Here is a 144179-nt window from a genome sequence, read left to right on the forward strand (position 1 = left end):
TCCTAGAGAATCAGATAGTCGGTGATGTACAGAACCACGTTTGCTCAAATGCAGCCTTACTTGAGTCAATCACACCTGACCACAGTGATCTATGAATTTGTGACATCAAGTCTTGGATTACTGTTAATGCAGGGTGGAGAGGCTGCGGGAAGGGGTGCATATAACAGTGGTGGTACATGCCGGATCCTATTCCCTCAGCAGTGGACCTCCCCAGCCCCGCACCCAGCAAAGGTCCACAATGGCGCCCCCCCACAGGCTGTTGCTGCCCCCCTTGCTCAAAAAGCCACCCCCATAAGAACATAAGAACGGCCCCACTGGATCAGGCCATAGGCCCATCTAGTCCAGCTTCCTGTATCTCACAGTGGCCCACCAAATGCCCCAGGGAGCACACCAGATAACAAGAGACCTGCATCCTGGTGCCCTCCCTTGCATCTGACATAGCCCATTTCTAAAATCAAGAGGTTGCGCATACACATCATGGCTTGTACCCCGTAATGGATTTTTCCTCCAGAAACTTGTCCAATCCCCTTTTTAAGGCGTCCAGGCCAGTCACCATCACCACATCCTGCGGCAAAGAGTTCCACAGACCAACCACACGCTGAGTAAAGAAATATTTTCTGAGGCTCACAGAGGCTCACGCGACTTCCAGCTGCATCAGGAAAATAAAAATCTCTGTGAGGTTCCCCAATGCCTTCCAGGAAACCGGAAGCACAGTTTCCGCCCCTGTCAGGAGCCTCAGAAAGGCTTCCACGGGGTCCTAGTGGCCAGCACCTGGGGCTTTTGCCCCGTCTCAGTCAATGGTAGGTCCGCTGCTGTATCCCTTTAATGGTCAGCCTCCCCATCTCCTCTCCCTCCTCAGACCTGCACCAGCTAAAGAGCTGTCACAAGTCCAAGGAGACCCACTGCAGAGCAGGGGGCCTCACAGAAGTGTAAGGGAATTGAAATCCCCTTTACTTCCCAAAGCCTCCCAATCTCCCCCCCCCCTCTCCAATGGATACAGTGCACCCATTATTGGCATGACTGTACCAGCAGAGGAGAGGGTAGGATTGGGCTGAAAAAGAGACATGCAAGTGAGGGGACATGCCTCCTTCCTCACTTCCTGTGGCTCATTGTTTGAATTCCTTTTGAACTCCTTTTAAACTCTAGCCTGGCTAGAAGTGAATCAAAGTGGGAGATGAACAGCAGAGGTGGGGTGCAGCTTCCCGCATCCACATGTCATTTTTGGTATTAAAATTGGGCCCAGTTCACCTACTTTCTACAAAGACAGAGCAGATATATGATTAAAGAAATGTGATTGCCCATATTATGTCTAGTTTTGTCCTTTTGTTTATTGTGTTTCTGGATCATAAAATTTTATCTTTTTCATGGAAGAGGACAACAACCTTTGCTAAACTATCCTGCTTCATTATCTACACACCAGCAAAGAACATATTGTATTGTTTATTGTCACGATCCCCTACAAGACATTGTTCTCAAGCTAAAGGTTAGCACAGAATATTGAGCGTAGATTGTTTCCTTCCTGAAGGAAAATTCTTCTCTGCTATTTTATACCTTGCATTTCTATTTTTATTGATCAAAGGGAGGTCTATTTGCACAGCAACAGGGTGAAATGTAAATTTGGTCATAAACCACAGGAGCTTGATGGTGGGTGGCTCCATTGTCAGGTGTAAGAGTTTTGCTTTTCCTGCTGAAGTGCCAAGTGACTGCTTTGGTTAGGACTTATTCATGGATATATTCCCTTGTAGGAACAACAGAATTCTATATGATTTCTGATTGACTGACAATTCACCAAAAAATAAAATCTATAGAGATATTACCACCTTACACACCCTCACTACAATTCAGTACTTGTTTAAGTCAGCAACTGTTACCCTGCACATGCCCGATCTCATCTGATCTCAGAAGCTAAGCAGGGTCAGGCCTGGTTAGTACTTGGATGGGAGACTGCCTGGGAATACTGGGTGCTGTAGGCTTATACCATAGTCTTTCGAGACTGAAGGTTGCCAACCATTTAAAACAGCTATTTTGGTTTGAGTATCCCACATTAGAGCCTCATTTCTGTAACACAGGCTGCAATTCTAACCACACTTTCCTGAGAGTAAGCCCCATTGAACAAAATAGGACTTACTTCTGAGTAGACCTGGTTAGGATTGAGCCCATAGTCAAGACCAGCTGCTACAGGGTCAGACAGTCCTCTTTCTGGAAGGCATTCCACAACTGCAGCGCCACAACCAAAAAGACCCTCTCCACCAGCCCTCTGTGACTCAGATGGATGGAGAACATGGAGATGGAAGTGTGATGTTGGTTGAAATAGCTGGGTAGATGACCTTTAGGGCGCAATCCTAACCCCTTATGTCAGTGCTTTCCAGCACTGGCATAGCAGTGCCAATGGGACATGTGCTGCATCCTGCAGTTGGGTGTCACTCATGGAGGCCTCCTCAAAGTAAGGGAATATTTGTTGCCTTACCTCAGAGCTGCATTGCCCTTATGTCAGTGCTGGAAAGCACTGACATAAGGGGTTAGGTTTGTGCCCTTAATATATTATTGTTCCCAGAACCTTATGCCTTTAAAACCAACACTTTGAATTGGATTCAGAAAAAAATTTGAAGATGAATGCTGGAGGAAAATGTTTTCTATGCTTTGCCCCATTCAAAACTTTGGTGACTGTTTTCATTTCCAAGCACTTTTCAAAGGCCTTTCCATGACTTTAGCCCAATCACATAGGACAACAATAGGGTGGTTATCTTTCCTGAGTGAAAACAACAAGTCCTTTAAGAGAAAAGTCACCTTTGAATGACTCAGCTAGGAATTCTGAATCTTGATTGCACAAGCAATCCCTCAAAAAGACATCTTAGCAACAGCCTTACACTCATTGTAAAGTGTCAATGAGCCAGTTGGCACCTGCAAGAACATGGACAGTGATGTTCCAGGGTCTCTCAGATGAATCTTCCACACTCCTGGTTCACCGGCTAGATGTTCTGGTCTAATCTAAGCTGCTGTTTCTTTCATTTGTACCAAAAACTCTTTTCAGACTGCCTCTTTGAGAGGGTTGCAGGTAGGACTGTCACCTTTTCCCTTGTTCCTGCACTCCTGTGTCTTCAACAGGAACCTGGCACACAGAAATTAGAGAGGTGAAACTTACCTGCTCACATGATGAAGCTTTTCCTGGCATTAAAACAAAACGGTGTGAAAAAGCTTCACCAGCTTAATTTCTGCACAGGAATGGGGTCAGAAAAAAGGTGGCAATCTTAGGTGGAGATGGCATCAGATAGCAGAGGAACTAAGAGCCCATTTAATCATCTTCAGGAAGATCCAGTTTCCCTCTTGAGACCTAGAACTCTCTAACAGCCCTATCCTGAGCTGCCCGCTGCGTTGGGGCAGCAGCAGCACTGAAAATGGCGGCTGCTGCATCCAGCATGGCCCAGGCAGCCGCTGCTGCTTCCTTGGGAGAAGGGGACTTTCATCCCCTTCCCCTGGGTAAGGTGAGTAGCCTCGCAATACTCAATTGGGGCTACTCAATTCTATGGCGACCCAAAGGTCTGCGTAGAAATAAGAGCCTCCATTTTGGGTGGGCGGCCTGCCACAGAGGCTCACAATATAGTGGAGCGAAGCTCCACCGGACCCACCTCCCTCCCGCCCCACTCCCTCCTCCCAGCTTGCCTCCTCCTCACTCTCTCCCCACCCTACCTCTGCTTCCCCTACCCCGGAACGCCTCCTCCCCGCCTCCCCCCATGCCTCCACCTACCTCTCCACTGCCCAGCAGTCCATGTGACCACCAAGTGGTGGAGCTCCAATGTTCCACCAGTGCTAGTCCAGCGCCAAGCACGGGTTCAGGTCTAGCACGGGTGCTCCACCAGCGCCGAGGGCCGCAAATGTGCCTTATGGCACGTTTGCGACCATGTGTGCAGTGAGCCAACGCGCACTGAATAGGATTGGGCCTGCAATCCTATACACATTTTCCGGGGGTAAATGCCGTTAAATCCAATGGAACGTATTTCTGAGTAGACTTAGGATTCCACTTTAAGAAATGCTGTGCAAACACACCAACATTGCTATAGTTTAAAATTCTTATAACCGCACAAACTTACAGCAGGAGTGGCCGACCTTTCAACTTTAGAGCTCCTGGTCCTTCAACAATTGTGTAGAAGAGGGAATTTCAGCAGGTGCAGCTTGTCATCTCACAGATTACAAACTGTACTTGCTGCAATTCCCTTCTCTACTCAATTGTTGAAGGTCCAGGAGCCCTAAAGATGAAAGTTTGGCCACCCCGCCTTGCAGGGATGTGAAATATACTGAGTTCCTAAAATATGGCAGGTATGTGTGAGGAGGCACTGAAAGACTAATGTCAAGGACAAACAATCTTAGAGTCATTTTGTCTGCCAGTTCTGTCCTCAGCAGTTCTCTACAAAGCAAAATTACAATCAACAGAAGTGCAGCATATTTAAAGAACTTGAAACAATCATTTCCAGGAATCATATGTTGCAGTGTGCATGTCATTGATGGCTTCCGGAAAAACAATCCCTTAGAAGTCAACCTCTGCCTTCCATTGTCCTATCACAGCCTCTTTGCCCTTTGCTATGTTAAACTTGAACTCTGCGACTGTTTTCTCTAAATCAGTTTATTGTGTAATAGTGACAGGTTATTCTTGAACAGAGATGGAAACTGTGAAGGGATTAAACTGCAATAATTTAGGCTTTATAAAACAGTTACTGTCTCTAAATAGGCCCATAAGCATTTATTAATTTTTAGAAAAATGAGTGTTAGATCATGGCAAATAATGGAAACTGTGATAGTCTGATAAACTGTTTTTCAAACTATATTCCAAAGAATGCTGGTATCCCTCATTGAGAAGATCAGTAGTAGTAGACAAACTTCCTTGAAAATCAATTTACCCAGCATTGCTGATCTTCCACAGCAGTGCACAGCTGGAAGGGGGTGTATTCTCAGCCATGATCTCAGTTCACATGGGTCAACAGCAAGGCCAAACAGGCCTCGCCAGTGTGCCTTAGAACATGCCATAAAATCCAATGGGATTCTATAGCAGATAGACAGGACTTCCTTGGCAGACTTCCTTTTTTTCTAACGGCAAAAAACATGGAAAATGCCTTTGTTACTTCAACAATCTGGTATGTTGTATTGATCAGTTTCTTGGATTTATTTTTTTTTTTACAGCGCAGTCCTAACCCTGCATCCTTATAGCCAGGTCTCATGGCCTACGCTGTATCCAGTGCAGGGTTGGAGCAGGCTGGAGGTCACCTTGGGGTAAGAGCAGAGTGACCAGATGTCCTCTTTTTCCAGAACATGTCCTCTATTTTAGCCTCGTGTCCTGGAAGAGAACTTAAATGTCCTCCTTTTTCTGGGAGCAGGCAGTGCAGAGCCTTCTTGTAATTAATAAATTCTATGTAATACATTCTATGTAATATAGTTTTAAGGCTACAATCCTATCCACACTTTCCTGGGATTAAGCCCCATTGACTATAATGAGACTTACTTCTGAGTAGACATGCATAGAATTGGGCTCTAAATTTGATAACAAGTAATACAGTGTTTAAATTAACCACATGAAATCAATATATGAGTGTTTTTCGCTTTTATTTTGTCATGTTCTACATTTTTCTTGGCTATCCTACATTTTGGGGTGCCTTGCCCTCCTTTGTGGTTATGACATCTGGTCATCCTAGGTAGGGGATATTTTTCCCCTTACCCCATATTGAGCCCCAGCCTACCCTATGGGACTAGTTGGATCTATACCAGCTATTTAGTTGGTGCGCATCTGAGAACCCAGTGTAGGGCTGCCCGTGTAGTAATTTTTAGACTACTAAAAACAAGCACCCGGTATAAAAACCGCAGGACAGCAGCATTAGAGATGATTAAAAAACTAGCTGCAGCAAAAGTGAAAGCCAAAGTTTAACCTATGTATTTTTTCCTTTTTGCCCCAGTGAAATTCCACATTCACAGCAACTGCATGAGAGCCTACTTACAATGCTCTGCAGCGTAACATTCTGTGTGCTGATCCATTTATATACACAAGCAGAGGTGTACACAGCTCCAAGGTAAGGGAACAAACATTCCCTTACTTTGAGGAGGTCTGCGTGAGTGACACCCAACTGCAGGATGCAGCTCATGTCCCATTGGCACCGCTATGCCAGTGCTGGAAAGCACTGACATAAGGGGCTAGGATTGTGCCCTTAGTCACTCTCTTTTGCACCTTTTCCATTTCCACTATGTCCTTTTTGAGATGTGGTGACCAGAACTGGACGCGATACTCCAGGTGTGGCCTTACCATCGATTTGTACAACGGCATTAGAATACTAGCCATCTTGTTCTCAATACCTTTTCTAATGACGCCAAGCATAGAATTGGCCTTCTTCACTGCCGCCGCACATTGGTTCGACACTTTCATCGACCTGTCCACCACCACCCCAAGATCTCTCTCCTGATCTGTCACAGACAGCTCAGAACCCATTAGCCTATATGTGAAGTTTTGATTTTTTGCCCCAATGTTTATGACTTTACGCTTACTGACATTGAAACACATCTGGCATTTTGTTGCCCATTCTGCCAGTTTGGAAAGATCCTTCTGGAGCTCCTCACAATCATTTCTGGTCTTCATCACTCGGAAAAGTTTGGTGTCGTCTGCGACGTCTGGTTGGGAACCTTGCGGACAATCAAGAGCCTGTGGACAATCATGTGCCCCTCTGGCATGGTGCCCAGGGCATGTGCCCCTCAGTCTCCACTGAAGATTTGCCTCTGTACACCAGTATAGTGTACTCTGTACACCATAAATTTCTTATGATTTATCGCATTTGTATCATGTGTACATCACAGGAGCTCAAGACAGGAAACATAAGGCTATCTCATTTTATCTTTACAACAACGTTGCAAGGTAGAATTAGGTGAGTGCTACTTGGGTCTTTGTAGTCTTTCGAGACTGAAGGTTGCCAACATATACATACGCGTATATACCCTCTTTGATGATGTATCTACCTTTACTGCCCTAAATTAGGCAGAGCAGGATTTCTTACAAATAACACTTCTGTCTCAAAGAACAATGGCAAAGAAAGCAATCAACTGCACAAAAATGTCCTCAGTTAAATCAAGAAAATATAAGAGACTTATTAACAGAACTCGTTCAGGCCAATAATTCTAAGGTCAAAATATTCCTACAAACATCCTGTTTGCCAGGAAAGAAAGGGAGTGAAAGATCAACATAAAGTTTCATCAACCAGGCCAAGGTTTTCCATAATTACCAGAATTACCACTGATGGTGTTGCCCACTTTGTCCAAGTCCAGAAGCAACTGATATACCATTATAATGCTCAGAATTTATAGTTTAAAAAAATCACAAATTAAAGATTCAAAATGTTGACTATTACTTTAGCAATTTAAATTAAACTGAAACTGGTTTTGATTTTCAGACCCATGTCACAGCTGCATCTGTAACCATCTTGCCCACAAAATGTAAAGATCTTGTTCTTATCACTTTGATGACTGTCAGTTTTACTCCCATCTACAATTATTTTTTGGCTTGATCCACTTTGTGGGATCAAACCAGGCATTCCAGCCAGAGTCTCGCTTTTTACTACAGCTCATTCAATAGACTAGTAAAACATCTATGAAATCTTGGGCCCAAACTCCATCTTATGCCATGAGATCTGCATTAGAACTTCAGATTTAAATGCAGCTGCTGGTGTGGAAGAATACTAACTGACTCAGGAAGTGGTGTGAAGAGCTATAGGCTTTCCCCACACCATTTTTTGAATCTAAATTGCCTCCCAAACTCTTTATGGGAAGGATTATAACACTGTGGTAGAGCTCAAGTTCTCAAGTTCCATCATGGGCATATTCAGGTAGAACTAGGAAAGACAATTTACTAAGCTAGATGGACCAAGTCTGACTGAGCAATCAGGCACTTTCTTTGGCTCTGTGTTTATTTGCAGCTGAGGCCCTCCAGCTGCAGGCTCAGCATCCACAAATGCCAAACCACTGATAAGGAGGGCCCAAGGTACTGTAAAATAAGAGCAAGAGGAGCAATTGGCTATGGGTGCTCAGTCAGGGAGACATAATACTGAATAGGTGACTGCTCTCCTTACTGGTGAGGATGAACAAATACATATCCATACCCACTCTTGTTGGATAGAATGATGTAGCTTGCATGCTGATGACCAGTGAAAATAATACAGGAAATCCTGGAAGCAAGACCAGTTTTGCAAATATAATTTTTAGCAATCCATGGTTGGCAACCTTCAGTCTCGAAAGACTATGGTATAAGCCTACAGCACCCGGTATTCCCAAGCGGTCTCCCATCCAAGTACTAACCAGGCCTGACTCTGCTTAGCTTCTGAGATCAGACAAGATCGGGCATGTGCAGGGTAAATAATTCAGTATTGGATTATTGATTGATCAATCAATTATTGTGATCAGGTAGAAATAGCTCCTTATGATCGTTTTCCTACTATCTCTGAAACTTCAAAGATAGGTACAGATGAACCTTGGTTAGTCTCCAGGGTGAAGAAGTAGGAAAATGCAAAGAGAACATTCCCTTGTGCATACTTGATGGAAAGGATAAGAACATAAGAACATGAGCAGCCCCAGTGGATCAGGCCATAGGCCCATCTAGTCCAGCTTCCTGTATCTCACAGTGGCCCACCAAATGCCCCAGGGAGCACACCAGATAACAAGAGACCTCATCCTGGTGCCCTCCCTTGCATCTGACATAGCCCATTTCTAAAATCAGGAGGTGGCACATACACATCATGGCTTGTACCCTGTAATGGATTTTTCCTCCAGAAACTTGTCCAATCCCCTTTTAAAGGCATCCAGGCCACATACCATCACCACATCCTGCGGCAAGGAGTTTCACAGACCAATCACACGCTGAGTAAAGAAAGATTTGCCTGTGCCCTCACATATTAGGGCAGGGAGACATTTCCCTCCAGATCAGATCGACTAGAGGGAATTCTGTCTTCTCCAATAAGGCAAAATGTGCTTAGTTGAACCCTTTATGTTATAACAAGTGTTTTCCTTCTCCTATAGAAACCGCTGGCATGGTGTGCCACAGCCTTTCTGTAATATTTTGCAGCAAAATTTTGCAGGAATACAGTAAAAAATATCAACACTATCAGATTTGCAACCTGAACACTAGAAAACCATGCACCACGACAGGGGTTTGGAACTGAGTCTTTCATGCTCCATTTACCCGGTTCTACCATTCAACAACAGACAAAAGCCTTAAATAGTCAGTATTTTGCTAGACTTTGTTGGCTGAGGAGCTGAAATAGAAACATAGGTCCCAACATGGTTGCCAAATTCAAACGTAACAATTTGGTTACATGAATGTGCCACGGGATCGCCTCGACTTGTGTGTTCCCCTGCCTTTAGTCTGTCCTTTGCATGCAATTGAAGGAAATTTGAAGCTTTTGTTACAGTTTGTAACAAACCTCAGTTGCCCATTTTGTCCAAACTGGTTTGATAAGCCAGCTTGTTAATAGCAATTGTTTGTATAAACCACAGTTTCCTATATTTGGATACAATGAGAAACCAAAACATTAATGAATGCTTCAGATGTCCTTCCCTTGCATGTGGAGGGGAGGGGAGGGACGCATGCTTAGCTCACATGCTCTGAATAAAGACATGTCTGTTGGAAGTAAAATGGGCCACAACTTAAATTACAAAACTCTGGCAGTGCCTCCTAACTTACTCAACAATCTACCCCCCATTTAGTGCATGTTCCCTGTCTTGGAAAAGACAGCCATTCATGGTCTGTTCTCCCTAGTGAGTGTTCCCATCCTGACTCCAAGCGGCAGGTGGTCCTTGCCCATCCCAGCCTGTCAACTTTGGTAAGAGACTGAGAGCCCAATCCTATCCAACATTCCAGTGCTGATGCAGCTGCAATGCAACCCTGAGGCAAGGGAATAAATGTTCCCTTACCTTGAGGAGGCCCCAGTAATTGTCTCTCCACTGCAATATGCAGTTTGTGCCCTGTTGGCATGACTGCATTGTTGCTGGAAAATAGGATAGGATTAAGCTCTGAGGAGGATCTGGATTGCATCACCTCCCTCAAGCTGAGCAGCCTTTGAGTTTACAGTCCTTGGACAAGGGGATCCCAGCCAACACCCCGAAACTTAGCAGCCTCTGGAATTTGGTTGTGGACTTCCCTTGCCTAATTCACTTCCTCATGAGGCACAACAAATAGTAAATACCCTGCATTGAACCTGCCTGTTATGACCAACTTCACTAAACACCTCATCCCTTCTAGCAGTACAAAGGAGGCAAAAAAAACAGAAGGCCTATCAGATAAACAGCAAAACATCCTTACTCGGCCCTGACAGGCAGCCAGCTCATCCCAGACTGCCCTCCAGAGAAAGTGGGTGCAGCCAGATGAAAACCGATCAGCCAGAAGATGCAGAGCCCAAATGGCTGCACAAGCTCCTTCCCTCTGATCTCCCTCTTGCTTGGTCTGGTGAGAGGAAAATGAAGCCAAAACACCCATCCCAGGAATGCCTCAGGCTAGATACACTACCCTCACCAGATGCATGTACACACATTGTACACCAATGTGTAGCCAAGCACTGCCTAGTAAGAATTCTAAAAGCCCCCATGAAATAGGCAGAGAAAACTGGATGATGGGACTGTAGGCAAGCACACAAGAGTTGCTGACCATCTTTCTCGCTCTGTATATTTCTACTTAACAGTTAATTGTTCTGCTCCTCCCTCTTGTAACTACTACTACTCAACTGCTAGGGAAAGCTGGATGCTAAAAGGAGAGAGAGTGGGTAGAGTGAAAATAGTGGCCAGTGGCTCCTTGCTTTCCTTTGTGTTTGCCTCTGACGCCATTCAGCTTTCTCTGCCAATTTGAGCTTACCTGTGAATTCTCCTTCTCTGTGGTCCTGGGGTGGCTCATACAACCCATGCTAGCTGGATCAGCGAAAGCATGATGTTGGGTATGAACGTGGGAGAGTCCACTGCTTTGGCCAAGGGCTTAGGCAGTTGGAGTCCTTTGGTTGTCCTGTTTTATTGTTAGGGATTCCCTGCTTTAAGGTTACATTACTTGTTGCTGTTACTGTAAGGAGGAGCTCCAGATTCTCAGTCTGGTATGGGGATCAGAGGGAGCCCTTCCCAGTCTTGCTGCATCTGACTCCAAGAGGTGGCGTTTCCGAGCTTGAAGAGACTTAACCACCCCGGAACCACAGAAAAGGGGAATTCACTGGTATGGTCGAATTTTCCCCATTTGAGTGAAGAGGAAGTGAAGTATAATTATAAACATGTTGGTAGATCTTGGATGTAAGCAAGATTACTTTGTTTTGCTTAATCAAAATTAGATTAGGTTGTCAAGGTGTTATGATTACTTCAATAAGAGAAGACCTTGAAACTATGACCTGGGCTATTGTGTTTTCATGGACTTGGCTGCAATCCTATACACACTTACCTGGGAGTAAGCTCCATTGAATAAAATGTGGTTTACTTCTGAATAGACATGCATAGGATTGTGCTGTAAGCTACTTCAGAGTCTGCCTGCTATATGAAAAAAAAAAAATTATGGTATTGAATCTTCTCACCATCCCCCCTTCTATTCCTCAGGAGACATTTTAAGTATTTGTGATCTATGGTTAACCACGTTTCATGCATACGTGTTTTTTCACTCAATGACTAACACCTCAAGCAATGACTTGCATGTCTGAATCACGTATTCATCTCCACAGAATTTTCAAAAGGATTTATGCTGAAATGCAGCATATACATTTTAAAACAAACATATACCACTTCATATCACCACAGATGCAATTCTTATGGAGTCTTGAGTTACTTGTTTTGCGAACTTTATAAATTGATGCCACAGAAGACTGAACTGTGGAATCTTACTTAACACTACGCAACACTTATTACAAGTGACCTCTGAATGGATTCTCCCTTAGACTTCAAATCTTTGTTGGTGTTCCAAGAACTGATTCTCTCCATGCACCTACTCATGGAATGTTTTGGTTTCTGTTATCATTATAGTCAGGTCTTATATTAAGTTGCCAGTCATCCAGCATAGTGTAATCAAGTGACATGAGTGCATGGGTGAACTAACTCAAACTGCAATAATCACGTGGAGATAACCTAAGAGCCCAATTCTATGCACCTAGAAGCCCAATCCTATCATTCCCCTCCCCACTGGTACAGCAACACCGAAAAGGCACATGCTTTACTCATCGGGATTGGTGGATCAGGAGGCTTTGGAGGGGAAAAGGGTTTAAATCACCTTACATCTCCATAAACCTACTGCTCTACAGTGGGTCTCCTTGGACCTGTACCAGCTCTTTAGCTGGCACAAGTCCAATGAGAGAAAGGGGTCAGGGAGGGAAAAATGAGATAGGATCTGGCGTGTACCTTCACTTCTGGATACAGCCTCCCCCCCCCCCATTCTGCCTACTCACAAACATGTTTCATCCCCTCCCCACTCCCACTGTTGCTTTACCTGCTCCAGTGAGTCCAGGCAGGTCTAGTGATGGATAGGAAACAATGCCATAGATGCAGATGGGGTACACAGTCATTTTATGACAGTGGAACCCAGTTCTGCTATCGTAAATGACTGCATGACAGCGCAAACTGTGGGTTAGCACCCACTGGTGGGTCACAACCTGATTTTTGGTGGGTTGCCAAAGGGTTATGGAAAGATCAAATAACTAATTGCTTCAAGCCCTGAAGCAATTAAAATCAGATACTTTGGGTGCAATCCTAACCCCTTATGTCAGTGCTTTCCAGCACTGACTTAAGGGCAATGCAGCTCTGAGGTAAGGGAACAAACACTCCCTTACTTTGAGGAGGCCTCTGTGAGTGACACCCAACTGCAGGATGCAGCACACATCCCATTGGCACCGCTATGCCAGTGCTGGAAAGCACTGACATAAGGGGTTAGGATTGTACTCTGTAAGTGCTAAGTGCCCTGCAAGAAGCTGAGCTGCTGTAGTTTGCAAGCATGTGCAAATATAGGGAGATATGTGGGTCTTTCTTTCTGGTTATTATTATTATTTATTATTATTATAACCAGAAAGCAAGGAGATGATGATGATGATGATGATGATGATGATGATGATGATGATGATGATGATGATGATGATGATAATAATAATAATAATAATAATAATAATAATAATAATAATAATAATAATAATATTTCTTTGTAGATTCTTTTTTTTAAAGTCTGGTAAAGGTTGGTGGGTCATGATAGAGTTTTGTTTTTAAAAGTGGGTCCTGGTGCTAAAATGTTTGGGTACCACTGGTGTACAGGATTGCAACCTTATTAATGTCCTTGTTAACCAGACTTCAGTTACTAAATATAAATGACCTCTCTGTCAATGTGTCTCAGATTGTTATTCCCCTTGTTTCACTGACTAGTTCAATGGTGGGCTTAATTTTGTATAGCCTGAAACCTATTGGGTATGAAAACAGGATTGGTTTTCTTATAGTGCAAACCTATGCATGCTTACTTAGAAGGAAGCACCACTGTGTTCAGTAGACATAGGACTGCAGCTTTAATGAAGTGTTTTATTTTTTAAAATTTCAGAAAAGTCTGCTTTGATCATTTTTGGCTTTTCTGGAATACCACCTCCTCTTCATGTTAATACAGAGTTCTGTCCTTGGGTGGGGCTTCTAGGAAGCTTAGAAACAGCATGAGAAAGGTGTACACTGAATCCCACCTTCTTGCCTCCTCACAAAGAAAGAATTGTGGGCTTGATGGGGATTCAACAAGTGTATCTTGCCGCTGTACTGAATATGTGCACATACATATTTTCCAACATTTCAAGTATGAAAAGAGGAAAGCTCTTTCCTCATTATGACCCTCAGGGTTCACTGTGTATTGCTGACAGCCTTTCTCTTCATTAAATGCATTGCATTCATTTACTCTAAACCTCTCCTAAAATGACTTGACAGCAAATAGGATATTCTATTGGTTATAAAAGGAACACTAGAAAATCATTATTGTCCTATAATACATTGTCAACAGCTCAAAATGAAATCTAACCATGTCCTATGTGGTAACAATGTTCATTTATGTGAGTGTATTTCCATCTGTTCTGGAAACAAGACCTAGTGCAGGGCGGTAGATTCTCTCAGAGGCTCTAGATGGCTCCTGGGGGAATCCCATTGGGTTGTGTGTGAGTTACAGTCATGTCAAAGTTTACTTACAGCACTGTGGTCTACATGCAGCCCCCATTCCCCCCATTCCAGTGGTGCAGATGGGCAAAGGCACTCCGCAGCACCTTTGCGCTTGTCAGCTGAAGCAAGGCAAGGCCATGCTGGGGAAGGGAGCTCTCATGAGGCCTGCCTACCTAGCAAGAGCTCCCTCAGCATGCCCCACTCTGCTCTAGCTGACAAGTGTGAAGGCACTCTGTCAGCTGGAGTGGGGTGGGGCATGCTGGCAATTTTTTGGTCTTCCAAAAAGCTTCTCCTTTGGAGAAGGAATAGTGTGTCAGGAAGATCAAAAAGCCCACTGCGTCCAGCTCCTCTCCTGAGCCTGCCAAACAACTTTGGCAGGCTCAGAACACAGAAGTAATTGATGGTTCATCATCACATCACCACCAATTACTATGGGGTCAACCCTCGTTGGCCCAGCTGGGGGTCATGCAAGAGTTATTTCCACCCCTCACTCTGAATGCCCAAGGTTGGATTGCCCTGATTTAGGGACAACTACAGTCATGTGGTGAGTCTAGATTTTTTTAACCATGGGTGAGTTGTACATTTATGCATCAGGTATGGAAACATTTCAAACATGTTTGAAAACAATAAAATCTCAAAACTAGCTGAAAATACATAGGAGGCAATGTTTCTTGCAGCCAAATGAATAATCTTGCCACCCCCACCCATCCCTCTTGCCTCTGGTGAACAAATCACAAAGTTTGGCTTTCTCAAGTGTAAGACACTACAAAGACCCCAAACAGGAAAGCCATCATGGGGATTGTTTGCCTTCTATTTGTTATTTATAAAGCTGCAAGTTTAAGGAAGCAATTTTAAAAGAAATGCATTTGTTGTCACATGTGAACCTGCATCAATTTGCAAACAACATTATCACCCTTTTGCAAAGTGAAAGCAAAGCCATCTCATGTTTGATAAAAGATAAAATACATTGAGACTACTGCCACTGCAATTTTTTTCTTTGAAGTTTTCCTCTGACTAAGAAAATGCTAACCTACTTTGGCTTCTGAAAGCAAATTATTATTCCTGAAATCAAAAGAGAAACTTGCTTATACTTCTGTAGTGCAAATGTCAGAAGTGTTAGTTTTCACCCATTCAACATTTTAAGTGGAAGGCACCAAGTCATTTTTGAGAATGCTTCTTGTGTACAGACCAACAATATAGACATGCATATGTACAGGTGGGACCTCGGTATCCACTGATTAGACTCAACACTGATACCGAGGTCCACCTTTAAAAACCTTGTAACAAGGGGGAAAAAGGCACCAAAATCCAATTTTCTACCTTCACAAAGTTAAATAATTATAATTTCATTCCATTGGATTCAATTACTCACCCCAACTAATGGCTGAATGCGGTATAATGTCTATACCAGTGCATTCTGGAGTGACAATGGAGGAGCAAGAAGCCTGGAAATGGGTCTTTAAAGCTATTTTTCCACTGATTCCACAGTTGTTTTTTTAATCCACTAGCGGTTCCCAGTGGGTGAGTCACAACCTGTTAAAAACAGGAGCAGATGTGTTTTTCCTGCAGCAGGGCACACTTGACTTCCTCCCAGCTTCACTCCCCAAATGGCATGTGACATGTGCTTACCTTTAAATCCAATATGCCATATGGGTTTCCTTTTCACTTCCTCTTCCTAGACTGTTCACCTTTTTGTAAAAGGTTCAGGTTTATTTGATTAAATGTTTGTTAAATAGTGTACCATGTTTTTTAAAAAACTCATCCAGTTGTTTCAAAGCCTGACAAAATGCTCAGGCCTCTGGAGAGAGGTGTAGAAGTAGCTTTGTGATGTAGCAAGGGCCAACCTGCCCAGTGTGATGTAACAAAGCCCAGCCCAGCTGACTTCTACTGGCAACTAGCAGAAATGATTTCTCTGAAGTTTGTGTGCCAGCATCTTACCTGCTATAAAAATTGGATGTCTGTACGCACTCCAACATTTTGGCCCGATGCATCATATCTGCTGCAGAACAAACAGTAAGAGTTTGATCAACTGTGTTACAAGTCCTCCTACTCCAGTCATACAGATGATGGCCAGCTGTGGGGTATCTCATTGTAGGGTATCTCTCCATTCCAGCTTTGACAAGACTAAAGGACTCCTGGTCTGCTCAGAAACTGGGTATGATTTGCAAGTGAGTTGTGTTTAGCTTGGCCTGTGCTAGCCTCATCCTGCAAACTTGCGTCAGAAGCAGGTCCATAGCGTCAGAAGCAGGTCAGAAGCAGGTCCATAGCTAAATATAGTGAATCTGATCTAGGCAGCAGCATCTCAGCAGAAAGAGTGCCACTGGACCCTTTGCAGAGGCCTCTGGAGATGGGGGTGTCTCTCCAGTGGGTGCTGAGGTAGTACTGCTGGCTGGTTCAGAAGCCACTCTGGTATGGGCAGCACTGTTTGTTGGCTGAGTCTTTCAAAAACAGCATTGCCCGCACCAGATGCTGCATGCACGGCACACGGCAGGTGCTGGTCAGCTAGACAGAATGGGTGGGCTCAAAATGATCTTCAACAGGGATAAATGTTAATTCTGCATTTGGGTAGGAAAAATCAGAAGCACAAACATAAAACTGGGAATCCTTCCCTGAGCAGCAGTTCTTATGAAAAAGACGGAGGTGTTTTAATAGACAAGTGAAATATGGGTCAGCAGTGTTGATGGGAAAAAATTAAATTGTATGCTTAAGTTACAACTCTAAGAACGCAATCTTTACCTTATTTTGTCAGGCACATCAGCCCCATCAGCAGAGGGTGTTGCAAATGTGTAATAGCATATTTACAGCAGGCAAAAAAGCAAGCAGTGCTGGTGGGGAGGTCTGTGCCACCCCGCCAGTACTGAATCCCAAATATTGGCTGCCGGTGGAGTTAAGTGAAGCACTGGGCAGTGGAGGGGCAGCAGAGGGTGGAACGGAGGTAGAGAGGGGGCATTTCTGAGCAGGAGGAGTATGGAAGGGGAACAGATCAAGCCTGGGAGGGGGACGAGATTGGTGAAGCAGGCCTCCCCCATATCCTATCCTCCCTCCTGAGCCTGAACTTGCTAAAGGGGGCTGCTCTGAAAAGCCCTATTGGGCAGGCAATGTTATTAAGGGTAAAGGGGAAAATATCCCCTTACCCTGAGGAGACCTCCAGTCTGCTCCTAACATGTGCTGGATACATCAGAGACCATGTGGCCCCACTAGTTAGGATTCAGCTGCCCATCGTATGTATATATAGTATATTAAAGCTGTGGTTCTGAAACTTTTAGCACCAGGACCCACTTTAGATTGAGAATCTGTCAGGATTCACCTGAAGTGATGTCATGACCGGAAGTGACATCATCAAGCAGGAACATTTTTAGCAATCCTAGGCAGTAATCCTACCTACACTTACCCAGGAGTAAGTCCCATTTACTATCATTGTTAAAAACATATACATAGTAGCCTGTTCAAAGTACAAGTCTGTAACATTTCCCCATCAAGTCTAATATATTAAAAATAAAATATGGAAATGAATGGGGACCCACCTGAAATTGGCTTGCAAAAGTGGCTCGCAAAAGTGGGTCCCGATCCACAGTTTGAGAAACACTGTACTAAAGGATTACACACGCGCAACAGAGACCATTGCCCTAACTAGTTCAGCTTCCTGTATGTCACAGTGGCCCACCAGATGCCTCAGGGAACAAACAATTCTTGGACAGATAGTGAAGTTGCAGGAAGGGATCTTTCCTTAATACAGAATGAAGTATAGATAGAAGAGTTTTTTGCCTAAATTAGGGATTAGTTATTATATCTAACTTGTCTATGTAACTTGATGAAAAGGTATAAATACCTTACTTGGTTGGGTGGAGCTTTGAGTTGCTCCATGACTGCACAGGAACCATATTTCTGTTTGTAATGTCTACTAAAACTCTTTGTAATGTCTAATAAAATTCTAAAGAGATTGCTAATCAATTCTAATCAAATCAAAACAAATTCTAATAAGAAATCAGAACAAGAACCAAAATTCTCTCTTATCAATGTGATACAGCAGCAAAGAAGACAAATACAATTATAGGCTGTATCAGGATTATAGTATCCAGATCTCAAGAAGTATTAACACCGCTGTCTTCTGCTTTAGTCAGATCTCACCTGGAATGTTGTGCCCAGTTCTGGGTGCCACAGTTTAACAGAGATACACAGGGGGTAGGTCCAGGGCACTGTTTCCATCATATGAAGGAGCTGGGTTCATATGCATAGATATCAAGTCTGCATCATTTCAAGAGGCCAAAAATATACCATGTATTCGAGAGAGGTGGGATTATCTGCTTTCCAGTTTTAGGGGGAAGAATGGGGAAAAAACGTGCCCTAGACCTCCACTGCATCACTCACATAACATACACACACACAATTCTCTCTCTCTCCCTCTCTCTCAGGTGCTCCTAGCCCAGCAACAGCAGCAGATATGAACTTAAGAGGAGCCAGAGTGGGCCCCCTCCTCTCCCCTCTTGGCAGGACCACACTCAAAACACAAGTGCTCTCTCTCCTCCCCCCATTCCTGCAACAACCATCAGATCAAACTTCCAAGGTCCAGAGACCCACTGAGCCCCCCTGTTTTCTGACCCTGTTTTCACTCACTCAAAACAAGCACCAAGCCTTCTTCCCTTCCAAAACTTTACAAAGCAAGGAAACGGCTTGCACTCACAGGAGCCTGATCTCATTGGGGAAGGCTGCCTGTGGGGAGGGACTCACCTCACAGGGAAAAAAAAAACCAGAATGGAGGACCCAGAAGCAGGTTTCCCGGACAAAAGGCTGAAATCCCAGACATGTCCAGAAAAATCCAGACATCTGGTCACCCTGCCCAAGGCGGTTCACTTAGGCAGGCTGTCATCAAACCCCATTTTTATTCATAGGGGATGGGCAGAACAGGGTGGATGGAACAGGGGGGCAAATGAAGGAGGAGAGCTGATCAGGACTGGGAAGGGAGTGAGTTCAATGGCAGTGACATCTGCCAAATCCAAACCTCCTTTCCAGCCTTGATTCCCTGAGCCGGGTTCAAACAGACTTGTGCCAGCTATAGAGCTGGTGCAGGTCAGAGTAGACCCAGTGGCCTGGCATGGGCTTACCTTAGGGCAAGGGAACAAAAAAAACCCAAACTCCCTCACAGGATACAGCAGGTGCCACCTTGGCAGCTCTGCATCACTGCATGGGAAGTTAAGACTGGGCTGCCCTATGTTATAGTGTGTGACGTATGCCACAGTATATATTGCACAAATATCTCTACATTTCCTTTTCTTTCTCCCCCCTTTTTTGATATTAGATATATCTTTTTCATTCTCTGTAATTGTTTTCTTCTGTTTGTATCTGTGTTTTGTACTGTCTCTTAATGTATTTTTCTCTTACTAAAAGAAAATTAAAAAAAAATAAATTAAAAACTTCCTTCATAGTACTCCAGAGCTTAGTGAAGAGAGCTCTGGAGTTCCTCCCACTCAGCAAAGATAGGGCTCTGTACATTCTCTGCAACTTTTTCCAGGAACACTTCTCCAGAGGAACGTGACTAGAGTATTGAGGATGCTGGAGACTTATGAGGACAAGCTGAAGGAACTGGGCATGTTTAGTTGGGAGTAGACATGGTTCTGTCTGACGAACTTCGAGTGGAGATGGAACGGATATGTTCTTAATTGCTCTGGAGAGTAAGAAGTAGACAAATGGGTTAACATTACAAGGGAGATTTTGAGAAATATTAGGAAGAACTTCCTGACAGTAAGGAATGGTCAACAGTGGAGATATCTGCCTTAGTAGACTCTCCATTATTGTTGGAGGTCTTTCAGCAAAAATAGGTAGTTGTAGTTGTGGCCAGCCTGCATTGGCAGGGGGTTATCCTGTAGGTCCTGACCTATTATTCTATGATGATTGAGATGTGATCCACACCACAGGCTACCAGTTGGTCATCTTTGGGCTGTGGGATTATTTGTACTAACCAAATTCACCAAAGAGTCTCCAAAAGCTAGTTTGTTCCATTCCAGTTTTCCCTAAGGACCAAACAAGACCACTGTAGCAGAAGGCCAAGCATGCATAAGAATAAGGCAAGGAACACAGAATGGTCTTAACAAAAGGCAGGATTTAATGCTCAGATTCTTTTTTTTGCATGTGGCCAGACTGCTAAACATTCCTTTAGAATCCTCCATATCTTTTCAACCTAATCTAAATCCTGGAATGGATGACTGGTCTGCGATGAACTGGGGTATTCTAAATACTTGAAACCAATGGGACTTGCTCGTGCATTGTGTCTTGTAAGAACCAAATGGTTTAAAAATTATGCATTGTTTTGGCTGGACCATGCCCAAAGTGAAAGGAGAGAATCCTTCTTATGTTCTGCCCCATTCAAAAGAAGCTTTCCAGTGTAGTGTAAGGGTAGTCTGCTGCAGGAAACTTGAAACCCTTTTTGCAAAACAATAGCCTGCCACTTCTTTGGAACTTGCATTTTAATATTTGCAAAGATCCAAATGGCTTATATTTATTGCTTCCATTATTGTTCTAGAGGAAGAACATGCTATGTTCTCTTCAAAAGAATTCTTTTGTATGTTATTTTTTTTATCAACTCCTATTATTCTTTGGGAAGTAAAACACAATGCTCACTACCAGTGAGAGTGCTGGGTTCTTTTTAGTTAAGATGTTTTTGCCTGGAGAAACAAGGAAGAGAGACTTGTAAAATAAACACAAATATAGGAAGGATTTCTAAATGGGGAGGAGTGTCTGGCAGAGGGACCCACTGGTTATGGGGAACACAAAAGAGCACATTCTAAGGGCAATATCTCCAGTGTCTGAAAATCTGCAAGATCTAATGATCTGGCGGCCAGGGTTTAAAGTTGTCTTTTTATGAATGACTTGAACTGTGTGCTTTGTGACAACACAGCATCATATGTGTGAAAAACCAGATACAGTATGGAGGAGGGACAGGTGCACACTGCAGAGGGCTAACTTCTGGATTTTTCTTTGGTAGAGGAAGGGAGACATTGTCTGGAGACCGCACCTGCCACTCAGTAGGGTACAGAGTGGGCTTGCTCACAAACTTATCCACTGAGGAGGGGCTCCCTATCTTGTTCAAATGGCAGGGCCTAGGTTGAAATCTAGATGTTTCTGGAGCGGTGCTCTAACTCTGGCATTTCCCCATAAACTTTCTTCTCTCTGTCTCAGCCCAGGTAAATTCACAGAAGAGTTGGCACTAAAGTCATTCCCCCCCCCCCCGTATCTGAGGATTTGGTGCCCATGGTTTCATTGACCTGCAGTTCTCCATGGGCTCCTGCACTCCTCCCCCTTGCACATTACCTTCGTTTCTCTTGAGTACCAGTGGAAGCATGTGTGTTTCTTCCTTAAAAACAGAAGTTTCTGACTTAACTAAGGAATGTGACATGCAAGTAGACAACCTGCATGCTAGAAGGAGGGGACAGCTTCCTGTTAATGTTGGCTGTCTCCTCCCTCTAGCACTGCATGCCATGTTCCTTAGTTCAGCCAGAAACGGTTCCATTTTTAAGGAAGAAATAGATGTGCTTCCACTGGTACTAAAGACAAATGAAGATAATGGGCACTGGTGAAAGCATTGCTCTTTATATAGGGTTCCCTCATTTCTGAGGTTTCTGTATCCACATAGGGGGAGGAATGGAACCCCCACTGATACAGGGGGATGCCTATACTTGAATACTAGAAGGGCCTTGCATTTTTTTCTGGATATGACAGCAGCCTCTAGAATCTCAGAAGCTACATTCATTTCCTTTCTGGAGCTGTCCTTGGGGCAAAGCATCACTAAAGCAATACACTCTAGAATGGCTTTGTGACTGTAGAATTGGAGAACAAAATCTCAGATAAGGCTTCTCCAAGGCTGATCTGGGGGGGGGGGGGCTGTATCTGTGGCTTTTTGGAGACAATCTCCTTTGGAAACCACTTGCAAGGCAAGTATTGTACAGTGCTTGGGCCTAAATCAGAATTGGCCTTCTTTACTGCCGCCGCACGCTGGGTTGACACTTTCATCGAGCTGTCCACCACCACCCCAAGATCTCTCTCCTGATCTGACACAGACAGCTCAGAACCCATCAGCCTATATGTGAAGTTTTGATTTTTTGCCCCAATGTGCATGACTTTACACTTACTGACATTGAAACGCATCTGCCATTTTGCTGCTCATTCTGCCAGTCTGGAGAGATCCTTCTGGAGCTCCTCACAATCACTTCTGGTCTTCACCACTCAAAAAAGTTTGGTGTCATCTGCAAACTTAGCCACCTCACTGCTCAACCCTGTTTCCAGGTCATTTATGAAGAGGTTGAAAAGCACCAGTCCCAGGACAGATCCTTGAGGCACACCGCTTTTCACTTCTCTCCATTGTGAAAATTGCCCATTGACACCCACTCTCTGTTTCCTGCTCTTCAACCAGTTCTCAATCCATGAGAGGACCTGTCCTCTAATTCCCTGACTATGGAGTTTTTTTAGTAGCCTTTGGTGAGGGACCGTGTCAAACGCCTTCTGAAAGTCCAGATATATAATGTCTACGAGTTCTCCTGCATCCACATGCCTATTGACCTTTTCAAAGAATTCTATAAGGTTCATGAGGCAAGACTTACCCTTACAGAAGCCACGCTGATTCTCCCTCAGCAAGGCCTGTTCGTCTATGTGTGTTTGAACTCCAGTTCGAGAACTCCTGTTCTTGTTCGAACTCCTCTCACTCCTTGCTGTGGTAAGAAATTGTGGCTAGTGATTGCACTCAGGTTACTCTAGTTCCATTCCCAGCCAGCCAATGGTTTTTTTACTCACCACTAAATGACTGATGGCTAACTACTACTTTTGGGGGGAAGCAAAATGGCAGCTTGGATGTTGTAACACCTAAGAGCTGTCAGCTGTCCAAACCATACAGGTGCAGTCCTTTATTTAGCTTTTCCCCCTCAACACAGGTCAGAAAGAGTTGGCTACCTGCTTACCTACACCAGCTGCAAGACAGAGGGACTCTATCTATGGGTCATGCTGTGCCCATGGTGTTCCTGAAGGCTGTGTATCTGAAGAGCTCAGACTCTTCAGGAACTCCTGATAGTGTAGAATAAGTGTCTACATTCCATCCCCTGCCAGGAGACTATGCCCTGGAGGCAGGCTGCAGACCTGGAAGTTTTCAAAGGTTTTCAGGTTAACTTCTTTATGATGTGGGTGGACCCTTGATTCACCAGATTAAATGAAGAGATTGATCCCTGGAATGTGTGTGGGTTACCCTCCCACCACTAATATGCAATTAGAAAAAAAGAAATCTGATTAGACCATACAAAGTAGTAACAAAAATATCATGATATTGCATAGTATTTGTCTTTTCATATCTATGACGTGAAGATAATTTTCACTTGGCTAAATAGTAGGAATAATTTTAACAGTGGGGGCTCCTAGAATTACCTGGGTGTAAAAAAGATGTAGTTTATTTTAATATTACCATTATAATTATTGTAGCAGAGATATACCTCTTTTCAACAACCAGTAGCTCACAAAGGGGTTTAAATAGCAAAAAAAAAAAAAAATCAATAAAGGGCTCACAGTCTTAAAAGATGTGCAGAAGAGCTGCCAGCAACAGCCACTGGAAAAGACACCATGCTGGAGTGAAAAGGGAGAGTTGCTTTCTTCCTGCTAAATATAGGAGGACACAACTTGAAAAGGTGCCTCTTTGCCCACTTAGTAGGGTGGCAGATCTTTTATAATATTAATGATGACCAAAATTGTGGTTTTGAGGAACAGTACTATCATGTTATATACCATTTGATGTGTACAGCAGAATACAATGAAACAAACTGCACTGAAATATCTGTGTTCTATCAAAAGCTATAGCCAAATAAACACAATTGCCTTATGTCACAAAAAGTGTGACATTTCCTTAATTCAAAACGGAAGAATGAACCTGAGTGTTATGAGAGGTAATAAGGTGTTATTACGACACATCATTGAACCAATCAGCATGGTTTTCGTAAGTCAACTCCCTCTTCGAAGTATCAAAGCTAATAGTCAAACTCCTATCCAGGTGTGTGTCGTCAATTTGGCCACTTTTTTTTTGTTGGTTATTGATTGGTTTAGTAACCTGTACTGTTCTATAGTCAAATAAATAAATAAATAAATAAATAAATAAATAAATGGGGTGACACCATGAGTTACCAGACTGGCTTACACCAACCCTAGTGATTCCACTGGTGGGAAGGTTGGGTGTTGTTGGTCACTGGTTTAGATAACTTATAAAGTGGATTCTAAACATTCATGGTAGAGTATAATCTTTTAGTGGTTATTAACCATGATGGCTACATTGAACCTCCAGATGCAGGAGCAGTATGTCATTGAGTCAGGGACGGATCTAGTGTTTTGCTTGGGGGAGCATGAGCACTCTTAACTCCAGAGCCCAAGTCAACCAGGCAGGTAGACCTGGGCTCCCAGTTGAACTTCGGCCTCTGTGGCTGAGGTTTGCTGGGTGGGTAGACCTGGGCTCTTACCCGGACTTGGAGCCCAGATCTACCTGCTGGGTAGACCTGGGCTCCCATTCTGACTGCCCTCTGGGGTCATTTCTTCCAGGTGGGTAGACCTGGGCTCCTGGTTGTCTGGCTTCTGTGGCTGAGGTTTGCTGGGTGGGTAGACCTGGGCTCTCACCCAAACTTGAAGCCCAGATTAATTTTGTTGTATGGAAGGGGGGTGTCAAAAATTTATGTGCCCTGGGTGTCAGATGATCTAGCTATGCCTGTGCTTTCATGAACTGCATACTATCCTTCATTAGAAGGATGGAAAAAGAATGCCCTAGACCAGCCATTTTCAACCACTGTGCCATGGCACACTGGTGTGCCACGGATTGGTCTGCAGGTGTGCCGCGGGAGTTTTTGGGAAGATCATTTGTTAATAGGGCCACTGGGGGACGTGAGTCCCTGCTTTCAGTGCAGTGTGCCTTGTCAATTGTCAAAAACCTGATGGTGTGCCTTGACAATTTTAGTGCCTTGTCAGTGTGCCATGACATGGAAAAAGTTGAAAATCGCTGCCCTAGACCAACATTTTTCAAAGTATGCACCTAGGAGCCTTGGGGCTTCCTAAGACTCCACACATGCACCAGTGGGGCTCCCCAAGTCTCCATTTAGGAGTGTAAAGGACTCCAGAGATCAAAACGTTGAGAACTGCTGCTCTAGACATTAACACCTGCCCCCAGGCAAATTTCTTAGTTGGCTTCTTGTCACTGCTGCTGTAGGAAAAGTCACAGAGGTCCAATTCCCCTCCACTACACCTCTGGTACTCCTAAACAACAATCAACAAAATCAACAATAGATCAACTTCTACATTCCATTCTATATTGCACAAGTTTTGTATAAGGAAAGAAATGATTATGCACATTTTACAACCAAGTAATCCTGGGTCTTGGCAAACTGCAGGAACATTTTTGAAATATTTCTTTTGAGCCAGGGAGATACTTCACTGGGGGCCGTTTCCTGAGATGTCATTAAACTGTCACTAAAATAAAGTGGGAGTGGCTATGGACTAAAATAGAATATCTGTACAAGAAAAGGTAAGGTAGGTTAGAAAATGACCAACCCGTTGATCCACCTAGCTCAGTATTATACATACTGACTGGTAGCAGCCAGGATCTTTCCCAGCCCTACCTAGAGATGCCTGGGATTGAGCCTAGGGCAGTGGTTCTCAACCTTTAGGAGACTGTGGACCACTGAGGCAAAAATTGGAATCAGCATGGACCACATGCAACCCCCCCCCCATACTCAAAAAATACAATTCAATTTCTAACAATTAGAGAAGATTTATTCGAATTTGTTAGAAATATTATTTATTTATTTATTTATTTATTTATATTATCAGATCTATATTTTGTTGCCAGCTGCAGCTGTGGGCAGTCCATTCTTCAGTCTCTGTGGTGGTCCATGAGGAAGCATCTCCCAAATGAGCACTCCCCCCATGAACTACTGGAGAGTGCAGAGAATGGACAACCCAGAGCTGCAATTGACACCTCAGGTGGAAGTGATAGAAGACAATCTTTTTTTCCCCCTGAGATCTCATGGACCACTTTTCAGGGTCTCACGGACCACCTGTGGTCCACAGACCATAGGCTGGGAACCAGTGGCCTAGGGCCATGTGCATGTATTCATGTGCTTTCCCACTGAGCTACAGCCTCATCCCCAATCCCCAGTTTGAGGATAGTACTTGGGGAGAATCTCTGGTTCTTCCCAGATTACCCACTGTAAGGTTAGGGCAACAATTCTGCGCATACATTCATATAAGTAAGTCCCATTGAAAAGTGAGATTTGCTTCTGCGTAAATATGGTTAGTATGGGCTTTAAATGCTGATCTTAAATAAATTAACAACCTGATCCTATAGGCCTGCTGTGCTGCTAGAACTCACAGTCCAGAGGTGAAGCATACTTTATGGCACTTGCAAAGCATGACCCATCATTCCATGCAGACAGGGACCCCACTGCAAGTAATCGCATACCAGCGGCCTCCTGAAAAGCTGGGGTGCCAGTAAGCCAGCACAGGCTTGGGTGGAAAACAGCAGGGAGAGGGAGGAATGGCGTGAAAATCAGGGTGGGAATGGGGGGGGGGTGCTGAGACTGGGAAGGAGGCTCTATTGGCGGTGACAGTTCTGCTGCTATCCTATCATCTTTCCTGGCCTTGATCTACTTTCCCAGGTCCTCTCAGATTTGCATCAGCAAAATTACTAGTGCAGGTATAGGCTGACCCATCGCAGCAGCACAGTATTACTCCTGGACAAGGGAGCAAATGTACATAGTCCCTTACATGGTGTACATAGTCCATTGCATGGAAAAGACCTCCAGGAATGTCCCCCCTGCAGAATGCAGCACATGCTCTAGTGGCACAGTTGCATCGGCAGGGTGGAGGTTTAGATAGGACTGGGCTGTAAGATAGGGTCAGTTTATATAGTCAGCACCATCAAGGGGTGAAGTTTTTCCTGGGCCATGCTACTTTAGGCTGCAGGTCTTTCAAGGGGTTAGCCTGTATAGAAAAATGCCTTTCATGAGCACATCAAGGAGAACAGTTCAGCCATATCCCTAAAATGCTATTTCCCCATGTGCCAACCTCACCATCCAATCTGAAGTGGTGCAATTCAGGAAAGGCAGGTTTATCATTTGATCTGTTTAGTGAATAAACTGTCCTGGAAGAATCATCATTCTCTTTCTGAACTCTAAAGCCTAATCCAGCCATTGAGAGATAAAAGTGTTATGATGGCAGTAAACTACGGTGTAAGAATGGCATTTTCTTCCTGCATTTTTGTCACACCCCAGTGTTTTGACATTCAGAGCCCCAGAATGGCAAACATTAATTTGTGTTCAACTGAAATAAAGAAGCTCAGAGTAATATTAGTATTACTCGTTTGTTATTAAAAGCATTAAACAACAGAGTGCATTAAACAAGCGCAACACAATGTCAAATGGCTAAGAGAGACCGCAGGAAACCCTGCAACTTCACATTGCCTGGGAGTTTTCTGCATCCGTTTCTTCACCTCCTGCCTCTTATTCATGGAGTTTCCCCAGCCCCAGACAGATATGCTTGCAGCATAATCCCTCTCACACCCTCAAATTCACAGGTAGCTCATGCCTTTGCTACAACCTGTCACTTCAGAGACTGAGCCATGAACTTCCAAATTCTGGTTCAAATATTGCCTCTGCCATTTATTTATGCATTACAATATTTTTACCCCATCTTTCCAGTCCCTTGGCTACAATTCCCAACAGCATTATCCACAGCCATGCAGTGGCGTAACTAAGGGGGTAGCATTTGCATCGGGCATCAAGCTTTAGGAGGGCAACAAGCTGAGCTTGACACTAGTGACCAAAATTGGGAAAATCTTGGTATGTATAAATAATACCATCATGTTATATATCATTGGAAAGATAATTTAATGCAGAATGCAGTTAAACAAACCACACTGGAATATCTGTATTCTATTAAAAGGTATGGCAAATTAACTAGAAAATGAAAACACAAATGTCTTGTGGAACAAAAAGTACATTTGCTTAACTCTAAACTGACCTGAGTCTGTTCTGAGTGCCAATGAGATGTTATTATGATTCAGCATAGAACCAATAACTTTTTATTTATTTAATTAAATTTGATTTTTATCATGCAGTGGGGGCTACAAAATCTTCTTTGACCCTGGGTAGCAGATAGATGCCTTAGCTATGCCACTGACTGGGGAGAGGCAGCAGAGGAAGTGAGTGGTGAGCTGCTGGGGGGAGGAGGTGGGTTCCTCCCAATTTTCACTTTTTAAAATGCCTGGGTGTGATGTCACTTCCGGTTGTGACATCACTTCCGGGCAACATTCTGAGCTTGGCGCCAGGCCACATGATCATTAGCTAAGCCACTGCAGCTATGTCAAGTTTAGGAATCTGCCCCCTCCAAGAAGCTCCTGTGGCCCCTCCCCAACCACCCCCCCAGAGGCTGGCAAATACTAACCATTTTCACTGAGTGTTTGGCTTGGTGCCAGGTCTGCTAAGCATGATAAGCTTTCTGTTGGTTGCTGTGTGGCTTTGATTTGATTTATTTTCTAATTCCAAGTTTTCCATGTGTTGAACTTTCCATGTGTTGTGAACTTTTTGTTGAAAAGCGGTATATAAATACTGTTCTTGTTCTTCTTGTTCTTTAAATTTTTTTTGTAAATCTCTTTGATGATTGCTTTTGTGAAGGCGGAAAGTCAATGTAGACAACCTGTAATTAATAAATAAAAACAACAATTAAAACATTTCCAACAAAAATTAATAACTGTGTCTCGCAACTAGGAGAACTGGAAAACCAAAGCAAATAACGTTTCCAAATTACTTAAGGCAATGCAAGAGCATGCCTTAAAAGCATCATCTTAATCTGGTGCCAGAAGGCAAGAAATCCCCATCTTCCCAGGGCAGCCAGCTGCATGACTTCGATGCCACCACCAAGGAAGCCCTGCCCATTGTCTCTGCCTGTCACATCTCTGAAGGCAGAGAGAAATAGAGCAGGGTGGCCCTGATGACTGAAGCATGCAAGGGAAGATACAGTCCTTAAGACACCCTGGAAGCAAACCAGTGAGCGTTTTAAAGATGGAACTGCACTATGAATTGAGCCTGCAAACCCATCAGAAGTCAGCTGGTGTTCTATGGTCTGAAAAATTAAGCTCTTCTCAGCAGTCTAGTTCCTGTACTTTGCTCCAAGTGAGGTTTCAAAGGCAGCCCTATGCAGAATCCCAACATGGAAATAACCAAGTCATGTGGGACTGTGGCAACATCCACCATCTCCAGGAAAGCCCATGGCTAATGTACCCACTGAAGGTGAGTAACTGTGCTTCTAGACACAGCTGCCACCTCGCCACCCAGGGGCATCACTGGGTCAAGGAGCACTCAAACTGCCAACCTGCCCTTAAGGCTGAATTGACTGAACATCTATTCTCAGATTGGCCCCTCCTCCAACAATCCTTCTGCCTTCAGAACAAAATTCAGTTTTAGCCCCCATCCAGTCTTTTACTGATCTTGGACAATGACTCACCTCTCAGCAGCCTTCCTATCAGAATGGCCTAAAGAAGCATGAATTGACTGTGTGGTGGGTTAACAAGCCATTCTTTCTCAGCCTCAGCCCTATATCTGCAAGATGGAGGTAATTGCGGACCTCCTTATCAGTATGTTGGGATAAAGTAGGTGTAATGCTTTGAACCTTCTAAGTGCCATATAAATGTTAAGTGTTATTGTAGCTTGGCAAGGCAGGCTCCAGGTTGTCTTCCTAGTTAATAGGTTAGTATAGGGCTGCTAACAGTATTAGCTTAGCTTGAGAGGAAGGCTTGCTGCCAATCAGGTTTGACAATCCTGATGCCTTACATTGCCTAAACAAGGGATATGGAAAGAGATATGGACAGCCTTAAGTCTCTTTTCAGCAATTACAGTTTCTTTTCAGTAATCAAGAGGGCAGTCCTATAACACTTTTGCTGCAGGGGATACAGATCATGATCATGTCCTCAGGTCACACGTCCATTGCTGTTTTGACTAGAATTCAACATCAATGATCTAATTTCCCATCACAGCCATGTCCTTCCTTGTTGGTTGAACTGGTATGCATAAGCTGCCTGGCTCCCAAGGCTTCAGCAGCACCAAAAAGGCTGCCGCTGCATCCTATGGATGCTGGGCAGCCATGGGCGGCTCCTGATGTCTCCTTGGGAGGACTTTTGTCCCCTTCCTCAGGATAAGGTAAGAAGCCTAGCAATGGGGCTACTCGACTCTGCGCCGGTTATTATTATGCACCCTCCCTGCCCCGACTTACTTCTCTTGACACCTGGTGCTCGCATGGAGCTCTGGGCAGCATTCCACTGGCCTCTGACTGGTGCTGACACAGTGCAGGCTCACACCAAGCCTACTCCAGTTCTGGGTCAGTGTTGCTGCAAGTGTGTCTTAAGGCACATTTGCGGCAGTGTGCACCAGTGGTGAGCCAGCGCATGTCAGTCAGGATCAGGCTCTCAAGTGTCCAAACCCAGATCCCAGATGGATTTGTGTCAGCAATTTCGATGGTGTGAGTCAAGTAGGCTCATTGGTGCCTTGGAGGCTTAGGCCTGGGGTAAAGGAACAAATGTTTCCCCTCCCCTTCTGATGAGTTGTAAGCCAAAATATTTGGGAAGAAACCAGTCAGTGTCTGGCACTTCTCTTGCTGCTGTTCCAAGCACTTTCTTGGGACCAGGCTTGGAATCAGAGTATTTGAGGGGCTGCCCTCTCCCTTACAGCCCTACCTGTCCTCTTTGGTCATCAGAGTTGTGCCCTTTTTACTATGCCACCATTGAAAGAGGTGAGGGTGATGGCAGTGAGAAATAGGACTTTCTTGGTGGTGGCACCCTGGTTGTGGAATTCCCTCCCATTGGAACTGAACTAAGAACATCTCCTTCTTTGGTATCCTTTTGGTGGGGCCTGAAGATCTTCTTATTTAAGACTATGTTTGAGTGCTGACAAGATGTGCTGGCATTTTAATATTTTAGCCATGAAGGCTAAAAACTTGCTTAAAAAGAAAATAAAAAAGGAGACTTGGGGTTTTCAGGAAGCTGACTTCTGTGGCCTTTAGCAGTCTGTATTTTATTTTATTGCACTCCCACAGAATTGTAGCCCGACCTTTATGTATGTCTGCTGAAAAAAGCTTGCATCACTGAATTTTTTGCTGAAGGCCTGTTTGTACACGCACGCACGCACGCTGTTTTTAAGGGGTTAGAAATGAAAAGGGGAGGCTTTCTGTGCAGTGCTGGAATTAAATAGGCTAGAGGTCTCCATGTTGAGCTGCAGCCTGCCCTGTGGGGTTACCTGGATCTGTGCCAGCAAAATCACTGGTGCAAGTCCAAGAAGCACCATGTTAGGCTTTCAGGCCCAATACAGAAGATAGGGCCTAGGCCTCCTCCACAGATCCCGCCCCCTCCCAGGCCTGACCCATCCCCCCTTCTGCCCACCTCTGCCCCATTACATCCCCCTCCCTACTTCCATTCTGCACCTAGAACAGCTGTTACCTGCAACTGTTACCTGCTCTGGTAGCTATAGCTTGAGATTCAGTACCAGGGGACAGCACAGGCCTTCCTGCCAGCACTGCTTACTTTCTGGGTGTTGAGAAGAGATTTCTGGTACTGCACTGGTGCTATGACTCAATAGGATTGGGCCATTAAATGCTTAACTTCTTTACCTATTGCATATTTATGTTCTTCCAGAAGTGGACCTCTAGATGGTCCACTTGAATTTGTGAACTCCAAAAAAGAAACAAACTTGAGCTTCCAAAAAAAAAAAAAAAAAATTCCTCGCACCATTGTGTACCAAAAGGGTTGTTTTGTTTAGGGGAATTATTACACTGCCCTTACTGGAACATTAGGATCGTAGGCTGGATAACAAGATGGCGTAATGCAGGGAAATTCCCTTTTGCTTAAAGAGGAAACTGAGAGAAACTTAAACTTTCAATAAAAGATTATGGTTTATTACAGAAGAACAAAGGTAAAAATAATGCACATATTTCTTGGTACCTAGTTTTCATGGTGGTTTCGTGTGAAGAGTATTTGGTGCAACCGAGGAAATCAGATCAGGAAGGAGGGTTGTAGGGAAGGCTTTAGGGGTCCCTGCTCTGCCAACCCCACCTGCTAACTAAAGATGGGGAGAGAAGGGGAGAAAAAAGGGGGGGCGAAGGGAAAGAGTTCCAGACACAAGATAGTTACCTGTCTTGTAGAGCCAGTTGGGGGGGGGGAAGAGTCCTGTGGAGAGGACCCTCTGACACAACACAAATGTGTTGGGCCTTGGAGAGAGAGAGAGAGATGGCCTGTGTGTGAGAGGGAGCCCTCTCTTATAAGGGGTTGGGAGACAAACTGAGCTGGAAGGTAGCTTGATTGCTAACATAAAGCTGGGTGCTTGGAGTAATGCTTTCATATGTATACATTTGAATGGGGATCAGGATGTCAGTTATCAGCAAAATTCAATCAGGGGTTGATGGCGGGCTTCCTATAAGTAACAAAGACTGTGGAAAACATAGGTACAATGCAATGAATCAGCAACACCAAAATCATTGAAGGCAATAATGTAGGAGATGCTTAAACGGTGATTGGATTAAAACACAAGAAGGCAGTTCAAGTTTGCATACAGTAATGTAGGAGATGCTTAAACAGTGATTGGATTAAAACACAAGACTTCCTTGCATAATGTCTGACTTTCCTCATAATGAATGTAGCCTTGCATAATGTAGCCTTTCCTCATAAGGAAGGTGCCCCAGCCCAGTAATCATTTTAGTCACTCTTTTTTGCACCTTTTCCATTCCCACAATAACCTTTTTGAGATGTGGCGACCAGAACTGGACACAATACTCCAGGTGTGGCATCAATTTGTATAGGCATTGTAATATTAGCCATTTTTATTCTCAATACTTTTTCTAATGATCCCAAGCATAGCATTAGCCTTCTTCACTGCTACTGCACATTGGGTGTGACACTTTCATTGAGCTTTCCACCAGCACCCCAGGATCTCTCTCCTGATTTGTCAGAGACAGCTCAGAACTCCTTAGCCCAGTGGTTTTCAAACTCTCCTGGAGAGTTTGAGCCACTGTAAGTGCTTGCAGGGGCAGGGGGGGGGAGGCAGCGGGGGCTGGTGGAAGGCAGTGGCAGGATCCCCAGGATTGTTCTGCTCAGGGGGCTGCAGGGGCTTGGGTGCACTTACCCAAGCCTCCTGCAGCCTCCCCAAGGTGCGGAAAGCCCGGTGCAAACCTTTGGCAGGGCTCCCCACAGCAGTGAATGTAAAAGCGGAGCAATCACGCCCCGCCTCCGCTTAAGCGGAAGTGGAGTGCGTTCGCAGCCTCCTCCCTGCCTCCAGGCTGCCCCGGCCCCTTAAGGGAGCAGAGGCCAGGACTCAAAGGCTGGGGCTTCTGAAAAGTCCTGCCTATATATGAAGATTTGGGTTTTTGTCCCAATGCGCATTAGTTTACACTTACTTACATTGAAACGCATCTGCCATTTTGCTGCTCATTCTCCCTGTTTGGAGAGATCTTTCTGGAGTTCCTCACAATCTCTTCTGCTCTTCACCACCTGAAAAGTTTGGTGTCATCCGCAAACATAGCCACCTCTTAACCCTGTCTCCAGATCATTTATGAACAGGTTGAAAAACACCAGTCTTAGGACAGATCCTTGGGGCACACCGTTTTTCACCTTCCTCCACTGTGAGAATTGCCCATTGACACCCACTCTCTGTTTCCTGGTCCTCAACCACTTCCTAATCCATGAGAGGACCTGCCTTCTAATTCCCTGGCTGTGGAGTTTCCTCAGCAGCCTTTGGTGAGGGACTATGTCAAATACCTTCTGAAAATCCAGCTATATAATATCCACAGGTTCTCCCGCATCCACATGCCTGTTGACCTTTTCAAAGAATTCTAAAAGGTTCATGAGGCAAGACTTATCCTTACAGAAGCCATGCTGATTCTCCCTCAGCAAGGCTTGTTTGTCTATGCGTTTTAAGATTCTATCTTTGATGAGGCATTCCACCAACTTACTTGGAACAGACTTTAGGTTGACCTGTCTATAGTTTTCCAGGTCCCCTCTCCTTCCTTTTTTAAAGATCAGTGTGACATTTGCTTTCCTCCAATCCTCTGGCACTGTGGCCATTTTAAGGGACAAGTTGAATATTTTAGTCAAGAGATCAACTACTTTGTTCTTCAGTTCCTTAATAACTCTTGGGTGGATGTCATCTGGGTTATTTCATTTCATTACATTTCAGTTTGTCTACCATTTAAACTAAATTGACAGTGGTGTGGAAAAAACCAGCAGTGCATCTCCTCCCCACAGTGACAGTGTTAGACCAGTTCTTTTATGATTAACATGGGCAGAAGGAGGGGCTGCAGCCCAGGCTCCTCTGTGGTGATCAGGGGCTTCTCACATTATCCTGGGCATGCCAGAAAAAGCAGTGCTGCCACAGCTCCAATGTTGGAAATGCAAGAACCCCACCATACTGGTTAAAATGCTTTCTTAAGAAGAAAAACGTAGAGGTTGAGGACATTAATACTGTGCTAATTCCTGAGCTATAGTAAGGTGACTTCTAGGTAGCTGGTTCCCTCTCACTCTTTGAGGATGGTGTGATTAGAGGAGCAAAGGTGTGCTTACCTTCTTGCCAGGAAATGTTCCATGCTAAGCCCTGTTTGGTCACAAAGGAGGCATGTGGTGCAATGCACGGTGGTGGCTGAAAGGGGCTGCTGTAATTTTCAATAAAGTGATTTACAAATGCATGCCTAGCAGCACAATCCTGTGCACATCTACTCTGAAGCAAGTTCCATTTCTTTTAATGGGACCCTGGGCACAATCCTAACCAGGTCCACTCAGAAATAAGTCCTATTTTGTTCACTGGGGCTTACTCTCAGGAAAGTGTGGTTAAGATTGCAGCCTTATACCCCCTGCTAAGTGTGTGCAGTCTTGCAACTTAAATCCAACTCCCTGTGGGGGGGGGGGGTGACGTCACCTTCTTCTGACATGTGCCAAATAAAAGTGAGCCCCTTGCACAAGGGGATGCTTGTGGTGGTCCCCAAGGACGCCAGGAAAGCTCTGATCCAAATCTTCTCCGCCACCAGGTGACCTTCAGCAAGCAAGTAAGCAAGCCTGAGCTCCCTCCCCCCCTTCCCAAACCTGCAGGCTGGGTTTAAAGGAAGCTGACCTTGAGGGTGGGTGGTGGTGCCGAGGGCTGTCCAGACGATGCCCGTGAAGCGCTTTGGAGAGCTCTTTCCACGCTCAGTAGCCCGAGCCGAGGCAAAGGGGTCTGCCTTGGCGACCTGGACATCAGCGCAGGCTGGCAGCGCAAAGGGCCGCTTCCGAAGGGCAGGCGGGCGCCCACCGCTGCCCAAGGCCCGGCCTGGGTGTGGCTGCTTTCCCTCCAGCCTTTCCCGTCCGCCCGCGCCCTCCTCTGAACTCCAGCGCAGAGGTGACTAGGTTCGCTGCTGGGGGAGGGCAGGCGGGCTGGCTGGCTCTCCGCCGCAGCTCCTGGGCGACGGGGCGGGCTGCATGGAGCTGGTCCCCGGCCGGGAAGCGAGGAGAGTGCAGGGACGTCCGGTGGGTGGGGAGGCAGAGTCTGCCCACCGGGGTCCTTCGATAAGCGCCGCCGCCGTGGGAGGCAGCCAAGCACCCACAACCCACGCGCAAAGCTTGGCTGCCTCCCACGGCGGCGGCGCTTATCGAAGGACCCCGGTGGGCAGACTCTGCCTCCCCACCCACCGCAGAGTGCCGGCAGGGGCCGTGAGTCAGTTCTGGGGTGCCTTCCCCGGGGAGAGGAGGAGAGCGCGCCCTTCCCTGCCCTGCACTCCTCTACTCTACTCTGCACCGGCCGGTGAGGACGCGCCCTCGGAGCGGCACCCCCGTGCAGCTTGCAATGCCCAGCCGGCAACTGTGCCGGGGAGGCTCCGCCCCTGCCAGCCGGGGGGGGGGGCGAGCGCATAAAAGCGGCTGCAGCCGTGGCGTGGCCGACCCCTGCCGTCGGTGTGCAGTCGGGCAGGCACGTGCAAGAAGCCGACACCGCGGAGCCGCCGCCACCTCCGTGGCATCGAAGTTTCCCCTCCCCGCGCGCCTCTCTGGACCAGGCAACCTCCCCGGCGATCCCCGCTCCCCGCGGTTTGGAAGCGGGTGCTTGCAAGTCTCTGCCCCGATGGGCTTGGCGATGAAGAGGGCGGCGCAGCCCTGGGGGCTCTTGCTGGGACTTCTTCTTCTTCTCCCCGCCGTGGCCGGCTCCGAAGAGGGGTCGACGGAGCTCCGCAGTGAGGGCTTCGAGGTCGTGGTTTTCAAGTGGCATCACGTCCAGGATCCCTACATCATCGCCCTCTGGATCCTCGTAGCCAGCCTGGCCAAGATCTGTGAGTCTGCGCATTCCCCACCCCTCCCCACCCCCCCAGCAGATGCGCCCCCTGGGTACACCTCCTCCGCCGTTGCAAACTGGCTGGCACTGGGACTTAAGCACTAGGCGCGCTGGGGGTCGTTGCTCTCGTTCTTCGGTGCCTGTACTGCAGTCCTGGGGCAAGCTCAGAAAGAAAGACAGCTCTGCTGATCAATGTGGGTCACGGTCAGGATTGCTGGAGCCAAATGAGGGATGCTGCAGACTTGCAAGGATGGAGCTCTTCTGCAACCATTGCAAAGAAGCCTTCCTCTTCTGCTGTCGTGGAGTGGTTATAATCTGGAATAAGAGACATTCCTCAGTTCTGGTGGGGTGTAATCTAGCGGTTTCAGGGAGCAGTCCACCAGGATTTGGGGAGATGCCAAAGTTTAGCAGTACTGCACATACTTTGCATGCAAAAGCTCCCAGGTTCCAATGGGGAAGGGGGAAAAGATGCTGCTGAAGTAGATGACTCAGGTCAGGATGGCCAACTAGCCCCATTCAGAACAGAGCAGCTTCAGGGAAGAGCCCTGGTCAGTGTTAGCACACACCCAGCCCAATCCTAACCCACACTGGAACAGGGAGGCTGGCTGACCTGCCCCATATCCAACGTGGGGTTGGAGCCGGTTGCCATGCAGCCTGGGCAAGGGGAATTCCTTCCCCTTACCTGGCTAATGCTGCAACAGCCCCAGTGGGGCCCAGAGCTGCTCCAACCTGCCCAGGACTGGGGTTAAGATCCAGAACAAGTGCCAGATCCTGGCCCCACCCCCTGCTCACCTGCAGCCTGCCCATGAGCCCACTTGGCACCCACCCTCCTCCCAAAATGTCTCCTTCCCACCCCCCCAGACCCTCATGTTGGCCTGACTTGGCTGGCACAGGCTTATCTTTGCGCTGGCCCAACTGGGGCTTGGGCCAGCCTCCTTGCTGTCTTGGTGGCACGAAGGCGCTTTACCAAGAGAGCAAGGAGACCAGCCCAAGCCCGGTTGGGAAAGCACAATGATAAGTGCAGGGCCTGCGCAAGGGATTTGCACCAGACCATGCCCTGTTTTGGATTGCGCTCTTCATCAGCTAACAATCTCGTCATGGCCAGCTAAATGGATAGTAGGATGCGGGACTGGACGGGTCTTGACCTGAGATCCTGAGAAGTCTCTGCCAGGCAGGGTAGGTGGTGCTGGGCTAGGTGTACTGATGGTCTGGCTCATTCTAAGGAAGTTCTCTTATGCAAGCAGAGAGGGCCCAAACGGCCATCCAGGTAGCATCCCCCCAAGTCTATGATATCATTCGCTTACATACTGTATAAAAGAAATCCATGTCAATGTGCTACCCTTTCACAGTGCTCCAAAAGATGCAGACTCACCCTGCCTAATCCTGATAGGGCTGACCCTGCACACAAACTCCCTTCATTTCAGGAACCCTTCCTGGTGGAGCATACCCACCCCTTTCCCTGTACATCTTATTATTCATACCTGCTCACTTTTGCACTAATGTTGCTTCTACATTCTAAAGCATTTGGGTTCAGTATTATGTTTGGAGAGTTTGGCATGGTGACTTTGGAAATTCATAGTTCCACAACCTGTCTTTTCTTGCATGCTGAGGCTCACATGGCTAGTAGGGAGAGCAGCCATCAGCTCACGGCACACTAACAAGGCACTAAAGTTGTCAAGGCACACTACTACTTTTTAATTACATTATTATGTTGCAATTAATTTAATTAATATAACTAACGGCACAAGCCTAACCAGGTCTACTCAGAAGTAAGTCCTATTTTGGTCAATGGGGCTTACTCTCAGGAAAGTGAGGTTAGGATTGCAGCCTTAGATCATTACATGATAATGAAAGAAATTCCCAAGAAGCTTAGAGAGATGTATGTGGTTTCTGGAAAGGTTTTGAAGCAGGTCTGTTCAAACTCTTATCAGTTGATATGCTCTGATATGCCAGGAGGTGTTGGCAACAAGAGATGAGACAGCATACTGGAGAAATGTGCCCTGAGGGACAGTGAGGAGGTGTGACTGAAACAAGTGCAGGATTCACTGGGGTGGGGGGAGGCAGAGAGAACTGGTTTTGAACTTTGGAAGTTGGGGAAGAGGGAGGGGAGGGGAGGGGCAGTCAGAGGGGTTAACTGCAATTAGCCTGGACGCCTTTAAAAGGGGATTGGACAAGTTTCTGGAGGAAAAATCCATTATGGGTTACAAGCCATGATGTGTATGTGCAACCTCCTGATTTTAGAAATGGGCTATGTCAGAATGCCAGATGCAAGGGAGGGCACCAGGATGAGGTCTCTTGTTATCTGGTGTGCTCCCTGGGGCATTTGGTGGGCCGCTGTGAGATACAGGAAGCTGGACTAGATGGGCCTATGGCCTGATCCAGTGGGGCTGTTCTTATGTTCTTATGTTCTTATGTAATTATGATGGGGGGATGTGTGTACAGGAGGGGAGGAGGTGGGTGGGGGGCAAGAAAAGTATCACTTGCCTGCTCATTTATTCAAGAAAGAGTGCGACCAAGCCTCTGTACTTTTACTCAGAAGTAAGCCCCATTATAGTCAATGGGGCTTACTCCTAGGTAAGTGTGGATAGGATTGTGGCCCATACCCTTAAAGCCAAAGCCTTGCCAGGGGAGGCAAGGCAGGCAGGGTCACTTTGGGGCATTGCTGGCAAGGAAAAGGGTCTCTCCAGGATCCTTTCCAGCCAGCTGCTTCTGGTTTGCCTCAGGCTCACCCTCACTCCCTCCACATTCCCACCTGCCTGGAGCTCTTCCAGGCTTCTCTAGCTGCCTGGCTGGCTGCCCAATCAGTGCGTGGGGCAGGCACCAGCAACAGCAGGAGCATCCAAACCCCTTCGCGGCTGCCCCTTTTTCTCCTGCTGCTGCTGCTGCCTGGCTCCTTGGCCCCGCGGCACACCTGAGGCAGCCTCACAGCACACCAGTTGAAAACCGCTGAGGTAGAGCAAGGACCACCAACTTCCTCTATATTCCCTAATACACAGAGGCTGAAGGCCAACTGTGTTTTTCCCATTCAGGTTCAGAAAATATTTACTTATTCAAGAAATGTCTAGGCTGCCTAGAAAATAATCTTGTCACAATGACAAAATGGCAACTGTGAATTGTGCTGGTTGGAAATTCCTGCAGGAAGCACCAAAGTCAGGATTAATTGTACTTTCCCATGCACCACATATCCAGTGGAGGGAAATCCAGGCAGGTGCACCCTTCCCAAGTAGTGATGCTTGCATATATACTTGGGCATTTAAACTCTGGTACTTTTGCCTACTTGACTTTCAAGTGCAAATGGGTTCTGAAGTTTCATGTGAATTACATTAGTGGAGCTGGTGTAACATGGACAGAGTATTGTAATTCCTGACTTTGTAACTGGATGTGCGCATTAAGGGTGCAGTTGATTGGGGGGGGGGGCAGAAGAAGCTGGGGCTTCTTCTACAGCCAGGAGTTATGATGTTATCAATGGGAGTGCTCAGGTGCCGCCTTTGAAACTTTTTTTTGAAGGACCTTAGAGAAGCGAATCATCTGGTTTATGTTAATGTCTAGGACAGTGGTTCTCAAACATTTAGGGAGACTTACTCCCTAAGTCAGTGATTTTCAACCCTTTTCGTCTCATGGCAAACGGACAAGGTACTAAAATTGTCAAGGCACGCCATTGGTTTTTGGACAATTGACAAGGCACACCATTCTGTTGGTGGGGGGCTCATATCCGCCAATGGTCTTATTAATAAAGGACCCTCCACCAAACTCCCGCGGCACATCTGGGGACCATTCGTGGCACACCAGTGTGCCAAGGCATAGTGGTTGAAAATGGCTGCCCTAAGTAAGTCTTTCTGAGGGAGGGGCAAGAGCAGTGATGCGATTCCCAGGATCTATTGTTAAGGGGGCAAGGGGGGGTGCTTTCACTTATGGTGGGCTTGGGCAAGCAGCAGGAGGTGTGGGGAACACCATGCAGCCCTCCACAAGGCTCCTTGAGGCTTGGAATGTTGAGAAACAGCACATGCAAACCACTTCCTGGGGGTCAAGTCTCTGCATCCCCCTTTCTCTGCCCCTTAAAAGGATGGGAATGGTTAACATGAACCACTGGTCTAGGACATTGTCTTTCCTCAGGGCTATCTGAGAGATTGTAAAGACTATGTTACAGTGCAATCCTATACAAAAGCAAGTCCGCATTTTTTGCAATAAGGCTTACTCCCAGGAAAGTGCATAAGACTGCAGCCTAATGCTACTATCCTATGCAGATGTATTGGGGAGCAAGCCCTGTTAATCACAGTGGCACTTTTGAATAAATATGCATAGAGTAATGCTCTACTGTATTCTAAATATATAATATTTATATTTACTGGGGAGCTTTTTAAAATACCATTTTCATGTATATATGAAACACTCAGCACAGGTCCTCCCAGACTTGGGTCCAGACTGAACCCTCCAAAGACAACTAGAGCTGTGCTCCAGAGGGTTTAAAGATGCAGAAACAGCAGATTTCAGGCCCAGTTCTATCCTGTTTTCCTGTGCCAGTGCAGCCATACCTGTGGGATGTGCGCTGCATCTGGTGGTGGATGATTTGAACCAGGGAGCGACTCATCATTTCAATTCCAGTTGTTAATCAAAACACAACACCACGTCAGAGTACTGATAGACAAGGAGAAAACAGGGTTTATATCATTTTTCCAAAATTCAGATCAGGAAGGTTGAGAAAAATGTGAGACAAACCATTACTCTTAAGCAAGTGAGCCCAGAGCTTGACTGCAATCCTGTAACATTTTCCTGGGAGTAATCCCCACTGAACACAGTGAGACTCACTTCTGAGTAGACATGCGTAGAAATGCGCTTTAAATGTGTATGACTGTTAGCACAAGCCTGTGCATGTCTACTCAGAAGTGAGTCTCACTGTGTTAAGCTGGGTTTACTCCCAGGAAAGTGTGCATATGATTGCAGCCTGTGTGTCTGTCTGGTTAAGTATAAGCGAAAGAGAAGGAGATCCCTGTGGATACTAATTTATTCAGCTACATCTTGTATGTTTGATTGAGCAGTGCATATACCCCTATACAGCCCTGGGGTTATTGAAGTTAATGTGTCACACTGACAAATTATTTTATGTACAGAGTTTTCACTCTGACTGTGGTTATCGTCTAAAATACAGAACACTGCAGCTGGGATTTGAAGCTTTCTGAAGGAATGCCCCACTTTTCTAAACCTACTTAAAAAAAAATTTAAAAAAATGTCTGGGACCACAGTACATTTTACATGGTACTGGGTTTTCTGCAGCCACACTGGTATCACCTAAAGCACATAAAGCTTCAAGGGCAAAGGGGTGCTCCTAAACTTACAACAAACATGTTTGGTTAAGGCTTGACTAAGTAGATCCTGGACAGCTTAAGGCAGTGGTTCCTAAGCTTTTTCACCTGGTGGCTCCCTTGACCTACTGGGCCATTGGTTGAGGCTCCCCATTAGGGCTACAATCCTATACATTATATGGGACAGCAGATTTTTAATGTGGATTCTGTGGCTCCCTTGGCTGGTTTATGCAACTCAGTTTGGAAACCACTTGTATAAGTCTGACCACTGTACTTCATGTACTTATTGTGGGAAGGAAACATGAGTACAACATCAGTGCAACTGTAGCAAACTCAATTGCCACATGTGTATGAAACATCTTTGGGGGTATGTCTTGTGCTATCACAAGTGCTTTCAGTCCTTGGTGTGTATTCATAGCCCCTGTTCCATCATTCATGGTACATAGTGTTATAATTTGGCTCATGGTTCTTAATAACTCTGACAAAATTCTTCTTTTTGAATCCATATCATGTAGGTCCAAAATGAAAACATAACCTAGATAAGGCAAGTGAAAGTGAAAGATGGAGGCATTACAAGCGAGTGGATCTTGGTGGGCCTTCTGTTTTCCAGGATCATTCTAGCCTCTACAGTTAATGTTACACCATTTCACATTCCCAGTAAATACCGTGCAGTGTTCACCCTGCGGCAGATATCTCTGGAAGGGTGAGATCAGAAAGACATCCACACCTTCTCCTATGTGCTGGGCTTACCCTTTGCTGGCTTAAAATTGATTCTATTACCCACTTATCTTCTTCTTTCCCCTGCCTCCACTTCTGAATCTGCAGGGGTAAATTCTCATGAAACCAAACCAGAGGATGGTTCTGTTTCATAATCTTTTATTTACTGAAATGCAGCCATGGGGCGCTGCAAGTTTTTTTCATAGCAATGACAGCAGGGGTAGGATATGTTATAAACTGTTATCCCACTATGACGTTTTACTAATCAAACTTGCCATCTCCTGAAGCTGTGGTTTGCCTTGTAGGCAAAAACAGCGGGTAAAACACCTACTTAATCTTACTGACATTCTTTTAATGCCTCAGCATCCTTACAGATATTTTGCCTGAACAGGATTTGATTTCTTTGATTCTTGTTTTAGGCACAGGACTGGTGGCAGTCCTAGGTGGAACACACACAGTAAATCTCATTTGGCTCTTCTCCTCTGTTCCCAGGTAGTGCTACATTCCAGGGGCTTAGATAATTGAGCAATTCCTCAACTCATTTTGAATTCAGAAAAAAAAGTGTATCTCCCTTAATTTGAAGAACACTGGATGAGTATGTTTACATTATTGGATACCAAAAGAAGTGGAAAGATTTTCCTTTGTACTTTCACACTTCATAATCCTTTCTCACACTTCTGGTTAGTTTGAAATATATTACTGCTGTATTTAGTATATGTACTGAACTGTCCAAGATCTTAACTCACAAGACTGGAACAGCGAAAGAGTTTCAGGTGAACATTTTTTTAAAAAAAGGCTTTTTTGGTAGCTTGAAGGGGAATATTGGTCAAGTTTTCAGACAGTAAATCCTATGTAGAAGCTGGAGGCAGCAATGTATCTTGTTTGCGATCTCACAATACTGACAGAAGAGAATTTCAAAGTTTAGATCACTTCAGGAGTTATTTCCGCGTTCCATATTTGCATGCTTGTTTGCAAGGTGTGATAATTATTTTAGAATACTTTATGTAAGGAGTGACAATTTCAGGTAAAATCAAGTTGCATAATATGTATCTAAAGGACATTTTTGCAAGGTAGTAGTCACAAGGAGATTAAGAAGCTCCCAAGTTCATTCCCAGAATTCTCAAATTTCATTAAAATTTAAAAGTAAAAAAAGTATGGGCATGGTTCAGCTAAAGTCAAGCATAATTAGCAGCCCAGTCCTATACTTCCCTAGCGCACAGGGCTACAGCAGCACCAAAATGATGACTGTTGTATCCTGTGGGGCCAGAGAAGCAGCATCAGCTCTCCTCAGTGTAAGGCAGGGGTGGGCAAACGTTTTGGTAGTGTCATCATCTCTCTGACACTGCATTGGGGGCCAGGAAAAAAAAAAGAATTAATTTTACATTTCAAATTTGCATAAATAAATACACTAAAGGCAGAAATATGAATAAATGAATTTTACTGAGCTTATTTATAATACACTTGAGAACTATAACACAAGCATGTAGAACCAAATGAGAATGATGAACACTTTGCCACATACCTCTTGCATAGTGAAAACATACAGACCAAGGCGGAAACACATGGGGATGTTAAGTGGTTCAGAGGCTATTAGGGGGGAGTTAAAATAGTGCCCAGGAAACAGCAGAAAACAAAAAAGCAGAAAACACATGGAGACTATAAAAGGCCTTGCTCTTACTCTGCCTGCAGCTCCCATTTGGCGGTTGTGACTAGCAGTTGCAGACCAGCACAGGCTCCAACAGTCTGTGATGGGCTAGAGGCTCATTGGAGACTAGGGGCTCCTGGCTGGCCAGATTGAGGGTCCAAGAGGGCAGCAAATGGCCCCCCCAGGCCAGGGTTTTCCCACTCCTGGGGTAAGGGAACAAACATTCCTGTAGAACACCCAGGTGGCCCTACTGGGTCTCCTCAGATCTGTACCTGCTGTTAAGCAGGCACAGAACCAAGGAGACCTGTCAGGTTTCCAGCCCGCGAGGGAGGTTATGATATGGTGGCAGAGCCTGCTGCCATCTCCGTCCACCTCCCGGGCCTGCTCCTCCCCTCCCCGGTTCTGTTCTCTTCCCACCCTCCCCCCACCCCTAAAAGCCCTGCCGCTGGCCCGCAGCCATAATCACTGCTGGTAACTCTCACCATCCACCTTGGGACCTGAGGCCCAGCTCCAGCTGGCGCTGGGCTCATCGGTGGGGGTGCATTGTTAGTACTGGCGCGAAAGTGCCTTACGCCACTTTTGTGACAGCCCGGGTCAGTGGCATAGGCGAAGCGCTGGCACCGCAGCCCATAGGATTGAACCCTAAGTCCCATTGATTTTAGTGGGAGAGTTAAGCAAATGCAAAGGTTGCATATTGCATGCAGTTGCATGTCATTTTTCACAGATTTCTTTAAAAATGAAACAGAAGCTGCAGTTGGGATCAGAGCGTTGGCAGGAGGGAAGCAGGTGTTTATTTCTTGGCCAGATGCCTACTGCAGCTGATGCTGGAAGTGAATTGCTTGCCTTAACCCACCTAATGAGTTCATGGCAGAGGCAAAATTAAAACCAAGAAAGTCCTGATTCACAGTTCAGTCTCTTAGCCACTGTGTATAACCTGTTCCTCTGCTCCTGATTTCCCATGCTCTGACCAAGCAGCGTGAAGGCACTGGGATGACAGATATAGTATATGCTTCAGCATTTATTTTAAAATTTTGTTTAAAATGTGATTTGACTAAAATATTGAATAAATTAAATTTTTGATTCAAGCATATTAGACCAGTTTTACCAAAACTTTTGATTGCTGAGGCATGCTGATTTTTCTGACTGAAAAACTGGAAGCACCCTTCATGCATCCGAAAGAAGTTTGCTTCCAGAATCTGTAAGAGAAGAAATGATTTAGGAAAAATGAGGAGCCAACCCTTGTGTTCCTGCCTGATTTACTTTTCTGGGCACCCATTCTCTGGGGGCAGGTGATTCCATTCTGTATGTCAAGTGACTGAATGATCCAGTCATATCTGACATAGAAACAGGGCAGAATTACTACTTGCTCTCCAGTGGAAGCTGATTGTTTGGAGACAAGACCAGAGCAATGGGTTGTGCAGGAACGTGTTTGGCCCTGCATTTACCCCAGTGAGACCAAGCGTGTATAGTAGCCCTAGAGACTTATCCAGGAGCAGCACTGCCTAGGGCTGTGATTTCACTGCATCATTCGACATTGTTAACATCACATGATGCTGTGATGTTGCTTCCGGGTTTGGAGGAGGGCGGCGGCAGCAACTTTGCAATGTGGTTACCACACTCTGTTCCTTCTCCAGCAGCTTCCTCGCTGACTTTCGACTTCTGCTGGGTTACTGAAGGCCTCCAAGCACAATGCTGTGCTTGGAGGTTTGCGTTGGCTTCATGGAAGCAGAGAGTCAGCCAGCAAGCTGCTGCTCAGCGGCTGCCCCCCTTCAAGTGGAACCCAGGTCACATGACTAACTTGCCATATCAGGGATGTCCAAAGTTTTTGGTAGGAGGGCCACATCATCTCTCTGACACTGTGTCCGGGGCCAGGAAAAAAAGAATTAATTTACATTTAAAATTTGAATACATTTACATAAGTATACATAAATGAATATATTAAAGATGAACTTATATGAATGAATGAAGGTCTTGCAATAGCTCAAGTCCTATAAAAGGCCTTGTACAAAGCAAGGCTGGCCTTTCCTTTGCTGCTACTACTGCATCATAGATGTGAAACAGCAAGCAGTGGAGGAAGCCCTAATCCCACAGCTCACGCAAGAGGTCAAACAGTTGCCCTCATGTTGAGAGCAGTTGCGTCGGGCCAGTGTGGTCTCCAACAAATCTCTGGAGGGCCAGAGGCTCATTGGATACTGGGGTCTACCTGAGGGCCACATTGAGAGGCCTCAAGGGCCACAAGTGGCCCCAGGGCCAGGGTTTGGGCACCCCTGTCCTAGATATACCTCTGGGCAGCTCATTCAGTAGAGTGGCCAAGCCACTTCCCTTAAAAGGTGGAAGGAGAGAAGAAATTGAGAGAGGAACTGAGACTGGGGACCTAGAACAGCTTCTCTCCTTCCCCTGCCCACTCTGCCTTTTGAAAGAAAGGGAAGGTTGGGAGGTTAATAGGAGCAGGGAGGAGAAACAGGTAAGCAGTTGCAGGGGGTATAACATTTTTGCATGCCAAGGTTTGAGTTTGAGCACCTGAGTTTGGTCTTGGGCACCAGCAGTGCTTGGATGAGGCTCGTGCAGAAGCACAGTGGGTAGCTACATAAGAACATAAGAACATAAGAACAGCCCCACTGGATCAGGCCATAGGCCCATCTAGTCCAGCTTCCTGTATCTCACAGCGGCCCACCAAATGCCCCAGGGAGCACACCAGATAACAAGAGACCTCATCCTGGTGCTCTCCCCTACATCTGGCATTCTGACTTAACCCATTCCTAAAATCAGGAGGTTGCGCATACACATCATGGCTTGTACCCCATAATGGATTTTTCCTCCAGAAACTTGTCCAATCCCCTTTTAAAGGCGTCTAGGCTAGACGCCAGCAAATGAACCTAAGGTAACCTAAGGTGGCTGGGTGTTTGGGGCTCACCTTGATGTTTAAATTCTTCCCTTTTCATGACATACTAGCAGTTCTCTCATAGCACACAGTTTGAGAATTGGTATATTAAACCTCTAGATTTTAGGATTTTGCTTGTTTATACTGCCTTACACGGCCCCTACAGCACAGTGTACCATTGCTATCCACCTGCCTCACATAAAAATGTCTGGTTGCTGGCCTGCTCCTTTGTTGGAGCAGTATGCTTTAAGGAAGGTTGGAGGAAGTCTGCTTTAAATAGAAGTTTTTTTCCATCATTGCGAAGGCACAGGTATTGATTTCATGTGGCTTACTATCTTATCAATGGAGAGTTTAGCTGTGATTTGTGTTGCTATGTCAGATATCTTTTAAAACTGTACTTTGCCAATAAACAAAGTGTCTATATAGTTGTAGTTATAGTTGTGACTATATTTGCCTGGAATTTCTTGAAGTCAGGACTTGGCAAGTTAATGCTTCCAAACTTGGGACTTAGGTAAACAATGCTTGTGTTAAATTTCCTTAGTGTAAGTGGATGCCTGTGATCACATTTAGTTTCCATCTGACTAATTTAATGCATTCACCAAACTTGTTAGGTTGTATCCTCCCCTCCTTTGTCCCCACCTCCTCCTAGTCATACACATGCTAGGGCACAAGTAAGCTTTTCAAGATGCAAGTCTTAATTATTTAAAGTAAGAAATGAGATCCCAAAGCAGCATGGCTCAACAAGGTTCACCTTATGTGCCACAGATAATGCAGCATCTGTTCACAGAAGTCACTTGTACAACAGTACTATACGACCCAAGGGCTGCTGCACCATTTAAACAAGTGTAACCAGATGGGAACTTCAACTGGTATTGCTTTCAGTGTATAATATGAACACAGATTCTTCTAATGATGATGTCTTAGGGTCAGAGCACATTTTAAATAAGTACTTGTGCTGACTAAGTACTCATGTTTATTTCATTAATAGCACTCTTGGGGAGGTGGGGAGGCTTGCAATTTCACACAAAACCACATTGTGGTTTTACTTTAGTAGAGGACTTTAATGCTCCCTAATGTTTCTGTCATTTATATTGAAGAAAAAGTTTCCATTGAAACCTATAGAAGGTTTTTTTCCCCCCTGTTAGAACACAAGATTTATTGGCTTCTCTTATGCTCCATATAAGAGCTATGATGCAAATGTCCATGAGCCTTCCTTATGAGGAAAGGCGTTTGGGCCTCTTCAGCCTAGAAAAGAGATGCCTGAGGGGGGACGTGATTGAGACATACAAAATTATGCAGGGGATGGACAGAGTGGATAGGGAGATGCTCTTTACACTCTCATATAACACCAGAACCAGGGGACATCCGCTAAAATTGAGTGTTGGGAGAGTTAGGGCAGACAAAAGAAAATATTTCTTTACTCAGCGTGTGGTTGGTCTGTGGAACTCCTTGCCACAGGATGTGGTGATGGCGTCTAGCCTGGATGCCTTTAAAAGGGGATTGGACAAGTTTCTGGAGGAAAAATCTATTACGGGGTACAAGCCATGATGTGTATGCGCAACCTCCAGATTTTAGAAATGGGTTTTGTCAGAATGCCAGATGCAAGGGAGGGTAGCAGGATGTGGTCTCTTGTTATCTGGTGTGCTCCCTGGGGCATTTGGTGGGCGGCTGTGAGATACAGGAAGCTGGACTAGATGGGCCTATGGCCTGATCCAGTGGGGCTGTTCTTATGTTCTTATGAGTCATTGATTCCCAAGGATTGCACAGGTTGAGAAGCAGAGAACTGTGTGTAAGGCTGCAATCCTATCCACACTTACCTGGGAGTAAGCCCAATTGACTATAACGGGATTTACACCTGAGTAGATACTCATGGGATTGGGCTCTAATTTGCATTATTCTTCATCATAGTTTGGCTGATACAGTATTTGCTTGCTGGCTGTTTTAAGGAGCATGGTCTCAGCTGTTCAGTCTTCCAGTCAGTCAGCAAAACATAGAGCCTGGCATAGTTAGTCCATTTCAGGGCACAAGTCAGCTAAACCGTGTAAGCCTATGCATGTTTACTCTGAAGTAAGTCCCATTGTATTCAATTAGGCTTACTCCCAGGAACATGAGCACAAGATTGTTTTAGGCCTCATCAATCTCAGTGGAGATAATCAACCATATGCTCAACTCTCCCATTAATCCGCTAAAGTTGATCAAATCCCAAAAGTTAATCACAGGAGCTTACAATTCTGGAATTAGAAATGTTAAAACTGAAATATATATATTAGTGATGAAATGTATGTAGTCTCAAGGAAACCCATGAAATTGATACATGCGGATCAGTCCTTCCCAAACATTTTAGCACCGGCACCCACTTTTAAAGCAGCTATCTATTGTGATTCACTAGACAAAAAAGATAGATAAAAAGAAAAAAATATTGTATTTATTAATAATAAATTATTAATTAATAATAAGGGGACTGTGCTCCCAAGATTGCTAGAGACCTTATATATGTGTTTGTTAAACTCTCCCCAGAAATGGAGTTCAAGGACTGTTCCCCCAAACCTTTACAGCTATTCAAGGGTACCCAGAAGGCTAAACTGGAGAGCAAGAGGTGCAGTTAGGGACTTCCAGGCCAGACAAAAGGCTGAAATTGGGTTCACACGTGATCTACGGCATGCCATTTACTAGAGAAAATAGGAAAATGTGATATTTTAATTTGGGGGTATAAAGATTACCTCATACCATAGGTTAGCATTGCAGCTAATAGTTTTCTTCTGCAAACTGGGCAAAACCTTACAAAAAAAGGTTTTTTTGTAAGGTTTTGCCCAGTTTGCAGAAGAAAACTATTAGCTGCAATGCTAACCTATGGTATGAGGTAATCTTCATACCATGTTTTTTAATGTTTCAAAAATTTTTTGCAACCCACCACAAATCAGCTCACTGCCCACAGGTGGGTACCAACCTACTGTTTGAGAAGCACTGCTGTAGATCATATCTCTGAAGTTTGCTGGAGTCCACCTATTCCAATATAGCCCCATGTCTGTGGACCCACTAGGTGCTTTTGAAACAAGAGTACCAAAGGAACAAACACCTGGATAAAATTATGCTGTAAACTATGCAAAGTACCTTATGTTGCAGGTAATCAGCTGCATATAAAACAGCTCATAGCAAAAATAATTAACTGGGTGATCTGTACAAGAGTAATGTTTTGCAATATTAAAGCTCTGACTCCAACCATATTTTACAAAATTACATTATTTTGTACAACATTATTCCCAATTAAACTTGTGACTGAGTACCAAAGTTTACCAAAGTTGACCATGGCTTGTGCTGAAACAGTGATCCTGTAATAGCTGTAGAGCCAAGAGGAAACACAAGACACCTGGAAACATTTTAAATTAAGGTTCAGAGAACATGTAGAAGGAAGAAAAGAAAAGCTGGGGTACTTTGCAAAGTGTATTTATCAACAATAATGTAATTTCATTTTTTATTTTAAAAATGTCTAGACCCCATTTCTGTTTCCCTAAAGGAACTACCAAAGCATCTTATAATAATATAAAACAGTGGTTTATACTCCCAGGGAGCTCAAGAACCACTGTAAGTGTGTGCAGGAAAGCAGGGAAGGCAGGACCCTCTGCAAGTCCCTCCAAGCTTTAGAAACTGAAAGTGGAGCAATCGCGCCCCACTTCCAGTTTGCAATCGCAAACCAGAGGTGGGGCGTGATCACTCCACTTTTGTTTTCTGAGGGTTGGGGAACCCTGTGGAGGGTCGTGCAGGACTCCCTGCACCCCCAGGAGGCTGCTGCAGGGACTGGTAAGTACATGCCAACCCTGGCACCCCCCCCTTAGTGATGCAATCCTAGGAGTCTCATCTCTGCCTTCGCCCTGCCCCATCCCTTAAGGGGGCAGAGTCCAGGGCCCTTAGGCTGCAGTGTTGTGATACCCCAGTTTGAGAACCACTGGTATAAAGTGTCAATAAACTCTATTAAAATTACTGTAAAGCCAACACCAGTAACATAAAACAATGTAAAATAATGCAATAGAAAACATACATGTGAACAATAACAGTGAGCAACAGCAGAACTTGATGGAAAGCTAAATAAACAGACGTTTTCATTGCCCATTAAAAGCAGACTGTGTTGGGACTAATTGGGCCTTCTGGTGGAAGAATTTCTGTAAATGGGGGACTGCTGGTGAAAAGTCTTGTCTCCTTTGTCCCTTCCAATATGCTTCAAATGATGGTGGACACACTGAAGGACTTAATATGAAGAACTGGTTCAGGAGAAGATAACTCTTTTAAGTATTCTGGTCCCAAATAGGATTGCCAGTCTTCCAGGAATCAACATGAAGTTCCAGGAAATTTCATACAACTTGACTTGAGTCAAGTCAATGAGTCTCTGCCCTCCACAACTCTGCTCAAAAATGAGTCATAACAGGGCAGTTTTTGAGTCATTTGCCCAGAGCATTTTCACAACTCAAAAAGAGTTTGAATCTCAAGTCATTTCCTTTTTCCCCTGGGGAAAAAACAGGGCTGCTGCCAGGGTGTGGAGGGTAGGAAGAGGTGGGATGGACTGAGAGAGGGCAGGGACAGAGGCTGCGAGAGAAGGGAGGATCACGGACAGCAGTTTAGCAGAAAGTAACAATGCAGCCCACCAGTGGGGTAGCTAGAGGGGGTGCAAAGCACTGAATTTTGCAAGGAGCTTCACCTCAGCTTGCAAGACAGTATGTATTGCATGGAGCCTCCCTGCAGGCATCCAAGCAGCCCCTCCCCTTCAGAGCAGGGGCAGTGGTTGGTTGGCAACCTTCAGTCTCGAAAGACTATGGTATAAGCCTACAGCACCCAGTATTCCCAGGCGGTCTCCCATCCAAGAACTAACCAGGCCTGACCCTGCTTAGCTTCCAAGATCAAGAAGTAGCTTCCCAGAAGTAGGTGAGACAGAACTTGTCTGTGGAAAAGCACAGCAGCTACCCCGCCTGCTTACACCTGAGCATGCTCTCCTTACACCCACTTCCTCAGGTGTAAGGAGAGCCTCCTTGGGTGTTAAGCAGGTGGGGTGGGTGCTGTGCTTTTCCACAGACAACAGTGGGGCAGTTCTTCCTCACCTGCCATCCCCGCTCTGAATGGGAGGGGGCTCTTGCACATCTGCAGTGAGGTTTCATGCAACACATACTGCTATGCAAGCTGGCATGAGGCTCCCTGCAAAACTTAGTGCTTTTTACCCCCTCTAGTTATGCTACTGAAGTGCACAGGAGCAAGCCATGCAGTTGGAGAGTGTGATAAATATGAACCACCTCCTCCCCCTCCTTGGGCTTCTTCAGCCAGTTCCAAGGCAAGAACCCCCTTGGCCTCCTCCTTTTGCCTTCCCGCATCCAAAGAAACAAATCAGACCGCCCATCCTTCATCCAATGATCATTGAAGGAAAAGAGTGCCCACTCTCACCCTCCTGCCCAATGCAAAAATAAAACTTTAACCCTTCCCTGCCTCCTGGCTGGAACTTCCCTACTGGTCACTCAGTCTGAGTGATGGCCTCATGAGGTCTTTCACGCCATGAAAAAACTAAGCAAGCACACCCAGACGCAGACAGACTCCAGTGTGCATGTGTAGGGAATCAGTGCCAAGTCAAGTGGCTTCAGACTTGAGTCAATGCCTGAGTCTCTGGTGCAGGTGACTCCACGAGTCAGCAAAAAACACTGATTTTCACGACTCTGATTTGAGTCACCTGACTTGAGTTCCCATCCCTGAAAATTACTGGGTGCAATTATGGAGATGTTCACAGGTCCACCTTGGCTTAGATGACATTACATCATCTTGGGGGGGAAAAATCCCCAGGAATAGCTTCAACCATAGTTGGCTAAAAAAAAGAATTAATTTACATTTCAAATTTGAATAAATTTACATAAATTTACATAAATGACTATATTAGAGATGGAACTTATATGAATGAAAGAAGATCTTGCAATAGCACAAGGCTTATAAAAGACCTTGCACAAAGCAAGGCCAGCCTTTCCTTTGCTGCTGCTGCTGCATCACAGACGTGAAACAGCAAGCAGTGGAGGGAACCCTTGGCCCACAGTTCACATGAGAAAGATAGTTGCCCTCATGCTGAGAGCAGTTGCATTGGGCCAGCCCAGGTTCCAGCAAGTCTCCAGAGGGCCAGAGGCCTTCAATCTGGGGAGCCAGATTGGGAGTCTCTGAGGGCTACAAGTGCCCCCTAAGCCAGGGTTTGAGCACCCCTGGCCTAAACCATGTAGGGCTTTATAGGTAATACATGGTAAACACCTGGAATTAGAACACCTGGAAATGCACTGTGAACCAAGACAATTCATAGGGCACTGGGGCCGTGTGCTCAAACCACCGGATGCAATGGTGGCCGCAGTCTGCATTAGTTTCAGCTTCCAGACAATTTTCAAGGTCAGTCCCAAATAAAATTTGTTACTGTAGTCCAAATTTGATGTGACTATGGAATGGATCATTGTAGCCAGATGTGTCTTCCTCAGGGAAAGTCACAGTTCGCACTTATCGCAACCACCACATGTACTTTTAGGAGGAAGGTGAGCCCAGAAGCACTCTCAGACTGCAAACCCGATCCTTGAAGGGGAGCGCAACCCCATCCAGAACAAGTTCAGCTATCTGATGAGCAAGAACACATTGTCCCAATATTGTAATGTTCTGCACTTGCTTACTTTTATCTGCCAGCAGAGATGTGTGTGCATCATTAGTACAGGGGGGGAAAGTGTAGAATGTGGTATTGGGTGCAGAATTCTGCTTTCTAAAAATTTTAGCTTTCATGAAGTGTTTTTTTAAAGTTTTAGAAGTTTAATGGCATAAAAAAGAAACAAATGAACATCTAGAAACAGAGTAAATAGGTGTGCCAATAATGCAACTGTATCAAGAAGCCCCATAGACTATAAAACAATACATATACACTAGCAAAAAGTACTGCCCACGTGTAATAGTTACAGAAACAGCATCCAAGTGCTGAATTGTGTTAGGAGCTTCCTAAGTCTCCCATTACTATATTGCTTTGAGTTATAGTAACTAATTGAAGGTAAAAAAGCTCTGCAACATTGTATTAATAGGTTTAAATAATTTGCTGTTGGATTTGCGTGCCTTGTTACAGGCAGAATATGCAAAAGGAAGTGTGCAAATTCTCTCAATCTGCATGATTTGTACAGGCAATAAATTCAGCTTTTCATGTTTCTGATTTTTTACTATTATTATTTTTAAGAATGGAATATGCTCAGCCATGTCTGCCAGGAGAAATTGAAGGTGATATAAAAGCCCTTGTGTTTCACTGCATTGGAAACTGCTTATGCTGGAGCAAACCAAGGGTCCTTCTAGTCTAGCTCTCTTGTCTCCAACAGTGGCCAGCCTGATGCCATTAGGAAGCTCACAAAGAAAGCAAGGTCAGCTCAATATGGGAGTTAGCTGTGGCCAACCTTCTTGTTGCACACAGCTAATATGACTCCTTGAGCTGAAGAAGTCATGATCCACTTTGGCTGTGGCACAGAATCCTAAGAACAAGTGTATGTAAACCAATGAGACTCAAGCTTTCTATCTTCTGTGTTCTAGATCAGGAGTCTCCAAACTTTTTGACCAGAAGGCCACATCAAATATCTGGTGCAATGTTGAGGGCCGGAAAACATATTTAAATATAAAATTTAAATAAATAAGAGATGGAACTTAGATGAGTGAATAAATGAATGAATGGGTTCATTCATTCAACCTTTCTGGCTCTCAGAACACCCTCCAGACACAACCAGAGCACAGCTCCAGTTGTGTTCAGTTGAGTGGGCCAGAGGCTCTCAGGGGACAAGAGGCTGGCTGCGGGTTGAATAGAGACTTGCCGCGGGCTGCATCTGGCCCCCGGGCCGGGGTTTGGAGACCTCTGTTCTAGATAGAGAGCAGTGGCCAAGCCTCTTGGTTCTCACAGTTGCCATATATGGACTGCGAGTATGCTATATAATACAGAAATGTGCATTGAGATGAAGGTCAGTAATGTTGGGCACTCTGTCTTTCGGGGAAGTTAGAGCCCAATCCTATCCAGCTTCCTAGTGCCAGTGCAGCCACAATGAAACCCCTTGGTAAAGGACAAATATTCCCTTACCTTGAGGAGGCCTCTGTGACTGCCCCCCCTCCCCACTGCAGGATGCAGCACACACACCATTGCCATGAACGCACCAGGGCTGGAAAATTGGATAGGACTGGGCCCTTAGTCTGCCATCATTAAGAGGAACTCCAATGTTCCATGGCACACAATCTGAGAACTTGCCAAAACCAGATGTTTTTCAGTGCCTCTAACTGGGGAAGCAGGTCGAAACCTTTTTAAAGACTGACATCATTTGGGGAGTTTGTGACTGATTCATCTGATGTTTAGAAATCCTTGTAATATGGATGCAGACCACATGTTGTAGGTCTTCATGCCCTTGTCTGTGGTCATCAAGAACATGGAGCAGGGTGTGCAATGGTCCTGATCCAGGTGGCGTGCACTTGCAAATGTTACAGCAAGTGAAGGAGTTGGTCCTGTGCAGTGTTAGTTTTTGATTGTATCCCTGTGGGAAACAAAATGTGTGCTGGATTAATATCAAGAGCCAGGTTACCTGGTGGGCACTTAAGAATTTGATCCTAGAACCTGAATTTTTTTTTTCAACCTCAACCTCAGTCTTAAATTTTCAGCATTTACAGATCATGGTAATTAATTAATTAATAATATTTTTAAAAAGAAAAAGACACATCACATCCACATTAATTCCTTTGTTCTTTCCTGGTCTTTAATAAGTGACTGGTGCTGCATTCACAGCTGTGGTGTTCTCAAGACTAGAAGAATAGCTTGTTTTCATGTCTTGAATTTTTGTACTGACGTAAAATGTAATTATGTGAAAACTATCTCTTTCTTTTATTTTCTTCCTATTTTGAGCCTGGACTACTTTCTGAGCACATTGCAGCCAAGTTACATGACTTTTAATTCCTTCCTTCAAAAATACATGTTGAAAGTATGCAATGATCAATTTTAGCTGTGTACACCATAGAAATGAGGATTAAAAAAAAAAGTGTTTGGCTGCAGTCAGTTGAGGCTCAGGCTTTTCAGTCATTAACAGACATTTGGGCTACTCCTACTGGATATTCTACTGCACTTCAAGAAATATTTCCCCTTACTTTCCTACCAAAAATATAGCTCAATATATTTATATTGGATTGTGTAGTTATTGTTAGTGTTAAACCTTTTATAAGCCACTCTGAAAGCCACTCAGACTATAAAAATATAGTATAAAAATGGTATCTCACACATAAATCAAGCTCCCAGCAACTCTCTCTTTAGGACTTCACCCATCCCCATTGTCACCAAACTAAAGAAAAAACTCTGTTTCCCTCTGCACAAGAATTCCCTCCTTGTTTTTCCTTCTCTTTCCAGCAGTCCTTCACTAAACCTCATATTTTTCTTGTATCTCTCCCTCCCTCCTTGCTCATTCCCCAATCTCAGAGAGCTGGGGAAGCAGAGATAATCAGCTAATAGTATGGTGTCTAGTTTGTATTTAACATAGAGGCTTTGGGGGAAACATTCCTGATGGGCTAAACGGCAGCAGTAAAATAATAATATGCAGTTTGTTGCTTGTCTCAGTGATAACTTATAGATTACCAGTAAAAATGTTTGGCATCATGGTAATTTATGGCATTGGAAATGCAGAGAGTGATATAAACTTTCAGGACAATCCTATGCGTGTCTATTCAGAAGTCAGTCAGTCCCTCTGAACTCAGCACAGAGTTGTGCTGTTAGTGATGCTTACTTTAAGCTTCAGCTTGAACTACCATAAGCATATAATATATATAGTGCAAACAGGAAAGGAAGAGAAGCAAAACTGTGGACTGAAAATCTATAGCCTTTGAGGGTTGAGCTTTGAAAAACACATCTGTCCTGAATTGGAACAGCTTAAAGTTATGTCTTTTTATTACTGACTCTGACCTTAGGGTAGTCGGTGCCCCTAGGGAATACGTGGCCCTCTCAAATCATAGAAGTTGGCCATTCCTGCAGGATATTGGTCATGCAGTATTTCCACCATAGTTCTTCAAATCACCTTCTCCTTTTGCAGTGATAGAAAATAAACCTTTTGCCTTTACTGTATTATAGTCTCAGACATAGTAGGATCCCTTCTATTTAGTTCACCTGGACTTACAAGGACATGATCCAGCAGAAGCTCAACAGTTTAAGTCCTGTTTCAAAAGAGAGAATTCCGCTTTGATAAATTGTGTCCTATAGAAATGCTCATAGATTTTGCTGTAAGATTGGGACAATAGTGACAGTTTATGCAAGTTTTAAACACTTGGATTTCTCTTGTACATAAACATTCTTTGTCACAAATGTAGAAAAAAATCTAAATAAATTTTCTTTCAAAGGCAATGGAGAGCAATGGAGATGACTTTCATTGTAGCACAAACTACACTCCATAGTTTGTTTGGCTTTCTCTTTCTTTCCTGTAACTACTTTTAACATGATAGTTTGATGCTTAATTGCTACCCAAATCCAGCTTTGGTCAGTTCCTCTGGTTTCCTCTCACCCACCCCTTTGGAATCACAACCCAGGTTGAAATAACCAGGTCACCTACTTAGAAGTAGTTCCATTACCTTCACAGTGGTTGCTCTGGAGTCAATGATCTGACCCTTAATCCCTGTGGACTTCCTCTGGTGTACTTTGTCAAGCTAATCTTCAGTCCTCAGATGTGTACATTAGCAAGTGCTAAGTACATAGTTCTCAGATAGGTAGCTGTCTGCCATCTTCTCCCCCCCCCCCCCGTCTGATAACACCAAATGAATGCCATAGGTGCTTTCTGTCTGCTGAACACTATGGCATAGTGACTATTTAACTTGCAGCTCTTCCTGTTATTGTCTGTGCTAGAGGTTTCTTGTCTCTGTGTAGAAGACAATAAAGAAGGCATAAAAATGGTTATTCATTGACTTTATAAGATTAATAAGTAAAAATTGATTTTCAGGAATATTTCAAAGTAGTTGATCCTGACATAAATGTTTTAAAGAGAAAGATAATAGAAGCTATTAAATTCAGCAGTGCCATTACTAAGTTCACTTGTTAAGTCTAAGCAGTATCAACGTCTGAGTACTGAACAACAATTGGCGCAATCCATAGGCGCCTTTGGGCTGGTGCAAGTCCCTTGCGCTGGCCCAGGACGGTCGCAAACATGCCGTAAGGCATGTTTATGCCGCCTCAGGAGTTGGCAAGGCTGACATGCTAACACAAGCCTCCGCGCTGAGAGAGGCACCAAGCTTTGCGTCGGCCCAGCTGGGCCAACACAAGGCTCTGGGGTGGGCGGAGCGTGGTGGGCGGCCCTGAGGTGGGAGGGTGGGGAGCAGGAGGTGTGGCTGGGATTCAGCAGTTATGCTGAATCCCAACCCCAGTTCGTGGGGAGTTATTAACAGTATTTATTAACAGTATTTATGTACCGCTTTTCAACTAAAAGTTCTCAAAGCGGTTTACAGAGAGAAAAAAAATCAAATAAATAATGGCTCCCTGTCCCAAAAGGGCTCACAATCTAAAAAGATGCAAAAGAAAACCAGCAGACAGCCACTAGAAAATACACTGCTGGGGTGAGGTGGGCTAGTTACTCTCCCCCTGCTAAAAAGAGGAGCACCCACTTGAAAGAGTGCCTCTTACCCAGTTCGCAGGGGTCCGCTCTGCTCTCCTCGGACTTGTGCCACTTCTGGAGGTGGCACAACTCTGAGGAGATCCATAGGGGCCAGGGTGCCTTACCCGGAGGTAAGGGGAAAAGTTTTCCTGTACAATCCACTGGGAAACTTTCCTGTGCAAGGACCACTGAAATGAATGTGTAATTCATTTATTTCAGTGGAGTTTATACAGGAGAACTTCCTGCTACATTTTTAATTCTTTGTATTTGAACTGAAAAGCTATGAAGTTACAAATATAAATTTGTAGATGGATGAGCGTAACCAATGGCAGCCCCCACCCCCAAAGCATATTGGGGAACCACAGAAGGGGGCACATTCATGGGCAAAATTTGTCCCATGTCAGATTTCTGAATGAAACATAATGGAATGTTTGTTTGGCTTTCTCTTTCCTGTAACTACTTTTAACTTGATAGTTTGAGGCTTAACTGCTACCCAAATCCAGCTTTGGTTAGTTCCTCTGGTTGCCTCTCACCCACTAAACTAAGTGAACCTATGAGAAACTGTTGTTTTTAAAAATATAAATATAAGTGATTTTCTTTCCAATAACCAGAGGGATCCAGGAATGGGTGATAGTGTGTGTTGTGGGTGCACAAGCCACTTGTTGGGGAAGTTCATCCCTCGCTTCTCTCTGGTGCTACCTATGTGAGTAACCTGCTCTCTGTGCAAGCCTATACATGCCTATGCAGAAGTATATCTCATTGCATTCAGCGGGGTCTACACCCTGGAAAGTGTGTGTGGTGCTTTACAGTCTCAGTGAATCCAAGTTTTCAGGTGCACTTGGTCGTGCTAGCTGTTGCATAATGCTCCTACCCCATTTGTGCGTCCCTACCTTTCAACTTATTGACAGGGTGAGAATCAGAGAGATTTTATGCTCAAATAAATGAGTGAGACCAAACTGATGCAGTGTTAGTTCAGTTTCTGAAATGGTAAATTAGTTCTAAGGGTAATTTTAACAGGGAATTCAGTGTATAACTTATTTGCCCTTGACTTAATGTTCCACAGTGCCATTTTACTTTTTACTGCTACTCAGCTGATGCAATTTTATTAACACCTGAGGCAACCAGTTTTAGTTCTAATGCTGTTCTGCTTAATGCCGCTTAGTGTTATTGCTGGATTCTTAACATTGGTTAAGGAAGGGATGTAATAAAAACTAAGTGCTCTTTCTAGCCTGTGGTGTAATAACAACTAAATGCTCTTTCTAGCTTGTGGTGTTACACTTGAACCATCCCACATACGCACCCTGATTCTGAACTTGTATACTCAGAAATCAGACTAATGCTGGTCAATGGAACTAAGGACCCAATCCTATCCAACTTTCCAGTTGTATCTCCACAGTAAGGGATCAAATGTTCCCTTACCTTGAGGAGGCCTCTGTGAGTGCTCCTCCATCTCAGGATGCAGTGCATGCTCCATTGGCATGGCTGCGTCAGCACTGGAAAGTTGGATAGGATTGGGCCCTTAATTCCTAGACTCTGTGCTTAGGACTTATTCATGTTACTTGATAGTTTCCTTACATACAGGTCATTAAAATGTTGGCTTTAGAGATGGTTGGAACTAAAAAAAAAACACAACTTAATCGTCTTGTCTGTTTCATTCCTATGTTGATTTTTAAATGAGCACATGAACAGTTATTAGCACAAAAATATGTCCAAGAGTATAGACACCTGTACGTGTGTACAGTATGACATGCTAATAGCTTTGTCAGTCCGTGACCCGTATCGACTTAAACCACAGCATTCTTCTCAAAATAGAAGTGAAAATACTCTCAATTTATGAGTTGCAAAATCTCAGTCTAGATTAGTCAATTTGCTCAAATTATTTTTTACTGAACACAAGGGCTTTGGCATGACTTTGGCATACATTCCATTGACATTTGACTTCTGAGGTAAAGTGTACATGTGACTTCCATAACCTAATGAGGTATGTTGACCTTTTGATCCTAAAATGGTAGCCACTTTTTAAACTGCTAATGTAAGTTTGTTAATTTGTTGACCCACAAAGAACAGTGACCTAAATAATGGATTTAATGAGCTCATTACAATGCTGTATGAGTTCCGTGGTGATCATTAATTGTGTGGCAAAGAATAAACCTTTGAGAAAGGCTGAAACCGACCAAGTGCTAATCAGTTTTTTTGAAACATATCTGCTATAGGAGACTTTCCATCTACCTGCCACAGCCTTAATAAATGCTGAAAAATAAGAGCAGTTTACTTGGATTGTGGAGTTTTGCTATTTTGCTTATATTACAGTTGTTTCTGTGTCACTCTATTATATATGCCATATGATTGAGAATATCTATATCGGTATTGGTATAATCTGCCTTATCCTGAGACTACGGATATTAAGTTTACTCGCCAAATGTGTAATTATATACTTGAAAGAATTCCTGTCGTCCATCACTGTAATAATGTATATGTGCACACAGAATTGTGCATAGAATCTGAAAGCACCATCATTTCCTTTTTTTCATCCATCTACTTTTTCTTACGTGTAAGACATTTTGAGTCTTGGGACTGACTAGTCCAGGGCTTTAATATTGAGCTATCCTGGTACACAGACAGAGCTCATAAGCATTTAACAATATATAAGAAAGAATAAAGAATAAGGGCAATGACAATAATTTGTGTCAATTGTGAGGAAGCAGAGAGATGCCTAGAAAATGTGAGTTCAAAATGTTTTTGAACAATTTAAGCTACACTACACTAGCTCCTAGGTTTGGACATGCAAGTAGCTTAGGATGATAGACTGATGGATGTAGACATCAGCACAGGGACAGAACAGCACAGGAAATTGACTTCAGGCCAGGTGGAGTGTATACCTTTGAGAAACAGATAAGTAAATGACCTGTGAGACTGATATGTGGATTCCAGAGAACTGCAAATGTCTATCAAAAGATAGGTAGTGATTGTTGCATTCTGGAATAGCAAATTTCAGGACAATGTTCAATCTTATGTCTTTTTTTAGTTATGATATATTTACTTCCTTGAAATAGAAAAACAAATTTGAAAAAAGATATATCAACATTAGCAACATTTTGTGGCTCCTTTGTAGCAGAATTTTTTTTATAAAAATCACCCTGACTCAAAAACGTTAAAGAAACAGAAGGGTGCTAGAGAACGTAGCTGGTCAGGAAGCACTACCAAATCAACAGCCTAGTTAAAAAAAACACATGTTAAACTCTGATATTTTGATTTAGGCTGATTTTCAGTCCAGTTCTATGAATGTCTACTCAGAATTAAAACCCATTATAGTCAATGGAGTTTACTCAATCCTTACCTTCACTGGAACAGACAGGCCACATTAAAGCACAGGTTAGGTGCAGGCTGGAGGTAATCTCAGGCTAAGGGGACATTTTTCCCCTTACCCCATGCTGAGCCCCAGCCACCCCATGACTACTTGGATCTGGACTTGAAGCTGGACTAGGTGGGCCTATGGCCTGATCCAGTGGGGCTGTTCTTCTTGTTCTTCATCTGTGTCAGCTATTTCACTGACTCAAACCTGAGCAGCCGGTGTAGGCCAAGTACTGGGGGGGTTAGGATTTTGCCTGTATTTCCACGCCAGTCTCACCTTCCTCCTGGGCCCAATCTTCTTCTCCACCTCTGTTCCACCCTCCTGACACCCTCTCCCACCCCCTGCCCCGACCGGCACAAATTTACCCCATCCAGGACTGGAGCCAACTTTTTTGAGCTGGTGCAGGTCCCTGCACTGGCCCAGCAACTCCTGAGTCAGTGTGCTGCTGCTATTATTATTATTATTATTATTATTATTATTATTATTATTATTATTATTAACAACAGTATTTATATACCGCTTTTCAACTAAAAGTTCACAAAGCGGTTTACAGAGAAAAATCAAATAACTAAATGGCTCCCTGTCCCAAAAGGGCTCACATTCTAAAAAGATGCAAAAAGAATACCAGCAGACAGCCACTAAAACAGACACTGCTGGGGTGAGGTGGGCCAGTTACTCTCCCCCTGCTAAAAAAAAGGAGCACTCAATTGAAAAAGTGCCTCTTACCCAATTAGCAGGGGTTTATATGCTTTAAATATTTATGCTTTATGTTTATATGCTTTTTATTCATGAAATTCAGGAGATTGCTTAGGGCCCAATCCTATCCAATTTTCCAGTGCTGGTGCAGCCGTGCCAAAGAGGCATGCGCTGCATCCTGTGGTGGGGAGGCAGTCACAGAGGCCTTCTCAAGATAAAGGAACATTTGTCCCCTTACCTCGGGGCTCCATTGCAGCTTTAAAGTTGGATAGGATTGGGCCCTTAGACTGTTTCAAGTCTACGTTTGGATTACTCTGATAGTATCATTGAAGTTACGTGAAAGTGTTGCATTGAAATTTGGTTTAACGGATTTGTTGTTGTGAAAAAAATACAGTGTCAATTAGAAAGAAAAGAGGCAAATGAAGTAAGCAGTTTGTATCCTTTCTCTGAAAAAGGAGCTATCTACTATGGAAGAAGTCTTCCTCTAGACTAGAGCAAGCTTTCTGTGTCCCAGAGCAAGGACTTCTTCCACAGGAGGAAGGAAATCTGCTTAGGACATAACTTGGATAATGCCAGAACACTTATAATCAGGGCCTCTGAGAGGAATTTTATCAGGGGGTACAAAGTTTCTTTTTTGCACTTTTTGGGAACACAAAGTTTCTTTTGGGTCCCTTCTCTTCTCCATTGGATCATAATTTCATACAATCATTCGATAATAATTTCTGTGAATTACAGTGTCTTAAGACTATGTAGGCTTACACAAAATGTGAATGCTTGTCTGCACAAAATATACGACAATGTTTTCTGAGTTCCCATGAAATTTCCGCCTCCCCTCCTTTGGCTCCTGGCCCCCCTTTTGACCCTGCGCCCAGGTATAATTTACTCCCTGCACCCCCCTACGGGGTATGTAATTATATATGGAGAGTCAATCTCTGGTTATATGGCAGCCCAATCCTATTGAAATTCCTCTACATACACTGATGCAGCAGGGCCAGTGTGGCTTGCACTGTTTCCCATAAGGTAGATTGCACCATAACAATCTTTGATACAGGCATTGAATCCCACCCATGAACCACCATCTTTTGCAAAGGTCACTCTAACCCAGGGCGTCCCAACCTTTAGGAGCCTGTGGACCACTGAGGCAAAAATTAGAAATGTCATGGACCACAGGCAATTGCCAGCTGTTGGTGGTTGTTCTCCACTCTCTCTGGTGGTCTGTGGGGAAGTGTCTCCCAAGTGAGCACTCCCCCACGGACCACCAGAGAGGCGCAGCTTTCGCTGTCTCCAGCTTCTTCTGTGGGGAGGCATCTCCCAAGTGAGCACTCCCCCATGGACTATCAGAGATAGTCCCCCCACAGACTATCAAGCACTTCAGTGCCAGCTGTGGTCAGTCCGTTCTCTGCCCTCTCTAGTGGTCCGTGAGGGAGTACTTGCTCAACAAGACATTGAAAGTGATCAAAAGTGATTTCTTTCCTAAGACCTTGAGGACCACATCTCAGGGTCTTGCAGACCACCTGTGGTCCACGAACCACAGGTTGGGAACCAGTGTTCTAACCCAGGGGTGCTCACACTTTTTTGGCTCGAGAGCTACTTTGAAACCCAGCAAGGCCCGGAGATCTACCAAAAGTTTTTTTTTACAATGTTTGCGCCATCATAACATATAACATTTATGTGTACAATGTATGTTGGTGTACCTTGAGCCCCACTGAGTATAACAGGACTTACTCCTGAGTAGACATGCCTAGGATTAGGCTGTGAGGCTGCAATCCTAGCCACACTTACCTGGGAGTAAGGCCCATTGAGTACAATGGGCCTTACTCCTGGCGTTTCCTCCCAGAGGCACCTGAAGGGGGGGGTTGGCATTCCGCGATCTACTCATTTTGCCTCGCGATCTACCGGTAGATCGCGATCTACCTATTGAGCACCCCTGTTCTAACCAATTATTCCTGCCCAGGATGCTGTGACTGCCTAGTAAGCTAACTGTAAATCAATACTGGTCAAGCATGGATCCTAGAGCAGTAGGGCTATGTCCAAGGATTAGTGAATTTCTAAGGTGACTTGCTAAAGTGAATGCATCCCATCATGTTGATCTTCTGTTCTGTGCTCAGTGGGCTGAGTTGCCGATTTGTCCTGTTCAGATGACGGCTGCTTTGCACATTGATGTCTGCCACTGTTTGTGCAAGCCAAATAATGTTATTAATGTATTGTTATTGGTCATTGGTAGGAGTTTTTTGCATTCTAACTTTCCAACCTGTTGTGTTCCTTCAACAGTTTTTCACCTGTCCCATAAAGTCACCTCGGTAGTCCCGGAGAGTGTCCTGCTTATTGTCCTTGGTCTCTTCCTGGGCGGCATCGTGTATGCAGCAGATCATATTGCCTCCTTTACGCTTACACCGACAGTCTTCTTTTTCTATCTACTGCCGCCCATTGTCTTGGATGCAGGATACTTCATGCCAAACCGATTGTTCTTCGGCAACCTTGGCACAATCCTCCTGTATGCTGTCATTGGGACCATCTGGAACGCTGCCACAACAGGTCTTTCACTCTACGGAGTCTATCTTAGTGGAATCATGGGTAAGCTCCATTTTTCAGACATAATTATGTCATTGCTAGCTGACGTCAGTGTTATTCAAACTGAGGTGCAGCCCCCTGGGGAAGGCACAACGAACGCACAGGGGAGGCGCGGGATGTCCTCTTGCAGGGAAACAGTCACACCACCTTTCCTGGGCAGAATGCGAGCCCCTCCGTCTTCTGCGCTTTTTTTTTAAAGCAGAAGAAACGGGGGTTGCTCAGCTGCTCCCTCCAAGAGGGACTGCGAGAGTGGCTGCTGTTGCTGCCCGCCCTCTTCTCCCTTCTCTCTGAGGCTGCCTCCTTCTGTGTTCACTGCATTGATCCTTGTCTGGTTGGTTCCTAGCTCCCAGTCTGGGATTGCTCCTCATCAAAGAAATCTCTCTTTTCAACCCCTCCCTCTTCCACTCCCCCCTTTCGATCTCCAAACCTTCCCACTTTCCTCCCCCTCCCCAAATAAAATGCTTCCTATTTTACCAGTCACCAGGGGTCTTAAAATTGTTTCCATGCAGTTGGCGGGGGGGGGGGGGGGGAGAGACAAGCATACACTTTACTTGGCCAGGAGCAGAAAAAGGGTACTGTTTTTAAAGTGATTTATTAATCTTGTTTGACTGAAGAGGAAAGGCTGTATTTTTAAAGTGATGAATCTTGCTATTTGAAGGGAATACTTATCAGTCATTGATGAAGTGATTGCCAGCCCAATCCTATCCACACTTTCCTGGGAGTAAGCCCCATTGACTGTAATGGGATTTACTTCTGAGTAGACATTCATAGGATTGAGCTGTGCATCTCCTAGTATAGGAGACAAATCAGCCTCCTAACCAAACCCTTATCAGCTCTGATATATTTTCATGGTCTATTTTTGTTTTCCCCACCAGCTGCTGGAAAAATTTAATATAATTTAAATAATAAAGGGTTCAATCCTATCCAAGGAGAATGGGAGAAATGACTAGTTGGACTGGGGTCCACAGTGGTGTGTGTGTGTGTAATGTTGGTCAGACTGGTTGTTCACAAAGTTCATTTGATAAAACAATTCTATTGCTATGCTTACAGAGTTTAAAAAAATGAGTCTTCCTGGACCAGACAAAATCTACCTACTCCAGCATCCTGTTTCTAACAGTGATCAGCAGCTGATCATTTATAAAGCATGTATATTGCTGTGTATTAATAATATATTTTAAGATCTGCATTTAATTAATGATGTGATTAATATAATTAATATGAATATAGTTAATATTTCTGGCCACTTCCTGTTTAATGATGTCACTTCCAGCCCTCAGGAATATGATGGGGAGTCATGGCCAACAGCCACGGGGGTCAAGGGAGCCGTGGGCCGGAAAAGTTTGAGTACCACTGGCTTATGTGCTCATCTTTTTAATGGATCATGCTAAAATGACAATTGTCATGAATGGGTGGTGTTCTTACCCACCAGCTGTTCTGTTATGAGTGGCAGTACTACCACTCCAAGGGAGTTTGAGCCCCACAGAAAGTCGTTGTGGGGGAGGCAGTGATGCGATCCCCATGATCGCGTTGCTTTAGAGGGGCGCAAGGACTTGCACGATTGCTCCACTTTCACTTTCACTGCTGCAGGGATCCCTGCTGAAGATCGCACCAGGCTCCCCGCAGCCTGGGGAGGCTGCAGGAGGTTTCGGTAAGTGCACCCAAGCTCCTGCAGCCCCCTGAGTGGCGAAATCCTGGGGATCGCGCCACTGCCTTCCCCCCGCCCCCCACTGTCTCCCGCCCCCGCAAGCACTTACAGTGGCTCAAACTCTCCATGAGAGTTTGAAAACCACTGGTTTGGGTATTGAAAACAGCACTTTCCTGATACCTGGAATGTTGTGGCAGCAACCAATATGATGAGATAACTATGGTAGAAGCTTTGGGGCAGAGAAAAGTGTTGAGGCTAGAAAAGAAGTGGGATTTCTAATTACTTACGTAACTTTTCCAGAAGTTTTCTCGGAAATCTGACACCTCCTTTACAATCTTAAAAAAATGAAGTGGCACTACATTGTAATTTTCAAGCTTTTCACTGTGAATTTGAGAACTAGAAACTTCCTTTTAAAATATCTCAGTTGAGATACAATGTTAACAATTTTCCACAGTGGATCATACTGGAGCTCTTGTGTTACTGGAGCACCCATTTATATTTTGAAAAAATAAAAGATGTTTCCCTTTAACCATTGTGGTAGGAAGGAAAAAAGGACACTAACTGACAAATTGAAATGCAACCCTGTAAATCACCAGTCTTTGCCCCAGCACTCAAACTGGAGGCCATTCATTCCATAACTAGGGGCACAATCCTAACTTTTGCAGTAAAGCACCTTTGCACCTCCTCAGGAGTTGGCTGGGCTGATGCAGGGATGTGTGCTGGCCCGCGGAGGCTGCATCCAGCCTCCACACCGATGGGGGGGGGGGAGGTTGCGTCTGGGGACCCTGGGCGGTCCCAGGGGAGGGGGAGCAGGAGGTGGGTTGTGCAAGATCCCAACCCCGTTCCACGAGTCGCCTGGAGTAGCTTCAAGCTGCTCTGTTCTCCTTGGACTTATGTCACTTCCTGAGGTGGCACAAGTCTTAGGAAACCCTTTGGGGCTGTGGTGGCTTACCCGGGGGATAAGGGTAAGAGTTTCCCCTTACCTCTCTCTGAGCCACTTCTGGCCCCAGTCTTGCACTCAATACAGCGCAGCCCTCCTGGTCTGCCTGTTCCAGCGCAAGATAAGATTGCGCTGTAGGTTGGATTGACACAAGCATTCTCACACTATAATTCTGTATTCTGCAAACCACATTAGGCAAATTGAGTATAGATAAGGAGCTCTGGTCATAATTATGCAAAGCAGGTGTTGCTGCAAATTTGTTCCTCCCCTTCCCACTGGCCAGCCTAAACTACTTTGGCCGAGGCAGGCGAATGGGGAGTGGGAGGTGGGACTGCTACCCGGCAGTTATGCCAGATCCCAACCCCCGTTCTCAGGGAGTCCAGAGGAGCTTCAAGCCACTCCACTCTCCTCAAACTTGTGCCATCTCTGGAGTTGGCGCAAGTCCAAGGAGACCCATTGGGGCTGGGGTGCCTTACCTGGAGGTAAGGGGAAAAGTTTCCCCCTACCTCTGGCTGAGCCACTTTGGGTCCCTATCCTGCACTGGATACAGCACAAGCCTCTTGGCTTGCCTATTCCAGTGCAGGGTAGGATTGCGCCCATAATGATACAAGTTACAATAAATATGTAAGCCCAGGGAACTGTTATGTATGGCATGCTGTTGTGCTTTTTACTCTATCTAATCCTATGTATGTCTATTCAGAAGTAAGACTCACTGAGTTCAGTGGATAGGATTGCAGCATTAATATTGTAAAGCCTGTTAGGGCCAAACTAGGCATGCTGCTTCTAAGTGGAAGTGTCTCTTTTTGGGTCAAAGACAACTGCTTGGGGGGTTATCACCCTGATCAGGATCAAGGCATGCAAGCAGGGAAAAGCTCACTCTTTCCCTGCATTATGTTTTCCCAACAAAATTTGCCTGTCTGAAGCAATGATTTACCTCTGAAGCAATGATTTCCTTAAATAAAAATGCATTGGAAGTGCACATTGATAGTACATGTTTGAGTTCACATCACATTAGGCCCACCAGTATAAGAAAAGGCCTCCAGATGTGAGAATGTTTTTCACTCAGCACATCTGCAAGGCAAACTAGCAACTTCTGAGAAAGCTATGATCTTTGCGTTTCAAAAGAGTGGTGTTCTCAGGTTGCCCTTCAAGGTCTGGTTGCATAATTTTCAAAGCCAGATTAGGCCTGTGTCAGGTTTACTCTCACTTCTGAAGTTACAGTAAAGCTTGGCTGCCATCTTGGTAGCATTTAGGATTTGCAAGCCTCTTGGTGTTCGTATTAAGATTTAATTTACAATAGACCCTGTGAAATTAACTGTGAAGGATTGCTTTCAGTTTCCTTTGTATACAGTCACTGCCAACAAACCATTTTAATTCTAAATTAGGAATGTGTCCTTTAACATAATTGTTAGGGTAGGTGAGTATGTGAGTGGGTGACATGATGCTATTGTCCTTGTCTAATCTTGGGGAATATTTTCCTCTCTAAAACCACACAAGGATCATAAAGAAAATTTTTCCTTTTGCCATGGTGAAGCCAACTTCAACAGCATGATTTTTTTTTTAAATCCAGGAAAAGTAAAATGGTACTACTGGCCCTATGACCCAATTAAGATTAAGGCACAACCCCCTTTTTGGATCCTGACCCATCAGTTGAAAACCAGTGTGCTAGTGTGTAACAAATGGATAGATTTCAGATTTTTATATATAACAGGGCTCTCCAGACTCCGACCCATGGGCTAGATCCAGCACCCTGTCTAATCCCTCCCCAGCATGAATGGCGCTTAGCATTCCATAGGGGGGACTTCAGCAAAGCCCCTCTGTTTACCCCCAGTCTTTATGCCAGCCAGCCACTTCTGGGTTCCAGCACCCCAGCTGACTTTGCACCCAGATTTCTGGGCAGATGTGGCTTGCCAGTATGAAGATTGCAGGTGAAAATAGGTGCTTTGCGGAGGCTTCCCCTTAGAACAGTAAGCTCTGTCTGCACCAGGGAAGCCAGCAGTGGTCTCCACTTTGGAGACCACTTATTTATAAGATAGCAACTTCAGCTCATATGACTAAAATATGCTCTTAACAATTAGACAATCCCAGATGACCAGTGGTTCTAAAGAAGCCCAGCTGGCCCCCGTGGCTGTTCAGAAGACAAGGCTAAAGATTGTTTACTACCATGCTTCACAAAGTCATTGTAAGCCACATCAATTTTTCTGGGACTGTTTCACCCCATTCAAGTCTTGACTCTTCTACCCTTGCTTTCCCTTCGTGAGAGTCTGTGGGGGAAAGCAAGAATGGTGTGCATGAGTGCAATTCAGGCGTGGTAGAAAGAACACTGAATTGGCTATATTCCCATAAATGTTAGTTCATTGGCTTCTTCAAGATTATCATAAGGAACATAATTGGTAACCTATGAAAAGATAAATTGTCCACTAGAGCAACTGTTTTTTAAAAGGAGTTTTTTCCTGTGTTTGTTGATAGATGCTACAATTGAGTAAGCATCTGTTTAAATTTTGCAATGACGGGAACAGCAATGAATTTGCTCCTGCGTTTAACGGGGTGGATGGAAGGTGTCTGGAGCTTTATGGTTTTGTTCCATTTCCTACCTTACTAGGGTTGCTCAATGCTGCCTGAAAGAGTAAAAGTAATGTGGCCAGGAGAGGTTTGACAAATGTGTAGTCCATAAAACACTGAAGGTTCTTTGTGACCTGCAGTGGATGAAGGCTCAGGTAGCATTGCCAGATACAAAGTGGGACAGCGTGCCTATACTTCAACGATTGTATAGAAGAGGGAATTTGGGCAGGTGCAGCTTTTTAAACCCATGTTGAGTTGCACCTGCCAAAATTCCTTCTATACAATGGTTAAAGTATAGGCACTCTGTCCCTGTTTGTATCTAGTGACCCTAGTTCAGGGGGATTCTTGAAAAGGCTAAGTTGCCATGTGGAGCTTAGTATTGTACAGTGTATTGATTACCAAACAAGGTACAACAATCTCCCTCATGATGCCATCATCCCAATTCTAAGACTGATTTCTTTGCTGTATTTGTCTCCTGCTTCTCAACAATCGTGGTTTCTGAGATGGTGTAAAGCAAAAACTAAAACAATATCATCACAATTGAAAATACAACAGCCACAACATTTAAAATAAGCGGTGTTGAAGTAAAAACAACAGCAGAAAGTCCACTTTTTAAAAAGCAGCAAGATTTTCAGCATCATTAGCAAACTGAGCTATCCTTTGTGTCTGTATCGGAAAGAAGACTAATTTTCTGGGCCTCTGTAAGGCCTAATTGTTCAAAATGCAGAAATAAATCTTTGTCTTGACTCTTTCTCTAGGAGACAGTAAAATAAATAATGCACTACTTTTTTTACCTCAAATACAAAGGCATTTGTATTTAAGATTAAGGCTTGATTAAGATTAAGGGACTTGATGGAATTTCCCCATGTTTCCAAATTAAGAATTTTGAAGGTTTAGTTTTGGAACGTTATCTGGTGAGACATTTTCTAAGGGTTGGGTGAGTTCTTATGAATAACTTTGACATCAAAGTTATAATGATAGAACCATTGCAGGTCTAACCATGCAGCTTACTTGAAGCTTCTTCTTTGGACCATCTTTTGGCCTAGTAATGTAAAACAGTTGCTAATAGTGTGCTCCTTTGAACTTTCCTTGCTGGCTTCATGGAACTCCTCATTTGCACTTGAGAACATTGGGGCCAAAGTGGCCTATTGCAAAAGAGCCCTATTATTTATATATATCAAGGAAAGACAAGAGTTCCTAATATTGTTTGCTTTATTCTTCTAGGCCCACTTCAAAGTGGGTGGCTGGATTTCCTCTTGTTTGGCAGTCTGATAGCTGCTGTGGATCCTGTTGCTGTGCTGGCTGTATTTGAAGAAGTCCATGTCAATGATGTCCTCTTCATCATTGTTTTTGGAGAATCTTTGCTTAATGATGCTGTGACTGTGGTAAGATCTTGTTTTGACATCAAACTAAATATAATTTATGAAAACTTGATTCTGAATTAATGACTAGTGGAACTCTGATAAATCATGAATGCACTGAATAGTCCAGATTGCAGATTAATACTGTACTGTACTGTTGCTGGTGGAAGAGGTAACAGTTACTGGCAAAGTAACCATCTTATACATGCTTACCTGGAAGCAAGTTCCAATGAATTCTTAATATATTATTATATTATATTAATAATAATCAGTTGGACTTAGTTCTGGGTAGACAGGCATAAGATGGTGCTTTTAGACAACTATTAGGCAGGAAACAGAACCTTATTTGACAGGTATAACCTGAAACCCCACACACAGTTCAGTGGGACTTACTCTCACACATAGGATTGCAGCCATGCAGCCAGATACTGTCTATGTCAGGATAGCCAACCTTTCAACTTTAGAACTCCTGGACCTTGAACAATGGTGTAGAAGATAGAATTTCAGCAGGTACAGCTTGTCATCTGTGAGAGGTTGGCCACCCCTGTTCTGTGTTCCCATGGGAGTTAATGCAACTTTTTGTTCCCTTGTAATTGTGTTTAGGATTGCACCCTTAATGTAGCAGCTAAGGGCAAATTTATACTACAGACATATACTGGATTTGGTTTAGTTTTTCATGGCTTCTCCCAAAGAGTCGGGCAGCCCAGTCCTGAGCTACCCAGTACACGGGGCTGCAGTGGTGCCAGAAATGGCTGCTGCTGCATCCAGCCGCCCCAGGCAGCCGCCGCCGCTTCTTCAGGTGAATCCCCTTCCCCCGGGTAAAATGAGTAGCCCCGCAAAAGGGGCTACTCGATTCTATGACAACCCAAGGTTTGGCATAGAATTTAGAGCCTCCGTGTTGGACAGATGGCCCGACACGGAGGCTCGGTATCTAGTGGAGCAAAGTTCCACCAGTCTCGCCTCCCTCCCATCCCACTCCCTCCCCCCAGCACGCCTCTTCCACTCCCTTTCCCTGCCCTCCCTCCACCTCCCCCCACCCTGGAACGCCTACTCCTCACCTCCCCCCCCCACCGCCATCTACCTCTCCGCTGCCCGGTGGTCCATGCGACCGCTGAGCAGCAGAGCTCCGGTGCTCCACCGGAGCTAACCCAGTGCCAGCCAGTACTGGGCTAGCACTGGCGCTCCACCTGTGCTAGGGCCCGCGAACACGCCTTATGGAATGTTTGCAACAGTGTGCACCAGCGGTAAGCCGGCACGCACTCTTCAGAATGGGCCCTTAGGAACCAACGTTAGGTGAGGCAGAATTCTCTCTAAGAGATTCCTAGTCCCCCTCCCAGAGTCAACTGGAGAGAGGAATATCAAGAAGTCTCTAGTTCAAATCTCACCTCAGCTAGATAATCACTAGGGGGCTTTCAGCAAGCCATTGTTGTTTCAGCCTGAGCCCATCTCCCAAACTACAATGTAGAGATAATCCTGGCCTATCTTACAGTGCTGATAACATTTGCAGTGTGCTGTTGGAATGTAAAGTCTATCACCTGATTGAACTGGACATTTCCTTAGGCCTGTTTCATTGCTATTTTACTGTATTCCACATAGAGTTAAATACCATCTTAGAAGTTAGCATAAGCACATGGAAAACAGATTTGACTTTAAAAAAAAAAATTACAGTACAGTTGCATCTTATGCAGGGGAAAGGGTCTAAAGTCAGCGCATAAGGTGAAAATCTCATATAGTCAAAATTACTCTTAAAAACCCCTTAAATCATTGTGTTTAGGGGCTGTGTTGTACAAAAAATGCTCTTTAACTTTTAAAACTAGAATCACACTATGTAGGCACTCAGGAACTGAGACCAACTGAGGGAACTTCAGATACACATCTCCCATCTCATTCTCACGCCAGGGCATACACTCACTGAGTGAAGTTGCCCATGGTATTTCAACTGTTTGCCAAGTGCATATAGCTGAATCTTCATAAATTGATGTGACTTCACTGTAATTTGCAAATACTAAAGAGCAGCAGATAAAACACTGTGATTGGAATAATATTGTATAATGTACTTGCATCTTGTATGGTTTCAGAAAGTGCTATCTCCCATTTATTCAGGAAATCACCAATTCATTTTCCCCTTAGGTGCTATACAACGTTTTTGAATCCTTTGTTTCAATAGGAGCTGGAAATGTGACTGGTTTAGACTGTGTCAAAGGTGTAGGTGAGTAGTATTTTAAAGCTTTTTACATCATTGTCAACAGTCTATGGCAGGGCTTTTCAAACTGTGGCGTCATGACGCCCCAGCCTGTGTGCCCTGGCCTCTGCCCCCTTAAGGGGAGGGGGCAACCTGGAGGCAGGAAGGATGCAGTGGCATGATCCCCAGGATCGCACTGCCTAGGGGGGCTGCAGGGGCTTGGGTGCACTTACCCAAGCCTCCTGCAGCCTCCCCAGGCTGCGGAGAGCCCCACGAGACCTGCAGCAGGGCTCCCCGCAGCAGTGAAAGTAAATGCGGAGCGATTGTGCTCCACTAAGGCGGGGCGCGATCGCTCCACATTTACTTTCACTGCTGCGGGGAGCCCTGCTGCAGGTCGCGCCGGGCTCCCTGCAGCCTGGGGAGGCTGCAGGAGGCTTGGGTAAGTGCACCCAAGCCCCTGCAGCCCGCATGGGAGGCGTGATCCTGGAGATTGCACTGCTGCCTTTCCCCCGCCTCCACTGCCTCCCCCCCCCCCCGCCCATGCAAGTACTTAGTGGCTCTCAAACTCTCCCAGAGTAGCAGTAGCTTTGTTCTGTCTGGGAACACTTAAAGGTGTAGGCACAATCTCCACTTGAGGATTTGGCCAACAACACTAAATATACTAAGTCACTTTATATGCTTCTGTTGATACATAGATGCATCATACTTGGTAGGGAGACATATTCTCATTATCCCTGGAGTTACTTAGAACAGTGGTTCCCAAACAGTGGGTCGATTTTTAGTAGGGTGCAAAACCGATAACCTGATAGCTGGCAAGGAAAATGTACTGAGCCCTATGGAAACCAAAAAGAGCAGTATGTGTGTGGTTACTCATGAGTAGGCAACTGTGCATTTCAAAAGCAGGCCAAACTCAGTGCCACCAGAGTGGTCCCAATCCGATGGGTGTGGAGGTCAATAAACTCTCCAGAAGGCGGTTCCCCCAATAGTAAAAAGGATAAAAACAGAGGCTTGACCAGCCACTTGGTAGGGATACTTTTTTTAAAATCTCGTAAAGCTAAGTGGGTCCTTCTAGACCAGTGATTTTCATCCTTTTTCATCTCATGGCACACTGTCAAGGCACTAAAATGGTCAAGGCACACCATCAGTTTTTTAACAACTGACAAGGCACACCTTGCTGTCTATGGGGGCTCACATCCCCCATTGGCCCTACTAATAAATGGCCCTCTCCCAAATTCTGGTGGCACACCTGGGGACTATTCGTGGCACACCAGTGTGCCACTGCACAGTGGTTGAAAATGGCTGTTCTAGACTGTGATCTTAAAAAATGCTCAAAAGTTTGAGACCCACTGACCTAGAGACTACAGGTATGACGGATGCCACAGGATGTCAGGAATACGCCACATAGCAGTCACAAAAATATAACACAAATCTTGGAGGAGTAAGGGTTCAAGAATGTAACGTTGGAACTGATGAGCTAGGCCAGGGGTCTCCAAACTTTTCAGTATGAGGGCCATATTTTATATTTACACATTTTCATGGGCCGAAAAAATTATGAATGAATGAAATTTAAATGAATGAATAAGTTTTATTTTGACTTTTTTTTGTGTTCAGCATGATATGATTCAGAACAAAAGAGAAACAGGACAATTACAAAGAAACTCTTAAACTGAGAAATCATATATAATGAGTAAAAATGTCAAATATTAACAAATGCTCTGACAAAAAAAAAATGTTGCTGTGAGCCAAATGAAATCTTGTGGTGGGCTGGATGTGGCTGTAGTTTGGAGACGCCTGAGCTAGGCCAAACTTCTGGACACCTGCATTTCTCTAACTCTGCCAGCCATCAGATAGGGTCAAGAAGTCACCCTACAGTACCTTGCTTTCAGAAATTCAGTGGGATTTATACGTGTGTGTTTTTTTTTGTTGTTGCAGTGTCTTTCTTTGTGGTGAGCATAGGAGGTACTTTAGTTGGAGTCATCTTTGCATTCCTGCTGTCATTTGTCACTCGTTTCACAAAGCATGTCAGAATAATTGAACCTGGATTTGTGTTTGTCATCTCCTATCTGTCTTACCTGACAGCTGAGATGCTCTCACTTTCTGCTATTCTTGCGTAAGTTTCTGTTAATTATTTCTTCATTCTTTCTAATGTTGCCAGAGAAGAGTGAAAAATGAATGTAATTTTTAGCTGGATTAAAAAGTGAACCAACTGATTTTAAAAAGACCAACAGCCCAATCCTATCTAACTTTCCAGCCCTGATGCAACTGCAATGCAACCCCAATGTAAGGGAACAAATGTTCCCTTAACTTGAGGAGTCCTTTGTGACTGCCTCTTCCCCCACTGCAGGATGCAGTGCACACTAAATTGGCATGGCTGCATCACCACTGGAAGGCTGGATAAGATTGTGCCCAAAGATTCATTCATGGAATCTTGGGGAGAATGTCCCAAATTCATTAGGCTTGCTAAAAGCAGAAGACCATTCCAAGGGCTGGAATACTGTGTTGCTGTTATGTTATGTAATATCCTTTTAAGCGCTCCAGCCACATTAGGAGATTGGCTGTAAATATAAGAACTATAGCATAAAGAGAAACTGCAGAGTGAAAAATCATCTTCATGGGAAGGTGGCACAAGCATCTATATGTTGCTCTGTGTCCATTGTCTAGTTTGGCCTATCTCATACATATAAATGTAAATGTTTATATGTAGAGTGGGGGAAGGGGGGGAGAGAGAGAGAGAGAGAAATGTTAAATTTATTTCAACATATAAGCATTTAGCAGACTGTGGAGAATGGTTATTATGAGAATATAGTAATAAGGTGTTTGTTCTGTTTTTTTCCAGTATAACTTTCTGTGGCATCTGCTGTCAGAAATATGTCAAAGCAAATATTTCAGAACAGTCTGCCACCACGGTGAGATACACCATGAAGATGTTAGCTAGTGGTGCAGAGACGATTATTTTCATGTTCCTGGGGATCTCAGCGGTTGATCCTAGAATCTGGACTTGGAACACAGCTTTCATACTCTTGACATTGGTTTTCATCTCTGTCTACAGAGCCATTGGTAAGAAAACTGATTCTTACCCCTGCTAAGATTACTAGTGAATTCAGATTTCTGGACTCCTGAGTGTTATCTTACCAGCTAAGTAGAAAATAAGCCAGAATCTTAGGCTTGATTTGCCAGGCATCTTGCCTTCACGACTGCTTAAATTACGTAAAAACTGGTTTCAGATAAGGGCTGCAAATTCAGTAAAGCCATTCAGTAAAGGGCTGTTTTTTATTCAATCCCATGCTTGAGAACTGCAACCCCACTCATTGAGAGGCTTGTCCCTATCCCAGCAAGTGTGCTGCTTGCATCACTCCCATCACGCTTAATCTGCCCTCCTTGCTGATTTTTGAGCACTGGGAGTGATGCTGCAAGGAAAGTAGAATAGGTGATATGTCTGGCCTAGGGCTTGGCTTGGTGAGGCTTTTAAACATCCATGAGCCCCAGGCATTGCCCCCTTGCCTGGTACCAGTTCTGTTTGTGCCTTCCACTTCAAGTGGTTATTCCAGTTTTCCAGCAGCTCCAGTAGCTCCAAAATTTATTTCATCTCTTATGTGAGCACTTTGAAGATCAGTTCGGCAGTGAGATCAGACAATCTGCAGTTAGGAAGTTTACGTGTATATTAATGTGATAATATTTAGTCAGCATAAGAATAATGTCAAAGCAGCTGATTCCTATGATAGTATTTAATTTTTAGCATGCTGACAGAGCGAGCATAGTTGCAGTTAATGCCAGAAAGATTGACAATGGAAAGCAATTAAAATCTTTTATAGCAATGTTTATTATTTTAAGGTAAGTGACCCAGACTAGCAAAGAAGTTCTGTGCGTACCGCACATTGCAGTGTTCATCCAGCCCCTGTTGAACTGAATGGATATGTCTCATCTGTATGTAGAACTCAATCATGACAATAATCTTTCTGGCTTCTGCATTAACTGTGTCTCTGTGATCAAGAAAGCAGCCTTTGCCTAGGAAAGAAGCCTTGTATTATAGCAATAGCTTTGCTCTGTGATGCTTCAGCGGTCATACCTTTCCTAATTCCGAAAGGAATGTGGTTGTGCAGCCTTTAGTTACCATAATATTGTTTTAACAGGTGTAATTCTACAGACGTGGGTTCTAAACCACTATCGTATGGTCCAGCTGGGAATAATAGACCAAGTGGTGATGTCATATGGTGGACTCCGTGGTGCTGTTGCCTTTGCTTTAGTGGTACTTTTGGATGGAAACCAAGTCAAAGACAAAAATCTGTTTGTCAGCACAACTATCATTGTTGTGTTTTTTACTGTTATATTCCAGGTAATTTCTTTCTTTCTTTCTTTCTTTCTTTCTTTCTTTCTTTCTTTCTTTCTTTCTTTCTTTCTTTCTTTCTTTCTTTCTTTCTTTCTTTCTTTCTTTCTTTCTTTCTTTCTTTCAAGAATGGGAGCTGAAGAACTTGTTCAGTCTGACTCAGATGAATGCTACATTCGTATGTATGCTTTCTTTCTACCTGGGAAGAGGAAGGGCAGGGCAGGTGGGCAGGGTACTGAGTGCATAGAAACTTTGAGACTCCTTCCCACTTGCGCCATGTTTAGGAAGTAAAGTCTCAGCAGGTCCAAAAAAGTATCAAAAGCATATCTTAACTGCAGTTTCTATATTATGTCAGTGAGTTGCAGACATAAAAATCTTCATAATTTTAGAAACAATCCTATTGTTCTATCCTAGAAACGATCCTATTTTACGTATATTTTCACCTTGCATCACTTGGGACAATAAACAATTTGCTCTGTGCTGAAACTGGAAGCTTCCATGTTAGAATTCAGCGTATTTATAAACGTCAATATTTCATGAGAGAGCCATGCAACTAAGGCAAATGTTTACATATGCTCCAGCATGTCAGTATTTGTAAGGATTGGTAGTTTCCCATTTTTTTAAGTGAAGAAAACATGTCCATTTTCTTCCACAGGGTTTGACAATTAAGCCTTTGGTGCAGTGGTTGAAAGTGAAAAGACGTGAGGACCGAGAGCCCACACTGAATGAGAAACTCCATGGAAGGGTAAGTAGGGTCACATTTGGAACCAACAGCGACCCATTAAGGAAAATTGTGTTTCTTATAGTACAATACAATGAAAAAAGATCTTGTATTTTTTCATTCAAAACCAGCTTATTTCTAATAACACTTTATGAATATTACCACTTGGAAAAATGTCCTCATCTCTTCTTGTGGGCTTTCCCAGAGTCATCTGGTTGGCCACTGTAAGAAACAGGATGATGGGCTAGATGGGTCTGATCCAGCAGTGCTCTTCTTATGTTCTTGAGAATAACTTGACATGCTGCATGCAGTGTGCTTGGTGTAGCACAGTGAAGACATACTCCACAGGGAGCAGTGGTTCAGGGGAAGGAAGGGCTGTGCTATGTAGGTCCTCCCAATATGTTTCTCCTTGTGTAGATGGAGTAGGTTCACAACCCCAAGTTGTCAGGAGAGTACCTGATCAGTTATGCTGCTGAAACCAAGAATAATGCCCACAGTGCTGATTGTTTTATCAGCAGTGTGTTCCCCATCCAAATTGGGTCCCTACTATATTTTAAGCTGTTTTATGGCGCTGTTGCTGATGATCAGATAAAGGTTCATTTTATGCTCTGTTTTCACAGGCCTTTGACCACATTCTTTCAGCTATTGAAGATATATCTGGTCAAATAGGACACAACTACCTGCGAGACAAGTAAGTGGAGTTGGGCATACTTATCTCATTGGAATGGAACAATTTTAAATGAAGGGAAAGAACGACTCTAGTAGCAAGATATAATCGTTTGATTTACAGCCGTCTAATAACCAACCCGTAATTCATGGTTAATGTCATAGACAACAACCTGGGGAAAATCTTTGTCTCAAGCCCTGGAATTATTGACATTTTTCTCAGTCTTTTCAAACCAGAGTTACAGCTCTGCTGTATCAGTAGAAACAATTCAGAAGTCTGCATATTGCATTCTCTCATTATCAGCCACAAAGACTTCTTCTCTTATTTTGCATTTTACTCCACTTGGAAAAGTAAACTTGTGAGGCAATTAAAAGTTAAACTCCATTATCTTCTGCTAACACACTGTTCTTGGAAGATAAATTCAAAAGACTCCCTTGCTAGAATATCCATCTTGAAAATGTTGCATGCCTTCATTTTGTCGTGGCTGGCTCTTGATGAACCCAACACAGGAAGGGACTTGCCACCCAATTCAGGGGCCAGCTGCTCATGAATGCTACCAACATCTTTGCTGGGCTTTGTCCAGCAGCAGCAGATTCCCAAGCGTGGCATTCCCAAATCTTCCCAAGTGTGGCAAGTTGGAGCAGCATGAAGTTCACACAAGCCACAGTGCAGCAGCAGGGGCTGTGTTTTTTGAGCATATGTTAGGGAGCTAGGAATCTCTCATGCAAGAAAAGAACAAATAAAACTGCTCCATAAAGGTGTAGGATGAGCACAGCCAGTTCACAGGTATCATTGCAGTGATTCCTCTTATCATTTTTTCAGAGCAAGATTCTCCTCTGGTGATTTTGACCTAATTGTTGGCTTCATTTTCATTATGATAATATTTTCTGTTGGCCTGATTTGGGAAGGAACTCTCATATTTGTGAAAAAGGTCTTCTACCCCCTGTAGAAACCAAAATCCGTGAATACTGGTGTCTCCATTTAACAAGTGTCCAAACTGTGCTTCCTACCTTCACGTGGTGAAACTGTGCCATTTCCCAGCCTCTGTAGCTATTTTTAGGTCTGAAAGACCCACTTCCAGGTCACACGGAGGTTCCTTGCTCCTTCCAGTGTCACCTCAGAATGAATCACGATTCAGGAAAATGGCACAGTTTGACCGTACAAAGGTAGGAAATGTGATTTTGGTGCTTTTTTCTTGTTAAAAGCATTTAAATGTGGACACTGGTATCTGCTGGCATCCGCAGTGAATCAAATCTGCAGATGCTGGATCCATGGATACCAAAGTCCCACTGTATTTCCTGTCAAGGATGCTGTAGCAGTTGCCTGCACTGAGCAGGAACTGGACTAGATGTCCTCAAGGTTCAAATTCTAGCATTATGTGATTCTAGTATTTCTCTCATTGTGAGATATAGCAAAACAAGAGAGCTAGAAGTGCTCTGGAAGAGAGCTTTTCCAAACATGTCCATTTAATTCATGCTTTATATTGTTTATTTAAATTGTTAGGTGGTCCAATTTTGACAGAGAAATCCTCAGCAAAGCACTGATGAGAAGATCTGCTCAGAAATCCAGAGACCAGATTCTCAAAGTTTTCCGAGACCTCAACTTGAAGGATGCCATTAGCTATGTAGCTGAGGTGATTCTAAATATATGTTGTGATTCAAGATGCCACTGCCTTGCTTAGATTTGTCTCTTCAAGGTGCTGAATTAGTACTATGTTGGTAATACACATACAGCACAATCCAGCTAAAGTTACATTTTTCATCCAACTGATTTCAGTTGGAAATCAGAGTCAAATATTGTAACTCTGTTCTATTGTAATTACTTAACTTTGGCTGAATTATTCCCATGATCTTATGTGCCAGACAGTAGAGAGACTTCTCAAAGCAGTAAGTCCTCATGGCAGCATGGCACAAGCAGTATAACGTGGTAGTAGCTGCAGGGCAGCCCAGTCCTGCCCTCCCATGGCACACGGCTGCAGTGGCATCGAAAACGGCTGACGCTGCATCAGCGTGCCCATGGCAGCCACTGGTAGCACCTCAGGAGAAGGGGACTTTTGTCCCCTTCTCCCGGGTAAGGGAAATAGCTCTGCAATGGGTTGGCAGTGAGAGAAGAGCATTTGTGTAGGGCGCCAAGCCCCGCATGAACGCTCTGGATCTCGTGGAGCGGATGTGAGGTAAGCCTCACATACCTGCCTTACGGCATGTTTGCGACAGTGCGCACCGGCAGTAAGCTGGCCCGTCGAGCCCAGGATTGGTGCTCTAAGTTGGGAAGGATCAAGTTTAATATAAGTAGTTGTGAACAATGAGCTCTTTGAACAACTTATCTATGTAAGTAGTTGTGAATAACAAACTCCCACTAGAATTTAAAACTTTTTGTAACCTCTGGAGATCAACATATTACTATACATATCATGATGTGATTTTCTTAGGTTACATGTGCAAAATTTTTGGTTTCTGCAAAGAGGAATCTGGCATACCTGGATTTCAAAGCCCTTCACTTCAGAATCACTGAAACATACATTTTGAGAGTATACCTTGGGCCTGGTTAGCTAAAGACATCTTGGCACACTGCAGAGAAGTGTGGAAAGCAGGAGTGATTTTTCATACTTCTGGTATAACATATATCTAATGTCTGTCACTCAGCAGGGATGTACATGAGTTCCACACAAATCTAGAACTTGTACACCTCACAATACACAGTTACCATGGCAAAAATCCTTTACAATATAGTGCCAGTTGCCATCATTGTAACTTACTTTGAAGAGCTTACCTTAACCCCTTGAGGGATTTAGAAATGCCTGCCTATGTAAACCACCTTGAATAAAATCAGAGGAGTAATCCGATGACCAGAAAGGCGGTACATAAATACCTAGTTGTTGTTGTTGTTTCCAAAATCAGGCAATAATATCAGTGTGACTTTTATAAACAGTTTCAGGCAGCCCAATCCTAACCTGCTCTGAAACAGGCAGGCCACAGTGGCCGGCGCTGTATCCAGCACAAGTTAGGTGCAAGCTTGAGGAGATATTTTTCCCCTTGCCCTGTGTTGAGCTCAAGGCCTGGCCTGTCCTGACCCACCCTCTCCCTGCCCCAAAATGCCCCCTTCTCACCCCCAAAATTCCCTCCTGCCACCCTCTGCTACCCCCTGTGCCACCCAGTACAAACTCACCTTGTCAGCTGGTGCAGGGTCCGAATCTGGCCCGTGTGGGCCTCCGCACTGGCCCAGTCAACTCCCAAGTCAGCATGTTTGAGACACTTGGGAGCCAGTGCAGGGGTCCTGTACTGGCTCAACATGTCATCAAGATTGCACCCTAAAACATTTAATTTCTGCCATATACATTGTACTGTTTAGGAAATATGAAGACTTCAAAGAAAAATGAAGTTTGAAATTATGCTCCTTTTCTGTAGTTCAAGATACAATACTTGCCGTTCAAGTTATTTTTTTAAGGAGTCCTCTAACTGAAAACCTGACAGTAATGTGTACTTTTGTGTGTTTTTCTTGAACAGGGAGAACGAAGAGGTTCTCTGGCATTCATCCGTTCTCCAAGTATTGACAACACAGCCAATGTTGACTTCAGCATTATTAATCAAATGAATGGAGATGCTTCTGTCTCCCAGTTGCTGTAAGTAGATGAGGCACGCATAGAATGCTTTTGTTACATAGCTTTTCAACAACACAGTTCACAAAACAATTGCATAGCAAAAGACATGGAAGGATAGTCTCCTGTCACAGTGGGGCCCATAGTATAAAAAGGATGCACCAGAGACACCAGTAAACAACTACTGGAAAAGATGCTATGCTGTGTTGAATAGGGATTGTTGCTCTCCCTCTACTACTGTAAGAGGACCATCACTTTAAAAAGCACCCCTTAATCCACTTAGCAGGAACACTGACCAACCACAATGTTGTACTGCACATCTAATGCTAACTTACTCATTGAGATGGAAGTAAGTTCAAAGTGCTTGCTTGGGTTGGATTGTGCCTCTGTGATATACTCCTTCAGCTGTTCTTGGACTGTACAATTTCAAATTGCAGGCATGGGATTGCATGTTTCAACTCTGCACCATGTGAAAAACCACTTGCTCATGGAAGTTAGCATGTCAGGGAGGAGAGCCACTTTTTCTCCTGGTGTCCTAGTTTTCTATACATAGGGAACTTTCTGACATAAAGGAATTTTCAAACATTTCGGTGGTTTTATTCCTGTCCAGCTCTGATTCTAATAAGTAACTAGAAACAGATTTATGCATTTTGGATGATAGATCACATATAGTGTGTATTCACTTTGATTTTCTTTGAAAGTGCTCTGCCTGTGTGCAGATGCTAAGGGTAAAATAAGAAGCAGGTGTCTGCTTGTCACTCATTCGCTTCCTTTGATGGACTTGTACTGCCAGCTAATGCCATTTCTGATTGTGATCATGAGCTTTTATCACGTATTGTGTGTAGACTTAGAGCCCAATCTTGAGCTTGATGCGCTGGGCACCTGGCCTCTGCCGCTTGGCAGTCACACAGACCACTGAGCAATGGAGACGAAAGCAGGGGTGTGGGGGGAGGCAGTGAGGAGGCATTCTGGGGAAGTGGGAGGCGGGCAGAGGGCAGGGAGGAGGTGTGATGGGGGGAGGCGTGCCGGGGGGAGGGAGCGGGGAGGGAGGGAGGCGGGACCGGTGGAGTGACGCTCCACCAGATCCTGAGCCTTCGTGTCAGAAAGGCTCTTACCATTGTGGGGCTACTCTCTTTACCGGGGGGAAGGGGACAGAAGTCCCTTTCTCCCATGGGGGCAGCCGTTTTCAGTGCCGCCGCAGCTGCGCGCCCTTAGAGCTCAGGATTGGGCTCTCAGTTGTCTATGACCTTTAGGAGTCCCAAATTTGCCAGTTCTGTTACTTGGTGACCAGGAAACAAAGAAACCATGTATTTGTCTGTTTTGCTTTAGAAGAGAAACTGCCAGTTCTGTCTGTCTTGATATGCAAGCTTTAGAGCAGAGAAGAAAAAGCATCCGAGATGCAGAGGATATGTTCACCCACCATACTCTACAGCAGTATCTGTATAAGCCCAGGCAAGAGGTGAGAGCCTGTCCACCATAAGAATGCTCTAAAACCAGAGTCAAGGGACTCTTTAAGAATACAATCTTTGAAAGTTGAGGAGGAAATAGAGGCATTCAGACCAGTCAGCATGACTTGCTGTTGCTCACAATGGTAGTCCTACTAACATGGGAGCTGGGTGCCCTTCTGCCTGCAGGAGGTGTCTCCAGTTCATTGAAGGGCTGTCTGTTTCACACCTTGCACTAGAACACTGTGCACAAGAAAAATGACACTACATCCAAAGATGCTGATTTGCTTCTGAGCTTCCTCCTTAGCACCCTCTTGTGCAAGCACAAAACTGTGTACAGAACCTCCCCTAGTATACCTCTGTGTGAACATGCATGCTAGGACTGTATGCAAAATGCCCCTACCTGTGTAATTCTTCTGGATTTGCTTTTGATTCATTTTAGAATGCAGACACTTATAGACTGCACACTAAGGAACTTTCCTTCTTTTCTGGAATCTGTTTTGTGTGCTCCTCTCTTTTTTGTGAGGGGGAAAAAAGACATTAGTTTAATCAATAATCCCAACTTTTTCAAGCAGTGTTACCAAGAAACTTTTGATTCAGAAAAGGCTTTCAAAATCTTCATTGTTTTATGCCTCAATGCTACCTTAAATCCAGAGTACAATGGGAGAAGATAAGAAAATCATGGTTGTGAGAAGCAATGCTGGTTCCCTTTATTCTGGATATTAGCTTCAACTGTCTGTTCTTCTTGTTTATTTCATGACAGCACAAACATCTGTACAGTCGTCATGAATTAACTCCAAACGAAGATGATAAGCAAAACAAGGAGATTTTTGAAAGGACCATGAGGAAACGCCTAGATTCTTTCAAGAGCACCAAGCTGGGCCTAAGCCACGCCAAGAAGCCAAACAAAATCCACAAGAGAGATCGGGGCCAAAAAAGAGTAAGAGTGCCTGAGATTGCACTAGGCATCTGAATACACTAGATTTCATTCAGCTAGTCAAAGAGAGCAGGGAGTCAGCTACAGCATCTGTGTCTATGACTTAGGGTTGTCAGTCCATGTGCAGGTTGAACTTGGAGGCTCAGGGGGGAGGGGTAGAGCCTAAGCATGTGTTGTAGCTAAGGGTGGCATCAGGCAGCAGTTGGTGACATTGTAAACATCTCTCCTTCTACCTGTTCCCTTTTCTAGAGAACAGGTAGATGTTTACAATGTCATCAACTGTTCAGGATCCTTACTCTGGATCCTTATTGTTCAGGATCCTTACTCTGTTTACCACTCATTTAAAAATATTGTTTTAAAAATGAACACTCCCCATTTCCTTGGGCAATGAGAACTTCCAGGAGTATTGCTACTTGTGTTTTCTTTGGAGGAGAAAGCATTTGAGACTTGCAGTGTTTATGTAACATTTGCTTTATTTACAAATATATATGTAGAGCATAGGTGGTGGCAAGCATCATGTGCACTCCAGCAGTTCCATTACCCCACGTCAAGACTCTGCAGAGAGTTCCACGAAATGCTTCTAACTCACCATTCTTACTCTTTCCTTCAGTCTGTTTCTATCCCCAAATTGCAGACCCATTTTTTTCTGTCTCACACATATCCACCCCCCACACATAATTGCCCTCCCTTAAGCTGGAGAGATGGTCACCTTTCTCCAAACACTGCGGGCTCTCCCTAGGTTCCAAATTTTAGAAGGAGATCTCTGTATCTAGAAAACATTTCCTAACAAATTAACACCCATAAATTAACTGCGGAAAGAATCAGTAATATTCTTTTTCAAATTCTAGATGCAGATAGCACATTGCTTAGGCAAACCCATAGACCAACCCACAACAATGGGTAACTAACACTGCTTTGTTCAAGGCCGGTTTTAAGCCAATTGGACCAATTGCTCCCAATTAGGCCTTATGCCTAAGGGCTCTCTGTGTAATCTAGTCTTGTATGTAATTTTATGTTAAAATTTGCTTAGGTTCATTAACTTACATGCACTTTTTAAGCACAAATTTTGGTTGCTTTCCATCTTCCCACAGAGATATAAAATCTATAATTTTTTTTTTAATCTCTAAGATTCAATTGACCTTGGCTGTGAACCTGGGGCCCTGCCAAAAATGTTTCCAATTGGGCCCCGAAGCTCGTAAGGCCAGCCCTGGCTTTGTTAGTAACACTCTGCTCCAGAAAGTGAAAAAGAGATCTCCCATCTTAACTTCTGAGTTTTCTCCTTTTCTAAAGCTTTTAGAACTTTTAACCTGAAAAAGAGGTTAAAACCTTGACACTTCAGGTCAAATCAGGAGACTTGCCACCTCTAGTCTACCTATTATTTTGTGATAGGAAATTTAGGCCAGATCCTGCATTAATCTTGATTGTGCTGAAAATTACTCTGAGGTCACTTTCTCTCACACACACACACACACCCAGAAAGAGAGCGAGAAAGTAGAGGATCCCCATGGTGCAAGCCTACACTAGCCCAAACGCACTAAGGTGTGTGCGCAAATTAAGCAACCACATAAGCACAGCCAGTTGTGTGAATCTTTTCCAGCCACTTATCACCCACCTTCACTTCTTTCCATCCACTGACTTTCTTTGTTCCATTTTGCCCTGAAAAATCTTTGTGCGTTTTCATTTACATGGTTTTCCTCTTCCCAGACTTGTTTGTGTGGGCTTTTAGAACTTTAAAAGCTAAATATTCTGATTTTGTGCCCATATTCAAAGATGAAAAGGAGCAACCTTGCCGAAAGGAAAGAAAAAAAAAAAGATGCTCCAGTTGTAAAAGAGAAGGGGTGAGACAATGGCGTAGAAGAGCCACAGTGCTTCTGCATCAGTCATGCAAAAATGTTTGCAAGTCTGTAAAAAGAAACTTGATTTTGAAGAAAGAAACCAGAAAGTAATTCTCAATCAGTGGTGTTCAAGTTCCTTGCGGTCTGCCCATCCTTACTTATAGGCCACCTGATATATAAAAAATTACATAAGTAACCCTTGAGATCCTCTGGGGAAGTCAGATCTACCCGGCATTCAAAGAGAGCGGCATGCTGGCACGCCTTTGCAGAGCGCATCCAGGGTAAACTCCCCCTTTGGTACGCTACTGGGACTGGCTAGGCTGGACTGCTGAAGGTAGCCCTCTTGTCTAACAGTCAGGACAATAATGGAATATCTTATACATCTGTCATTGCCAAGTAACAACTGAGGAGGGAGGGGGCGACCTCTAGTGGTCTTCTACACAGCAATGAACTGATTATGTGCCTTTATCCTTTTCATTTTCACAGGTCAGCTGGTGACAGTACCCTATCTATTTTAGGGATCTTTATATAACAGGAAAAGGGTCAAGTAAGGCAATGCCTTTGAATGGGCTAAATGATTTGGTCCTGAACTATAAGCCTCACAACATTGTTCTTCTCTGTGATGTACATTCTATTTCATCACTGAAAATTTGGCCCTATTAGAAATATTCCACCTTATTCTACATTTATATGCTATATACACAAAAGATGCTTATGTATTATTTTATTTGTTTGTTTGTTTCAGAGAAATAGTAATGTCCTACCAAATGGAAATATATCTACAGAAGCCATAAAGGAGAAAGGTAAATGCACTATTAAAATATTAGCTAACTGTACCTTTTAAAGGTTTAAAAATGTACACAGATATTGACAGATATATTATCTGCGTATCATGTGTCTATTGCCCATAGTTAAGATATGTGACACTCAGATAAGGAATTGAGGAAATGATTTTATTTAATCATTTGCTTGTATGGCATACAATTCTGTAATCAGAACACACCTTGAAAAACTTAGGGCACAATGCTAACCGGCAGTTATGCAGGTATAGGTGACCCTGGAGGGTCGCAAACGTGCCGTAAAGCACATTCGCACCTCCTTAGGCAGGAGCTGCATTGGCGCATTCAGATGCACCGACGTGCAGATGGAGGCAGAAGCCTCCGCCGCTGCTCCCGCACCACCACTTGTGTCGGCGCAAGTGCGCCGACATAAGCAGCAAAGGTAGGCGTAGGGAGGGGGCTACTGGGTGGGGGAGGACAGGACCGGGACCCAGCGGTTATGCCAGATCCCAACCCCCGCCCCCGGGGCGAGCGGAGAGGCTTCAAGCCGCTCTGCTCTCCTTGGACTTGCGCCACCTCTGGAGGTGGCAAAGGTTCGAGGAGAGCCATAGGGGCATGCAGCCCTTACCCACAGGTAAGGAGAAGAGCTTTCCCTTGCCTGTGGCTGAGCCGCTGCTTGCTGCAATCCCACATTGGATGCAGTGCAAGCCTCCTGGCTCGCCTGCTCCAGCGCGGGTTAGGATTGCGCCCTTATTTACACAGGTGACATCGCAAGGCTAATTCAGGTAATAATTAGTCTGGTACTTTGTCAGACATTTCAGTTTGAATTTATATATCACAGTGAATGTCCAAAAGTTGTTGAATCTTGATACAAGTGAACATTGACAACTTCAGATGAATTTCTCAGCAGATGTCCCAAACTAGATAGTCGTGTGCTGCTTAATGACAGGGATGCAGACCAGCATCCCTGTAATCAAGCAGGGCTTGACACTGTGCGAAACCTCGGATGGCAAGGGGAAGCTCTACTCCCCTCGCCTCTGGAGGCTTTTCTGAGCCTTCCAGAGGCAGCTCGCATCCATGCACTGCCTCTGCGAGGCTCAGAATGCTGGAATTGTGCAAGAGACGCAACTTCCAGTTTCCTCAGGGAAACCAGAAATCACATCTCTCACATGATTGGGGCATTCTGAGCCTCTGGGAGGCTCAGAAAAACCTCCAGAGGCAAGGGGAGCTCTCTCCAGCTTCAGAGGCTTGGGGGATGTGACCTCCTGACCAGTGGTGGCTGTCACATATGTGACCTGACGCTGGCCAGAAGGTCATTAAGGGGCACACACCTTTATACATTTTCTCACTTTGTAGACACACATCAGATAATGCTGGCAAATAATATTTAGGTAACTGTTAACATTCACAGTCTCTGAACTTTTACAAAAGTTGTTTGGGATTGTGAACATTCACATATGAATGACAACATTCACAAAACTTCAGGAATTGCTTCGGTTGATCTCTAGTTATTTTCCTTAAAGGGCCATAGGTAAAGATGCTTTTGCTGTCCTAGAGATACTCTCTTATCTTGCCTGACCCTTCAATTTCTGTGCTCAGTCATTCACATGGAAGCTAATGGAGTTCAGAAATAGTATCTAGATCTCTATAATGCACTAATAAATAAAACACATGTCTTAATAATAAATAAAACACTTTGAAAATCTGCAGTCTGCAAAATTTCTGAAATAGTTAGGTTTCCCAGCAGGGCTTTTGTCAAAGTTAGACACTGCAAGACCCAAATACTTCCAATTTCACTATTTTGTATGCTATGTCAGTATTAGCACTTTTAAAATTTGCTTTCACTAAGATCTCAGAAAGCTAGTTTTGACTTCCTTGAAAGATACATCACTAATAATAATAATAATAATAATAATATACAGTATTTATATACCGCCTTTCTTGGTCTTTATTCAAGACTTTATTCAAGGCGGTTTACACAGGCAGGCTTATTAAATCCACGCAGGGATTTTTACAAATTGAAAGAAGGTTCTCTCTTTCAAGAACCACCACATTCAAGCTGTTACACTCCGATCTGGTTTAACATTCTGGCCTCCATCCTCCCACGCTCCGAGCAGATGGAACAGCTCAGCTGCAGCTTGCCAGCTGCTTCAAGGTTGCACGGTGCCGGTGGCCTCGAACTGGCGACCTTGTGGATGTTAATCTTCAGGCAAATGGAGGCTCTACCCTCTAGACCAGACCTCCTGCCCCAATCCAATACATTCTTTTCTGGGAGAAAGTCTCACTGAATTCAGTGAGGCTTGCTACTGAGTAGACATGCCTAGGATTGTGCTGCCAGGATTCCTCAGTTTATACCACATCACTGATGCATCTCAACTGCATATTAATTTTTTTTTTTTCTAGAAATGGAGTTTTCTGAACTAGAAGAGCATGATTATGACCATCTGCAGACAGGGCGAGCAGTGGACTTCCTAGCGAATGTCACTAAGCAGAACTTCACAGATACAAGCGGTAAGGCAATGTGTACATTCAGTATTATTCAAGTATTGTTCATTGGTATTATATTATTTTATATATCAGTTTTAGTCACAGTAATAAGTAGATAATCCTCAGCGCTGGTTCTGCAGATAAAATTCAAACAGGTTTAAAATCTTATTAATTTTCCACACTTGAAATCAAATTCAAATGAAGATTCGGTCGCATGGTTTAAGCCAGTGGTTCTCTAAACTGGTGGATCCAGGGGTACTGGAAAAGGGCCATTCCCCTTTAAGAGAAGTGTCCCAGAAGTGAGTGCCCTGACAACATTGCAGCACTTATCTATCGGGAACAAGGGGCTTTCGGAAAACTGGAAGTGGCTTGTGATCAGAGATAAGGGCTGTCTGCTTAAACTCTAATCTAATCTCTGATTTGTGATCAGATAAGGGCTGAAGCACAGAGGCCTGCAGAGGGGGCTGTGAACCCCCCAGGGCCCTGCAGAAGGCCAGCATTGCTCTCCAGATAAGTTTAAAAGCCCCTTGCTCCTGCTGGCAGTACAATTGCCGCAGCACGGTCGCTGCCCCCTTCCCTCCTCACCCCCACAAAGACTTACCTGGTTCCCAACTCCCCTGTGGGAACCACTGGTTTAAGCACTTACGAAGCAGGGGCTACAGAGATTAAAACTGGTTCTCAAAACTGCAAAATATAGTTTTCCAGTTTTCCAAGAGGGCCAGGATTTTATGACGAGTTAAATGCAAAAGTTGTGGCCCTGTCATCACAAAATACAATCTGACATGGAATTTTTTTCTGCATTTGTTTTCAGCTCTATTCTTGGGAGAGTAAGAAGTGCTACATGCTACAGGGAGGAAAAACATTACAGATCTGATTTTTAAAAAGACAGATAGCAGCAAAAAGATTTAGTTCAAATATTTATTATTATTATTTATTATTAACAGTATTTATATACCGCTGTTCAACTGAAAGTTCACAAAGCGGTTTACAGAGAAAAATCAAATAACTAAATGGCTCCCTGTCCCAAAAGGGCTCACAATCTAATCTAATCTAAATCTAATATTTAGGTGCTAGATTGTCACAAAGATCTATATCAATTTAATATATGGTCCACTCTTGATGCCTCTGACTGGTGCTCAGAATGAGATGTATCCCTAACAAGTTCAGGCACAGAAGATGTGCAGTTGTTCTATAGGAATAGCAGAGAAGATGAAGGAATCCTCCTCCCCCACAAAGTGAGGAAAATCTCAGTTTGATAACTGTTGATTAGTTTGGGCATGTCTACTTCTCAGAACTTGTAACCTGGAGATTCCCATTATAATTGAGATACAGATTTTTCTAAGTGTCTTCTATATGGAGATGAACCAGATTTTACAAAGAGCTAAGCATAAGTCTGTCTTTGTCTAGCCAGCATGGAGATTGTTGTCAGACAGTGACCTTGCAACCTAACAACTGAATTTGTTACTCATGACTTTTTATAGGAATTGATAATCCAGTATTTTCAGCTGATGTCGAGCAAAATTCCACCACGAGGTTTCCGCCTTGGCTATCCTGTGAAGAGATGGTGGTACCATCCCAAAGGGCCCGAGTGCAGTTACCCTATTCTCCAAACAACTTTCAGCGGCTTGCCCCCTTCCGACTCAGCAGTAGATCTGTAGATTCCTTTTTGCTAGTAGATCGCCCAGAAGAACAACCCAGAACATTCCTTCCAGAATCAACACACATGTAATATTCTGAACCTGCCTGTTGTCTCTATTTTTCAATCAGTCAGTCTCTGCAATCTTTAACCAACTTGCAAACAGCTCTTCTCTCATCCTTGGAGTTTTTCCCCCCTCTTCTTCCAGCCTCATAATCCTTTCTTTGTCTTCTTTTGAAAATCTCAGGCAGGAATCCAACACCTGAAAGACAAATTGCCAGTTGTTATATATTATGGGACAAACTTTAGTCAGCCATAAAGGATTAGAGCCCCCATCCCATTATAGAAGCATCAGCATTTGCACTTTTCGCCTAATTCCTTAATTCTAACAATTCTCTAGGAACAAAGATAGCCCAAATTTTTCCTCATATCCTTTCCCAGTTTGTCATCTCTTTAGCAATAACATCTCTAGCAATAACGTCATCATTTATATTCTGAATCCAACAGAAATGTTAGCTTCAGAGGTGTTAGCTTCAATGTGAGAGCTGTTTCTCCTAGTTGGCATCCTTCAGTCTCGGAAGACTATGGTGTCACGCTCTGAATGGTGGTTCTGGAACAGAGTGTCCTCTCCAGTGCGCGAAGCCTGGGTAAAGTAGGTATGGAGGATAGGCTGTTACCCATGCAGCAAATCCCCCCTCTCCATGTCGCTGAAATGGTCCAATGGAAAGGTAGAGGCCAATACGGTTGGTTCCAGCGGCGTCGCAGGAGTTGCCAGAACGTGACTGTGTTCAGCCATGAACTGCCTCAGGGACTCCGGCTCCAGATTTTGCCTCGAGGTTGACTCCTGAAGCCTTTTCCATACCTGGATGTAGCCACAAGGCAGTGGAGGTTTGGGATCAGAGTTTTCCTTCTCTCAGATGAGCTGCCTTCCCAGGCTAACAAGTCCCATCTACCCGGTGGCTGTTTAGTCGCCTCTTACGACAAGTACAGCCAAACTGAGGGCCTATTCTTACCCCCAGCCCCCAGGGGATAGATAAGATAAGATAAAACAGGGGAGCTGTTTCTATTTGTATAACAATTAGAAGAGTTCCCCAGTATCCATGTGGGTTCTGGTATCCATGGGGGAACCCCCCGCAGTTAGCTGAAATGGCAGATGTTCTTGATCGAAAGTTCCTTTCCTGTTAGGAAAGGATCAGGTCCCAGTCTGTCAGCACTAGAGTGAAGGGGATGACCAGAAAGTTCCCAACACTACGCAGTGAAGCAGAATCAACTGATGTTCTCTTTACACAAAGCTAAAATCTCTGTCCTTGCAAATTGTTCAGTTCCTGGCTTCTGGTCTGTTTCTTACTTCTTCTGAAACTGTCTTTCTCATGAGATTTCTTAGAGCTAATACATAACGGATTTGGGAACTGATTCATCTTAAGTTTGTTGAGATGTCTAGTTGTGGGCTGGCAGAGGGGCGAACTCAGGGTTCATAGAATGTGGGTCAGCGCAAGGCCCTCAAGATATATTTCTATTTTCTCAGAAGCCTAGTCTAGCTATGATTTATGATTAATTTTTATTTCACATACATTTGTATATGAAAATGTTAATAAAATAAAGCCAAGATTCCCTCCAGTTTGTGCAGGTGGGCACATTACCTATATGTGGATTCCCATAAGCTCATGTTGTCCCCCTATGGACACATAGGCAGCAGAGAATGTTGTAGTGAATAGGAAGATATGAAAGTGATGCACACAAACCTCCTGTTCCCCCTACAGCCTGTTGCACTGGCACAGGCAGAAGAGAGAGAGAAAAAAGGCTTTATTGTGTCTGTAGGTACTGTTAGGATATGGGGTTGTGCCCTCAGTGGACTGAATTATGCCTGAAAGGTAGGTAGAGGTATAATTGCCTTTTAGTAATCTACAAGTAAGATAAGTGAAATGGCCACTTGGTGGCACAACATTACAAGAAATGAACCATCCTCCTGAAATTTGCTCCTGGTTTTCTGTTCTTAAAAATCTAGCAAGCTGATTCTGCATGTCTTAAATGCAGCATTGCAATGCAGCACCCTACAGTAATTAGGGAAAATGAGGACATTGCTTTTTAAAGTGACTCCAACTGTGGTTGGTTTTGTATTTAGTCATAACTGAATTCTGATTTTCTGATTCTGATTCTGAACTCTGATTCTGAACACTTTCATTGCAACAGGTGACCCAGCCTTTGGTGCTATGCTGTCAGGATATTCTCCTGAAGAAATCATGCCTCCTTGGGAATATGAGCAAACAAAACCAGATGCTTCTTTGTCAGAAGAACACCTCAACTTGTTTCCCAGAGGTCTTCCAGAGCCTTGGCAACAAGACTACATACCCTTTGAAGGCAGGGACAATGCAACATTCTCTGAGTACTTGATTCCTTCACACCAGAAGCTATCTGACCTCCACTGGCAAGCAGCCTCAAATATAAGTGATCAAGGATATTTAAATACAAGTTACTGTGCTGACACTAATTATGAGCCAGTGAATTCACAGCTGAGCCATCCAAGCCTTGAGCCTGGAGGACTGGAGCAATTTAGTTTTTGGAATCCCCAAGAGAAGCAGTTGCTGCTGAACTCACAAGCTCACCACAGATCCGCAGCGGCAAGGCGTGTACAGAGTCGCCGCTCATTTCACAGGCCAAAACCTGTGCAACATCCCAGACTAAAAAAGCTAGCTTCTCTCCCAGCGTCATTTCATATCCCTCCACATCCTTGGGAACAGGAAGAAACTCAGCTGTGAGTCTTAACTGAATTAGATGAACAAATGAGAGTGAATTGTATAGGCTTTGTATTAAAAACAAAAAGAAAGAGACACACCACTAAAATGCTGCAACTTTTGTGAAACACTTTCTTCGAAATACCAAATCCTGCATTCAGCTGCTGAGTACCAGCTATTCCTAATTCATACTGATGGGATCCAAGTGGAAGGAGCAAGAAAATACAGTGTGCTTCCTTTGTTTAAAACAGTAATGCTAAAGGTTTCAGATAGAAACATGTTTTAAAATAGCAAGTGAAGCAGTTTTTAATTTTTTTTTATTGCCAGGGCCAAGTGCATCTTTCTCCAAATCTAGATCCAGAAGGATCTTCTCTAATTCAGAGTCTGTCAGGATCACTGGCCTGAGCTGGAAGCTGAAGACCAGCAAGCAGAATTCATTGTTCTCTTGACGTGGGAAAAGCAAGAGACCTGCTTCTTAAGTGTTTACAACAGACCTGGCAAACATACTTTATACTGCCTGCAAATAATAGAGGATGATGCTGTACACTCCTCTTCTATATAGGAAATGACTCTGTGCCAGCACAAGCACATTCACACAATCCACAGTCACTTGCTAGGCTACATCCCAGCTTCAGTCCCGGAGGTTCCTGATTCAATTCCTGCTATCCCTAACATTTTTTATGCCATATTTCCATTACAAACAAGAAACAAAAATGAAGAAATCTATTATCAGTCAACTATTGTGCCTTTTTGTATTAACTGTGAGAGCTAAAGAAGATATATTTTCCTAATGTTGAAGTGTTATTTGTGAATGGCTAATTTTAACTATGGGGTTTAAATTCTCTGCTTTCTACAATCAATATTGCTGGGAATTATAGAATGCTTTAAAACAACGATTTTCAGATTCAGGAACCTCTTATTGACATAAAATAAAACATAAAAACATACCCAAAACAGCCCCCATAAATCAACCCAATGCATCGCCCTTACTCTCTTATACTGCGCCTCCTCAAAATTAAATAAAAGAAATTTTGCCACCTGGTGTGTACATTTAAAACAATGTATAGAATTTTAGTGCACGTGGGCCCAAGCAATCTCATTATCTGTTCTTGATCCATTTTATATCTTATCGTCTGAAATTTACCCAGTAACACGAGTGGCGTTACCAAGTGAGTTAAGAGTCTTATCAAAATTATATATTTTTGACCCAATTATTTAATCAAGTACTGTCATCTGTTATATTTAAGCAACTCATTTAAGTGCCATGAAAACTCAGGTCACTTATTCGTCATAGTACTGTATGAAAGTTTTGAATGTACTGTGTGTCTGTAGCTGTCTTTTCAGTATGAGTTCTTGATGTCCTTTTTCATGCTAAAAAGATTATGAATGAAGGCCTGATTTCTAACTAATGGAAATGTGCCTTACAGTTTGGGAGAAGGGCCTGCAAAGGTCATGACAGAATGAGAGCCCATGCTGTATTTTAAAATTGCTGTTGCTTTTGAACATCCCTGTACATGAACTTGGCAGGAAACACTGCATTTCCTCCAGCCAAAGAATATTGATTTTACGGTTGAAGTAGGTCGAACACTTTTCAGAGCAAGCCTCAAACAGAAGAAGTTTTTCTCTGAAAAAAGAGAGAACCACTTGCAAAGTCAATGACTCAATTCAGATATCACAACCACCAATGGTTTGTCCTAAACATAGTTTAGAAGCCAACCCATGGTTTGACCCTCCAGACATAATAGGCAAACGATGGTTTAGAGCTGCTTTTCTGCTTTCATGTTCCATCTATCCAGTTCAGCCAAAGCATAGGGTTGTACTCCAGTAGCATAGCAGGAAAGCTGGAGTGGGCTGTCCCCTCACGGAGATCCGGAGGTTTTCCAGGCTCTCAGCGAGGGGGTGCACTTGGAGCAGTGAGCAGAGTGGTGAAGGGTTCTCTGACCCACCCGTCTTCATTTTACTCCAAATCAGAGCCATTCCAGGGGTGTGTGTGACGTGATGATGCAGGGGGAGCGACATGATGGCTTGATTGCATTAGCACTGGCTGGCCATGCAACACTATTGTTGTATTCTTAGTCATATTAATCATGACTATGCACCATTGAAATCAGTAAGACATCACTTATGACTGACTGTTGTTCAGTGGGATTTAGGAATCCTTTCATAGGCTACAACCTGTATTTAGGACAAACTGGTTTGCAAGGCTACTTGATTTCTGATTCTGGATTGCTGGTTTTTTGGTTATCCTAGTTAACAAAATATTTTTTAAAAGGTGAGGAATCTGCTGTGCAGAAACCTCCCGCCTTCTTTATATGCTTCTTTGTAACTTCATTCATAGCTTTTACGTTCAACTACCAGTTTCTTCTAACATATTTCTTCCCTCTCAACATACTGTTCTGAATGTCTCCAAATGTTTCTATGGCACAGAAATCTCATCTCTAAAACTGCCGTATTATGTACCAAATATTCAGAATTTCTTTACAAAAGTCAGTTTCCCTGTCCTCATTGTTCTGGGAAAAAACATTTATAAAATGATGTACAAATCTAGTGTTTGTACAGATATGTATTAGCATTCATGCAAACTGAGGGCCCAATCCTATCCAACTTTCCAGCACCAATGCAACCTCAAAACATCCCCGAGGTAAGGGAACAAATGTTCTCATACCTTGAGGGGGCCTCTGTGACTGCCTCCCAATCACAGGAAGCAGTGCATACCCCATTGTTACAGGAGCACTGGCAGCGGAAAATTGGATAGGATTGGGCCCTGAGTCATTTCTCACATCCTTTTCTTTGAAAGCAAGAAGCAAACAACTGTATTAAACAAGTTTCTGGCTGTGCACTTCACAGGGACAGCTGGTTCATTTTTTCTTGTGAAGGATGCTGTAGAGTCAAAGATAAGCATTTATGTCCTTTTTACTTCAATGAACCAAAGCACATGTTTAACTTGTGTTGAAATCAGCAGGACTTAAAAGTGCTTACCTTAAGACTTCAATGCTAAAACTATTTCAGAAAGCATATGCCTGACAAATATGTTCATCAAGGCAATGGCAAGAGCTCCCAGAAAACACCTTTCTAACTGCCTCATTTGGCCAGATCATCCATACATGTACAAGACATGATTGTACATGCTACAATTCTATACACAGTTACCTGGGAGTATACCCCCTTGAAATAAATTGGACTTTCTTCTGAGTAGACTTGTGTAGGAGTTGCTGTCATGCTATGAAAGTTGCATTTGCAATATTTGATTTCTGATGATCACTCATTTACATTCTCTCATCATAAAGCGGTGAACATGCATGTGCAAACAGGACCAGAGACTTGCTATTACCAAAGTATGGGCTAGACAGGAGTCTGGCTTCAGTTTGTGGATATATCACTTTAGATTTTGCTTTGACCCAAATAGAGCAGTAATTCAGATTGTGAGTCATAACTATTGAAGCAGCACAAAAATAAACTGTAGGTACTGAAAAATGTCGTGGACATTTCTAGAATCTTTACTTTTTGATGCACTTTTTTTTTAAGTGTTGTCGCCATTCACTTTATTCTTTAGGAACAGTCTTTGAGAATTGATGGTAGGCTGCTATCAACTCCAAAATAAATTTCTGCAGAACAAAAACTAACAAGTTTCAAGCCAGTAAAAAAAGTGAGTGCACAAACACAAAGATCTAGCTGAAGTGAAGCACTTCTAAAAACTCCCATTGGTTTCACTGGGAGAGACTTTGAGCATGTTACCTCACCCATTAAAATCGATGGAAGTGAAAGCTCCTTAACTTTGGTATTTGGGAATATTAGTAGCAAACATTTACTGAATGAACCTTTGCTGAAGAAGCGGTGCACAGATTCCCATGAACAAGGGCACATAAAAAATGATTGCCAGGGCAATCTTACGATGTTTACTCAGACATAAATCCCACTATATTCAGTGGGGCTTACTCTGAGGTAAATTCATAGGATTGCAACCTCTGCCAGTCAATGGGATATTTTGTTTTTTTATTTAACACAAAACCATGGCTATTTTTATTTTCTGTAAAAAGAATATCTTAAAGTGATGTATTTTCTAAAAGTTTTGCTATATTGCACTATTAAACTGTTAAATTACAGGTATATATGCAAGTATGTGTTTGTGTACAGTATATGTATATATAAATATGCAATCTTTATCAAAATTGAATTTTCTGAATAATTTGTATTATATGTGTGAATAATATAAGAGTTTTCTGTAGGAAAATCTGTAAAATATTTAAAATAATGTGCCTTAAAAATCTGATTCCATAAAGAGCTGGTGCTGTTTTGATGATTTTGTTGATGATTGTCATGAAGTCTCAGTTTTCTTTGTTATAAGCAATTTTGCTTGGAAAGTGAATGTCTTTATAAAATGATGTTTAAACATCAGATTGTGTAAGGATGTTAGATAATGAGTTATATGACCAACATACAGTATCAAAAGTTGTATATTTAGCCAGGTCGCATATCACACAAAAAGTTACAGCATTAAAAATAATTTATTAGAACCATTTCTCTGATCTGTTTCTTTTAAAATGTTTGCACTGTTTAGAATATATTGATACAGAAATATAATGAACATATCAATTACCTTGCTACATAGGACAAAAATCCATCCAGTCCAGCAGCAGTAGTCAGCCAGACACCTCTGGGTGCTAATGAGAAAGGTATGAAGGTGATAATGTTCTCCATTGTTTGCTCACAGCACCTATCAGGTATATTGCCTCTGAACATGGAGGTTCCATGTAATGATAATGGCTAATAGCCACTGAAAGATCTAACCTCCATGTTAACATTATTTTAACTTTGGATGATCATTTTTTTGTTAAAGGACTAGTTATATTTTATGGGTCTACTTATGGCCAACTTGTGTAGTACAAAATAATACCTAAATAAATGTGTATAGAATCACATTACAGCCTAGTCTCAGCAAATTATACAGCTAGGCAGTTCCCTGCTTTTTTCTATGCTACTTGCTTTCCTGTACATTTTTTTCCATCATTATTCTGTTGAGGTCTTTGTCCATGATGTCATTCATAATTAGGAGTTAATGTTAAAAATGGGAATGATGATCACTTTATTCTGTTACAGTGACAGCAGCTTTGGGACCAGTGACCTTGTGACCCCAGGTCCTATCTTAATGCAACACTTGGGAGAACAGTGAAAAGAGAATCCCAGGCTTGTGGTCTTTTGAACAGCAAGGGTGGTGGCGTGATAATGCTGGGTTGGAATGCAAGACACACTGCTGGGCTCTGGAGTGCACATTCTGTAGTAAGGCCTGCCGCAACCAAGGAAACTTCTCACAATAGCCAGTCATGCAACACAATGAGGTTAAAGAAGCAGAAGGGAGAGAGGCTGCTGTAGGAAAACAAGGATGAGGAGCAGAAAAGAATGGGTGAAATTAGGACGAGAATCCTTCATGGTTTTCCAGCATCATGTGCTAGATTCCTAAGGATATGCAGGAGTATTTGATACAACTCATTTCTGAGGCACAAGCCAAGTAGGACACAACTAAGTTCTTTCCAAACCATTGCAGCTTTGAAAGGGAAGCTGTGTTTTATCCCAGAAAGCTATGTTAAAATGTCAGGTTTGGGGCAGATAAAGCAGCACAGGCATTTTTTTCCAAACTCCAGATATGTTGCTGGCAATCCAACGTAAATCCTCGTGCGGCAATGGAGTGGTGCTAGCGCAAGTTACACTGCATCCCATGGGGAATTTTTGGCTGCTGGAGATCTCGGGGTAAGGGGACATTTGTCCACTTGCCCCAGGGTCAGTTCCAGCAGGCACAATGGATCACTGATGCAACTCTGCATTGATATATGAAGGTGGCTCAGACCCTTGGGATTTGGCACATGTCGGTGCCACCCATCCCATTCCCTCCCGAACCTGATCTGCCCATCCCTGCCCACCCCATTGCTGCCCACCCCATTCAACCCCCTCCACCTCTCCCTGCTCTGTTCCAACCCCTTTGCCAGACTTGCCTGCTCCAGTATGTCTCTGCTAGTGCATACAGAAAAGCTCCGGTCTTCCCACTGGCATGCCAGCTCCTTGCACTATCAGAAAGTGCTTTACAGCCAATGCTGGCAGAACACACTTCTCTCCAGTAGGACTCGGCCTTGAGTGTTACAAAAGAGCCATGGAGTAAACTTTAGGATGTATGAGGGCAGCAAAGAGTACTAGCTTAAGCAAGGTTCTCAGGTCTGCTTTTGAACAGGACAAAAAGCATTTGGTTCAAGCCAACTCCTACATCAGTGTTTCTCAAACTGTGGATCGGGACCCACTAGGTGGCTTGCAAGTGATCCAATTTCAGGTGGGCCTGAATATTCATTTCAATATTTTATTTTTAATATTTTAGACGATGCTCCCCTGGTATATGACTGCATTTGGAGAAATGTTACAGACCTGCACTTTTAACAAGCTACTATGTATATTATTTTAACAATGATAGTAAATGGGATTTACCTTTGGGTAAGTGTGGGTAGGAGAGCAGCCTAGGATTGTTAAAAATCTCCTGCTTGATGATGTCACTTCCGGTCATGACATCACTTCTGGTGGGCCCTGACAGATTCTCATTCTACAAAGCGGGTCCTGGTGTTAAATGTGCGAGAACCACTGCCCTACATGCATGGAGGACAAGAGATAATTTTGCGGGGTCCTTCCTGCTGGGTGGAGGGGGGCAGGCTCTTTGTGGCAAGCAGCATAGCCCAAGTTCCTATCCCATTTTCCAGGCCCAGACCTGTCCCTAGGAGTCTGCTTGGTCCTATGCCAGCAAAAGAGATGGCATAGATCAGAGCAGGCCTACCGGAAGCCAGGTGGCAAAGATTTTTTACTCACCTCTCTGGGGCCATCTGGTCACACATCTGGTGCTCCATCAGTGCTGCTGCATGTGCTGCACTGGTGGGGGATAGGATTGCACCATAAGAGTAGATTAGTGAAGGCAAATAATTGGCCACTAAAGGAAAATATGGGAGGTTGCTGGCAGGAGGAGGAAGTCTCATTTGAATGGAGGGGAGGCTACTCCAAAGGGAATATGCTTTATTGTGGCAATATGATAATGTGTCCAGAAAGGCACAGAAGTTGAGTGGTGGTCTTGAACCAGGAGCCCTGTGGGTCAGGCACATGGCAGAGCCATCTATGACACAAATGATGACATTCAAATTGTGTGGCAGACTGGGGGGGAGCAGCAAAGAGGTGCTCATTGCTTGCCTTCAGTCTACCACCAATGGAGCCAGCCCTCTTACCTCCCTCCTTCCTCCACCGGAAATGTCGAGCACACTGAGAATGCTCCCAGCATGTGCTGTACTCTCTGCTTTGTTTAAGGGGCCTGTATGGAAGCAGCATGCTGGGAGGGCAGGGAAGCCATTCGCCATACTTTGAAGATCAGAACACAGCAATCCTGGCCCCCCCGCCTCGCTCCTTCCTCCACACAAGCCCTTCAGACAACGTAGGAAGTGCAGAACATGCTGCCAGTGCTCCCAGCCCACTCTGTGTTTTTTGCTTTGCTTAAAGAGCCTATATGGATATAGGAGCAAAGTAAGGGGTGTGCAGGTTTAGGGTATGGGAGGCACAGCAGTGGCATTAGCAACAGGGAGGAGCGCACTGTTGGGTGGTCTCAGGATGAAGACTTCAGAAGCCCAGCCTCTTCCGTTGCTCCTATTGGTTGAGCCAGGATGGAGACTGAAAAAAGTTTCAGAGATCACCTAGAGTACCTGAAAATGCTACTTCAACTGTGGTGTTGGATTGCAAGGTGAAACCCAGTTAGCCTCATCTGAAACAGACAAGAAGGAAACAAAAAAGATTACGTGACTTTGCTGACTTACATTTGACACTGTAACTGAAGCACAACTGGGTAACACAACCACCCAGCATGCAGAAGGCCTAGACTTGATTAGCGAGCATGAAAATCAACTGTATCACTATGTCCACAAAGAGGCCAGGCCTACAAACAGGAGAGCTTTGACCTATTCATTCATAGTTCAATATAGGTGGGACTTACAGAGAGACTTATGTTGACTTTACTTGCATATAATCTCATGACATAGATGAGAACTGCCTCCTATGATCAATATTGGTATATATTGTGGTCATGTAAGAATGGACAACCAAAAGAAGATATGGTATTCCCAGTTATTTGGGAATAACAGTGCTGATCTAACTTTTAGAGCTGAAAAGATTACTGGGACAGTGTGACAGTGTAAGGCCACACCAGGAGTATTGTGTCCAGTTCTGGTCGCCGCATCTCAAAAAAGACATAGTGGAAATGGAAAAGGTGCAAAAGAAAAGGTGTGACTAAGATGATTACTGGGCTGGGGCACCTTCCTTATGAAGAATGGCTGCGGCGTTTGGGCCTCTTCAGCCTAGAAAAGAGGCGCCTGAGGGGGGACATGATTGAGACATACAAAATTATGCAGGGGAAGGATAAAGTGGATAGAGAGATGCTCTTTACACTCTCACATAACACCAGAACCAGGGGACATCCACTAAAATTAAGTGTTGGGAGAGTTAGAACAGACAAAAGAAAATATTTCTTTACTCAGCGTGTGGCTGGTCTGTGGAACTCATTGCCACAGGATGTGGTGATGGCGTCTGGCCTGGACGCCTTTAAAAGGGGATTGGACAAGTTTCTGTAGGAAAAATCCATTACGGGGTACAAGCCATGATGTGTATGCGCAACCTCCTGATTTTAGAAATGGGCTATGTCAGAAGGCCAGATGCAAGGGAGGGCACCAGGATGAGGTCTCTTGTTGTCTGGTGTGCTCCCTGAGGCATTTGGTGGGCCGCTGTGAGATACAGGAAGCTGGACTAGATGGGCCTATGGCCTGATCCAGTGGGGCTGTTCTTACGTTCTTATGTTCTTATGAAATGATCTTAACATTCTACAGCAGCACTTCCTAAAGTGTGGGTCATGACCTACTCTGCTTTTCAACAACAACAACAGGTTATCAGAACAGTTTACAAAGCAGGAGGAACAAGATGATAGTTCCCTGCCCCAAAGGGGTATAGGGGAAGTACCAGCAGCTGCTGGGAAGGATTCTGTGCTGCGATGAAAAGGGACAGTGGTTCTCCCTCTGCTAAATTTCACCACTCAGGAAGTAGCGCACATCTGAGGAGACCCATAGGGGAGAAGGCACCTTACCCAGAGGTAAGGGCAAATATTTCCTCTTGCCTCTGGCTAAGCCACCTTGGGCCCCTATCCTGCACTAGATACAGTGCAAGCCTCTTGACTTGCCTGTTCCAGCACAGGGTAGGATTGCACCCCTAGACTGCACAGGAGCAAAGATGTATTAACCCAGACACCACCCAAATAAACATGCAAGACAGGCTTAGAATAACTAGGCCACTTTATTTAAAATTAACAAAACGCAGGCAGCCACATTGGGGGAAACAGTGGTAACTGTCTACCTTCCCCAGGTAATCAATGGGCAAAACCATCTGACTCAAAGCCACACTCCATCAGAGACAGAGTGAGCTCATCATGGCCAATCTCAAAGGGTTGAGGAAGCTGGGCAGCGCAGCCATGGAGCTTGCCAACCAGCCTATCAATCCGGGCAAATATTTATTCTATTTATTTTTCACATTCTTATACTGCCCTTCCTCCAAAGAGCTCAGAGCTGAGTACACAGCTGCTTCCCTCCTTTTATCCTCACAACAACCCTGTGAGGTAGGTGAGGCTGAGAGAAAGTGACTGGCCCAAGGTCACCCAGAAAGCTTCATCATCTGAGCAGACCCAGCTCACCAACTGACCTTGCTTACCTCAGAATGGACACTGAACAGTCAACTCCTGCCTACATGACTCCTGACAAAAGTGACCAAAATAAAGAAGAGAACACAAAGAGAACAGGATCAAACTTAAAGACTGCACCCTTTGGCACCAGTCTGGGGAAGGCAAAAAAAAAAAAAATCTGCCAGCCACAGGACAAATTAGGCTGACAGCAAAAAATTCTGACCTGACTCCCATAAAGGGCAACCAGCTAATCTCAGACTACATAAAGGATGGTTGGGAGGGAGTTAAACAAGACAGAACTGAGAGGTAGGCAGCACGCTATCAGGCAGCTTGCTCCTACTCTAAGGAGTGGCCCACCCAATAAGGAGGCTGCAGTTTCACCTCTGTCCAACATGCAAGTGGGCAAAAGTGGTGTCATGTGATCATGCACCACAGTGATTCAATTATAATTGAATCAATTGGTTTAACTGGACTGTTAAAAAGGATATATTTAATTTGATCTCTGAGCATATAAAAAATTGTTGCCTGTGGACCCCTGACCATTCCCACCAGGGACCTGACTTGGGCAACAAAACGTATTCATGTGAGATAGTTTCTCATGATGAAAGATGGAAGTTATTTTTATCTGCCACAACTCATTAATAGAGAAACGCTGATCACTTAAGCTGATGTCCTTTAAGCCAACAGTGATTTAACTATCCAAATGTTTTTCTCTTCTTTTGGCACCAAAAAATAAGAGGACAGAAAGAATACTCTTTCCCAGCCAGAAAGAGTAGCTGAGACAAACTTGGGGCAGAATCATAACTGTCAATTTCCTCCAGTTGTTTTAAGCCTGAGAATGTATAGAAAAATGCTAATCAGTTCCAGAAAGTTAGGGATATGAGCACTAAAAACACTATCTGAAGCACATTTCCTAAGAAGTAAGTCTCACTGAGTTCCCTAATAAACGGGTGTTATGGACTGCATATATTATTTAGAAATGATCCTTATTTTGAGCACTGCTAGCAGTTACAAAGTCAGTTCCACAATCTGTAGATTGACCCTCCTTGTAACTGATGATTTAAACATCCTTCACTGGATTTTTACTTTGGCAAAGAATAACTTTGCTATGCTTTGCTGGTTACATCTTTATATTGTTAAAAAAATGTAAATAAGGGAGCCATAAAACAAATCCAGTTCAACTTCATTTATCCACAGGATACTGAAAACACACTAATTAACAGGTCTGCTTTTAACATAGGATACACCAACATGGAGCTCCATGAACTGCATGGTTTAATTCAACGATAAAAACTGAGGCCATGTGTATCGTGTGCTTCAAGAAATCTGAAAGGGGAGCTGTGCACTTTCTCGTTTCGCATAATAGAGAGAGTTATCCATCTGCAGTGAAGACTCAGCTTCACGGAATGCAGGACAGATATCAGGGCTGGCCTGTCAATGAGGCCAACTGAAGCAGTTGCCTCAAGAAGCAATCGGTGGGGGTGTTGTTCATCTCTGCCCCTCTACATATCTCCACAGCCCCTCATTTTCCTTCCGCTCCCTAGATTGGAAATGGAAGAGGGAGACAGAGAGGAAGAAGAAATGTGGAGGAGAACAGAGTGCAAGGCTAGAACATGTGGAAGTGGTATGAGCAGAGACTGGCACATCATTAATTATGGAGAAAGCATTTGACCAGCCACCTCAGGCTTCAGGAGGTCTTAGGCTTGGCCTGACAGGCGTACATGCCAGCAAACTGAGTGCTGGTTCTGCTGCCACTCTTTCCCCTCCCTTCCCTGATGTTTCTGGCTGTCCACCTCTTAAAAGTGTTCTTCAGGTGCCACATATACTTTCTCAATTCAGGACTTGCGCTGGCCCAAGTCAAGGGCAGGATTGCACCCTTGGTCTTTCACCTTTAAAAAAAGCTAGAAACATAATAAAAACAATTGTAAAACTAGCAGGCTAACGATTTGATGTAACTTACACAAAAACACAGTCAAAAGTGACCAAATAAGTAATTTGGGACTGAACATGCTGAGGAAACTTTCAAATTAACATCACAGCTCTAAAAATGTTACCTCTTTCCCATCCTTTTTCTATTTCAGCTGGTAATGGAAAGGGGCAAAAACATGCAGGATTATTCTTATCCCAGTCAGTTAATAATCCTATTGGGATCCAGTGGCATTTGTATCAAGAAAGTTTGTGTTAAGAAAGGCAGCAAAAACAATGAGAGGCCACCTAAATAGCAGGAGGAGCTGAGTTCCCATGTTCTACCCACCTGAAGACCGCACTCTCCTCATCTTAAAGGCCTGTCAAGGTTTTGAGAGCTATAAGATGACAACAAAGCTGTCAACAAAGGAGAGACAGTGAAAGTTCAGCTCAGTAGCAAGAGCCTCAGTGCCATTTACTCAAGAAACAGATCAGTGATGTCATAATAATTTGCATCAGCCAATAGGGGTATCTGTTCAGTCTCTCCATTGTCCTACCAAAGCATTTTCATGAAAAAATCTAACAGCTATAGAGGTGATTCTTGTTTCTCATTAATGACTAAGGGCACAAACCTAACCAACTTTCCAGCACCAAGGTAAGGTCAATGCAACTCTGTGGTAAGGGAACAGACATTGCCTTAGCTTGAGGAAGCCTCTGTGACCAACCCCCAACTGCAGGATGCAGCACATGCCCCACTGGCACAACTATGCCAGTGCAAGAAAGTTGGTTTGGATTGTGTCCTAAGTAATTGATACAATTATGGAACTGACAACGAAACCTGAGATTTAGAAACAATCCCTGTGATTAGCAAAGGAAATGAAAATGGTCAGTAATATTACTGACCATTTTCATTTCCTTTGCTAATAGGTTGAAACCTATCAGTCAGGCACAATCCAGAGTCACTCTTGGACCAGTGCAAGTCCCTTGTGCTAGCCTGGAGGTGTCGCAAAAGTGCCATAAGGCACTTTCGTGCCATCTCAGGACTCAGGAGGCTGGAGGACTCAGGAATCTGGCACTGTTTCAATGAGAGACTGGTGAGCACACCAGCCAAGTCAGGCTGGCAGGGAATCTGGGGAGGGCAGGAGGAGGGCAAAACGGGCGTTTCAGGGCAGGGGGAAGGCAGACAGCAGATGGGCCCCAGCCTGGGTGGGGGGGGTGGCACCAGACTCTGGCACCTAGGCTGGATCCTAACCCCACTCCTGGGTGATCACCAGGCTGTTCAGATCTGTGCCACAGATTTAGTTAGTGCAGATCCAAGCAGCACCACTGAGGCTTCTGCCATGTTAATTCCGCTTGCCCCAAGCTGAGCTGCAGCCAGCCCTGTACGTGTCACAATACAATACAGACTGAAAATCAATATCAATACCTCATATTCTTCACATTTTTATTGCCCAGTTGTGGTTCAGTGGAATTTTTAATTGTGCCATTTGGAATGTTTACTAGTAAAATATGTAACACAACTACAGGAAGGAAGACAGGTAAGACTAACACCTATCCTCGGCTCTATATGGGTGAAAGGACTAATGTGGAAAGATAAAATAATTATGCCAAGAACAACTTATATGATTTTGCTGAGCCCACAGTTTAATGCAGTTGGTTTGCAGGCATTTTTTAATGTTCTTGACACACACTGGAATGTATGAGAGCAGAAACTAATCTTTATACTGCTGGTAGTGTGCATATAGCATGTAGTTCATTTAAGCCATGATCATACCTTGAGAGAATATACTGCAAAAATTTATCTTAAGCATATGTCCATGTTGTTCATGGACAGCAGCCAAGTCAGCTTCCTCCCTTGTTTCTCAAGTTATTAATACATCAGGAAATGGGAGGCAGTGTTTCATACAGTCTTTCTGGTGATCTCCTCTGTTTAGGGCCCTTACTTCATTCCTAAGTGGAGATAGAGACTTCAGCAAACATTTTCCAAAGCCTCAGGAATGTTTCCTGATGGCCTGCCGGATGAGGATGTGAGTACAAGAAATATCCATGGAACATTATTATTGGAATAATGGTAAGCACAGAAAATAACTGAATCATAAATGTAAGCTATTAATAACCACCAACCAGATGGCAAAATCTAGATAAGTGCTCCATAGCTGTTATAAATCCATTTAGTGTGCAGTGAGGGCTGCCCACAACTTTGTGGTTATTTGTCCCATATTTGGATCCAGCAGGTCACTCTGTTTGTATGATTGCCAGTTAACAAAGGTTGTTGAGTAACTAATTACTAACTCTATGACTTCTGAAGCACCTTGATCTAATCTGTTTACACCCTATGAGTTAAGACTTTCCATCTGTGGATACTTCATTTATTATAACTTTTTTCCAGCTGAGAAATATGATCAAATGCAGAGTTTCAACTCTGAAGTCTTTTCCAGTGGACTTTAAGACAATTGATCATGTTGCACTTCAGGTCCTAGTAGAGCTCACCAGGTTACTCAGTTGGTTCCATTCATTCTTAGATTACAGTGAGTGCTTCCAATTCACCTCAGAATTTATCTGTGGGAGTTCTGTAGGAATGTATTGCGTTCCCCGTTCTCTTAATATGACCATACTGAATATGAGATCCACACACTAATGGCATCCAGTTATCTCACCCTGCTCCTTACATTCTCAGAGCTCACTTGGTGGCTGGGACTTGGATATATATCAGCAAGACTCATGTGGAAATTAGCACTAAGCCTGTGGCATCAAGGATGGGAACAGAGCTACTTCCCATAGATGACTGTATTATATATATAATTTGATATGATATGATAGATGAATGATGAATGAAAAATGATATTAAGAGGTACATTTAGAAGAGGAAATTGATTAAGATATGTAATGATTTATTAGTTTTAGCGATATATGATTTCCTGCACCCTCTTTTGTGCAAGTGTTATGTTTTTTTGTGTTGTGTGTTTGTTTATATTTGTTTTTGAAAAATATTTAAAAAATTAAATTTAAAAAAAGAGACCACCTCCTTCCATACATTCCAGCCAGCCCTCCCTGGTCAGCTGAAGGGGCTCTTCTACAAGTGTCACCTTCGTCCCAAGTGAGAGGGGTGGCAGCTCGGGAGCAAGCCTTCTCTGTGGTGACACCACAACTATGGGACACTCTCCCAGGGGAACTGAGAACAACTCCCTCTCTCACGGCTTTTCAGTGAAGACTGAAAACATACCTGTTTCATCAGGCATTTGGTTGCTGAGTGGATTTTTGCCTTCTGTTTCTCTGATATACTTGACTGCCTCCCTGGACTCAAATTGGCTCAATGAATTCTTTTCTCTTTTTCCCTTAAAATTGTTTTTGATATTGCTTTTCAGTAAGCAATGTTAAAATTAATGTTTTAGTGCCTTGTTTGATGTTTCCTACTTGTTGTGATACTTTTTACTTGATTATGTAGCTTGTAAGCAATCTTGGCCATTTGCTTTGGCAAGGGAAAGGCAAGGCACAAACAAACAAACAAACAAACAGCACTTGGCAGGGCCCATGAGAGGGAGATGCAGGGGGTAAATTGTACCTGGACCCAGGGTCAAAAAGGGGCTCAGGTGTCAAAGGAGTGCCAAAGGCCACTGATCTTGCCCCTTCTGGGGGCACCATCTGCCCACCCCCGTCTTCCTGCAGGGGAGGCAGTCAAGATAGCTTACAATATATTTATAGATTTACAACCTACCTTTTGATCAACATGATCTCTAAGGGACTTATTCTATTGACAGAAAACAATCCAGGAGTTCCTTAGCGCACTGGCTTCTCCCATTCACAGACAACTGGCAGTTGGTACTATGTTCTTTTCAAGCAGGGACAGGGAGGAGAGTTCCCTGCAGAAACTCAATTATTTGACTGATGGAGTGAGCCAGAGTGATCCTCCCCTTGCCATGCTGTTCATCAGGGGAGGGAGGGCATATACCCAGGGGCTTTTTGGTCCTCTGGCTGATGGCAGAGATCTGAAGAGGCCTCCAGCCCTCAGGCATCTGGACAAATACTTTATCAGAACAAATCTACCTACCTATATATTTCTTAACTAATATGTTATTTGCAAGAGCAAAACAAAAACCAAAGAATGGTTTGAGTTATTGCAGTTTGTCTTGGAAATATCTAGAATTTTAGACTGTGTTTTGACTTGAAACTTGGCAAACCCAGAAAAGAACTAGAAAGAACATTTTTAACATCATGATGCCAACAAGCAAATTTAAAAATAAAACAGTCAAGCTTGGAAACATACAACTTCACCCCAAGCCCTGGCTTAAAGCAATCTTTTGACCTCGCTTGCAGTTTGTAAAGCAGAACCTTCTCCTGACTTTTCTCATGTATCAATAGAGGCCATCACAAGATATTCTCATCATCTCTTTCTATAGCAGTCTGCCAAGCACACAGTGAACACCATATGTTGGCCTCTGTTGCAACTCTTGTTCGTCTTACCTGTATATCAAGTCTCTTGATCTACTGCAGAACTGTTAAAAAGTCATTTTAAAATGAAAATCTTTAGAAGTTTAAAAAAAAAAAAAACTAAAATCTCATAACTCAGAAATGTTTTGCCTAACAAAGAGCCAACAGCCCTTGGCTTTGCCAGGACCCCACACGCACACCGTTAAATTGCAGTGTGCTGCTCTAAGAAGTTGGGGAACTGGGGTTAATCCTCCTATAACATCTCTGTGGGTGTCTCTGACAAGCTGTTCCCCTTTTCCTCTATGGAATTTCTGTGTCTACAGCATTTATCAGATGGGTTGTAAATTCTAAAACAACATAAAAGCAACAGAGGATGAGATAAATGTTTTAGACCTGCAAGCCAGGAGAAGAGAAAACCCATATCTTTTACTTAACACACACAAGGCTAGTTTTGGAAGCTTTTTTCTCTCCTGACGCCTGCTTACCTGTCTCAGACCCCCCTCCCAAGAAAAGAACCTGTAGCAACCATCAATATAGTGTAACAGAGAAGGATACAGGGAAAGCATGAACTTAAGGGAAAGCATGAACTTAGGGGAAAGCTAAAAAAAAAATTAACTGTTCTGCTAAATTAACTGCTCTGCTAAAATGTCAAGGTAGTTCTATCAGTTGGCAATGTTCCTTGTCAAACTAACAAAATGTCTAGCGAGCTAACCACAAGACACCTGCAAGAGATGAACTTTAGAAGTCAGCACACATTTTAATTAGATAAGCAAGCATCCTTGAACAAGTCAAAGTGAGACAAGGCTATTCCCCTTTCGAAAGTAAGGAGAGGGTGAAAAGATGAAAGGGACAAAGTGGGAAAGTACCAGGGAAACTTCTGCTTTTGGAGACTCTTTGCTTGAATTGCAACTGAAATAGAAAAAGGTACATACAGACAAAAGTCTTGCCCCAAACTGTAACCCACATATGGGGACATAGTAGTTATTAGAAGCAGGCCATAGGGGACTAAAAGTTACTTGATTTTAGAAAAGTTTAGGAGATACTTAATAAAAGACAGGAAACCTTAGTTTGGCAGAGAGGCCCCACAGGTGTTCAATGTTTACATTAGCACAGGGGAAAAGTATGCTGATAAGATCATGGTACCAGGCAAAAGCTCATTGTGTCATCTCTTTTAATGAGGTTGGTAAGAAGTCCTGACAATTAATTTTAATTGGATTGATGGATATGAATAGGTGTCTCTAATGTTATCTATAGCCTATTGGGAGTTTGCTCCATCTATGATGTGAAATTTCAGCCAATGGGAAGTCCAGATCTTGGGACAAAGAACTAGAAATGTATAAAAGTGTCCCACCCCTCTGAAGAGGTCTACTTTTGCAATCCACACCACCCATCCCACACCACTTCGAATGCCCGAAGTCTACGAGCAAAGGTGGGAGAACTGGAATGTCTGGTGACAAGGGAAAATATTGACATAGTGGGCATAAGGGAAACCTGGTGGAATGCGGAGAATCAGTGGGATACTGCAATCCCGGGCTATAAACTCTACAGGAGGGACAGGCAGGGGCGTGTTGGAGGTGGGGTGGCCGTTTATGTTAAGGAAGGGATAGAATCCAGCAAAGTAGAGATTGAAGGCGGGTCCGACTCCACCGTAGAATCTCTGTGGGTTAAATTACCAGGCTTGTGCAGCGATGTAATACTGGGGGCGTGCTATCGTCCTCCAGACCAGAAATCAGATGGGGACCTTGAAATGAGGAAACAGATCAGGGAGGTGACAAGGAGGGACAGGGTTGTAATCATGGGGGACTTCAATTATCCTCATATTGACTGGGTCAATTTGTGTTCTGGTCACGATAAGGAAACCGGATTTCTTGACGTGCTAAATGACTGTGGCTTAGATCAGCTAGTCACGGAGCCCACCAGAGGACAGGTGACTCTGGATTTAATATTGTGCGGTACGCAGGACCTGGTTAGAGATGTAAACGTTACTGAGCCATTGGGGAACAGTGATCATGCTGCGATCCGTTTTGACGTGCACATTGGGGGAAGAATACCAGGCAAATCTCTCACAAAAACCCTTGACTTCTGACGGGCGGACTTCTCTCAAATGAGGAGACTGGTTAGAAGGAGGTTGAAAGGGAGGGTAAAAAGAGTCCAATCTCTCCAGAGTGCATGGAGGCTGCTTAAAACAACAGTAATAGAGGCCCAGCAGAGGTGTATACCGCAAAGAAAGAAGGGTTCCACTAAATCCAGGAGGGTGCCCGCATGGCTAACCAGCCAAGTTAGAGAGGCTGTGAAGGGCAAGGAAGCTTCCTTCCGTAAATGGAAGTCTTGCCCTAATGAGGAGAATAAAAAGGAACATAAACTGTGGCAAAAGAAATGTAAGAAGGTGATATGGGAGGCCAAGCGAGACTATGAGGAACGCATGGCCAGCAACATTAAGGGGAATAATAAAAGCTTCTTCAAATATGTTAGAAGCAGAAAACCCGCCAGAGAAGCGGTTGGCCCTCTGGATGGTGAGGGGGGGAAAGGGGAGATAAAAGGAGACTTAGAGATGGCAGAGAAATTAAATGAGTTCTTTGCATCTGTCTTCACGGCAGAAGACCTCGGGCAGATACCGCTGCCCGAACAGCCCCTCCTGACCGAGGAGTTAAGTCAGATAGAGGTTAAAAGAGAAGATGTTTCAGACCTCATTGATAAATTAAAGATCAATACGTCACCGGGCCCTGATGGCATCCACCCAAGGGTTATTAAGGAATTGAAGAATGAAGTTGCAGATCTCTTGACTAAGGTATGCAACTTGTCCCTCAAAACGGCCATGGTGCCAGAAGATTGGAGGATAGCAAATGTCACGCCTATTTTTAAAAAGGGAAAGAGGGGGGACCCGGGAAACTATAGGCCGGTCAGCCTAACATCCATACCGGGTAAGATGGTGGAATGCCACATCAAAGATAGGATCTCAAAAGACATAGACGAACAGGCCTTGCTGAGGGAGAGTCAGCATGGCTTCTGTAAGGGTAAGTCTTGCCTCACCAACCTTATAGAATTCTTTGAAAAGGTCAACAGGCATGTGGATGCGGGAGAACCCGTGGACATTATATATCTGGATTTTCAGAAGGCGTTTGACACGGTCCCTCACCAAAGGCTACTGAAAAAACTCCACAGTCAGGGAATTAGAGGACAGGTCCTCTCGTGGATTGAGAACTGGTTGGAGGCCAGGAAGCAGAGAGTGGGTGTCAATGGGCAATTTTCACAATGCAGAGAGGTGAAAAGTGGTGTGCCCCAAGGATCTGTCCTGGGACCGGTGCTTTTCAACCTCTTCATAAATGACCTGGAGACAGGGTTGAGCAGTGAAGTGGCTAAGTTTGCAGATGACACCAAACTTTTCCGAGTGGTGAAGACCAGAAGTGATTGTGAGGAGCTCCAGAAGGATCTCTCCAGACTGGCAGAATGGGCAGCAAAATGGCAGATGTGCTTCAATGTCAGTAAGTGTAAAGTCATGCACATTGGGGCAAAAAATCAAAACTTTAGATATAGGCTGATGGGTTCTGAGCTGTCTGTGACAGATCAGGAGAGAGATCTTGGGGTGGTGGTGGACAGGTCGATGAAAGTGTCGACCCAATGTGCGGCGGCAGTGAAGAAGGCCAATTCTATGCTTGGGATCATTAGGAAGGGTATTGAGAACAAAACGGCTAGTATTATAATGCCGTTGTACAAATCTATGGTAAGGCCACACCTGGAGTATTGTGTCCAGTTCTGGTCGCCGCATCTCAAAAAAGACATAGTGGAAATGGAAAAGGTGCAAAAGAGAACAACTAAGATGATTACTGGGCTGGGGCACCTTCCTTATGAGGAAAGGCTACGGCGTTTGGGCCTCTTCAGCCTAGAAAAGAGACGCTTGAGGGGGGACATGATTGAGACATACAAAATTATGCAGGGAATGGACAGAGTGGATAGGGAGATGCTCTTTACACTCTCACATAATACCAGAACCAGGGGACATCCACTAAAATTGAGTGTTGGGCGGGTTAGGACAGACAAAAGAAAATATTTCTTTACTCAGCGTGTGGTCGGTCTGTGGAACTCCTTGCCACAGGATGTGGTGCTGGCGTCTAGCCTAGATGCCTTTAAAAGGGGATTGGACAAGTTTCTGTAGGAAAAATCCATTACGGGGTACAAGCCATGATGTGTATGCGCAACCTCCTGATTTTAGAAATGGGTTATGACAGAATGCCAGATGCAGGGGACGGCACCAGGATGAGGTCTCTTGTTATCTGGTGTGCTCCCTGGGGGCATTTGGTGGGCCGCTGTGAGATACAGGAAGCTGGACTAGATGGGCCTATGGCCTGATCCAGTGGGGCTGTTCTTATGTTCTTATGTTCTTATGTTCATCATACTCCATTTTAATCAACAGTCTATTCTTTTTTGTCACAACTTTATCGTTTCCCCTGCTTGCTTTCTAATGTTCATTTTAAAAACTGATCTTTATCATGTTTTGAATATAGCCTTATAGAGATGTTCAAAGCTGTATACAGACATAGATGTTGGGGGGCAGTAAGAAGGTGCCAGAAAGTCTTGCCTCTGCAAAACTCTGCCCCTGCACCAACAATCAGTCCAGAATTTGTCTGCAGCAATGAATGCTGTGGCTGAGGAAAGATCCTCTCTGTGATTAGGGATGCCCAACTGGACTCATCGCTGGCATGGGGGCAGGGCTTTGGAGTGTGTTGGCTTGGGAGTGGGGCTACCCAACACTCACTTGCTGCGACCATGTATTTCTGTTTGTAATTTTGAACATCTGCATAGGAGGTTTGTTTTTTAACATGTGTGTGCTGTGTTTTGATAGAGCTGTAATCCCTGATCTCTATTTATGGGCAAAATATCATGGACTATATTTATGGGCAATATTCCCATAATATCCCAAGTATCTGTTCCAGGAATAAAGAAAGAACATCCAGGTAACTTCAATGTTGCTATTGGTTCTCCTACCATTTCTAATTTTTATCAGGTTTTAAGTCTCTCCCTGGGTTTGTCACCTTCCCCCACAGGGGAGTGGGAAGAAAAGAGTTTGGTCACTGGTCTAGACTTGGGTCTCTTTCTCCCCTAGGGTTTCAGATATGTTAGGAGGAGGAGAGGGGCTTGAAATGGGCACCTGCATCCTCCTTTTTCTCTCTTCAGTTTCCCTGGGTCTGAGCTGTTGGTGATTAATTAGGCTCTCTAAGTCATGTGTCCACTCCTCTCCTTGTGGTCACTCTCTCTGAGGCTTTTAAATCCAGCATGGCAGACTGTACAAGGCCCTGTGATTTCCTCCCACTCTCTGATTATCTGGGTCTGGTGTCGCCGTCATCCTGGATACCAGGGCCTAGGAGGGGGGGGGGAGTAAAGGGGGTAATTTGTGCCCAGGTCCAGGGTCATAAAGGGGGCCCAGGAGCCTAAGGAGGGGACCTGGAAATTTCCTGGGGTCTTAAATTTTCCAATCTACTCAAACTTGTTGCCCGCACAGGATGCTGGGGACACTACCATGAGCGTGCGGCTGCAACTGCAGCAGTTCCTGGCAAGCCATATATGCCAGGCTGAGGAATGCATACATGACACTCCTTAACACAATGTCAAATCTGGGAGGAAAATGGACTGCTACAGTAGCTCTTTGGCTTATGGATCTGCTTACCATGAAGGAGCTTATAGGAGTTCAGGGACACAGCTGCAAGACTACAGCTGCTGCAGAAGCAAGTTTTGGTACACACAAGACACTTTCCATTCTAGTGTGAGCCTAAATACGATGATGCTAATTTTCTGCAATGATGGTCTATATTTTAAAATTTTTAGAGACTTAGGAGTGTGTTTGGTTTTCTGTATTACTGTATCTAGATGTTGATGCCACATGGGTTGGTAAACCTGGACTCCAAAGACTTTTCCGGCTGTCTCTACCCTCCCCCTTCCCCTGTTCCACCCCTCCCTGCCCCCATTCTGTTCGCCTGTTACCACTCTCCCCTGCTCTGTTTCACCCCTCCCTCTTTCCAAAGGAGCCGCAAAGAAACTTTGTACCCCCTGATAAAATTCCTCTCAGAGGCCCTGCTGGATACAGTGGATGTCATCCACTTCTGAAACTTGCCCACAGAGGCTTAACCCAGGGCAAGGGGACATGTTTCCTTACCTCAAGGAGGCCTCTGGAACTGAAACGCCCCTACAGGATACAGCAGAGGCCGTGCAGGTGCATGACAGCCTCATAGAGGTTGGATTGACCTGCCTGCTGCCTTTTTACAACTATTGACCCTAATAAAGCCAATGGTGAGTGTGTGGCTCTCTTTTACCACCAGTCCTTTGTTTGGGGAAATAGTGGACTGATTCATAGTTTGAGATATAGCCTAGGCTTGGTGTAAATTCTCCCCATTAAAATCTATGCTTCCTGCACGTTTGCAGAACCTTGAACGTGTTTCATCTAGTACTTAAAAATTCCAGCATGTAATTAACACACCTAATTTTATCTTATCTCTCAATAACATGCAATTGTATTTGGCCGGGGCATCCTGCTTCCTTTGTAGATTTTAATGCTTTTGATATTAATCCCCAGAGAAAGCATTAAAGAGATCTTTAAGAGAGCTTTCTGCCATTTGGTTTTCCCTTCACCTACAGCTTGAGTGGCACTCCTCATGGAACAGGTCACCAGGTTGGGCAACAGCCTTGCTGAGAAAGGAAGCCAAGATCAACAAAGCCACTGGCAATTTGATCTCTCTTTCAAAGACTGCTGACTTCACAGCTGATGCCATCCCACCAGTCTGAGTTGCAGGAAACACACTGCTAGCCAGGTGAAAAAAATCAGACTTTCCTCCACAGCTTACTATCTTGACTGAGCAAGGGGCTGACAGGACTCTGTGCAATTAGGGAAGTCTGCCACACAACTGTAAAATGTGACTGCTCCCCTGCTCCAAGGATGTTTCTCCTGGCACAGAACAGAAAGCTGTACAATCATTCAGTTAAGCGAGGTTGGATTTTCCCTTATTTCCAAGTCCAGTGACTGCTAAATGTTTGAAAGCCAAAAGTAATTTTAAAAATAAAAACAAGCGGTACACTTCCCTCTTACATCTGAAAGGGCTTCCTTTAAAGAGAGTATAAACAAGCAAGCATTACTCACCTTCAGACAGGTCCCCCAATGCCTTTCGACATTAGGTATGTTTCTGAGTATGTCTCCTCACTAAAAGAAGAGGAGCCCGTTGCACAATCAGAGATGCATGAGATCCCCTATGAGTGGGTAATGCCACTGCACATACATCATGAGTGACTAGATTAGGGATGTCAAACATAAGGTCTGCAGGCCGAATGCAGCCCCTGGAAGCCATTTATCCAGCCCCTGTTATAATTGGACTCTCTCATATCTTGAAAATATGAACAAGATTTGCACATTTTCTCTTCTTTCACTTGCTGCTAATGAATTTCTATGTGAGAACAAAGTGCTAATTTCTGGCCATCATCTGCTTAATGATGTCATTCCCAGCCCTCAGCAGGCAACATGAATGCTAACTTCAGCCCTCTGTACAAAACAAATTTGGCATCCCTGGACTAATAATAATAATAATAATAATAATACAGGTATTTATATACCACCTTTCATGGTCGTCAGATTTCTCCTCAGGCTTTATTTCAAGGCGGTTTACACAGGCAGGTTATACTAAATCCCAATAGGGATTTTTACAATTGAAGAAGGTTCTGTCTTTCAAGAACCACAACATTTCAGATGGATCCTTTTATGATCTGGTATCACATTCTGGCCTCCAGTTTCCTCCCACACAAGCTGACAATCCTTCATATCTCACTTGAAGGGCGGCCAAAGAGCAGATGGAAAAACTCAGCTCAGCTTGTCAGCTGCTTCAAGGTCTCGCCATTTATGGTGCCGGTGGCCTTGAACTGGCGACCTTCGGCTGTTATCTTCAGGCAAACGGAGGCTCTACCCTCTAGACCAGACCTCCTGCCCAGAATGACTAGATCATTCTATCACACCCAATGCACGTGTAGCCAGGGGCAACCAAGCCATGAGGCCAGAGGTCCTTGCTTCAGTCAATTGACATGGGGAGGTGGCAAACTGGCCAGGGATACTCTGCAACTGCTTGCTGTTCCCCTTGGCCGAGATGTCCTATTCTTTTCTTGAGCTCAGAGAGTGCACAAGAAGATTGTAGGAATGTGGGTGCAACACTGCCTGCAGTGGGGGACAACATATTGCCCAGAATCTGAGACCCCTTACTTGCTCTCTATGATACGTCCATTGACGCACCATTTCTCCCACATTTTCACCCAGTCTCTCATCCTAACCATCAAAGGAGGAGCATGCAGGCTGCACAAATGGTGGGCAGGTGTTGCTGACCAGCATCCCCTCACACCCACACAAAGGGAACAGCTACAAGGTCCTTAAAGTAGTAGAAGCCTCTGATACCTCAGAAGATACAAACAATTGTAGAATCTGTAAGTAAAGCATTTCTTTTGAAATACTTCCTCTGCTCTTGTGTGTCGATGGCAGCAAACTAGCTGGGTGGTGGAATTTATCATAGAAAAAGGGTCTTCTGATTGCTCTGTGGCTAGAACCCCCTTTTCCAACAAAGATGATGGGGGGGGAGAAGAGAAAGCATTGTCCTCCTGCTGCTCAAGCTCCACCACCACTTCTTATTCAGCGGTCAATGGAGAGAAGGCGGGGAGCAGAGAAGTTCTCCTCCCAAGAGTCTCCCAGCTGAGCAACTTACCAAAAAATTAGTGGAGTGGGAACAAGACAAAGATGTTGAGATGCATTCTTGGAGAGACAGGTGTGCATGCTGCAGTGTATGCCCTGGCAGGAGTAGAGCAATGGAATTTGGGGGTGGTTCAGGCAGTGGATTGTCTTCCATTGCTCCTGCAAATACTCTTAGCAAATATTTCTGCATATGCTCCTGGAAAGAAGTTGACGAAAACCAGGGAGCCAGGCAGACATGTAGCAGGCAGGCTCGTGCGTGGGTAGATGTTTTAGGTTTTCCATTACTGAAAATTCTCGTCACATGCTACTAATCTGCTACTAATTGCTCCTAGTCTGGGAAAGACCATCTTATCCAAATCAAGATTAGCAAGAAAACTGATGGCCAAACTAGATTTTGGACAAATGTGTTTACCTCACCTCAATATGTGTTCACCTCAATTATGTACAAGGCAGGGAGTTTAATTCTTATACTCAAAGGGGTGGGGACAGCCAAATCATTCCCATTCCCTTACCTCACCTCCTCACACTATATCACTTCTGGCCATAAGTCTTCAACAAGTGGGCCAGGACCCAGAAGTGAGTTGTGCTCCTGCCACTGCTGTTTTGTTTAGAGGTTCAGATCTGCACAGTTTGGACAAGAGCCAGGGAAGAGAAGCTAGAGAAGGTAAATCCCAACAGAGAATTTGGCTTTGGGGGCAGGATTAATTATCGGTATTAATGCAAAGTGATTGAATTGGGCCCCTCCCTGGTGGAGCCCCCACTCTGCCCCCATCCACAGCCACAGCTGACGCGTAAGCCTTCATTCAGAGGCTGGCATGGCAAGCTGAGCTCCCCAGGAGCCCTCCCACCCACCGCTGCTTCTAACTGGCCTGAAATCAGGTTACTCCAGAAGCAGCTGTCACCTACTACGGCTTCTGATTGGCACAAAATTGGGCCACTCTGATAGTAGTAGGTGGGGACAGTGCAGCACCTGGCTTGGGCCATTCACTACAGGAAAGTGGTTGGCCCTTCAAGGATCGTGTTTCAAGGGTCCCCCTTGCAAGGACCATGCAGAATTGGGCCCTGCACCTCCTAAGGCTGGCCCTTTATGGGGGTATGCTTTGGCCAAGCTCCCCAATCTTCAGTGGGTTCCTTCAGTCTCCCACCCATCCACTTGCTCTCCCCTGCCATGGCAACTCCTCCTCTGTCTTGCCTAATCTCCTCATTCTCTCCCTTTTTCTTTTAAAATGGATTGTGCACTGTTGCCATACTAATCTCCACCTCTCCTCTCCTCTCCTTCCACTTGGCCTGAACGGAAAGAAGGAGCAGTATGATGCAGTCACCACAGCACATGCTGATCTGCTGTTACCAGTTTGACTCTATAGTGGGAAGGCTCTCTATTTCTCCAAGCAATTGTCTACATGGTGGAAAGCTGTGGGGCTCATTCAAATTCGACCCATTCTCATCACAGCAATGCTTCTGGCTAAGTTTCAAAGAGTTCCCAGCATTGGTCCCTCTCCAGTGATTGAGCAAGACAGCCTGAAAGAGGGCAAATTGCAACTCTAGTGCTGGTTCTGCCTCTTCTTCAGTTCTGGAATGCTGGGCCTCATTTAAACAAACCCATAAGTGTTGTCCTAGCAACCAGCTGCCAAGGAGCAGTTATTGGTTATTATTAGCTGATGATGGAATGGTAGTGGATGCTAAACTATAGCCTGGCTAAGCAATGCTGAAATCATATTGTAGGATTCTCTGCATAGAGCCACTTTCAATAAATGATCTTGTCTGCCGATGGAAGACTTTTGCTAAACTAAAAAAATTATTTGTATGCATTACTAGGCTACGCTATAAACGCTGCCTCTTCTTCAGGTCTTAAAAGAAAAATTGCACAGATTTCAAAGAACTATGCACATTTCAGAAAGCACATGAAGGGTGGATGGCCAGGGTACAGGCCAGAAATGATAAAATGCTAGGTTTATACACCGAGATGAAAGCTTGGATTTGGAAGCTTTGAAGACAACTGGAGATTTTTCCCCCCCACGCGATTTACATCTGTTCTGTCCAAACATCTGGTGAACTTATTTAAAACTTTGCTTCTCCATAATTAAAAGAACTTATTTTAGTAAAAAAAAAAAAAAAAGGAATTGGGAATTATGAACAGTACATAATAGTTTTCAGCAATATATAGTAGGAAAAGATAGCAGCAGAAATGAATGATGCCCTATGGAAAGAAAAGCCACTTGCTTTGTGTCTGAGTCGGGCAATTTTTAGAAGTGCCACCCCTTCACCATCCACTGTGCTTTACCACATGGGGGGTGGGTGGGGTGGGGGGTTCTATAGTTCAGTAGTAGAGCACATACTGTACACTGCATACAGAAGGAGCCTAGTTCAGTCCCTGATATCTCCAAATATGACAGAGAAAATTTAATTTATTTACCATATTTTTATCCTGCCTTTATCCCCCCTAAGGCGATTCAGGTACACACTTGAAGAAACCTGTGAGTCACTGCCAGCCATCATAGGCTGCGAGTCACTGATAGCATCATAGGCTATCTGCAGCTAGATGCCTGCATCTTTCTCCCCACCAGTTCCCATGATTTTTCAGCTTCCTTATCCTCCACCACGCACAGCTGGAATCACCAAAATGGTGCCCTTGAAGCCCTTGGGATCCCCAGATCTGCAAAAGCAACATTTGAATAGATTGGGAGCCCCACCTCTTGGGTACATTCATACTTATGCCAGCTTGGAGGGCTAAAGAAACATGGCAATAAGGGAGAACTAGTACACAGTGAATAATGCTTGCAGTTTGCATGTGTTTGCACATATGTGCACACATGAAGTACAAGGATATTTACAGGATTTGGATTTACATGGTTGCTCCCTTCCTGGCACAGTTGCAGTGGTTGAACTGCTCACAAAAACTAGGGCAACCAAGCCAATGTTTCCTGTTCCACTTCTCATGCATGGCTGATTTAGGGGAATATCACCATTTGTGAAAATAATCTCCACCTGTCCTGAACAATGGGACCAACTGCCCCTTCCATTTTAGCTGACATGGTTTCAAATCCAATGAGGTTTTGTGTTTTTATTTGTTAGATATTTAGTATGGTAGAAAAATGGAGCATCACTGTATAAACAACAGCGCAATCCTATCTTGCACTGGAACAGGAAGGCCAGGAGGTTTGCTCTGTATCCAGCACAAGATAGGACGCCAAAGTGGCTCAGCCGGAGGCAAGGGGAAACTCTTCCCCTTACCCCTGGGTAAGCCACTGCAGCCCCAATGGGTCTCCTCAGACTTGCGCAAACTCTGGACGCTTCAAGCCACTCCGCTGTCCTCAGACTTGCGCCACCTCTGGAGGTGGCGCAAGTTCGAGGAGAGTGGAGCGGCTTCAAGCCACTCCACGCTGCTTGAAAACTGGGGTTGGGATCCAGCATAAGAACCGGGTTTGAGCCCACCTCCCGCTCCCCCCACCCACCCACGAGACCGCCCTCCTCTTTGCCCCAGAATGCCTCCCTCCTGCCTCCTCCAGCCCACCCCAGAGCCTTGCGTCGTCCAATTACATGCAATTATCTTCTTTGGTAACAATATATTCAATTTTCTTTCACCAGGGATTCCCCATAGGAATCTCAATTGTAATTTTGTGTCAAACATTTTATGGTACATTTGAGAGTGGGATAAATGTCTGGCATATCTCCAGGGGCCACAGGGTGCCCTATCAATCATAGAAGATATCTTTGTCAAATATGTTATCTGTACATTAAAAAACAAAACAAAACAAAAAACTGTGAGTTGGATCTTGAATGCCTGGATTCCATTAAACAACTCATAGCTCATCATGTGTCTTATCTTATTTTAACGAAGAAAACATCAGAAGATTTTTTTTGTACATAAAACTGAAATATTAAAAACATTTTAAAAAACTTAAGGATTCATATACCACTGGAAACCTGTAGAGATACAGTCTTTATAAATAAATCAGTCTTTATAAATAAACCATGCTAAATCAGTCAGGGGATCCCTCTTTTTCAGGGCTGTATAACCTTTGTTCTAGCTAATCCTTCCTTTACACAGCCTAATTCCTCACCTCCTGCACTCTCAATGCCTTGGCCTATAGTTCTAATTCTAATTTAAATTCTCACTGAACTGTCTTTCTGAGGTTGTTTCTTTTTCTTCAGTCATGCAAGCTGAAAGATTTAAGTAGTTTGGAATCTGATAATCATATACAGCAGTGGGTCTCGCATTTTTAGCATCCGGACGCACTTTTTAGAATGAGAATCTGTAAGGACCCACTGGAAGTGATGTCATGACCAGAAGTGACATCATCAAGTTGGAAAATTTTTAACAGTCATAGGCTGCAATCCTACCCACATGTACCCAGGAGTAAGCCCCATTGACTATCATTGTTTAAAGCATACACATAGTAGCCTGTTAAAAGTACAGATCTGTAACATTTCCCCAAATGCAGTCACGTAGCATGGCAGCATCAAGTCTAACATATTAAATATAAAAATATTGAAATGAATGGGGACCCACCTGAAATTGTTCACAACTTACCTAGTGGGTCCTGACCCATAGTTTGAGAAACACTGATTTACAGTATTATGGTTTCACTTGATCACTGCAAGACTGTGGATAAACCCAATAAATCACTTTTTTTAGTTAAATGAAGAAGTTTCTATGAAGAAGTTGCACATTCCTATGAAGAAGTTGCACATTCTGTCCCTGCCAGGTACCTACCTCGCTCATATTGCTGGGGTGGCAGCAGTTTATACCACCATGCCCTCTCCCAGAAGATCAAATATAGGCGCAGTTGATGAATACATCACCCAATGAGAAATGGAAATAATTCAAGTGGCATCTGGGGCCCAAAGGCAGGAAATGAAGAGCAAATCTCATACCCGGTATCTCTCCTGCTAAGTAGGAGAAGATCATCCCAGTGGCTCCTGTAATGACATACTACTATGTTACATCCAGACTTGTGGGAGTGACATCGCCTAGTGGGCAGTGTTTGGGTCTAAACTTTGCATATTTCTTTCTCCTTCCCCTTTCCCCACCACCGAATGGAATTCATTCCCAAGCATGCAGCGGGACTTTCCTCCCTGAAACATGAGCTCAGAATTAGCCTTCAGTCAGCAAAGGTTTGCCCTTTGAAGTGGTTTCAGTCATTTCTGCCCAACTTTGCATATACACAACAGGGATCAAATGTGTACACCTGTGGGCTGGGCAGAAACGAGGTTAAAGTGGCTCTTGCTTCTCCCAATGTTCTACAAACTGGCTTGCTATTTTATCATTCCATGGAATCACTTCCTCCCCCCACTCCCAACTACTTGTTACCTTAATCCAATCCAGTGGCATCGCTAGGGGTGTGTGGGTTGCACCAGGTGAAGTGCATGGGGGGGAGGGTGACACCACTACTGACCAGAATTTTTAAAATCTTGGTATATTCCAATACCATCATATTACATTTCATTCAATGTGTAATTTCATACAGAATGCAATGAAACAAACCATGTTGAAATATCTGTATTCTATCAAAGTTATAGGAAAAAAAGAACCAATGGGGTGGGGTGATGGGGTGATCCTCACTGCACGAGATTCATCATGGGGGTAACACATTTGTGTCTCCACAACAGGAGACACAAACCCTAATGACACCACTGATCCAACCAGTTCCTAATTTTAAAAATCATTCTTAATTTTCACCATTATAATTTAGTGACACAATCATTGTGTCACTATGCAAACGTATAGTGACACTTTCAAATGCAAGTGCCATTGCATAAATATTTAAATTTTTAAAAATGTTGGTGAAGAAATTTTAGCCAATTTCTTTTAAAATCTGTTTTTAAAAATCAAGCTAAAAAGACAATTGATGGTAACCAGAAAGAGACCAGTTTTAATGGTATGTTAATTGTCCAACTGACCTCCCACAATTTAACCTGTGTGCACTCACAGCATCCACATATCCTAATCCTCCCTTTTCTTGATGAATTTAACTGCCCTCTCTATCCATATTCTCACCCCCTGCAAAACTGATCTGTAAGTGAGGGAGGGACCACTGACCTATGTGTGCCCTGTGGATACATGCATCCTTAATCACATGGAATCAGTCAGACAATTAAAGCATCATCCCAACCAACCCAAAGTAATGGTGAATGTGCACCAGCAATGGAAATGGAGATAGAGCTCCACTTCCCAAAAAATCAGTGCACGTGTCAAAATCAGATCACTTAAAAAGAACAGCTCTAATGTGATCTACACCTGTGGAGATTACCTGTTGCTGTGTTCTTCTTTTTAAAAAAAGTCAGATGTTTTGATCTTCCAAAAGAAAAGGAACCCGCTTAGAGAAAACATTGGAAACCAGTGATTTGCTGATGATGTCATGCAGATGCACTATAAAAAGTGAATGATGAATAGCTGTTCCAGAACAAACACCAAGTCTTGAAGTTTTCCTTAGATACCAACAATAGAGAGAGGCTCAAAAACCCTTTAAGAAGCCTGTGAGAATCAGTCTTTATGAAAGACAAAATGGATTGCAAGATGTACCAATATGGAAAAAGTAGTGAAGTGCAGGAATAAGAAGAACCTCTTGTTTTCCTTTTCAGTTCCTTTATGACAAAATATATAGTATTTATACACAATGCAGTGAGTCATGGGCCATGTGCACAATTATTTGGTTACTCAGCTACTGAATCACTTACAGTAATTCTTCATTGCACCTGGTTTCTCACTTATGAGATGCAAAATAACATTTTCAGACCCAGCAAACTCTTTCCTGCTTCTGTGTACCAGTTCAAATCATTACAGCGTGTGTTTATGTAAGATGTCACATCCTTACTTGTCAGTTATTGTGCATCTGAAAATTTCTCTTTGAGCTATGGACATCACAGTTCTTGAAGTTGTTATTTATATGACTGAATATTTAACCAGAGATCTAACTACATGGATGGCGCCTTGAGCTCTCAGGAGCTTATTCAGAGGGAAAGGCAGGATAGAAATCATTTAAATTAAAAAAAATTTCCCTCTGCCCTCTCCACCAGAACTTCACTGTGGCAGAGAGGGAGAGAACGCATTGCAAAAAACTGAATATTTTTGATCCAAAGGGCTAGGGGACATTATTATGTGGCCAAAAATTGGAGGTAGGCACGTTAGCCCACTAGAAGCTGAAAGAACCAAATAACTTTTGTGTTGTATTTTCATAGGAAAGAGAAACCATGTTTCATTGTTCAGCATAACTAAATCTAATTAACAGCCCAATTCTATGCTGGATTGGCAAGAATCATTTGCAACAGTGGAACAGAGATGGGCCATGGAAGAACACGGTATGCACAGCAGCTGCCGCCGCCTCTACAAATGCTAGTGGTAATTGGCAATGGGTCTTCAAAAGAGTCAAGTAATCAGAAGTTTGGATAGGCAGGAGAGTGTATATCTGTAGTTCCCACACTTGTGGGTCATGACCCACCAGTTAGGGAAGCAATCTGCTCTGGTGCCTTAAGGGGGGGGTGGCAGCAATGCTATCTCCAGGATCTTACTGTTGTCGGGATTGATTGGGTTTATTTTTTAATTACTTTCCACAGCACTGACCTCCACAGGGCTCTCCAGACCTTGATAAGTGTAAAAAATACTATCAGAAACCTCATCCGATTGCTTTTTTTTACACTTACAGAGGCCTACAGAGGGCTCTGCAGGGCTCCCTGCACCCCCCACCCCCGAATGGTGGCAGCTGCACAATCCTAGGGATTGCGTTGCTGCCATCCCTCTGCCCCCACAGAGACTTGAGTGGTTACCTTCCACCCAAGGAGGACTTTGGAACCCACTGGTGTAAGGGCCCAATCCTATCCAATTTTCCAGCACTGGTGCAGCCACAATGCAGCCTCAAGCTAAGGGAACAAATGCTCCCATACCTTAAGGTGGCCTCTGTGACTGCTGCCCCACTACAAGATGTAGTGCACGCCCCATTGGCATGGCTGCACTGGCACTGGAAAATTGGATAGGATTGGGCCCTAAAACATTTGCATAGAACCAGTGACACATCTGGATAATGGCAATTAGGGGTCCAATCCTATCCAACTTTCCAGCACCGGTGCAGCCACAATGCAACCCCCAGGTAAGGGAACAACTGTCCCCATACCTTGAGGAGGCCTCTGTGACTGCCTCCTCAACACCGGAAGCAGTGCATACCCCACAGGCACAGCATCACCGGCACTAGAAAATTGGATAGGATTGGGCCCTAAGATGGTGGCAGTTCTACTTCATTTATGTTTTTATATCACTGTTTTTCATTTGCTAATCACTCTACTTTGTTTAATGCATTTATTAATATTTAATTATTTATTAATAACTGATTTACTAATCTCTTATTCGTGTGCAAAATGTGAAGAGATCAGGGAGCTGAAAACTCCCCATTGCTATTAAAGAACAGAATTGTAACTGCCTGTTAAATTACTGCTTTCTTTAGCTAAATATTTGAAAGAACGTGGATCTTGAGAAAGAGTGTAGCGAAAGAGAGGCAATAAAGCTAACTACTAAAATACTCACATATGGCAAAAAAAATACAAGACACTGTAGCTGAACCAACATCCACAGAAAGTTGCTTCAGATGCCAATTGCTGAACAGTTTGCTCAAGAAGTGCATTCATTGGATTCATGAGACAAAGGGATGTGTTTTTAAACATTAGTTGACAAAGAGTTGAGGCATGAATAAGCAATTGGAAATAAAAAAAAAGAAAAGTGCCTTCCATTCCTAAGCTGTGGGAGCTTTCCTACTTAAATTACTGAGATAAATAGGACATTGAGTGGGAATTTGAAATGAACTGGGGAGCTTGAAGCAGAAACATTCTTGGGCTGGCAGCCTCAAACTATCCATGATGTATGTAGAGGCTTTTTAATTTCACTTCTTTCAATAGAACTTCTCTAAACATGAAACTGGATTTGCTGCTTTGTCAGCAATAGTTTGGAATGGAGGAAACCAGTAGCATAGCTACAGGGAGGTAGGTGCGGTAAGTATTGCAGGCACCTCAATGTGCAGTGTAAGCGCCCCTCACAATCGCCGTTGGAGCTATTCTGGGCAGCGATGACAACTGTGTGACTGGCACTGCCCAGAATAGCTTCAACAGTGAACGGTAAGGGCCACTAACATGGCACACTGCGGTACCTGCAATAATTACTGTGCTGCCCCCTATAGCTATGCTACTATGGGAAATCATCAGTGCCATCATGTCTTGTGCTCCCTTTGCCCCTGTAAACTGGAAGATCAGTACTGGTGTTGGTCATTCACTCCGTGCTGATTGTACTTTGCAATACTTTTGTCACTGTGCTACAGAAAATGTACACAGGAAACGTGTCTACCTGTAGCTCTGTAATAATGTCTCCTTAAGGATGAATCTACACAGGGTAGTTTTCAAGGATTAAAGGATCCAGTTGCTTAGTCACTACAAGCTATGCAACACCAGTATTCAAGCTTGTGCCCATCTGCCCAGCAGATACAGGAAAGGGAGTCTGTTAACTATTGGAAATTCAGTCCAGAGAAAGGAGTAATGCCCAAGCTCCAGGTCCAACACCATACCATCTCTCCCCCCTCCCACAGAATTATCCCCATACTTTTTGTTTAGCACTGAACTAGAGCTAACTCCCATGCACACTGCTAAAATTAGGGCACAAGCCTAACCATGTCTACTCAGAAGTAAGTCTTATTTTGTTCAATGGGGCTTACTCTCAGGGAAGTGTGGTTAGGATTGCAGCCTTAATCTATCACTCTTAAGGTTGTACTAAGGAAAAAAACTGAGCACAGCACAGATCCATCAAAGGGTCAAACAAATATGCATTACACTGCTACCATGTACCAGAAATGCTGGGGCATTTCTGTGTTGCAAAACACCTTCAAGAAGGGAAAATTTGCATCAAAGAAGAAATGGAAAGGGGGTGCTTGTATGGGTGGATCTTTTCTTCCCTGGTCAATTTCCCCCTCAAACAAACCCCCAAGTTGCATTTTTCCTTATCAGCAATCTTGACCTGGTTACTCTGCAAACAAGATTCTGTGCTATTGTACTTGATTAACAATTGACACTAGAAAAAAAAAAAAACACAACCTGAGGGACCAATTAATACAAGCATCTTTCTAACCAATCAAAACTAATTGAATAATTTGACTATTTAAATCAGCATTTCTCAATGTTTGTCCCCTACCATACTACTTTCTTTGCATGATCCACCTAATAGAAGTACCACCAGAAGTAACTGGGGATGATGTCATCACCAGTTACTTCCAGATTGGGAGGCCAGATGTGATGCAACAAGCACTGGTAAGAGGTTCAGGGTGGACAGAAGGGCTTTCTGGAGACTCCTACTGTTGCTTGTTGTGTTGCATTCCTGGACTTGCTGCCAGGTGCTGGGGGCCTAGGCATCCCACATGTACTACTGGACACCATCTCAAGTACCATTTGTGATACAAGTACCACTAGTAGAGAAATGCTGATTTAAATTATTTATAGTCCCACTTACATGGGGGCAATCTGCATTGAATTCAATAGGGCTTTCTTTTGAGTAACATGCCTAGGACTGTGCTGGCACTGATACTGCCCTCTCCCTCTTTTTAAAGCAAGAATTGGGAATTGCCCCCTTGCTTTGCTGGCAAGTATGACCCCAGTATACAAGACTAGAGTGATTACTGTTTTAGAAGGTGGTGGGAATCCTTTCAGCTCAAGAAAAACCTGTGTTTTTTTGTTTTCTTAACAAAGAGAGACATGACTCTGGTGCTAGAAGAGGGGCAGAATGCATATCATAGTGGTTTCTGAACTGCTGGGGCATTGAGCTGAGAAGGAAGCCTTGTACTATTTATTTTTAAAGGATTCATGAGCACTCATTAGGTGAAGGGCATACATGCTCACTGTTTACAAAACTAAAAAATAAAATACATTTTTAAATAGTGCCACAAGTTTATAGACACTGGGGAAAGCAGTATTTTCAGGACAATGTCACAGGCAATATCAAAGAATTGCTAATTCCCATCATGTGACAACATGTGTGCACCTCTGTCCTAAGTAGTGCTCATGTATTCCTGGGGGCTCATTTCAGCTCTCCCCCCCCTCAAGTAGAGCTTATGGCACTGCACAGAAATGGGAGAAAAACCTGGTTTGACCTTTGAGAGCATATTTTAGTTGAAAAGTAGATTATAAATCCTCAAGCTATAATAAAAATGTCCATGTCTGAAAATGTATAATTAGTACAAGGTGGTGTAGTATAATGTATTGGCTAAGGCTGCAATCCTATGCACACTTATCCATGAGTAAGCCCTAGGGATGGGAAAGCCCAGCACAGCTTGACTCAAGTCAAGTTGCCGAATCACTGCCCCAAAACTTGTCTTGAAAACGAATCATAACAAGGGCACTTTCCGAGTCAACCTTTAGTGACTCTAAAAGACTCAAGTCACCTCCCCCCCTTTAAATAGCCTGCTGTGGAAAAAACAGGGCTGCTGCTGGGGTTCATCTGTCAGAGTTCTCTTTACTCACTCCCCTGATGTCCCTACCCATCTGTAAACAGGATAGCAGGGACGAAAGTAGCAAGACAGAAGAGGGTCATGAGCAATAGCTGTGAGACTTACCAGGACAACCCGATCCTTGGCAGCTGTAGTGGTCCAACTGCAGCCACTCATTCAATGAGGCTTCCCCCTCCCAAATAACAATGGAGCTCAGTTTACAGCAGCCAGCCATGCTGTGGAAAACCGGATCATTATGAACATCTCCCCTTTCCCCTCCTCCCTGGGCTTCTGCAGCCAATCGTAAAGCAAGAATGCCCTTGGCTCCTCCTCCTGCCCTCCCTCAGCAAAAGACAATATGAGAACACCCATCCTTTGCCCAATGATAATTGATTTCTTCCTTCTTATTAGAGATGGCAAAAAGCCTGCTCCTGCTTTTTGCCTCCACTTGGCTGGGAAAGGAAGCTTTGTGGTTGGAGCTCCCTGCTGCTCACCCGTTCAGAATGCTGGCTCCACAAGGTTTTTCAAGCCACAAAAACAGTAAGCAAGCACACTTAGACACAGGCAGACTCAACTGAGCATGCGTGGGGACAAGTGCCAAATCTTTTTCAGAGTCTTCCATACTCATGACTCACGAGTTGCTGAATCAGCAAAAAGGGTATCCAGTGAGCTTCATGGATAGGCAAATCACATCCATGCCCAGCACTCTAATTACAGTACCGCTACTGACTGTTTCTTATAAGGGTGCCAACTCTCCAAGAATAGCTGTGTCATTAACTGTAGCTTGATATCAGCAATAATGTTTGCATACTATAGAAAGCTTTGCCTGATTATTTCTACAGATCAAACTGCTATAAATGTGGAAGAGCAGGCCAGGTCAGTTTGTTACCCTACTCTCATAACAGCTATATTTTCAAAATTAATTTAATTTTGTTTATAAATATTAAAGAAAGTGCAATATGCTCCTTGAATTTACCTGAAATTTGGTTGTGAATTTCTATTCATCCTCAGAATGAATACCTGGATTCTAAGTATCACATATGCCTTTACTGGGATCTGTTCAGTAAATAATTAAAAGTAAAGTCAAGGTATACATTACATCAACAGCATCTCTTCCCAGCCCTCTACCAATCCTAATTATATATTAACCCAAGAAACAGGTCACTTCTTAATTGGACAAGTGTCAGATACAACCACAGCATGCTTAAGACTTAACAGATGCATCTTAGTTGTGAATGACAAAATAAGAAGGGTAAAGAAGAATGCACCAGGAAGGCTGCAATCCTATGTAACTGGAAGTAAGCCCTACTGAACTTACTAGGACTTGCTTCTGAGTCGCCATACATAGAACTGCACTGTAAAAAGGGTGACCATATACAATGGAAGACAGAGTGCCTATACCTTTAACCATTGTATAAAAGAGGGAATTTGGGCAGGTGTAGCTTTTTAAACCCTTCCATGTTGAGCTGCACTTGCCCAAATTCCATTTTCTATTCCCTCTTCTATAAGAAGACCATTGTATCTGTTCATCCTGACTGTTAATTGGTAGGATTGCTGTCCCTTCATAGCTAAGTATCCTAATTTTACTGCTGTTGTGAACTGAGCTGCTAATTAGCAGTGCACTGCATTACTAAGGACATGATCTTGTTACAAGTCAATGCATATTTACTTATTGAATCACAGAACATGAGAATTGGAAGGGATCTTGGAGGTAGTCTAGTTCAACTCACTGCACACAACTACAACAATATCCCTGAAAGGTGGCCATTTGGGATGTTGTCACAATTTGAAGTAAACAGGATGTAAATTTTGAAGTTCAGCTGGTCCCCATGACATGGTGCCATAGCCATATCCCACCAGGATTGTACAAAAACAAAAAGATCAACTTTAAATTTGGTTGTCAGAGCATTTTCTTCTCCTGCCACTTATTCCTGTTTTGAAGTATATTGTATTTCATTTAAAGTTCTAACTCATTTCATTCCAAACTTGGAGTGAGTGGCAATAGTTTAAGGCAAATGTATTAAAATTGAAAAATTAAATTATTTACAAAAAAACTCAGATAAATATAAAAGTTATGTTAGCCTAGGCAAGTTTACTCAGAAATATGTTCAGCAGGATTTACTCATAGGTATATTTGCACAGAATTAATGCCACATGGACTGCATACTGTATCTCAGGCAGCCCTTGGGAAAGATCATGGCCATTAATACAAGGCATTAATATGTGGCAAAAAACCAATTTTTGCATTTTGTTTCCTGCTGAGCTTGATACTATGCTTCTTCTCAGTTAAGGTCCTTCAAAACAGGCTTCAGAGGTTGCACCTGTGTCCTCCTACTGATGACATCACTTCTCATGCTGAAGGAGAAGTTCTGCAGATCTCTCTCTTCACTCCTCCTTGATTACAACCTGGATGTAAAACCTGTTGAACTCAGTGAGACTTAGTTTTGAGGAAAGATACATGAAAGTGGAGCTGCACATTGCATTATTTTCAATGAATATTTTTTGCTGAATTCTCAGATAATTAAAAGTGCTTAATTTTGGCAAAATGATGTACAGGTTAAAATATTTACATTTTATCTAGGTTTGGCACCTTTTTTGTTGTTTTGCTTTCATAACAGTTTAGTATCCAGGCATTAGTAAGTGATGAAATTTACTTTCAACTTGAGAAAAACTTCATGTGCTAATTTTAAGAGCAAACCAGATGATCTTTTCCTAACGTTCCTAATGTTATCTGTTAGCTGCTTGCATGGTTTGCCCTGATTCTCACAATTGCAGACAACTTGTCTAAGGAAGGTAAGGAATTCAAGAGCAATGAACAAATGCTGTTAAATAGATTTATGTCAACCTGGAGAAAAGTATAAAGTGGAATGCCACAGGGCTCTGTTTTGGGTCCAAGGCTGTTTAACATTTTTATAAATGATCTGGATAATGGGGGAGAGGGAATGCTTATCAAAAATGCAAAAAACAAAAGGTAGGGTGACCACCCACCCCATAATACACTTCATGTAGAGGCAATCTTTTCTGTAATGTCCCATATGCCCACACTTAAAATAAGGACTCTGAGGCTCAGCAGGGGCCCTTCCACCATTATTGCCAGCGCCCTCTGTTCCATTAACCACTACTGGGAAGTCCACCCTCCAGGGAGGTGCCTAAAGAGGGGGCCATGTACCACTCAATGAGCACACCTTTCTTGGTGGGTTTCAACTAACTTATTCTCCCCCCCTCGTCACAGAAGGGTGATGAATGGCAGTCTTCAAATTGGGGGTGGGGATTCCAAACCAACCACAAGTGGGCATTACCTGGTAAAACTTGACCAGGATTATTTTGTCAGCAATGTAGGTTTCCCTGTCTGTGGCAGGTTTGAACTAGTAGATGACCACCTCTGGAATCTCAGCCATGAAGGTTCAGGGGGCAATTGCCCTTTCTTGGCTGCAAAAAAGGGCCCCTAAACTTGGCCTGAAAAAGTCATTGTTTACCCCATTAGCCTCTTTCAGCTTTCCACAGTCTCTGGCATCAGGAGGGTCTGGAGGACAGTTTGGGCTAGGCCTGTCAGATTGGAGCTGAGAATGTAGGCCCCTTAGGCTACCCGGATACTTCTGCATCCCTCTCAATGTGGACAGAAAGACCTTGACACCATCCTCTGCCATGAACTTTGTTGGTCAGATTAGCGGGTCCCAGTGGGGCCCACCAGGGCTGGGCTGGCCTCCCTGGCCAGGCCTTCTTGTAAACCTAGAATCGGGGCAGCCTGGTTGTTCCTGGAGTACTTCGGAAATGAAGCATCCTTGTTGCTTGGTCAGCCACTGCCTGAAATGTGCCTCAAAGATCCACTTTGAGTACTCCAGGGACGTGCGGTGGGGGGGGGGGGCAGGTGAGGCAGAGCCAAGCAGCGCTGCAGCCGCGCGTGGGTTGAGTGTGCTTGTGCACCTCACAGGGCGGCGGGGCGGCTCTGCCTCCCCCCACCCTGGGGTACTCCCTCGCAGGGTACATAGGCACAAGTTTAGCGGGCAGTCAGGTTCTTCCAGCGACTGCCCCTTCTTCGCCTGGGAGACGCAGCTGCCCCACTGTGGCCGGCCCGGCGCTCTGCTGGGCGGAGCCACCGCCGGCTCTCTTTCCCTCCCCGCTTCCATTCATTCCTTCAGCCACGAGCGGAGCGAGGCAGACCCGACGGAGAACCGCCTTGCTTGCTTGCTTGCTGCTGGGAGGCGCCGCGTCTTGGAGGAGCGCGTCGCGACGGGGGCGTCCTCCTCCGCGCCAGGTAACTTCTTCCCCCACGGAGCGCCGCTGGGCGCCCCCGCCGTCCATCTGCTGCGCTTGGGTGGTTTTGCTTTGCGCAGCCGGAGGGGAAGAGAGGAGCCTTGGAGAGCCCGCGCAGTGCCGCCTCCTGGGGCGACGCGCTCCCTCTCAGGTGCGCCTCAACTTCAGCGCTGCTCTTCCCCTCTTGTAGCGTCGGGAGAGAAGGCGCGCTGTGGGCACAAAGGAGCGCTGGGCGCCCTGCCCCCGTGGAGAGGCTGCTCCCTGCGAGCAGAAGCCACGTCCTTCGTGGCCTGTGGGGGCAGTTTTCCTGGCGCCCGGCGGCAAATCCACCTGCTGCCTCTGAGTTGGTGACTCGTTTTCGGACTTCTGTGCCAAAGGAGGCCGGGGCTCCCAGCTGAGGGGAAAGCTGCCCCTTCCTGGAGATGGATGTCTCCTGCCTCTGGACAAAGGAATGTTTCCTTTGCTCTCCGGACCGCAGTGTTTCTCAAACTGTGGGTCGGGACCCACTAGCCCATTTCAGGTGGGTCCCCATTCATTTCATTATTTTATTTTTAATATACTAGACTTGATGCTAAAAAACTTCCTGACGGTCAGGAACAGTGGTTCTCACACATTTAGCACCAGGACCCACTTTTTAGAATGAGAATCTCTCAGGACCCACCAGAAATGATGTCCGGAAGTGATGTAATCAAGCAGGAAAATTTTTAACAATCATAGGCTGCGATCCTACCCACACTTTCCCAGGAGTAAGTCCCATTTACTATAATTGTTAAAAGAATATAAATAGTAGTTTGTTAAAACTACAGGTCTATAACATTTCCCCAAATGCAGTCACTTACCAGGGTAGCATCAAGTCTAATATATTAAAAATAAAATATTGAAATGAATGGGAACCCACCTGAAATTGGCTTGCGACCCACCCAGTGGGTCCCAATCCACAGTTTAAGAAACACTGGTCAAGGCGGTTTGGCATGGAACAGATTGCTGAGAGAGGTGGTGGACTCTCCCTCACTAGAGATATTCAAGCAGAGGCTTGTCAACCACCTGTTGGAGCTGCTCTAAGAGTATTTCCTGCCTAAGGACTAGATGACCTATCAGGCTCCTTCTATGATTCTATCCTGGTATGTGACTACATTGGGGGAAATGTGATCGACCAGTACTTTTAACAAGCTACTTTGTATATTCTTTTTAACAGTGGTAGTCAATGGGACTTACTCCTGGGTAGGATTGCAGCCTAGGATTGTGAAAAATTCTCCTGCTTGATGTCACTTCTGGTCATGACGTCACTTCTGGTGGGTCCTGACAGATTCTCATTCTCAAAAGTGGGTCCCAGTGCTAAATGTGTGAGAACCACTGCTGCAGAGGACTGAGGGGTTTTGGAGCACTGGCAAGCCATATCTCCAAAATAAATGAGAGTTCTCTGATTGGGATCTTTGCAATATCTCCATCTCCCTATGCCTTCACATGAGAGTGTGGGGTTCTTTTGTGCCATCCTCAGCCACCAGCCTTGTTGGATTGCCCTTTGTATCCTCCATGGTTTCCATTTGACTCACTTCAGTCAATGTTGGTGTGTTAGTCTCTTTGTCCCAAGTTGTGCCTGTAGGGCAATATTAAAGGCACCTCTGGGCCACAAGAGCTTTTCTACAGGCAATTGCAGCATTCTCTTCCCTGGCCCCCCCCCCCATCACTTCTTTGCTTTTTAACTGAGCTGTAGAAAAATCTAGTTTAAGGGCGGGCTTGTTCTTTGATACAAATTCAGTAACAGAGTTTTGTCTGAAGCTGTGCAAGGGTCTTGAAAACAATTTCCTAGTTTATATTGACATACAAACCCAGGAGAAGGCTAACTTACAACTTTTGACACCCTGATGGCATCACAGATGTGTCCATAGAACTACAAATAATAAAATAATAATAAAACTTTATTTTTATCCCGCCCTTCTCCCTAACGGGACCCAGGGCAGCTAACAACATATTAAAAAACAGATTTTAAAAACATTAATACATTTAACATGTAAAACATAAAATGATAATGATAAAAACATTTAAAAACACATTACAGAGGCCATAAAAACAGTAGTCAGATTAAAGACAGAATAAAAGAGCAAGTCATGTAACAGGAATCAAGCCTGTAACAAACAATGCCAGGTTGATTGTCATGTGTTTCAGGGAGCTGAATGAAAGAGTAAGTTTAAGTGTTGACTTGAGTCCAGAAATCTGCATGTACTGGGTAGGTTGAACTTCACTTGAACTTTTCATCATTGTTTGTGCAAATATCTAGTACAATGTACTTTCTTTCAAATATGTTTAATGAAATGTCTATAATCACAGAGTACTGAGCTGGAATGGTTGATTATGAAAGTGGAGAAGGAAGACCATTAGCAGCTTTAAAAAAAATTTTATTTTTATTTTTAGAACTATAATTCTTTCAGCATTGGAGTGACAAATGAGGACCAGTCATGTGCATCTTTTTATATTAGTTCCTTTCATTTAATCAAAAAATCTGAAAGGTGGTGGTCACATGTTTTCATTGTATTGTCATATATCTATCTATTGAGAGGTGAGACTTGTTGGAAACTAACATTTTGTATTGTACTGCATTAATTATATATAAAATATATATTTGCAACAGGATAATTGAAGTAAATTATCCAAATAGCATACTTATCTAATAGAAATACAGTATGTTTGGTTTTGATGTTGTTATGAGTCAGCTCCCTTTTCCACATATCAGAGCTAATACTCAAACTCCTATTCGGTTGTGTGAGTGAGGCAGGGGGTCCTATGCATTTTTATTTGCTGACTGCCTCTCTACAACAGTAAGAAAAGCTGTTTTTAAACCCAATTGTAAAAGGATGCACTTTAATTTTTTAGGTAAAATCAGACAAAATTATAGTCAGACACCCCCTGTTTAAACCCCCCCCCCCCACTTATCCGAGGGACATAGAAAATTCCATGATTTTTGGCTCAAAACATGCCCTCGACTTTTCTATAACTAAGGTATTTTCTCAGGACCCAATCCTATCCAACTCTCTACTACTGATGCAGCTGCAGTGCAGTCCTGAGATAAGGAAACCTTGAGGAGGCTGCAGTGTCTGCCCCCAGGGTGCAGGATACAGCATATGTCCTATTGGCATGGCTGCATAGGTGCTGGAAAGTAGGATAGGATTGCAGTGTTAGACTGGCACTTTGTGGGTATTCACTGCAGAATGTGTTGCTACATCAGCTGATTTGGATACCTTACTACAAATTGATTATTACTTTGATAAATTGTATTAGGTGGACCTTAATTAACTGGAAATAATCAACTGCAATATTTCTGTTGTAAATGTCTGTGAGATAGATAATTGTTACCCTAATGGACAAATAGCACAATTAGTACTGGCATAATGTAAAAGGAGAAGGCTAGGCGATTTCCTGAGAATGGCTCATTTTACCTTTTACATGCAGCTGTTGATTAACTGAGGTAACCATTACTGCCTTCAGTTAAAGGTTGGGCCAGTTTTGAAGTGTTAGAAGTTAAAAAGACCCCAAACTAAATGTAATAGAAGATGGAGTACAGAAATCAGATCCATCCTAGCAACTGGTGACTAGCAACTCCTCTACTCCTATTTCACCTACAGAACCAGTTTTAAACTGTGGCAGTAGTTGATGCCACCACACAGAGTCAGGAAGTTAGTGACAGAAGGAGACCACCTTGAGAAACTTTTTGTCCTAGTTTAACAGAGAGCCCCAAAATCTAGGAGTTCCCAGAAAAAGACAATAGCTTAAGGGAGGCAGTCCGGGAAGAAGTTACCTTCTGGTGAACTGAGCCTAGGCTAATGGTTCCCAACCTTTAGGGGCTTGTGGACCACTGAGACAAAAATCGGGATTGCAACCCACCTCCCAGTTGTCCTGCATTTGGTTTGTGGGTTGTGAATTTTATTGTAGGTTGCAGTTGCATGTGGTCTGTTCTCTGTTCTCTCTGGTGGTCCATGAGCAAGCATCTCCTGAGCTAGCACTCCTGCATGAACTACCAGAGAGAGTGAAGAATGTACAACCAGCATTTTAGTGCCTGCAGGTTGTCTGTTCTCTTCCCTCTCTGGTGGTCCCTGAAGGAGCACTCGCTTAGCAAGACACTGGGAGTGATCAAATCCTTTTTGATTTGAAACCTCAAGAACCACATCTCAGGGCCTCGCAGAGCACCTGTAGTCTCTAGGCTACAGAACCAGTGGTCCCTAGGCAGATAAAGTTAAAATAAAATTAAGAAGGGCTGAAAATATACCCAAAACAATTAAAGAGGGAAGAAACAAGGCACTTGCAAGGATGAAGCAGCTGTACTAGACAGCATAGTGGAGTGGTTTGGGCAACAGTGAGCACAAAGGTTAAAGGCAAACTGAAATAAAACAAAACACACATCCCGCTGTGTACTTTCTCAACCCTAAGTATCTGTGTTAGTTCAGATCCTCACACTTGCACCTAGCCAGACAGGAAGGGAACCCTCATTGATGCATCCAGTGCTCCAGGTGAGAGACTAGGACAAATGTGCAAAAGAGGAGGGGTATATGATCTCACATTTTTTAAAATTCCTGTGGGATTGAGTGCTTGAAGTCACCTAAGCCACTTCAGTTTCCCACTCCTAGCAATCAGACGGGTTACAGAGACCAATGAACTGTCTCACAACCAAATTCTTTGTTTGCTGCCAGCAAGAAGATCTTGCAACAGCAGCAACAAAAGAGCAAATCTAGCTACTCTTTCCAAATGACTCTGCAAAACTTGTCAGTGAGCTGACAATCCCATACAGCAGTGGTTCTCAAACTCTCTGGGAGAGTTTGAGAGTCAGTAAGTCCTTGCAAGGGCGGGGGAGGAGGCAGCGGGAGTGGGTGGAAGGCAGTGGCACGATCCCCAGGATCCTGGCGCGACTTCTGGCAGGGCTCCCGGCTTTAGCGGAGGTGGGCGCGATTGCTTCGCTTTCACTTTCACTGCTGCGGGGAGCCCTGCTGAAGGTCGCTCTGGGCTCCCCGCACCCCCGGGAGGCTGCAGGAGGCTTGGGCAAGTGCACCCAAGCCCCTGCAGCCCCCTGAGCGGCGAAATCCTGGGGATTGCGCTGCTGCCCTCCCCCCACCTCTAGGCTGCCCCGCCCCTTAAGGGGGCAGAGACCAGGGCCCTCAGGCTGGGGCTTAGCGATGCCCCAGTTTGAATAGCACTGCCATACAGGAACCTCCTAGAGGGTGAGGGGAAGGTCAAAACTAGGTCTAAAAATCAGAGATTTTCATTTCACCAAAGTATTCCAAAATAGAAATTGATATTTTGGAAAAGTATATAATAAAAATAAGACTGCAAATGTATTTTCACAACGGATAATATGATATATGGGAATTGTTACTTAATGCCTTCTTCTGCAACCACTTTTATTCTGGTAAATAGTAGTTTGGATTGTGTATGATATTTAACTTATTCTTATCCTCATCTTCCTTTGAAGAGCTCAGACTGGCATACAGAGGATTCAGTTTTATTCCACAATGGCCCTGTGAATTATGATAGGCTGAAGATATTGGCTGACCTGTGATCACCCAGTAAACTTCATGGCTGAGTGGAGTTTTAAACCTAAGTCTCCCTGATCAAAGTCCAACAGGCTATCTACTACACCACACTGGCCCTCAGGGGTGGATCCAAGAGGGGGCCATAGGTGCGTGGCCCCCGCCAAACTGTTGTGCCAGCGGGGAAGGGCACCTACCAGGATGGGAGCAGACTGAGCCCAGCAAGGAACCCAGGCCTATCCACCTGGAAGAGGTGGAATGGGAACCCTGGTCTACCCAGCAGGTAGATTTGTGCTCCAGGTTCAGGCAGGAGCCCAGATCTACCCACAAAGCAAACCTTGGCCACCGAGGCCAGTTCACAGAGGCCTGGCAGATCTAGGCTCCAAGTCTGGGCGGGAGTCCAGGTTTACCCACCCAGCCATAGCGGCCAAAGTTCAACCAGGAGTTCTACCTACCTGGTTGACCTGGGGTCTGTAGTTAAGATAGTGTTCGTGTTCCCCCAACACAAACTCTGGATCCATGAAGGGTGGCCTTCATCCCGAGTCTGCTGCCACATTCCTCCAGACCCCTGCATATGTGAGGCACATTGATCTGGTTGCTGCTTGATAAAGTGTGAAATGGATCATCCACCTCCATACTGTGGTCCTCCTGTAGTTTTATCAGATCTGGAAGTAAGGGGCTTCCAATTTTATTTACAGGGGCTGGATGAATGAAGGAGGTCTTTTGTGCAGCCCCTTAAAACTGGAAGCCCTGCTCTTCTGAGTTTAAGAAAACTGTGTGAGTAGCACAGTAAGGGGATCTTTGTTTCTTCCAGTGAGCCACAACAGAGGTGGCAGCGGCATCAGGTCATGTCCCAGATCACACTCGCCCCTACGTACTCTGAGTACATCTCCTGAATAAAAAAGATATGATTCTCTTGATGATTCCTATTAACGAGGATGGCTGACTTTGGGCTGGTTTATTATCCAGAATATTTTAGATTGAGGGGGAAAAGAGTTTTGCATTGCTAGCTTACGTTGGCAGCCACAAACCGATGAGAGAATTTATTTTAACAGTTTCTGACATTATGGTGAGCATACCTCCAGCCACCTTCTAAATAGCTCTGGAAACAGGACAGGCTGTGTAGCCTGGCTGTGCCTGCACAGGTTAGGATTGGGCTGCCTGACTAGTTAAATTGGTGCTTTCAGTTTCTGTGTATTTTGATTCACATATGATGCTGTCAAGTTTCTTTGCATTTGTGAGAATTTGTTTACTTGTCAGGCTTACCAGCTTATATTTGAGGATTTGAGAATATTTGAGGCTTTGCATGGATAAACCAACTCTAGAGACAAACTCCACCTCGTATTAAGCAGATTTCTTCAGTGAAAGTGGGAGCTTCTGGGATTTTTTCAAGAACAGAGTCCATCTGCTAGCACTTCTCTTAGTTGAGCTGGGAAATGATCTTGGACATTCTTTATGTCTAGTAGTTGGGAAGTCGGTCCTCATTTTTATTTTCTTTCAAACTCTTGTCATTTCTTACTCACTTCAGTGACTGGGGAGTATTTCAGACTTGGTGCAAGCAAAGTTTCTTTTTGTATCAAGTAGAAATGAGATGGCCTTGGTTCCCATGGTTCTACAGATTACTCCTGGCACTTCAGAACGTTTCATGAAAATTCCCCCTGAGTACAGTTGGTCTTATCTGGGCAAATCCTGTCTCATGAACAATACTTTTTTTAACTACAGAAAAACTTTGTCAGAGTTGATAATTTTACTTATAATTTAATGGTTTCACTTGGTGGGATTATTTTAATAATAATAATAATAATAATAATAATAATAAATTTCTTAAAAGGTTTATAAAATCTGTCTCATTTATATCTATTCACTATTCTGGTCTGAACTGATAAAGTGTAGTAGTACTAAAAGGGGCTTGTTTAGTTTAATAGCTGTAGATATGTTTGCCCAGGTGCCAAAGAATTCTTTAGAAGTTGAGTTTACTCAGGGGAGCAGTGAGAGGGTGCAAATATGTATGTGTGAAGTCAAGGATTAAAAAGAGCCCTCAAAAACAGAGACTGTTGGCAAAATGCTGGTGTGATCTTTTTCTCAGTTTTAATGGATTGGGATATTAAGCAAGTATTAGAGTGTTTGAAATACATTCACTTAAAAACATTAAGCTGTTGAAGAATAGTAGTGTTAAGTCACTAGTTCAGTGCTACAAACAGTTTTATGTGAGCAACATCACTGTGGAATGCATGATGCCTGTGGTGACATAAGCAACATTTATCATTAAGATATTGCTGCAGATCTGCTTTCAAACACATCTTTATACTTATTAAAATAATACATAAAATAGGCAATTTCTTAGGTATCTTTTCTTAAGTTTAGTCCCCTTAGAAGGGACTATGAGGTAGACACTGTGTATGCATCACGCCTTGACACTGCACCCAGCAGCCTTTTCTAACTTGCTCTAAAAATGCTTCTTGGTGGTCTGCCATTCCATAAAGTCTCTTCCAGTATAGAAACATGGCCTTATGAATTCTGGCAGGAATAGAGGGATATCCAACCTCTTTTCTAAAAAGTACAGCCAGAGTTCCAGATGGATGGGAAACTTCTTAAACATTTATTCTGGAGGATTACCATCATTTCTATAATATTGGGGTGGTAGTTTTACTCAAAAGTTGCCATTTCATACAGTGTTATCTAAATTTTACCAGAAGTCTCCCAAATCTCACATATTTTGCTGAAAGCAGCACCATGTCATAATAAAAGAGAGCACTTCCAGCCCCTAATTGGTGGTAGAAAAAAGTCTGAGGATAACTCTTGAACCACATTGTTGATATAAAAATGTGGTAAGGAGTCCACAAACCTGGAGGTCATTGACTGTTCAAGGACATTTGATCATCCCAATCTGTTTTCTTGTCCAAGATCCAAAACCATACCATGGCAGAGTGCTGTTGCCAGTTTTCTTTTGCTGTCGTGGGTTCTTGCAGTGTGTTTGTCTCTTGTAGACACATCATGCATGTCACAGCTCACTGATCAGAAGAATGCACAACAAAGCAGAGAAATGAAATGGGTCTATTCCACTATTGTCAATGGTGGAATA

At 44.0% G+C, this 144179-nt stretch overlaps 1 protein-coding gene and 1 pseudogene across 1 annotated transcript; both read left to right on the forward strand.

The window, feature by feature from the left end:
- Positions 1-1856: 1856 nt before the first annotated feature.
- LOC136655052 (5S ribosomal RNA) lies at positions 1857-1973 on the forward strand (annotated as a pseudogene).
- Positions 1974-36269: 34296 nt separating this feature from the next.
- SLC9A3 (solute carrier family 9 member A3) lies at positions 36270-92465 on the forward strand. Its single transcript, XM_066629199.1, has 16 exons — positions 36270-36474; positions 64957-65259; positions 71628-71788; positions 73895-73973; positions 75879-76056; positions 76783-77003; positions 78077-78279; positions 78926-79015; positions 79612-79682; positions 81162-81291; positions 83162-83277; positions 84583-84712; positions 85462-85638; positions 88216-88273; positions 90653-90760; positions 92218-92465. Exons 1-16 carry the CDS (start codon positions 36270-36272, stop codon positions 92463-92465), a joined length of 2478 nt encoding a protein of 825 aa, XP_066485296.1.
- The last annotated feature ends 51714 nt before the right edge of the window (positions 92466-144179 follow it).

This window comes from Tiliqua scincoides, chromosome 5, assembly GCF_035046505.1.
Source record: "Tiliqua scincoides isolate rTilSci1 chromosome 5, rTilSci1.hap2, whole genome shotgun sequence".
Lineage (NCBI taxonomy): Eukaryota > Metazoa > Chordata > Lepidosauria > Squamata > Scincidae > Tiliqua > Tiliqua scincoides.

Bases quoted from the DNA above. Each gene is read 5' to 3' on its own strand.
- SLC9A3 (XM_066629199.1), top strand. From the start codon at position 36,270: ATGGGCTTGGCGATGAAGAGGGCGGCGCAGCCCTGGGGGCTCTTGCTG. The intron at 65,260-71,627 runs GTAAGCTCCATT...TTATTCTTCTAG, and splicing joins CTATCTTAGTGGAATCATGG to GCCCACTTCAAAGTGGGTGG. The intron at 84,713-85,461 runs GTGAGAGCCTGT...ATTTCATGACAG, and splicing joins TGTATAAGCCCAGGCAAGAG to CACAAACATCTGTACAGTCG.